The following is a 138,956-nucleotide window of genomic DNA, read 5'->3' as shown; positions in this document are numbered from 1 at the left end:
TTTACGTTAATTCGCTTTTGGGTCCTCATTCACGCACCGTAACACAGACAGAGAAACAGACAGAGAGACAGACAGAGAAACAGACAGAAAGACAGACAGAGAAACAGACAGAGAAACAGACAGAGAGACAGAGAGAAACAGACAGAGACAGACAGGGAAACAGACAGAGAGACAGACAGAACAACAGACAGAGAAACAGACAGAGAGACAAACAGAGAGACAGCCAGAGAAAATAAATCTTGGTGCCTTAGATGGTTGCAGTAGGATGAACCTTGGTGCCTTAGAGGGTTGCAGTAGGATGAATCTTGGTGCCTTAGAAGGTTGCAGTAGGATGAACCTTGGTGCCTTAGAGGGTTGCAGTAGGATGAACCTTGGTGCCTTAGAGGGTTGCAGTAGGATCCACCTTGGTGCCTTAGAGGGTTGCTGTAGGATGAACCTTGGTGCCTTAGAGGGTTGCAGTAGGATGAACCTTGGTGCCTTAGAGGGTTGCAGTAGGATGAACCTTGGTGCCTTAGAGGGTTGCAGTAGGATTAACCTTGGTGCCTTAGAGGGTTGCAGTAGGATGAATCTTGGTGCCTTAGAAGGTTGCAGTAGGATGAACCTTGGTGCCTTAGAGGGTTGCAGTAGGATGCACCTTGGTGCCTTAGAGGGTTGCAGTAGGATTAACCTTTGTGCCTTAGAGGGTTGCAGTAGGATGAACCTTGGTGCCTTAGAGGGTTGCAGTAGGATGAACCTTTGTGCCTTAGAGGGTTGCAGTAGGATGAACCTTGGTGCCTTAGAGGGTTGCAGTAGGATGAACCTTGGTTCCTTAGAGGGTTGCAGTAGGATGAACCTTGGTTCCTTAGAGGGTTGCAGTAGGATGAACCTTGGTGCCTTAGAGGGTTGCAGTAGGATGAACCTTGGTGCCTTAGAGGGTTGCAGTAGGAGGAACCTTGATTCCTTAGAAGTTTGCAGAAGTCAGTAGGATTAACCTTGAGAGAGAGACAGAGAGAGAGAGAGAGAGAGAGAGAGATAGACAGACAGACAGAGACAGACAAAGAGAGACAGAGACACAGAGAGAGAGAGACAGACGGAGAGAGAGACAGAGAGAGAGAGTGAGACAGAAAGAGAGAGAGAGATAGAGAGAGAGAGAGTCACATAGACAGAGAGAGAGACAGAGACACACAGAGAGAGACAGAGCAGCAGAGAAAGAAAGAGAGAGAGAGATAGAGACACATAGAGAGAGAGAGAGACAGAGAGAGAGACAGAGACACACAGAGAGAGACAGAGACCGTCGTAGGCAGACATGGCTCTCAAGAGAAGACAGGCTATGTGCTCACTGTCCACAAAATGAGGTGGAAACTGAGCTGCACTTCCTAACCTGTATGACCATATTAGAGACACATATTTCCCTCAGATTACACAGATCCACAAAGAATTCGAAAACAAACCCAATTTTGATAAACTCCCATATCTACTGGGTGAAATGCCACAGTGTGCCATCACAGCAGCAAGATTTGTGACCTGTTGCCACAAGAAAAGGGCAACCAGTGAAGAACAAACACCATTGCAAATACAACCCATATTTATGCTTATTTATTTTCCCTTGTGTACTTTAACCATTTGTACATTGTTACAACACTGTATATATATAATATGACATCTGTAATGTCTTTATTGTTTTGAAACTTCTGTATGTGTAATGTTTACTGTTCATTTTTATTGTTTATTTCACTTTTGTATATTATCTTCCTCACTTGCTTTGGCAGTGTTAACATATGTTTCCCATGCCAATAAAGTCCCTTGAATTGAATTGCTAGAGAGAGAAAGAGACAGACAGAGAGAGAGAGAGACAGAGAGAGAGAGAGAGAGAGAGAGAGAGAGAGAGAGAGAGAGAGAGCAAGAGAGCGAGAGAGGCAGAGAGGGAGGCATAATATTGAGGGATTTGGATAAACCCTATACCCATGAACTGCAGATGTATGTTGTGAATCTTAATGAGGGGCAAAAATACTCAGAGGAGGATCAGGATGTATTTTAATAAAGCAGTGTGAGTGTGACTAGAGGAGAGAGAGATTGATTTGAAAAAAGCAAGCATTGCATCGACACACTGCACAGTAGATAGAAAACCATGGTTTTTGTGATATGTAGATCAGAAAATCACAAAGATCTCCTTATTCAAAGTTGAACTATAGTGAATGAGGCCAGTAGTATTCTGTTGAGAGAGATAATCAACTCTGCAGTGAATTAGTTATTATCTTATCTCCAATTATGAACGGCTAGGCATTTAGCTTCTTACAGTACACGCTTTTCTGTCTCTCTCTGTCTGTCTGTCTGTGTGTCTGTCTGTCTGTCTCTTTCTCTCTTCCTATTCTCCTCTCTAAAAAGCTCTCTCTCCCTCTCTCTCAGATGCTCTCTCTCTCTCTCTCTCTCTCTCTCTCTCTCTCTCTCTCTCTCCCTCTCTCTCTCTCTCTCTCTCTCTCTCTCTCTCTCTCTCTCTCTCTCTCTCCCTGCCGGCATCAACACAAGAACATCATTAAATCCCCCAGCATTGATGCTCAAAGAGGTCCTTTTGTACCAATCAATGAAGCAACCCTCTCCCTGCAGTAAACCTCCACTATATTATCAACAAAGCCCCACCCTGCCACTCTTTTGGTTAACAGCTGAGGAATATGGCTGGAGAAATGGAACCACTCTCAGATTCATAGATGGAGCTGTGGATGCAAGGACTGACCATGAGAAAGTGATAGTTCTAATCCTGTTTTTGAGCTGTACAGTGATTACATTTACATTGGGTGGCAGGTAGCCTGGCGTTTCAGAGTGTTGGTCCAGTAAGCCGGTGAGAAATCTGCCGACGTGCCCTTGAGCAAGATACTTAACCATAATGGCTCCTGTATATCGCTCTGTATAAGAGTGTAAATGTAAATGTAAAACATTGTTTACAACAAATGGAGGTAAACAAGCTCATATTTTGGGTTCTGATGGGGTACGACAGTTGATATAAGCTCATAAGGAATAATGGACCCTTGGCGAGAATCATTGGCCACCGACTGTATCATATTTATATTCTTAAAAATAATCTATTATGTAATTGATTTGAAAGTAAAAAAGTGTATCTACCAATCCCAGATTACAACTCTGTTGTCCAGAATGTTACAGCTTCCCCTCTCCTTCCCATGTCTCCCAGGGGGCCAGATGGAAACAAACATTCACAAGGACACGGATTACCGTCGGCGGCCATTGATTCTCGCCAACCACCGCAAATGTTTATCACAGGGTCCATATAGGCAACACTGAAGGGGGATGAGGCTAGTCAAGAGGGGGTTGTCAGAGAAACAAGCAGATGGGAGAAATGAGAAGGCTGTAGTGTCAGAGACAGAAGTCTCCCAGGATCTCACTCAGGCACAAATGTAGGATAATTTTACTCCCCCTGAATCCTAACCTGAACTATTATGGGGGATATGCAAAACTGACCCAAAATCAGTTTCAAGGGGCGTTTCTTCCCAAGAAATTGACGGGATGCGTCCCAAATGGCACCCTGTCCCCTTCATAGTTCACTACTTTTGACTACAGCTCTATGGGTGGTAGCCTGCCAACCTATACTGAACACCACTGGTTGTTGCTGGATCTTGGATGCTGAGAGGAGAGCCACAGAGGACATGTCCATGCAGAGCAGTGGAAAATGAGGTTGCTGGCTCCTGCTGATTCTCTCTGTCTTATTTTCTCTCCTGTTTTATCCCTTTCTCTCTCTCTATCGCTCTCTCTCTCTTGTTTTATCCCTCTCTCTCTCTCTCTCTCTTCTGATCTCTCTCGCTCTCTCTCTTCTGATCTCTCTCTCTATCGCTCTCTCTCTCGCTCGCTCTCTCTCTTCGGATCTCTCTCTCTTGTTTTATCCCTCTCTCTCTATCCCTCTATCTCTCTCTCTCGCTCTCTCTCTTCTGATCTCTCTCTCTTGTTTTGTCCCTCTCTCTCTCTCCCTCTCTATCTCTCTCTCTCTCGTCTGATCTCTCTCCTGTTTTTTCCCTCTCTTTCTTTCTCTCTCTCTCTCTCTCTCTCTCTCTCTCTCTCTCTCTCTCTCTCTCTCTCTCTCTCTCTCCCCATCGCTCTCTCTTACAATCTTTCTTTGAAATGTGAGAGTCAATTAAAATATCAATGTATGATTGCTAGAAATCCAATCTTGGAAGAATCATTTTTGCCCCCCATAGCATACTCACACAAACCATATGAGACATGGGATAAGAAGGGAATTCAATCTGTTTGTCTGTTGTCCTGTTTCAACCAGAATGAAATAATAATAACTCCTCAATAATCAATGCATTCTTCCTCTCTGTTTCACCTACATAAACTCTCTCCCACCGTCCTGTTTCACTCAATGTGGTTCTAAATCCTCCACAATGTAACTTGGCCCTAGTATACTGTACAGTGAGGAAGTCGACATGCAGAACCACAACTGTCTTCTTCTTTCACTACCCTATCTCTCTCCCTCTTTGTCTTTCAGATTCACTAAATCCATCTCTCTCTTAATCTCTTGCTTCCTCATTGCTTGAGTCCCAAATCTCCACCCCTTTCCCAAAGTGTGCACTTGCACACTTTCCATAATGCATTTCCCAATGTGAAAGCTCCCTCTGGCCAATGTTTACAACAATCCAATTATTTTAAATCCATGACTAGGAGTGTGCAAGTGTGCACTTTGCAAGAAGAGTGCAGAATTGGGACGTAGCCTTTCTATTTAAAATCCAGGGTTGGGCTCAATTTGAATTGAAGTTACTCAGTTCAGGCAGTGAATTAGATGTATTTTTTTATTTTGACATAAATACCTTTCTTTTTCAGTTTATTAAGAATTCATTGAAAAGAAAATAGATTTTTTTTTTAAATTGTGAATTTGAAATTCAGTTTACTTTCTGAGTTGACTGGCGTAGAAATGTAGATGACCCCAACCTGCTAAAATCACATCCCAGTGGGCAAAACTGTTTGACCTGACCTCCAGATGTCCTTTCCACCCCAAACCCTGCTAAAATCACATCCCAGTGGGCAACAATGTTTGACCTGACCTCCAGATGTCCTTTCCACCCCAAACCCTGCTAAAATCACATCCCAGTGGGCAAAACTGTTTGACCTGAACTCCAGATGTCCTTTCCACCCCAAACCCTGCTAAAATCACATCCCAGTGGGCAAAACTGTTTGACCTGACCTCCAGATGTCCTTTCCACCCCAAACCCTGCTAAAATCACATCCCAGTGGGCAAAACTGTTTGACCTGACCTCCAGATGTCCTTTCCACCCCCAAACCCTGCTAAAATCACATCCCAGTGGGCAAAACTGTTTGACCTGACCTCCAGATGTCCTTTCCACCCCCAAACCCTGCTAAAATCACATCCCAGTGGGCAAAACTGTTTGACCTGAACTCCAGATGTCCTTTCCACCCCAAACCCTGCTAAAATCACATCCCAGTGGACAAAACTGTTTGACCTGACCTCCAGATGTCCTTTCCACCCCAAACCCTGCTAAAATCACATCCCAGTGGGCAAAACTGTTTGACCTGACCTCCAGATGTCCTTTCCACCCCAAACCCTGCTAAAATCACATCCCAGTGGACAAAACTGTTTGACTTGACCTCCAGATGTCCTTTCCACCCCAAACCCTGCTAAAATCACATCCCAGTGGGCAAAACTGTTTGACCTGACCTCCAGATGTCCTTTCCACCCCAAACCCCTTCTTTCCTTTTCAGACGCAGGAGTCATTGAACCCCAATAACCTGGAGTACTGGATGGAGGATATCTACACGCCGGGTTACGATTCGCTGCTGAAGAGGAAGGAAGCGGAGTTTCGGAGGGCCAAGGTGTGCAAGATTGGAGCACTGATTGCCGCGGCCGCCTGCACTGTGATCCTGGTCATCGTTGTGCCCATATGCACTATGAAGTCATGAAGTGCTCCAAGTCGTGCTCTACGAAGTGCTCAAAGTCGCACACTTTCCCTCTGCCCCTGTTTATTCTGGCTAATTGTAAAAGGACTGAATACGTGTGAGCTATAAGGTATCAGTCCAATTACAGGAGCAGCCCTCTGATTGGCTATGTGGACGTTTGAAGAGTGCGGTACATGTATTGTTTAATGTGAATCTGACCTATGTTCATGGTTTAGTTGTTATGCCACGGGATGGGCATTGGTATTAGGAAATCGTCAGTACACATTCAAAATGACTTTGTTCAGAGGGGAATGTTGCAAGTTTGATATTTTCTATTGTTGCCTATATTTACTTATTGACATTTGTGTATTTATGATGAAAGACAGACGGTACACAATGTCTACAGTATATCTTTTACATTTCCATTTATATTGTATTGGTGTACGATGTTCCAGAATATTACGAGAACAATGTTTATTTCACTTTTTCTCTTCGTTAAAGGGGCAATCTGCAATCCAAACAAAAGCAACAAAGCGGCTACCCAGCCAATGTTTTTGTGAACTGAAACAGATGATCTGTACAGTATACGGTCGACAGCTGGATTTGTTTCTGTACACAGCTTCTGATATTTTTATTTTACTATAATTGCTGTATAATGTATTTTAATGAGAGTTATTTTTGGATGAATTATCTGGTAGAATGTGATGAGGTGCACCAGATATGATTTATCTGTATCTATTATAATAATAACCAGAGTTTTAATTCATGGGATTTTGTGCAATGCCTTTTCTAAATAGACATATACAGTATATTGAAGTACTGTAGTTGAAATAGACGAATAACAGACAGTACATACAGTAGATTGTAAAAACAATATAAAACACTACAGAGCTAACCTGAATGTATTGAAAGTAGCATTACTCACAGAGAGAGCAAAACACACATATCATTTCTCATCGTCTCTTGAGCAGAATTAAGTTGAATGTTGTTCTCCTTTCCTTGCTTTAGATAGTTGAACTACTAGCCAAAAGCACATAGCTGCAGTAGGGAGCTCTGAAGTAGGGAGTTATTCTTTGCCTTGTGAGAGTCTTTAATACAGTAAATACTTGACGTTTCTACTGTTGACTAACTGAGCACCTCTGGGAGAGACACTTGCATTAGTTCAGTCACTGGGAGAGACACTTGTATTAGTTCAGTCAGTGGTATCGACTGCACCAATCTCCCAGGCCGTCAGAAACACTAACACTTGCAGAAGCTTCTTATGAGGTGCTGTGTCACCTTATAAACATTCATAGCACCTTCTATAGAGCATTATGACATGTTGTATTAATTAAGCAATACGACACAATAGGTTATGATGTATCGTAGATGTATGACATCTTAGTAGCCCCATGTCTCGTTGCTTTACTGTACAGCTTGGTAACGGTCCATGACTGCATTCCAATGTGCTTTGAATGTGCTATGAAGGTTTATAAGGCATTGTAACACTTCGTAAGAATCTGATTCAAGTAAAGAAACAGTCCCTCCACTCAAGCCCTGCCTACCCATCTAGTCTCCTAAGAGGCCTTAAAACCACTGAATGCAAACTGCCTGCCGTTAAGGCTGTGTCCCAACAGTTTTGAAGAACGTCCTTGTCTCATCATCAACTGTAGCGGTGGTGATGAAAGGTTGGGGAAGCTCTTTCATAGTTCTGGGACACAACGTGAGATTCACATCTCCACTCATGAACCTGAGCTCAGAGACAGTACGCAAACCAAGATGGCCGATCACACACACGTCACCCAGTTAACAGTAAACCAGGGGATGCTCTACTCCAGTCCTCCTTGGTTTCCCTCTCAAGTTAGTTCATTTAGAATGTGTTCCAGGCTGACTACATTGCAGACTCCTGGCAGATATCAAAACGCCTGGATAGATGTTTAAGATATCAGCTAACCACATCCTATGATGTAGCAATCTGATGCCTGACTGCAGTTGATGACGTGGCAAGCAACCGTTGGTTGATGCAATGCAACATCTGCAATGTAGTTGGCTTGGAACACAACCTTTTATGCTAGTGATTTATTTGCCACTTCAGGTGTTCCTGGTGTAACAGTACAAATTTAGACCGTCCCCTCGCCCATACCCGGGCGCGAACCAGGGACCCTCTGCACACATCAACAACTCACCCTCAAAGCATCGTTACCCATCGCTCCACAAAAGCCGCGGCCCTTGCAGAGCAAGGTCTCAGAGCAAGTGACGTCACTGATTGAAACGCTATTTAGCGCCCACGCTAACTAAGCTAGCCGTTTCACATCCGTTACACTCACCCCCCTTTTGACCTTCCTCCTTTTTCCGCAGCAACCAGTAATCCGGGTCAACAGCATCAATGTAACAGTACAAGTTTTAGAACGTCCCCTCGCCCATACCCGGGCGCGAACTAGGGACCTTCTGCACACATCAACAGTCACCCTCGAAGCATCGTTACCCATCGCTCCACAAAAGCCGCGGCCCTTGCAGAGCAAGGGGAACTACTACTTCAAGGTCTCAGAGCAAGTGACGTCACTGATTGAAACGCTATTTAGCGCCCACGCTAACTAAGCTAGCCGTTTCACATCCGTTACACTGGCACAAATGGGAGAGAACATTGTCATACTGCAAAAATTAACATGAGGAAGTACGCACTTCAGGTTGTAAACATTAGAATTTCTCTTGTTTAATATAATCGTTGAAAAGTAGACACTATAACCTGATAATGAAGCACTGGACCACTCAGTTTGATGTCAGGTTTGCCCGTTAGGAGAGGACTGGAGTTGAGCCCCCCACCTAATGGGTGAAGGGTGAAGTTACTGCCGGTTGACTTTTATTGTCATCAGTCTTGTTCTGGAGGCAGAATTGAGCGAATCCTCCTTAGATATGTCAGATGCGAAGTCAAAATTGTCTATATTGTAAAAATGTTATTTAATGTTAGGGTTAGGCATTAGGGTTAGCAGTGTGGTTAATGTTAGGGTTAGGCATTAGGGTTAGCAGTGTGGTTAACGTTAGGGTTAGGTTTAAAATCAGATTTGATAACTTTGTGGCTGCGCCCTCTAGTGACCACTCTGCAGAGCTGCCTCCAGAACAAGATTCAGGATGAAAAACGCTGACCTACGAAGATGCCTCTAGATGCTGATCTTGGGTCACTTTAGCACTTTCCTCACCGATGGATTGGGGAGGGGAAGCTGATCCTAGATCTGTACCTAGGGGAAACTTCTCCCCTGAGCAGTGTAATGATTACCCAGTGGATTTGCCTTCAACACAGGAACTGTGAGCCGCAGCACACTGTAGTAGTCTGTAAATAGTTAGATGCACACATCATGGCAACAGGTGTAAACTGGAATATACCACAATAAAAGGCAACTGTTCTGACTGTTACTGTGTCTGTGTGACTGGACCTCTCTCTCGCAAAGTAGCAACTTTTGTTTTTAGGTGTCCTTTGAAATGAATATTGGCTGTGTGAAGAGGTTGTCATAGTTACTCTTTATTGTTGTGTGATACTTTTTTATCGTTCACTTATTTCGTCTTCAGGTCGAAGAAGAGGTTCAGTGGAGAGATGACAGAATATTACTCAGCATCACAAAGCCTGTGGTTTTCTGAGGGTTTTATTATGTTTTTATCTAGCTGTTCACTATTCATTTATGAGATTCTTTTTAGTGTTCTTCAGTTCATCGTTTGCATAATACTCCGGTTAGACTAATACAGGAGGATTTGTGAAAAGGTCAGGGACCGTACAGTATACATCAATCAAGCATCTCAGAGTAAAAGTGCTGATCTAAGATCAGGTCTTCTTCCTTATTCATTATAATTTAAAAAGCAGAACCGGTCTAGCCCTGAGGCACTTTATGAACATGTCCAGATCACTGGTATAGAAAGAAATTAGATCATTTATACCTTACGTACATACGTATGCAACACAAGAACACAATTAGCTACTCAAAATGACGATCCTGCGTACTTGGGTCGAGTTACAAATTGCGGGGCTGCACACGTTAGGGTATTTTTGCTATGCGACTACGCAGGATCACCATTTTGCTAAGCTAATCGTAGTTCTTGCGTCCGTACCTATGTAGGTTATAAATTAGGCCTTAGAGGAGTTTCTAACTGAGCCAAGTCCACATTGAGTCTGCTATACTGTACATCCCCAGTGAGAACTGTCTGATGTTCCTCATAGAAAACTCTAACTGGGCCAGCCGACAAGGAACCTGGCCCAGGGGGATTGTTGGTACTGGAGTCCAGGATTTGGCCTAGAATACTGGACTACAACTGCACTGATAACACTTGGGGTGACAAATACAATAAAACGCATTATAATCTTGCAGTGTGATTTAATTTGACACTTCTTCAGCAATGTGCTTTATAAAATGGTCAGTAATTATGCATCGCTCTGTTGACTAAACTCTAGTTCAATAATCAACCTTTTATAGCACACATTGATGGAGAAAAGTGTCAAATGAAACCACACTGACAGATTATTATGAGGTTTACAGTATAGTTAGCATAGACCTGAACTACAGTTGAAGTAGGAAGTTTACATACACCTTAGCCAAATACATTTAAACACAGTTTTTCACAATTCCTGACATTTAATCCTAGTAAAAATTCCCTGTCTTAGGTCAGTTAGGATCATCACTTTATTTTAAGAATGTGAAATGTCAGAATAATAGTAGAGAGAATGATTTATTTCAGATTTTATTTCTTTCATCACATTGCCAGTGGGTCAGAGGTTTACATAAGTTGGGTGAATTTTGGACCATTCCTGACAGAGCTGGTGTAACTGATTCAGGTTTGTAGACCTCCTTGCTCGCACACGCTTTTTCAGTTCTGCCCACAACATTTCTATGGGATTGAGGTCAAGGCTTTGTGATGGCCACTCCAATACCTTGACTTTGTTGTCCTTAAGCCATTTTGCCACAACTTTGGAAGTATGTTTGGGGTCATTGTCCATTTTGCCACAACTTTGGAAGTATGCTTGGGGTCATTGTCCATTTGGAAGACCCATTTGCGACCAAGTTTTCACTTCCTGACTGATGTCTTGAGATCTTGCTTCAATATATCCACATAATTTCCCTCCTCATGATGCCATCTATTTTGTGAAGTGCACCAGTCCCTCCTGCAGCAAAGCACCCCTACAACATGATGCTGCCACCCCCATGTTTCATGGCTGGGATGGTGATCTTTGGCTTGCAAGCCTCTCCCTTTTTCCTCCAAACATAACAATGGTCATTATGGCCAAACAGTTATATTTCAGACCAGAGGACATTCCTCCAAAAAGTACGATCTTTGTCTCCACGTGCAGTTGCAAACCGTAGTCTGGCTTTTTTAATGGCGGTTTTGGAGCAGTGGCTTCTTCTTTGCTGAGCGGCCTTTCAGGTTATGTCGATATAGGACTTGTTTTACTGTGGATATAGATACTTTTGTACCTGTTTCCTCCAGCGTCTTCACAAGGTCCTTTGCTGTTGTTCTGGGATTGATTTGCACTTTTCACACCAAAGTACGTTCATCTCTAAGAGACAGAACGTGTCTACTTCCTGAGCGGTATGACGACTGCGTGGTCCCATTGTATTTATACATGTGTACTATTGTTTGTACAGATGAATGTGGTACCTTCAGGCGTTTGGAAATTGCTCCCAAGGATGAACCAGATTTGTGGAGGTCTACAATTTTTTTTGTTGAGGTCTTGGCTGATTTCTTTTGATTTTCCCATGATGTCAGGCAAAGAGGCACTGAGTTTGAAGGTAGGCCTTGAAATACATCCACAGGTACACCTTCAATTAACTCATATTATGGCAATTAGCCTATCGGACGCTTCTAAAGCCATGATATCCTTTTCTGGAATTTTCCAAGCTGTTTAAAGGCACAGTCAACTTAGTGTATGTAAACTTCTGACCCACTGAAATTGTGATACAGTGAAATATAAGTGAAATAATCTGTCTGTAAACAATTGTTGGAAAAATTACTTGTGTCATGCACCAAGTAGATGTCCTAACCGACTTGCCAAAACTATAGTTGTTAACAAGAAATGTGTGGAGTGGTTGAAAAATGAGTTTTAATGACTCTAAGTGTATGTAAACTTCCAACTTCAACTGTATTTAGCCCTTGCTGTAACAGTGGCTTTTTACATGTAATATAGTTGTCACGTTCTGACCTCTATTTCCTTTGTTTTGTATTTATTTAGTATGGTCAGGGCGTGAGTTGGGTGGGCAGTCTATGTTTGTTTTTCTATGTTTTGGGGCAGTTCTATGTTTTCGGCCTAGTATGGTTCTCAATCAGAGGCAGGTGTCATTAGTTGTCTCTGATTGAGAATCATACTTAGGTAGCCTGGGTTTCACTGTGTGTTTGTGGGTGATTGTTCCTGTCTTTGTGTTTGCACCAGATAGGGCTGTTTTGAGTTCTCACGTTTCTTGTTTTCGTTAGTTTGTTCATGTATAGTGTCTTCATTAAAATACAATGAACAACCACCACGCTGCGTTTTGGTCCGCCTCTACTTCACAACAAGAGAACCGTTACAATAGTACTATTGTCACGTTCTGACCTTTATTTCCTTTGTTGTGTATTTATTTAGTATGGTCAGGGCGTGAGTTGGGTGGGCAGTCTATGTTTGTTTTTCTATGATTTGGGTATTTCTATGTTTCGGCCTAGTATGGTTCTCAATCAGAGGCAGGTGTCATTAGTTGTCTCTGATTGAGAATCATACTTAGGTAGCCTGGGTTGCACTGTTTGTTGGTGGGTGATTGTCTATGTTGATGGCTTGTTTCAGCACAGGTCTCATTTTGTAGCTTCATTGTCGAATTTGGTTTATTGTTTTTGTTACTCTTTTGTATAGTGTTCAGTCTTTCTTGATTAAAGATTTTACCATGGACACTTACCACGCCGCATTTTGGTCTTCCGATCCATCTCGCCTCTCCTCTTCAGATGAGGAGGACGACCGTGACAACTATAGCGGGACTTCATTAAAACATAGACTTGAAGCCAATGCTGTTACTTTAGATGTGGGTTCGGATGCCACTTCTGACGCCATGTTACCTTATGAGCTACAGTGCACTTGGTCAGGGAGGTGACCAAGAACCCGATGGTCACTCTGACAGAGCTCCAGAGTTTCTCTGTAGAGATGGAAGAACCTTCCAGAAGCACTCCACTAATCAGATCTTTACGCTAGAGTGGCTAGAAGGAAGCCACTCATCAGTAAAAGGTACATGACAGCCCACTTGGAGTTTGACAAAAGGTACCTAAAGGACTCTCAGACCATGAGCAACAAGACGCTCTGGTCTGATGAAACCAAGATCAAACTCTTTGGCCTGAATGCCAAGTGTCACGTCTGGAGGAAACCTGGCACCATCCTACAGTGAAGCATGGTTGTGGCAGCATCATGCTGTAGGGATGTTTTTCAGCGGCAGGGACTGGGAGACTAGTCAGGATCGAGGGAAAGATGAATGGGAAAGATGAAGTGCAGAGAGATCCTTGATGAAAACCTGCTACAGAGCGCTCAGTACCTCAGACTGGGGTGAAGGTTCACCTTCCAACAGGACAACGACCCTAAGAGCACAGCCAAGACAATGCAGGAGTGGCTTCGGGACAAGTCACTGAATGTCATTGAGTGGCCCAGCCAGAGCCCAGACTTGAACCCGATCTAACATCTCTGGAGTGACCTGAAAATATCTGTGCAGCAACGCTCCCCATCCAACCTGACAGAGCTTGAGAGGATCTGCAGAGAAGAATGGGAGAAACTCGTCAAATACAGGTGTGCCAAGTTTGTAGCATCATACCCAAGAAGACTGGAGGCTGTAATCACTGCCAAAGGTGCTTCAACAAAGTACTCAGTAAAGGATCTGAATAATAATGTAAATGTGATATTTGAGTTTTTATGTTGTATAAATGTGCAAACAAAGCCTGTTTTGGCTTTATCATTAAGGGGTATTGTGTGTAGACTGATGAGGGGGAAAAACATTTTAGAATAAGGCTGTAACGTAACAAAATGTCAAAAAAGTCAATGGGTCTGAATATTTTCTGAACGCACTGTATCTGGATAAGGCAGAGAGATATCAGTCAAGCTAACTGGGCAGATCATATGAGATGCAGGTTATACATCTAGGGCTTTGAACTTGACTGTTAAAGAATTAACACTTTACAGGACAAATTGAGAATTTCTATTCATTTCTTGAGTTGTGTTGAGATTATTCCCAAACCTGTGTATTACGAAGTACATGCTAAGGCTGGCTGAAAAGTCTCTTCCCCCCCCTAAAAAAGCAACCCATTACAAAACAATGATAAACCTCTCTAATTGTGTTGCAGCGTTGCGCTATTGCAGCATTTTTTTGACATCCTCTTCGGGAGTCAGCTGCAGAACAGCAAATCTAATCGGGGATTTTCTGAAGCAGGGAAAAAGCACACTGCTGTACTCATAGCAGCTGGGGAAAACAGACTCATGCAGCTCTGCAATCTGGCGAACGCAACTCCCTGAAGTTACGTTCAGGAAATAAATGCATTTCAACTGGGTGGAAAATATACAGAAAGACCGCAACTCCAGTTGAATGTATTCGTTTGCAACCAATTTCAGCTATATCCAGTCTGTTTAGAGGAGACCTTTCACAAATGTTCCAATTGAATGGAAGCTAAAATGGCAATTAGTCCACAATAGCCTATGGCAATGATATTACTGTGGAACCATTACATCTGTAGACTGCTGCTTCAGGGAAAGGAAATAGCAACATTGTGATAAATGTCTGGCGTATCTCTATCACCATCATTGAGCGTCTGCTTGTCAAGTCATTTCTGTTTCCCATTAGGCGTGTTGATGACATGTAGCATTGTCTAACTCTTCCCTTTATTCATATCACAAACGGTGACATGTCACGTATCAGTAATTATGTTTCGGGGGAAACATTCCGTAAAGTAACTCGTTTGGTGAGGAAGGATTTTTGAAGTGATTGTATCAGTCTATCCATCTAGCTTCAGAAAGTCAAATAAACCTGTATTAGAATATGTTGAGCGCTCTAACTGATCGGAACGTAATCCTCTGTGAATGTAGGATGAATTTAAACATCTTCAGACTGTTCCATCACTCACACTACCACCCTCTCTGAGCCTCTCTCGACCTTCCCCAGCCAACTGAGACAGAACCACTAACCTTGGCTGTAGCAGACTCACTTAATAAGCTCAGAAAAGCGCTCTGTGTGTGTGTGTGTGTGTGCGTGCATGCATGCATGTGTGTGTGCTAGAGAGAGTGTGTGTGTGTGTGCATGTGTGTGTGTGTGAGAGAGAGTGTGTGTGTGTGCATGTGTGCATGTGTGCGTGTGTGTGTGCGTGTGCGTGTGTGTGTGTGTGTGTCTGTGTGTGTGTGTGTGTCTGTGCGTGTGTGTGCTCACGCGTGCAATGTACCACTACCTCAGCTATCTCCATAAGGCTGGATTCATTACAAATCCTCCTGTCCCTTCATTTTCTCTGGGTCTGCATAGTGCAGAAATCCCAACCATTGAAATACAGCAGACTCCAATTTCACACACCGGCTTGTTCATAGGACCATGTGACCTGACCTGGACAAACTCTGGGTCTTAGTTCTAGGATAGGCTTCATCTAGGGCCCTGAGTTTTTTCTGGGTCTGCTTACACATAGAAAGTGGATATGCATGGATGAGCATCACGATGGTCAAATGTAAACACCATTTCTTAAGACAAGTAATATGTCAGCCTACTGTAGCTGGCAAAATAGTGTAGAAGCAATTTCTAACCAACTTTAAACAAACTTAGCTGGCTAGTGTATTATCTTGGCTAACTGTGGGCTAAATAATTTACTTATTTATCCTTAATCAGCCACTGCAAATCTCTTTTCTAGCCAACACACTCCAGTGCTTTTTGAAATTCGATGACTTCTCCACTTTCCAAGCATCGTTATCATTTAGCAATACTATGTCAATAGATGTTCAGTTGAGCCTTCCTGGGACCTTCTCAGAATCTTAGAATATTATTTAGGGAAGTGTAAAGTTTATCTTCAAGTACTGCATGACCTTTTCGAGCATCATAAACCAATTTGTGGGACTGTGAAGGAGACAACAGTTTAACCAGCCAAGGACTTGGGGGAGAGTGTGTGTGTGTGTGTGTGTGTGTGTGTGTGTGTGAGTGTGTGTGTGTGTGTGTGTGTGTGTGTGTGTGTGTGTGTGTGTGTAGCCAAGGCACCAACTCCCTTTCTCGCAGGGCATGTGGAATCAGCCCCAACTCCAGACAGCTCTCAGTCAAACAGCAATCTGCAAAAACAATGATAAACTAACAAACAACAACCTGTCTGCCTGTCATACTTAGGATTCATGGGAACACACACATGCACGTACGCGAGCATGCACACACACACACACGCGCGCACACACGCACACACACGCGCGCGCGCACGCACGCACGCACGCACACTCACACACACACACACACACACACACACACACTTGATCTCACTCTCTCCCTCATTTTCCCACAGTTTGAATACATCTCAGTGTTTCTGTATTCTACATCAATCTCTGCTATGGTTTCAGAGAGACAAAGTGGGCCAATGAACTTTCCATTTAGTTCTTGATATTTTACCGGTTTTAAGGATAGAAGGGGAAAAAAGAGAGGAGGAGAAGAGACAACGGTGAGGGGAAAGCTAGAGAGAAATGGAGAGAGGGGAGAGAATATCAGAGGTTCTAAAAAAATGAAGGTTCCATTGTAGAACACCTGTTGTTCTAAATGTTCCGTTATAGAACAGTAGTGTTTCTAAAGATTCCATTGTAGATCATCCAATATTCAAAATGTTCCGTTATTGAACAGTAGTGGTTCTATTGGGTCTTTTTAATGTATATATTGCGTATGTGTATGTGTATCCCTTCTCTCCTCTTCATTGATTCCATCCCCCAGTGTATCCCTTCTCTCCTCTTCATTGATTCCATCCCCCAGTGTATCCCCTCTCTCCTCTTCATTGATTCCATCCCCCAGTGTATCCCCTCTCTCCTCTTCATTGATTCCATCCCCCAGTGTATCCCCTCTCTCCTCTTCATTGATTCCATCCCCCAGTGTATCCCCTCTCTCCTCTTCATTGATTCCATCCCCAGTGTGTCCCCTCTCTCCTCTTCATTGATTCCATCCCACAGTGTATCCCCTCTCTCCTCTTCATTGATTCCATCCCCCAGTGTGTCCCCTCTCTCCTCTTCATTGATTCCATCCCCCAGTGTATCCCCTCTCTCCTCTTCATTGATTCCATCCCCCAGTGTATCCCCTCTCTCCTCTTCATTGATTCCATCCCCCAGTGTGTCCCCTCTCTCCTCTTCATTGTTTCCATCCCCCAGTGTATCCCCTCTCTCCTCTTCATTGATTCCATCCCCCAGTGTGTCCCCTCTCTCCTCTTCATTGATTCCATCCCCCAGTGTATCCCCTCTCTCCTCTTCATTGATTCCATCCCCCAGTGTATCCCCTCTCTCCTCTTCATTGATTCCATCCCCCAGTGTATCCCCTCTCTCCTCTTCATTGATTCCATCCCCCAGTGTATCCCCTCTCTCCTCTTCATTGATTCCATCCTCCAGTGTATCCCCTCTCTCCTCTTCATTGATTCCATCCCCCAGTGTGTCCCCTCTCTCCTCTTCATTGATTCCATCCCCCAGTGTATCCCCTCTCTCCTCTTCATTGATTCCATCCCCCAGTGTGTCCCCTCTCTCCTCTTCATTGATTCCATCCCCCAGTGTATCCCCTCTCTCCTCTTCATTGTTTCCATCCCCCAGTGTATCCCCTCTCTCCTCTTCATTGATTCCATCCCCCAGTGTATCCCCTCTCTCCTCTTCATTGATTCCATCCCCCAGTGTATCCCCTCTCTCCTCTTCATTGATTCCATCCCCCAGTGTGTCCCCTCTCTCCTCTTCATTGATTCCATCCCCCAGTGTATCCCCTCTCTCCTCTTCATTGATTCCATCCCCCAGTGTATCCCCTCTCTCCTCTTCATTGATTCCATCCTCCAGTGTATCCCCTCTCTCCTCTTCATTGATTCCATCCCCCAGTGTATCCCCTCTCTCCTCTTCATTGATTCCATCCCCCAGTGTATCCCCTCTCTCCTCTTCATTGATTCCATCCCCCAGTGTATCCCCTCTCTCCTCTTCATTGTTTCCATCCCCCAGTGTATCCCCTCTCTCCTCTTCATTGATTCCATCCCCCAGTGTATCCCCTCTCTCCTCTTCATTGATTCCATCCCCCAGTGTATCCACTCTCTCCTCTTCATTGTTTCCATCCTCCAGTGTATCCCCTCTCTCATCTTCATTGATTCCATCCCCCAGTGTATCCCCTCTCTCCTCTTCATTGATTCCATCCTCCAGTGTATCCCCTCTCTCATCTTCATTGATTCCATCCCCCAGTGTATCCCCTCTCTCCTCTTCATTGATTCCATCCCCCAGTGTATCCCCTCTCTCCTCTTCATTGATTCCATCCCCCAGTGTATCCCCTCTCTCCTCTTCATTGATTCCATCCCCCAGTGTATCCCCTCTCTCCTCTTCATTGTTTCCATCCCCCAGTGTATCCCCTCTCTCATCTTCATTGATTCCATCCCCCAGTGTATCCCCTCTCTCCTCTTCATTGATTCCATCCCACAGTGTATCCCCTCTCTCCTCTTCATTGTTTCCATCCCCCAGTGTATCCCCTCTCTCCTCTTCATTGTTTCCATCCCCCAGTGTATCCCCTCTCTCATCTTCATTGATTCCATCCCCCAGTGTATCCCCTCTCTCCTCTTCATTGATTCCATCCCACAGTGTATCCCCTCTCTCCTCTTCATTGATTCCATCCCCCAGTGTATCCCCTCTCTCATCTTCATTGATTCCATCCCACAGTGTATCCCCTCTCTCCTCTTCATTGTTTCCATCCTCCAGTGTATCCCCTCTCTCCTCTTCATTGATTCCATCCCCCAGTGTATCCCCTCTCTCCTCTTCATTGATTCCATCCCCCAGTGTATCCCCTCTCTCCTCTTCATTGATTCCATCCCCTCTCTCCTCTTCATTGATTCCATCCCCCAGTGTATCCCCTCTCTCCTCTTCATTGTTTCCATCCCCCAGTGTATCCCCTCTCTCCTCTTCATTGATTCCATCCCCCAGTGTATCCCCTCTCTCCTCTTCATTGATTCCATCCCCCAGTGTGTCCCCTCTCTCCTCTTCATTGATTCCATCCCCCAGTGTATCCCCTCTCTCCTCTTCATTGATTCCATCCCCCAGTGTATCCCCTCTCTCCTCTTCATTGATTCCATCCCCCACTGTATCCCCTCTCTCCTCTTCATTGATTCCATCCCCCAGTGTGTCCCCTCTCTCCTCTTCATTGATTCCATCCCCCAGTGTATCCCCTCTCTCCTCTTCATTGATTCCATCCCCCAGTGTATCCCCTCTCTCCTCTTCATTGATTCCATCCCCCAGTGTATCCCCTCTCTCCTCTTCATTGATTCCATCCCCCAGTGTATCCCCTCTCTCCTCTTCATTGATTCCATCCTCCAGTGTATCCCCTCTCTTCTCTTCATTGATTCCATCCCCCAGTGTATCCCCTCTCTCCTCTTCATTGATTCCATCCCCCAGTGTATCCCCTCTCTTTTCTCCATTGATTCCATCCCCTCTCTTCTCTTCATTGATTCCATCCCCCAGTGTATCCCCTCTCTCCTCTTCATTGTTTCCATCCCCCAGTGTGTCCCCTCTCTCCTCTTCATTGATTCCATCCCCCAGTGTATCCCCTCTCTCCTCTTCATTGTTTCCATCCTCCAGTGTATCCCCTCTCTCCTCTTCATTGATTCCATCCCCCAGTGTATCCCCTCTCTCCTCTTCATTGTTTCCATCCCCCAGTGTGTCCCCTCTCTCCTCTTCATTGATTCCATCCCCCAGTGTATCCCCTCTCTCCTCTTCATTGTTTCCATCCCCCAGTGTATCCCCTCTCTCCTCTTCATTGATTCCATCCCCCAGTGTATCCCCTCTCTCCTCTTCATTGATTCCATCCCCCAGTGTGTCCCCTCTCTCCTCTTCATTGATTCCATCCCCCAGTATATCCCCTCTCTCCTCTTCATTGATTCCATCCCCCAGTGTGTCCCCTCTCTCCTCTTCAAATCAAATCAAATCAAATCAAATTTTATTTGTCACATACACATGGTTAGCAGATGTTAATGCGAGTGTAGCGAAATGCTTGTGCTTCTAGTTCCGACAATGCAGTAATAACAAGTAATCTAACTAACAATTCCAAAACTACTGTCTTGTACACAGTGTAAGGGGATAAAGAATATGTACATAAGGATATATGAATGAGTGATGGTACAGAGCAGCATAGGCAAGATACAGTAGATGGTATCGGGTACAGTATGTACAAATGAGATGAGTATGTAAACAAAGTGGCATAGTATAGTATAAAGTGGCTAGTGATACATGTATTACATAAGGATACCGTCGATGCTATAGAGTACAGTATATCCGTATGCGTATGAGATGAATAATGTAGGGTAAGTAACATTTATATAAGGTAGCATTGTTTAAAGTGGCTAGTGATATATTTACATAATTTCCCATCAATTCCCATTATTAAAGTGGCTGGAGTTGAGTCAGTGTCAGTGTGTTGGCAGCAGCCACTCAGTGTTAGTGGTGGCTGTTTAACAGTCTGATGGCCTTGAGATAGAAGCTGTTTTTCAGTCTCTCGGTCCCAGCTTTGATGCACCTGTACTGACCTCGCCTTCTGGATGATAGCGGGGTGAACAGGCAGTGGCTCGGGTGGTTGATGTCCTTGATGATCTTTATGGCCTTCCTGTGACATCGGGTGGTGTAGGTGTCCTGGAGGGCAGGTAGTTTGCCCCCGGTGATGCGTTGTGCAGACCTCACTACCCTCTGGAGAGCCTTACGGTTGAGGGCGGTGCAGTTGCCATACCAGGCGGTGATACAGCCCGCCAGGATGCTCTCGATTGTGCATCTGTAGAAGTTTGTGAGTGCTTTTGGTGACAAGCCGAATTTCTTCAGCCTCCTGAGGTTGAAGAGGCGCTGCTGCGCCTTCTTCACGATGCTGTCTGTGTGAGTGGACCAATTCAGTTTGTCTGTGATGTGTATGCCGAGGAACTTAAAACTTGCTACCCTCTCCACTACTGTTCCATCGATGTGGATAGGGGGGTGTTCCCTCTGCTGTTTCCTGAAGTCCACAATCATCTCCTTAGTTTTGTTGACGTTGAGTGTGAGGTTGTTTTCCTGACACCACACTCCGAGGGCCCTCACCTCCTCCCTGTAGGCCGTCTCATCGTTGTTGGTAATCAAGCCTACCACTGTTGTGTCGTCCGCAAACTTGATGATTGAGTTGGAGGCGTGCGTGGCCACGCAGTCGTGGGTGAACAGGGAGTACAGGAGAGGGCTCAGAACGCAACCTTGTGGGGCCCCAGTGTTGAGGATCAGCGGGGAGGAGATGTTGTTGCCTACCCTCACCACCTGGGGGCGGCCCGTCAGGAAGTCCAGTACCCAGTTGCACAGGGCGGGGTCGAGACCCAGGGTACTGGGTCATTGATTCCATCCCCCAGTGTATCCCCTCTCTCCTCTTCATTGATTCCATCCCCCAGTGTATCCCCTGGGCTCTCCTCTTCATTGATTCCATCCCCCAGTGTATCCCCTCTCTCCTCTTCATTGATTCCATCCTCCAGTGTATCCCCTCTCTCCTCTTCATTGATTCCATCCTCCAGTGTATCCCCTCTCTCCTCTTCATTGATTCCATCCCCCAGATGTAGGATCTTAATTTGATCAACCTGTTGTTGGAGCTTTCCTGAAATACAGGACATTTTACATGTGTAGTGTATTTGAGGTTTACAAAGGCTTCTGAAGTTTGTCATTTCCACATAGAAATTTCTGACTTGATTAACCATTATGAAAAATGTATCAACTTCTGCAAAAATGTCTATTTGTTATAATCCACACAACAATTCACATTTCCTGTTGCTGCAGGATAATTGTTCTGCTGTATCAAATTGGCTCAAATTAAGATCCTACATCTGTACCCTCTCTTCTGTTCATTGATTCCATCCCCCAGTGTATCCCTCTCCTCTGTTCATTGATTCCATCCCCCAGTGTATCCCTCTCTTCTGTTCATGTTAGCACCAGACTCACAGCTGTTCATCACAGTTCAGCTCCTCAGTACAAAAGGCAACACACAGATCCAGTTGCCGATGAACTGCAACGTCAGGGACATACTTTGCAATAATAGCATCTGGGTTGCATACCAAATTGCACCCTATTCCCTGTTTAGTGCAGTGTTCTTGACGAGGGCTATAAAAATAAGTAGAGCACTATTCAAATTAGGTAAAAATGTAGTGCACTATGTAGGGAATAGGGTGCCATTTGGGACACATTCAGTGTTTCATCTCGTGAGACCTGAGGTTGTGTCTGGCAACTCTTCCCCTTTGATGGTCAAACAACAAACACAAAGACAAGCCTTCTCCACATGAACCCTGTGTGGCTCTGTTGCCTTTGTCCTGCCTCTCTGTTCTTCACACATCAGACCGGGCCATGTCAGTCATCTTTCTCCTGCTTCTCTGTTCTTCCCACATCAGACCGGGCCATGTCAGTCATCTTTCTCCTGCCTCTCTGTTCTTCTCATATCAGACCGGGCCATGTCAGTCATCTTTCTCCTGCCTCTCTGTTCTTCCCACATCAGACCGGGCCATGTCAGTCATCTTTCTCCTGCCTCTCTGTTCTTCCCACATCAGACCGGGCCATGTCAGTCATCTTTCTCCTGCCTCTCTGTTCTTCTCACATCAGACCGGGCCATGTCAGTCATCTTTCTCCTGCCTCTCTGTTCTTCTCACATCAGACCAGGCCATGTCAGTCATCTTTCTCCTGCTTCTCTGTTCTTCCCACATCAGACCGGGCCATGTCAGTCATCTTTCTCCTGCTTCTCTGTTCTTCCCACATCAGACCGGGCCATGTCAGTCATCTTTCTCCTGCTTCTCTGTTCTTCTCATATCAGACCGGGCCATGTCGGTCATCTTTCTCCTGCCTCTCTGTTCTTCTCATATCAGACCGGGCCATGTCAGTCATCTTTCTCCTGCCTCTCTGTTCTTCTCATATCAGACTGGGCCATGTCGGTCATCTTTCTCCTGCTTCTTTGTTCTTCCCACATCAGACCGGGCCATGTCAGTCATCTTTCTCCTGCTTCTCTGTTCTTCCCACATCAGACCGGGCCATGTCAGTCATCTTTCTCCTGCCTCTCTGTTCTTCTCACATCAGACCAGGCCATGTCAGTCATCTTTCTCCTGCTTCTCTGTTCTTCCCACATCAGACCGGGCCATGTCAGTCATCTTTCTCCTGCTTCTCTGTTCTTCTCATATCAGACCGGGCCATGTCGGTCATCTTTCTCCTGCCTCTCTGTTCTTCTCACATCAGACCAGGCCATGTCGGTCATCTTTCTCCTGCCTCTCTGTTCTTCTCATATCAGACCGGGCCATGTCGGTCATCTTTCTCCTGCTTCTCTGTTCTTCCCACATCAGACCGGGCCATGTCAGTCATCTTTCTCCTGCCTCTCTGTTCTTCCCACATCAGACCGGGCCATGTCAGTCATCTTTCTCCTGCCTCTCTGTTCTTCCCACATCAGACCGGGCCATGTCAATCATCTTTCTCCTGCTTCTCTGTTCTTCTCATATCAGACCGGGCCATGTCAGTCATCTTTCTCCTGCCTCTCTGTTCTTCCCACATCAGACCGGGCCATGTCAGTCATCTTTCTCCTGCTTCTCTGTTCTTCTCACATCAGACCGGGCCATGTCAGTCATCTTTCTCCTGCTTCTCTGTTCTTCCCACATCAGACCGGGCCATGTCAGTCATCTTTCTCCTGCTTCTCTGTTCTTCTCATATCAGACCCGGCCATGTCAGTCATCTTTCTCCTGCCTCTCTGTTCTTCCCACATCAGACCGTGCCATGTCAGTCATCTTTCTCCTGCCTCTCTGTTCTTCCCACATCAGACCGGGCCATGTCAGTCATATTTCTCCTGCTTCTCTGTTCTTCTCATATCAGACCGGGCCATGTCAGTCATACTTCTCCTGCCTCTCTGTTCTTCCCACATCAGACCGGGCCATGTCAGTCATATTTCTCCTGCCTCTCTGATCTTCTCCTCTCCCCCTGTCATCCTTTGGCATAGGAACAAAGGATGATCGATTTAACTTCTAGGCTTAGAGTGTTATAGGGAACAGTGGTGATGCAGGAAGACAGAGTGTTATAGGGAACAGTGGTTATGCAGGAAGACAGAGTGTTATAGTGAACAGTGGTGATGCAGGAAGACAGAGTGTTATAGTGAACAGTGGTGATGCAGGAAGACAGAGTGTTATAGTGAACAGTGGTGATGCAGGAAGACAGAGTGTTTTAGTGAACAGTGGGGATGCAGGAAGACAGAGTGTTATAGTGAACAGTGGTGATGCAGGAAGACAGAGTGTTATAGTGAATAGTGGTGATGCAGGAAGACAGAGTGTTATAGTGAACAGTGGTTATGCAGGAAGACAGAGTGTTTTAGTGAACAGTGGTGATGCAGGAAGATAGAGTGTTATAGTGAACAGTGGTGATGCAGGAAGACAGAGTGTTTTAGTGAACAGTGGTGATGCAGGAAGATAGAGTGTTATAGTGAACAGTGGTGATGCAGGAAGACAGAGTGTTTTAGTGAACAGTGGGGATGCAGGAAGACAGAGTGTTATAGTGAACAGTGGTGATGCAGGAAGACAGAGTGTTATAGTGAACAGTGGTGATGCAGGAAGACAGAGTGTTATAGTGAACAGTGGTGATGCAGGAAGACAGAGTGTTTTAGTGAACAGTGGTGATGCAGGAAGACAGAGTGTTATAGTGAACAGTGGTTATGCAGGAAGACAGAGTGTTATAGTGAACAGTGGTTATGCAGGAAGACAGAGTGTTATAGTGAACAGTGGTTATGCAGGAAGACAGAGTGTTATAGTGAACAGTGGTGATGCAGGAAGACAGAGTGTTTAGTGAATAGTGGTGATGCAGGAAGACAGAGTGTTATAGTGAACAGTGGTTATGCAGGAAGACAGAGTGTTATAGTGAACAGTAGTGATGCAGGAAGACAGAGTGTTATAGGGAACAGTGGTGATGCAGGAAGACAGAGTGTTATAGTGAACAGTGGTGATGCAGGAAGACAGAGTGTTATAGTGAACAGTGGTGATGCAGGAAGACAGAGTGTTATAGTGAACAGTGGTGATGCAGGAAGACAGAGTGTTATAGTGAACAGTGGTGATGCAGGAAGACAGAGTGTTATAGTGAACAGTGGTGATGCAGGAAGACAGAGTGTTATAGTGAACAGTGGTGATGCAGGAAGACAGAGTGTTATAGTGAACAGTGGTGATGCAGGACAACAGAGTGTTTAGTGAATAGTGGTGATGCAGGAAGACAGAGTGTTATAGTGAACAGTGGTTATGCAGGAAGACAGAGTGTTATAGTGAACAGTGGTTATGCAGGAAGACAGAGTGTTATAGTGAACAGTGGTGATGCAGGAAGACAGAGTGTTATAGTGAACAGTGGTGATGCAGGAAGACAGAGTGTTATAGTGAACAGTGGTGATGCAGGACAACAGAGTGTTTAGTGAATAGTGGTGATGCAGGAAGACAGAGTGTTATAGTGAACAGTGGTTATGCAGGAAGACAGAGTGTTATAGTGAACAGTGGTGATGCAGGAAGACAGAGTGTTATAGTGAACAGTGGTGATGCAGGAAGACATAGTGTTATAGTGAACAGTGGTGATGCAGGAAGACAGAGTGTTATAGTGAACAGTGGTGATGCAGGAAGACAGAGTGTTATAGTGAACAGTGGTGATGCAGGACAACAGAGTGTTTAGTGAATAGTGGTGATGCAGGAAGACAGAGTGTTTTAGTGAACAGTGGTGATGCAGGAAGACAGAGTGTTATAGTGAACAGTGGGGATGCAGGAAGACAGAGTGTTTTAGTGAACAGTGGTGATGCAGGAAGACAGAGTGTTTTAGTGAATAGTGGTGATGCAGGAAGACAGAGTGTTATAGTGAACAGTGGTGATGCAGGAAGATAGAGTGTTATAGTGAACAGTGGTGATGCAGGACAACAGAGTGTTTAGTGAATAGTGGTTATGCAGGAAGACAGAGTGTTATAGTGAACAGTGGTGATGCAGGACAACAGAGTGTTATAGTGAACAGTGGTGATGCAGGAAGACAGAGTGTTATAGTGAATAGTGGTGATGCAGGAAGACAGAGTGTTATAGTGAACAGTTGGGATGCAGGAAGACAGAGTGTTATAGTGAACAGTGGTGATGCAGGAAGACAGAGTGTTATAGTGAACAGTGGTGATGCAGGAAGACAGAGTGTTATAGTGAACAGTGGTGATGCAGGACAACAGAGTGTTTAGTGAATAGTGGTGATGCAGGAAGACAGAGTGTTATAGTGAACAGTGGTGATGCAGGACAACAGAGTGTTTAGTGAATAGTGGGGATGCAGGAAGACAGAGTGTTATAGTGAACAGTGGTGATGCAGGAAGACAGAGTGTTATAGTGAACAGTTGGGATGCAGGAAGACAGAGTGTTTTAGTGAACAGTGGGGATGCAGGAAGACAGAGTGTTTTAGTGAACAGTGGGGATGCAGGAAGACAGAGTGTTATAGTGAACAGTGGGGATGCAGGAAGACAGAGTGTTATAGTGAACAGTTGGGATGCAGGAAGACAGAGTGTTATAGTGAACAGTGGTGATGCAGGAAGACAGAGTGTTATAGTGAACAGTGGTGATGCAGGAAGACAGAGTGTTATAGTGAACAGTCGGGATGCAGGAAGACAGAGTGTACACCCTTAGAAAATGGGTTCCAATTGGGTTCTTCTGCTGTCCCCATAGGAGCACCCTTTTTGGTTCCAGGTAGAACCCTTTTGGGTTCCAGGTAGAACCCTTTTGGGTTTCATGTAGAACCCTCTGTGGAAAGGGTCATACATGGAACCCAAACAAGTTCTACCTGCAATTAAAAGGGCTCTTCAAAGGTTTATCCTACGGGGACACCCGAAGAACACTTTCTCTTTCTAGATAGCACCTTTTTTTCTAAGAGTCTCGTCCCAAACCACCACCACCACCATCACCACCACCACCATCACCACCATCACCACCACCATCATCACCACCACCATCATCACCATCACCACCACCATCATCACCATCACCACCACCACCACCACCACCATCACCACCACCATCACCACCACCACCAGCACTACCGATCCCCTTCGGATGATGAATGGAATAGAACGTTCACACAGTATTGCTTTGAAGCGTCTCCTCTCATCCTGATCCGTTATAGGGTAGACTAGATTAGCATTGCTTTAAACCATTCCCCCTCCAGAGATGTCATCCAGTTGGGTTTTAATGTTCTCTAATAAACCTCCTAGTTTAACATTGTGACAGGGGGAGAGTTATGTGAACATTGGCTCATTCTACCTATGTTTCTCTCGCTGTCTGTGTCACACACACACACACACACACACACACACACACACACACACACACACACACACACACACACACACACACATTATGTCATACACCCCATACACTCTTCTCTCTCTCTCCAATATGTCCAGAATTATGGGTATGAATCCAAAAGGTCATGATCTTTCAGAACCATAAAGACGTTCCCTGCTGCTGCTGCGGCTTATAGCCCTCCCACTAGTCATTCTGACAACACCATGCTCCAGGGTGTAGTGTCCCTGAGGTACAGATCTAGGATCAGCTTCCCCTTTTCCAATCCTAACTTCAACCATTACTGCAGAAAATGCTAAACTGACTCAAGTTCAGCGTCTAAGGGCAGCACCCATAGGTCAGTTTCCTGTGAGCAAAGACATGGGTGCGTCCTAATAATATCTCATTCAAGTGGTTTGGTTTTGTCAAGGGATTTGTAAATAAAGGCACAGTGCACAGATGTAATTAGAAAGACAGACACAAGGGTTGAAGCTGATAGTTCCACAACAAGGGTTCCCACTTCCTCAGTTTGACACATGGCTGGGATCAGGAGTGTGAAGACAGTCTGGCGTGGAGTGATGTTGTGTCAGATACAATACAACATATCTTGTTTCAGCTCCCCTTGAACTATTTGTGGCGTCTCATTCGGAGAAGTGTTTCTGGGACAGTCATTGTCGCTGTCTCTGGTGGTTACTCAAAGCAACTTTGATGAGATGCACTTTGTGACAGCTTGTAACTGACAGTGAGATATCTTCATGCAAATCTCTCGGACGTCCTCCAAGAACATTTCTGTAACATAAAACCAAGTCTATGTGCCTCTGCATAATGATGAGCTACTAGAACACTGTATCAAATCAGATTATACAGTTGGATTTTTCTGCTGGAGGTAGGAGATTTATTTAGACACAGATCTATGATCAGATTATTCTTCCTAAATCCTAAACTTTGTTACTTTTTAGTGGGGAAAATTAGTAATTGAGCTCAGGTCAGTGTCTGGGGGTCCCAATTACCCATCCTGCCTCCGGAAGTGTGCACTTGTTCATTTCTCTTCACTGATTTTAAATGAGATGGCAGGTAAAATATATATGGTGGAAACAAGACCATGCTGTCAATATATATGGTGGAAACAAGACCATGCTGTCAATATATATGGTGGAAACAAGACCATGCTGTCAATATATATGGTGGAAACAAGACCATGCTGTCAATATATATGGTGGAAACAATACCATGCTGTCAATATATATGGTGGAAACAAGACCATGCTGTCAATATATATGGTGGAAACAAGACCATGCTGTCAATATATATGGTGGAAACAAAACCATGCTGTCAATATATATGGTGGAAACAAGACCATGACCATGCTGTCAATATATATGGTGGAAACAAGACCATGCTGTCAATATATATGCTGGAAACAAGACCATGCTGTCAATATATATGGTGGAAACAAGACCATGCTGTCAATATATATGGTGGAAACAAGACCATGCTGTCAATATATATGGTGGAAACAAGACCATGCTGTCAATATATATGGTGGAAACAAGACCATGCTGTCAATATATATGGTGGAAACAAGACCATGCTGTCAATATATATGGTGGAAACAAGACCATGCTGTCAATATATATGGTGGAAACAAGACCATGTTGTCAATATATATGGTGGAAACAAGACCATGCTGTCAATATATATGGTGGAAACAAGACCATGCTGTCAATATATATGGTGGAAACAAGACCATGCTGTCAATATATATGGTGGAAACAAGACCATGCTGTCAATATATATGGTGGAAACAAGACCATGCTGTCAATATATATGGTGGAAACAAGACCATGTTGTCAATATATATGGTGGAAACAAGACCATGCTGTCAATATATATGGTGGAAACAAGACCATGCTGTCAATATATATGGTGGAAACAAGACCATGCTGTCAATATATATGGTGGAAACAAGACCATGCTGTCAATATATATGGTGGAAACAAGACCATGCTGTCAATATATATGGTGGAAACAAGACCATGCTGTCAATATATATGGTGGAAACAAGACCATGCTGCCAATATATATGGTGGAAATAAGACCATGCTGTCAATATATATGGTGGAAACAAGACCATGCTGTCAATATATATGGTGGAAACAAGACCCTGCTGTCAATATATATGGTGGAAACAAGACCATGCTGTCAATATATATGGTGGAAACAAGACCATGCTGTCAATATATATGGTGGAAACAAGACCATGCTGTCAATATATATGGTGGAAACAAGACCATGCTGTCAATATATATGGTGGAAACAAGACCATGCTGTCAATATATGGTGGAAACAAGACCATGCTGTCAATATATATGGTGGAAACAATACCATGCTGTCAATATATATGGTGGAAACAAGACCATGCTGTCAATATATATGGTGGAAACAAGACCATGCTGTCAATATATATGGTGGAAACAAGACCATGCTGTCAATATATATGGTGGAAACAAGACCATGCTGTCAATATATATGGTGGAAACTAGACCATGCTGTCAATATATATGGTGGAAACAAGACCATGCTGTCAATATATATGGTGGTAACAAGACCATGCTGTCAATATATATGGTGGAAATAAGACCATGCTGTCAATATATATGGTGGAAACAAGACCATGCTGTCAATATATATGGTGGAAACAAGACCATGCTGTCAATATATATGGTGGAAACAAGACCATGCTGTCAATATATATGGTGGAAACAAGACCATGCTGTCAATATATATGGTGGAAATAAGACCATGCTGTCAATATATATGGTGGAAACAAGACCCTGCTGTCAATATATATGGTGGAAACAAGACCATGCTGTCAATATATATGGTGGAAACAAGACCATGCTGTCAATATATATGGTGGAAACAAGACCATGCTGTCAATATATATGGTGGAAACAAGACCATGCTGTCAATATATATGGTGGAAACAAGACCATGACCATGCTGTCAATATATATGTTGGAAACAAGACCATGCTGTCAATATATATGGTGGAAACAAGACCATGCTGTCAATATATATGGTGGAAACAAGACCATGCTGTCAATATATATGGTGGAAACAAGACCATGCTGTCAATATATATGGTGGAAACAAGACCCTGCTGTCAATATATATGGTGGAAACAAGACCATGCTGTCAATATATATGGTGGAAACAAGACCATGACCATGCTGTCAATATATATGGTGGAAACAAGACCATGCTGTCAATATATATGGTGGAAACAAGACCATGCTGTCAATATATATGGTGGAAACAAGACCATGCTGTCAATAAATATGGTGGAAACAAGACCATGCTGTCAATATATATGGTGGAAACAAGACCATGTTGTCAATATATATGGTGGAAACAAGACCATGCTGTCAATATATATGGTGGAAACAAGACCATGCTGTCAATATATATGGTGGAAACAAGACCATGCTGTCAATATATATGGTGGAAACAAGACCATGCTGTCAAATGGTGTATTGTAGGCGAAGTCAGGTGCAGGAGAGCAGAGTCTAATGAACAGGCACACTTTTATTATTGTTCCAAAAACGAGAGCACTACATAAATCAAACTCAAACAACGAAACATAAAAGTAAAGCGCCTAAACTAACACCATATAACATGAAACAATTACACACAAAACATGATGGGAACCAGAGGGTTAAATACAAGTAGATTGATTGGGGAAATGAAAAGCAGGTGTGTATGGAAACAAGACAAGACAAATGGAGATATGAAAAGCAGGTGTGTATGGAAGCAAGACAAGACAAATGGACATATGAAAAGCAGGTGTGTATGGAAACAAGACAAGACTAATGGATATATGAAAAATGGAGCGGCGATGGCTAGAGAGCCGGTGATGTAGATCGCCGAATGAACAAGGAGAGGAGTCCACTTCGGCGGAAGTCGTAACACATGCCTCCACCAATCCAATGCTTCTAGATGTATGGTAATTAGTTAACAAGTGCACACTTGAAGAGAAAGAACATAAACTCAGCAAAAATAGAAACGTCCTCTCACTGACAACTGTGCTTATTTTCAGCAAACTTAACATGTGTAAATATTTGTATAGACATAACAAGATTCAACAACTGAGACATAAACTGAACAAGTTCCACAGACATGTGACTAACAGAAATGGAATATTGTGTCCCTGAACAAATGAGGGGTCAAAATCAAAAGTAACAGTCAGTATCTGGTGTGGCCACCTGCTACATTAAGTACTGCAGTGCATCTCCTCCTCATGGACTGCACCAGATTTGCCAGTTCTTGCTGTGAGATGTTACCCCACACTTCCACCAAGCCACCTGCATGTTCCCGGACATTTCTGGGGGGAATGGCCCTAGCCCTCCCCCTCCGATCCAACAGGTCCCAGACATGCTCAACGGGATTGAGATCCGGGCTCTTCGCACTGGCCATGGCAGAACACTGACATTCCTGTCTTGCAGGAAATTATGCACAGAACGAGCAGTATGTTCTGGTGGCATCATGCTGGAGGGTCATCTCAGGATGAGCCTGCAGGAAGGATACCACATGAAGGAGGAGGATGCCTTCCCTGTAACTCACAGTGTTGAGATTGCCTGCAATGACAACAAGCTCAGTCCGATGATGCTGTGACACACCGCCCCAGACCATGACGGACCATCCACCTCCAAATCGATCCCGCTCCAAAGTACAGGCCTTGGTGTAACGCTCATTCCTAAGACGATAAACGCGAAAACGAGCATCACCCCTGGTGAGACAAAACCGCAACTCATCAGTGAAGAGCACTTTTTGCCAGTCCAGTCTGGTCCAGCGACGGTGGGTTTGTGCCCATAGGCAACGATGTTCGGATGTGCCGATCCTGTGCAGGTGTTGTTACACGTGGTCTGCCACTGCGTCTCATAGTACAGACATTACAATTTATTGCCCTGGCCACATCTTCAGTCCTCATGCCTCCTTGCAGCATGCATAAGGCACGTTCACGCAGATAAGCAGGGACCATGGGAATCTTTATTTTGGTATTTTTCAAAGTCAGTAGAAAGGCCTCTTTAGTGTCCTAAGTTTTCATGACTGTGACCTTAATTGTCTACAGTCTGTAAGCTGTTAGTGTCTTAATGACCGTTCCACAGGTGCACGTTCATTAATTGTTTATGGTTCATTGAACAAGAATGGGAAACAGTGTATAAACCCTTTACAATGAAGATCTGTGAAGTTATTTGGATTTTTACCAATTATCTTTGAAAGACAGGGTCCTGAAAAAGGGACGATTCTTTATTTGCTGAGTTTATTATTGAGACATCATCCTTCAATTTTCTCCCCCTTTAGTTGACTTTTAGTGTCAAGTGACTCATGCAAGCCCCTCTCTCACTTCCTGGTTATTGCCATGGTTACCACCTCATATTGAGTCCCAGCACATTCTCTCTGGGAGGCCTCTGATGCAGCCCTACTAAATTATTTACAACTATCCATATACAGTGCCTTCAGAAAGTATTCATACCCCTTGACTTATTCCACATTTTGTTGTGTTACAGCATGAATTATAAATGGATTAAATACATTCTCACCCATCTACACACAATATCACATAATGACAAGTGAAAACATGTTTTTTGAAATTTATGGAGAAGTAAAATCTCATTTACATAAGTATTTACACCACTGAGTCAGTACATGTTAGAATCAACTTTGGCAGCGATTACAGCTGTGAGCCTTTCTGGGTAAGTCTCTAAGAGCTTTGCACACCTGGATTGTACAATATTTGCACATGATTCTTTTTTAATTCTTCAAGCTCAGGTAGCCTAGTGGTTAGAGCGTTGGGCCGGTAACCGAAAGGTTGCTAGAATGAATCCCCGAGCTGACAAGGTAAAAGTCTGCCGTTTTGCCCCTGAACAAGGCAGTTAACCCATTGTTCCTAGGCCGTCATTGTAAATAAGAATTTGTTCTTAACTGACTTGCCTAGCTAAATAATGGTTAAATAAAATAAAGTTGGTTGTTGATCATTGCTTGACAGCCATTTTCAAGTTTTGCCATAGATTTTCAAGCCAGTTTAAGTCAAAACTGTAACTAGGCCATGCAGGAACATTCAATGTTATCTTGGTAAGCAACTCTAGTGTATATTTGGCCTGTTTTAGGTTATTGTCCTGCTGAAAGGTGAATTTGTCTCCCAGTGTCTGTTGGAAAGCAGACTGAAGCAGGTTATTCCTCTAGGATTTTGCATGGGCTTAGCTCTATTCCTTTATTTTGATTCTAATAAACTCCCTTGTTTTTGCCGATGACAAGCATACCCATAACATGATGCACCCACAACCATGTTTGAAAATATGAAGAGTGGTACTCAGTGATGTGTGGATTTGCCCCAAACATAACACTTTGTATTCAGGACATGAAGTTAATTTCTTTGCAATTTTACTTTAGTGCCTTATTGCAAACAGGAATATGTTTATTATGTACAGGCTTCATTCTTTTCATTCTATCATTTAGGTTAGTATTGTGGAGTAACTACATCATGTACATAATTTAGCAGATATTCTTATCCAGAACAACTTACAGGAGCAATTTTACTTTAGTGCCTTATTGCAAACAGGAATATGTTTATTATGTACAGGCTTCATTCTTTTCATTCTATAATTTAGGGTTAATTGACTTGCTCAAGGGCACCTCGGCAGATTTTTCACCTAGTCTGCTCGTGGATTTGAACCAGCAACCCTCCAGTTATTGACCAAACTCTCTTTTTTTGTTGTACTTTTTACCCCTTTTTTTCTACCAATTGGTAGTTATTGTCTTGTCCCCTCGCTACAACTCCTGTACGGACTCGGTAGAGGCAAAGGTTGAGAGCCATGCATCCTACGAAACACTACCCTGCCAAGCTGCACTGCTTCTTGACACACTGCTCGCTTAACCCAGAAGCCAGCTGCACCAATGTGTCAGAGGAAACATCGTACAACTACATCGTACAAGTCAGCATGCATGCGCCCTGACTGCCACAAGGAGTCGCTAGAGCGCAATGGGACAAGGACATCCCGGCTGGCCAAACCCTCCCTTAACCCAGCTGGGCCAATTGTGAGCCGCCTCATTGGTCTCCCGGTCGCGGCCGGCTGCGACACAGCCTGGGATTGAACCTGGGTCTGTAGTGATGCCTATAGCACTGCGATGCAGTGCCTTAGACTGCTGCGCCACTCGGGAGGCAGGCCCAACGCTCTTAACCACTAGGCTATCTGCTGCCCTACACTGTTGTTGATCCATCCTCACTTTTCTATCACAGCCATTAAACTCTGTAACTGTTTCTAAAGTCATCATTGGCCTCATGGTGAAATCCCTGAGCGGTTTCCTTCCTCTCCGGCAACTGAGTTAGGAAGGATGCCTGTATCTTTGTAGTGGCTGGGTGTATTAATACACCAGCCAAAGTTTATTTAATAACTTCACCATGCTCAAATTGATATTCAATGTCCTTTTATGTTTTTACTGAATTACCAATATGTGCTCTTCTTTGCAAGACATTAGAAAACCTTCCTGGTCTTTGTGGATGAATCTGCACTCGAAATTCACTGCTCGACTGAGGGACCTTGCAGATAATTGAATGTGTGGGGTACAGAGATGTTAAACATTATTATTATTGCACACAGAATCAGTCTATGCAACTTATTATGGGACTTGTTAAGCAAATCTTTACTTCTGAACTTATTTAGGCTTGTCACAACAAAGGGGTTGAGTACTTTATTGACTCAATAATTTTTTTGTAAACATTTCCACTTTGACGTTATGGGGTATTGTGTGTCGGCCAGTGACACAACATCTAAATGTAATCCATTTTAAATTCATGCAGTTACACAACAAAATGTATTTGACTTTATAAAATGCTTCAGAAGCTTGTAATTTCCACTTTGAAATTTCAACCCCTACCGAAATTTACATTAATTATAATCAACATAATAACTCACATTTCCTTTTGATTTCCTGCTGTAGAAAACTGTCTCAAATTAAGATCCTACACATGTACTCTTCCTGGGGTCTTCGGGGGTCTTCTTGTGGTCCACACTCTTCCTGGGGTCTTTCTGGAGGCCATCTTCTAATACCTTCATGAACCTTGTAGGGAGTCTATCTCTCTTCAGTTGTTTAAAGCTGGACGTAAAAATGATTTCCCCATACAATAATGCCTCCCCCACGCACACAATTACCTACTGTACTGCATGCAGTATTCTGACATGAGATTATCAGGCTGTTATTCCCAGCAAAAGGAAAGGAGGGATGTGTGTGTGTATTAATTCCCCCCTCTTGTCCTCCATTTCTTCCATTCACGTTAATCGGTGTTGTGCTCATGCTGTGTGACTTTATTGGGTCAGTGTTCACCTCTAATTGAAATAAATGCATCCAATTTATCTACGTTCTCTGTCCACTGATTTACGAGGCCCGCAGACCAGAGAAGAGGAATGTGGGAAAGTGTGTGTGAGTGTGTTTCACGTTGTATTAGTGGTATGTACAGGATACACATGGTATACATCGTTCAACTGAATGCTTACTTGCAGGTTCCTTCTCCACAATGCAACAACAATAAGAAACAATAAAATATAAGAATGCTAAGTAAAAGTAAATGGCACAGTAGAATATAATAAACATTTTAACATCAGTATAATACAGGAAGGCACAATTTACAGTCCAATATTTACAAGTGTATTTGGGAAGGGGGCATGGGGGGGCAGTGTATAAACAGGAATATAATAAGAGTCTGGGAGCAGCAGTTCTGATGTGTGTAGCATGTGTGCATGTGTGTGTGTGTGTGACTGCACACGTGTGTCTGTGACACATTTTTCAGTGGCATGTGTTTGAGGATGAATGAACAGACCAGAGATTGGACGGTTGTTAAAACCCAGATTGAAAATGCCTTCACAAGCCATACAGCCATTCCATCACCATTAGGCCTCTATGGACTCTGGTCAAAGGTAGTGCTCTATATAGGGAATTAGGGGACCATTTGGTACTCAGCCATTAGCTCTCCTCCATACTGTCATTGCCCTCCATACTGCCATAGCTCTCCTCCATACTGTCATTGCCTTCCATACTGCCATAGCTCTCCTCCATACTGTCATTGCCCTCCATACTGCCATAGCTCTCCTCCATACTGTCATTGCCCTCCATACTGCCATAGCTCTCATCCATACTGTCATTGCCCTCCGTACTACCATAGTTCTCCTCCATACTGTCATTGCTCTCCATACTGCCATTAGCTCTCCTCCGTACTGTCATTGCTCTCCATACTGCCATTGGCTCTCCTCCATACTGTCATTGCTCTCCATACTGCCATTAGCTCTCCTCCATACTGTCATTGCTCTCCATACTGCCATTAGCTCTCCTCCATACTGTCATTGCTCTCCATACTGCCATTAGCTCTCCTCCATACTGTCATTGCCCTCCATACTGCCATAGCTCTCCTCCATACTGCCATTAGCTCTCCTCCGTACTGCCATTAGCTCTCCTCCATACTGCCATTAGTTCTCCTCCATGCTGTCATTGCCCTCCGTACTGCCATTAGTTCTCCTCCATGCTGTCATTGCCCTCCATACTGCCATTAGTTCTCCTCCATGCTGTCATTGCCCTCAATACTGCCATAGCTCTCCTCCATACTGTCATTGCCCTCCGTACTGCCATAGTTCTCCTCCATACTGTCATTGCCCTCCATACTGCCATTAGCTCTCCTCCATGCTGTCATTGCCCTCCGTACTGCCATAGCTCTCCTCCATATTGTCATTGCCCTCCGTACTGCCATAGCTCTCCTCCATACTGTCATTGATCTCCATACTGCCATAGCTCTCCTCCATACTGTCATTGCCCTCTGTACTGCCATAGCTCTCCTCCATACTGTCATTGCCCTCCGTACTGCCATAGTTCTCCTCCATACTGTCATTGCCCTCCATACTGCCATTAGCTCTCCTCCATGCTGTCATTGCCCTCCGTACTGCCATTAGCTCTCCTCTGTACTGCCATTAGCTCTCCTCCATACTGCCATTAGTTCTCCTCCATGCTGTCATTGCCCTCCGTACTGCCATTAGTTCTCCTCCATACTGTCATTGCCCTTCATACTGCCCTTAGTTCTCCTCCATGCTGTCATTGCCCTCCATACTGCCATAGCTCTCCTCCATACTGTCATTGCCCTCCGTACTGCCATAGCTCTCCTCCATACTGTCATTGCCCTCCGTACTGCCATTAGCTCTCCTCCATACTGCCATTAGCTCTCCTCCATACTGTCATTGATCTCCATACTGCCATAGCTCTCCTCCATGCTGTCATTGCCCTCCGTACTGCCATTAGCTCTCCTCCATACTGCCATTAGCTCTCCTCCATACTGTCATTGCCCTCCGTACTGCCATTAGCTCTCCTCCATACTGTCATTGCCCTCCGTACTGCCATTAGCTCTCCTCCATGCTGTCATTGCCCACCGTACTGCCATAGCTCTCCTCCATACTGTCATTGCCCTCCGTACTGCCATAGCTCTCCTCCATACTGTCATTGATCTCCGTACTGCCATAGCTCTCCTCCATACTGTCATTGCCCTCCGTACTGCCATAGCTCTCCTCCATACTGTCATTGCCCTCCGTACTGCCATAGCTCTCCTCCATACTGTCATTGATCTCCGTACTGCCATAGCTCTCCTCCATACTGTCATTGCCCTCCGTACTGCCATAGTTCTCCTCCATACTGTCATTGCCCTCCATACTGCCATTAGCTCTCCTCCATACTGTCATTGCCCTCCATACTGCCATTAGCTCTCCTCCATACTGTCATTGCCCTCCGTACTGCCATAGTTCTCCTCCATACTGTCATTGCCCTCCATACTGCCATTAGCTCTCCTCCATACTGTCATTGCCCTCCATACTGCCATTAGCTCTCCTCCATGCTGTCATTGCCCTCCATACTGCCATTAGCTCTCCTCCATACTGTCATTGCCCTCCATACTGCCATTAGCTCTCCTCCATACTGTCATTGCCCTCCATACTGCCATTAGCTCTCCTCCATACTGTCATTGCCCTCCATACTGCCATTAGCTCTCCTCCATACTGTCATTGCCCTCCATACTGCCATTAGCTCTCCTCCATACTGTCATTGCCCTCCATACTGCCATTAGCTCTCCTCCATACTGTCATTGCCCTCCGTACTGCCATAGTTCTCCTCCATACTGTCATTGCCCTCCATACTGCCATTAGCTCTCCTCCATACTGTCATTGCCCTCCATACTGCCATAGCTCTCCTCCATACTGTCATTGCCCTCCATACTGCCATTAGCTCTCCTCCATACTGTCATTGCCCTCCATACTGCCATTAGCTCTCCTCCATGCTGTCATTGCCCTCCGTACTGCCATTAGCTCTCCTCCATACTGTCATTGCCCTCCATACTGCCATTAGCTCTCCTCCATACTGTCATTGCCCTCCATACTGCCATTAGCTCTCCTCCATGCTGTCATTGCCCTCCGTACTGCCATTAGCTCTCCTCCATACTGCCATTAGCTCTCCTCCATGCTGTCATTGCCCTCCGTACTGCCATTAGCTCTCCTCCATACTGCCATTAGCTCTCCTCCATACTGTCATTGCCCTCCGTACTGCCATTAGCTCTCCTCCATACTGTCATTGCCCTCCGTACTGCCATTAGCTCTCCTCCATGCTGTCATTGCCCACCGTACTGCCATAGCTCTCCTCCATACTGTCATTGCCCTCCGTACTGCCATAGCTCTCCTCCATACTGTCATTGATCTCCGTACTGCCATAGCTCTCCTCCATACTGTCATTGCCCTCCGTACTGCCATAGCTCTCCTCCATACTGTCATTGCCCTCCGTACTGCCATAGCTCTCCTCCATACTGTCATTGATCTCCGTACTGCCATAGCTCTCCTCCATACTGTCATTGCCCTCCGTACTGCCATAGTTCTCCTCCATACTGTCATTGCCCTCCATACTGCCATTAGCTCTCCTCCATACTGTCATTGCCCTCCATACTGCCATTAGCTCTCCTCCATACTGTCATTGCCCTCCGTACTGCCATAGTTCTCCTCCATACTGTCATTGCCCTCCATACTGCCATTAGCTCTCCTCCATACTGTCATTGCCCTCCATACTGCCATTAGCTCTCCTCCATGCTGTCATTGCCCTCCATACTGCCATTAGCTCTCCTCCATACTGTCATTGCCCTCCATACTGCCATTAGCTCTCCTCCATACTGTCATTGCCCTCCATACTGCCATTAGCTCTCCTCCATACTGTCATTGCCCTCCATACTGCCATTAGCTCTCCTCCATACTGTCATTGCCCTCCATACTGCCATTAGCTCTCCTCCATACTGTCATTGCCCTCCATACTGCCATTAGCTCTCCTCCATACTGTCATTGCCCTCCGTACTGCCATAGTTCTCCTCCATACTGTCATTGCCCTCCATACTGCCATTAGCTCTCCTCCATACTGTCATTGCCCTCCATACTGCCATAGCTCTCCTCCATACTGTCATTGCCCTCCATACTGCCATTAGCTCTCCTCCATACTGTCATTGCCCTCCATACTGCCATTAGCTCTCCTCCATGCTGTCATTGCCCTCCGTACTGCCATTAGCTCTCCTCCATACTGTCATTGCCCTCCATACTGCCATTAGCTCTCCTCCATACTGTCATTGCCCTCCATACTGCCATTAGCTCTCCTCCATGCTGTCATTGCCCTCCGTACTGCCATTAGCTCTCCTCCATACTGCCATTAGCTCTCCTCCATGCTGTCATTGCCCTCCGTACTGCCATAGTTCTCCTCCATACTGTCATTGCCCTCCGTACTGCCATTAGCTCTCCTCCATACTGCCATTAGCTCTCCTCCATGCTGTCATTGCCCTCCGTACTGCCATAGTTCTCCTCCATACTGTCATTGCCCTCCGTACTGCCATAGCTCTCCTCCATGCTGTCATTGCCCTCCGTACTGCCATAGCTCTCCTTCGTACTGTCATTGCCCTCCATACTGCCATTAGTTCTCCTCCATGCTGTCATTGCCCTCCGTACTGCCATTAGCTCTCCTCCATACTGTCATTGCCCTCCGTACTGCCATTAGCTCTCCTCCATGCTGTCATTGCCCTCCGTACTGCCATAGTTCTCCTCCATACTGTCATTGCCCTCCGTACTGCCATTAGCTCTCCTCCATGCTGTCATTGCCCTCCGTACTGCCATAGTTCTCCTCCATGCTGTCATTGCCCTCCGTACTGCCATAGTTCTCCTCCATACTGTCATTGCCCTCCGTACTGCCATAGTTCTCCTTCGTACTGCCCTTATTATATTTGTATTTTATATTTCACTAGGTAAGTCAGTTAAGAACCAATTCTTATTTACAGTTGAAGTCTGAAATGTACATACACCTTAGCCAAATACATTTAAACTCAGTTTTTCACAATTCCTGACATTTAATCCTAATAAAATTCCTTGTTTTAGGTCAGTTAGGATCACCACTTTATTTTAAGAATGTGAAATGTCAGAATAATAGTAGAGAGAATGATTTATTTCAGCTTTTATTTATTTCATCACATTCCCAGTGGGTCAGAGGTTTACATACACTCAATAGTATTTGGTATTATTGCCTTTAAATTGTTTAACTTGGGTCAAATGTTTTGGGTAGCCTTCCACCAGCTTCCCACAATAAATTGGGTGAATTTTGGACCATTCCTCCTGACAGAGCTGGCGTAACTGAGTCAGGTTTGTAGGCCTCCTTGCTCGCACAAGCTTTTTCAGTTCTGCCAACAAATTTTCTATGGGATTGAGGTCAGGGCTTAATGATGGCCACTCCAATACCTTGACTTTGTTGTCCTTAAGCCATTTTGCCACAACTTTGGATGTATGCTTGGGTCATTGTCCATTTGAAGGCCCATTTGCGACCAAGCTTTAACTTCCTGACTGATGTCTTGAGATGTTGTTTCAATATATCCACACAATTCCCCTCCCCATGATGCCATCTATTTTGTGAAGTGCACCAGTCCCTCCTGCAGCAAAGCACCCCCACAACATGATGCTGCCACCCCTATGCTTCACAGTTGGGATGGTGTTCCTCCAAACACAACGATGGTCATTATGGCCAAACAGTTTTTGTTTGGCCACATTTCTCAAAAAAGTACAATCTTTGTCCCCATGTGCAGTTGCAAACCATAGTGCAAACCATAGTCTGGCTTCTTTATGGCGGTTTTGGAGCAGTGGCTTCTTCCTTGCTGAGCGGCCTTTCAGGTTATGTCGATATAGGACTTGTTTTACTGTGGATATAGATACTTTTGTACCTGTTTCCTCCAGCATCTTCACAAGGTCCTTTGCTGTTGTTCTGGGATTGATTTGCACTTTTCGCACCAAAGTACATTCATCTCTAGGAGACAGAATGCGTCTCCTACCTGCGCCATATGACGGCTGCGTGTCCCATTGTGTTTATACTTGCATACTATTGTTTGTACAGATGAACGTGGTACATTCAGGCGTTTGGAAATTGCTCCCAAGGATGAACCAGATTTGTGGAGGTCTACCATTTTTTTTCTGAGGTATTTGCTGATTTCTATTGATTTTCCCATGATATCACGCAAAGTGGCACTGAGTTTGAAGGTAGGCCTTGAAATACATCCACAGGTGCACCTCCAATTGACTGAAATTATGTCAATTAGCCTATCAGAAGCTTCTAAAGCCATGACATCATTTTCTGGAATTTTCCAAGCTGTTTAAAGGCACAGTCAACTTAGTGTATGTAAACTTTTGACCCACTGGAATTGTGATACAGTGAATTATAAGTGAAATAATCTGTCTGTAGACAATTGTTGGAAGAATTACTTGTGTCATGCACAAAGTAGATGTCCTAACCAACTTGCTAAAACTTTAATTTGTTAACAAAAAATTTGTGGAGTGGTTGAAAAACGAGTTTTAATGACTCCGACTTCAACTGTACAATGATAGCCTTCCCCAGCCAAACCCGGACGACACTGGGTCAATTGTGCACCGCCCTATGGGACTCCCAATCATGGCCAGATGTGATACAGCCTTGATTCAAACCAGGGACTGTAGTGGCGCCTCTTGCACTGAGATGATGCAGTGCCTTAGACCGCTGCACCACTCGGGAGCCCATTGGCTCTCCTTCGTACTGCCATTGCCTTCAGCACTGCCATTAGCTCTCCTTCGTACTGCCATTAGCTCTCCTTCGTACTGCCATTGCCCTCAGTACTGCCATTAGCTCTCCTTCGTGCTGCCATTGCTCTCCGTACTGCCATTAGCTCTCCTTCGTACTGCCATTAGCTCTCCTTCGTACTGCCATTGCTCTCCTCCGTACTGCCATTGCTCTCCTCCGTACTGCCATTGCTCTCCTTCGTACTGCCATTGCTCTCCTCCGTACTGCCATTGCTCTCCTCCGTACTGCCATTGCTCTCCTCCGTACTGCCATTGCTCTCCTCCGTACTGCCATTGCTCTCCTCCGTACTGCCATTGCTCTCCTCCATACTGCCATTGCTCTCCTCCGTACTGCCATTGCTTTCCTTCGTACTGCCATTGCTCTCCTTTGTACTGCCATTGCTCTCCTTTGTACTGCCATTGCTCTCCTTTGTACTGCCATTGCTCTCCTTTGTACTGCCATTGCTCTCTGTAAAGCCATTGCTCTCCGTACTGCCATTAACTCTCCTCCTTACTGCCATTGCCCTCCTTACTGCCATTACCCTCCGTACTGCCATTGCTCTCTGTTGCCACTGCTTCCCTGTCACCTTCACATCGATTCCACATTGGTCGAACACACTGTACCCTTCCCTTCATCACCCCTGTCAATACGGCTGTGTTTCAGTTCTCTGAAGAAGCTATATGAATGACTCATGATATGATTATGTAACCTGAACAAGCTATATGAGTCATGATAATAAGAAGAATTAAACAGATTTCTATTTCAAGGTCAACTTGACCAGAGAAAGTGATCAGGCAGGACACGAAGAAAGCTATGAGACAAGATGTGAGACAAGCCCCTGATTATTGAGCTGGTGGCAGGTTATATTGAAGCTGACTGTGGTTCTGTGCCCCCATTTAAACAGAAACCCCCACCAACCTTCAGCTTTATCTGTGCTGAGTGCGGTCAGGCATATACTGTAAGAAAATTACATTGTGACATTTATATTCAACCATATCTCTCCCCATCACTGCCATTCTCCTGTTCTGTCACTCTAGACATACAGTAGAGAACGTGTTCGCGAAATCTACCTTGTTAGAAATATTAAATAATTATATTTCTATGTTTGAACTATTTTTGCTTTATCTAGTGAGGGAGTCATTGAAAACACTTGTTTCCGATAATGTCCTGGGTTTCCCTAAACCTGTGTATCTAACATGGATGTTTACTGGATGACCCAGGACAAAACCTGGGTCATCTCTAAACCTGTGTATCTAACATGGATGTTTACTGGATGACCCAGGACAAAACCTGGGTCATCCCTAAACTTGTGTATCTAACATGGATGTTTACTGGATGACCCAGGACAAAACCTGGGTCATCCCTAAACCTGTGTATCTAACATGGATGTTTACTGGATGACCCAGGACAAAACCTGGGTCATCCCTAAACCTGTGTATCTAACATGGATGTTTACTGGATGACCCAGGCCAAAACCTGGGTCATCTCTAAACCTGTGTATCTAACATGGATGTTTACTGGATGACCCAGGACAAAACCTGGGTCATCCCTAAACCTGTGTATCTAACATGGATGTTTACTGGATGACCCAGGACAAAACCTGGGTCATCCCTAAACCTGTGTATCTAACATGGATGTTTACTGGATGACCCAGGACAAAACCTGGGTCATCCCTAAACCTGTGTATCTAACATGGATGTTTACTGGATGACCCAGGACAAAGCCAGGGAACTCGTACAACAGCTAAGTGCTTTGTTTCACAAATGCCTTTCCTTCATGTACAAAGTATAGATTTTTTAATTGTTTCTCTTTGTGCAGCTGGGATGTTCGTGTAGAGAAGTGGAGAGAAGTAACGCTCCACGTAAGCTCTGAGGCTTTCCTAAATCTCTGCACATGTCAGTCAAGAGGTGAACAGTTCAACAAATGAGGGACAATGCACTATGGCACAGTATTTCTTGTGTTCGTGGAATTGCACCAAACGTTCCTTGAGTCGTGAGGATTGGAATCTGTTTTCAGCCAAAGTGTAACTCCGTCTCTCTCTCCCCATGTCTGTGTTTCTGGTATTGGACATGTGACTGATAGCGCTGTCAGCCGGCCCTGCAATTGGCTCTCCTCCCGTCGCCGACTTTATAGACTGCCCTGTCTGGGAGAATGTATTCAGCCATGCATTAAATAGAGCAAGCCGCAAACAGCTGCTGACAACAGCAGAATAAAACAAATAGAACTGGGAATGTTGTTGCTTTCATATTTTCTGGTCACAATATGTTCGGAGTAGGATGGAATTAGATTTTCAATTCTTGAATTGGAGCGTTTGGGAGCGAATCACAATGTTAGATTTTTGTCTGGCTTTGTGAGAAAAAAGAGCTCTTTTCAATACAAATGTTAGCCTCTTGGCTAGCATGAGAATAGTATTTTTTAAGGTCCGACTGCTGTACCCGTAGAACCCTTCTCCAAGCAGTGAACGCCGTCTTCTACGTGAATGCCTGTTTCTAGCAACTTTGGCTTATCAGGCACAAATCTGTCCAAAGGCAGTGGACTCTCTCAACATAATAACTTTAACTTCAACGGCCTCCCAAGTGGCACAGCATTCTAAGGCACTGCATTGCAGTGATAGCTGTGTCACTACAGATCCTGGCTCGATCCCAGGCTGTGTTGCAGCTGGTCGCGACTGGGATACCCATGAGGTGGCGCACAATTAGCCCATCTTCATCCGGGTTAGGGGAGGGTTTGGCCAGTCGGATTGTCCTTGTCCCATGGTGTATGCTGTCTGTCTGCAGGGTAGAGTTGGTGTATGCTGGGTAGAGCTGGTGTATGCTGCCTGTATGCAGGGCAGAGCTGGTGTATGTTGCTTATATGCAGGCTAGAGCTGGTGTATGATGGGTAGAGCTGGTGTATGCTGCCTGTATGCAGGGTAGAGCTGGTGTATGCTGGGTTGAGCTGGTGTGTGCTGCCTGGATGCAGCGCAGAGCTGGTGTATGCTGGGTTGAGCTGGTGTATGTTGCTTATATGCAGGCTAGAGCTGGTGTATGCTGGTTGAGCTGGTGTATGTTGCTTATATGCAGGCTAGAGCTGGTGTATGCTGGTTGAGCTGGTGTATGTTGGGTAGAGCTGGTGTATGCTGCCTGTATGCAGGGTAGAGCTGGTGTATGCTGGGTTGAGCTGGTGTGTGCTGCCTGTATGCAGCGCAGAGCTGGTGTATGCAGGGTGGAGCTGGTGTATGCTGCCTGTATGCTGGGTAGAGCTGGTGTATGCAGGGTAGAGCTGGTGTATGCTGCCTGTATGCAGGGTAGAGCTGGTGTATGCTGGGTACAGCTGGTGTATGTTGTCTGTATGCAGGGTAGAGCTGGTGTATGCTGCCTGTATGCTGGGTAGAGCTGGTGTATGCAGGGTAGAGCTGGTGTATGCTGCCTGTATGCTGGGTAGAGCTGGTGTATGCTGCCTGTATGCAGGGTAGAGCTGGTGTATGCTGCCTGTATGCAGGGTAGAGCTGGTGTATGCTGCCTGTATGCAGGGTAGAGCTGGTGTATGCTGCCTGTATGCAGGGTAGAGCTGGTGTATGCTGCCTGTATGCAGGGTAGAGCTGGTGTATGCTGCCTGTATGCAGGGTAGAGCTGGTGTATGCTGGGTAGAACTGGTGTATGCTACCTGCATGCAGGGCAGAGCTGGTGTATGCTGGGTAGAGCTGATGTGTGCTGCCTGTAAGCTGGTGTGTGCTACCTCTATGCAGGGCAGAGCTGGTGTGTGCTGGGTAGAGCTGGTGTATGCTGCCTGCATGCAGAGTAGAGCTGGTGTATGCAGGGTAGAGCTGGTGTATGCTGCCTGTATGCTGGGTAGAGCTGGTGTATGCAGGGTAGAGCTGGTGTATGCTGCCTGCATGCAGAGTAGAGCTGGTGTATGCTGCCTGTATGCAGGGTAGAGCTGGTGTATGCTGCCTGCATGCAGAGTAGAGCTGGTGTATGCTGGGTAGAGCTGACATATGCTGCCTGTATGCAGGGTAGAGCTGGTGTATGCTGCCTGTATGCAGGGTAGAGCTGGTGTATGCTGCCTGTATGCAGGGTAGAGCTGGTGTATGCTGCCTGTATGCAGGGTAGAGCTGGTGTATGCTGCCTGTATGCAGGGTAGAGCTGGTGTATGCTACCTCTATGCAGGGCAGAGCTGGTGTAAGCAGAGTAGAGCTGGTGTATGCTGCCTGTATGCAGGGTAGAGCTGGTGTATGCTGGGTAGAGCTGACATATGCTGCCTGTATGCAGGGTAGAGCTGGTGTAAGCAGGGTAGAGCTGGTGTATGCTGCCTGTATGCTGGGTAGAGCTGGTGTATGCAGGGTAGAGCTGGTGTATGCTGGGTAGAGCTGACATATGCTGCCTGTATGCAGGGTAGAGCTGGTGCATGCTGCCTGTATGCAGGGTAGAGCTGGTGTATGCTGGGTAGAGCTGGTGCATGCTGCCTGTATGCAGGGTAGAGCTGGTGTATGCAGGGTGGAGCTGGTGTATGCTGCCTGTATGCAGGGTGGAGCTGGTGTATGCTGGGTAGAGCTGGTGTATGCAGGGTAGAGCTGACATATGCTGCCTGTATGCAGGGTGGAGCTGGTGTATGCTGCCTGTATGCAGGGTAGAGCTGGTGTATGCAGGGTAGAGCTGGTGCATGCTGCCTGTATGCAGGGTAGAGCTGGTGTATGTTGGGTAGAGCTGACATATGCTGCCTGTATGCAGGGTGGAGCTGGTGTATGCTGCCTGTATGCAGGGTAGAGCTGGTGTATGCAGGGTAGAGCTGGTGCATGCTGCCTGTATGCAGGGTAGAGCTGGTGTATGTTGGGTAGAGCTGACATATGCTGCCTGTATGCAGGGTGGAGCTGGTGTATGCTGCCTGTATGCAGGGTAGAGCTGGTGTATGCAGGGTAGAGCTGGTGCATGCTGCCTGTATGCAGGGTAGACCTGGTGTATGCAGGGTAGAGCTGGTGCATGCTGCCTGTATGCAGGGTAGAGCTGGTGTATGCTGGGTAGAGCTGACATATGCTGCCTGTATGCAGGGTGGAGCTGGTGTATGCTGCCTGTATGCAGGGTAGAGCTGGTGTATGCTGCCTGTATGCAGGGTAGAGCTGGTGTATGCAGGGTAGAGCTGGTGCATGCTGCCTGTATGCAGGGTAGAGCTGGTGTATGCTGCCTGTATGCAGGGTAGAGCTGGTGTATGCAGGGTAGAGCTGGTGCATGCTGCCTGTATGCAGGGTAGAGCTGGTGTATGCAGGGTAGAGCTGGTGCATGCTGCCTGTATGCAGGGTAGAGCTGGTGTATGTTGGGTAGAGCTGGTGCATGCTGCCTGTATGCAGGGTAGAGCTGGTGTATGCTGCCTGTATGCAGGGTAGAGCTGGTGTAAGCAGGGTAGAGCTGGTGTAAGCAGGGTAGAGCTGGTGTAAGCTGGGTAAAACTGGTGTATGCTGCCTCTGTCTGGTTAACTTTCTGATAGATGTTACACTTTCGGGAACCCTCCAAACGCCGCGTTACATTAGGATAGTCTCAGTGGGACACAGTAATGCCACGTTACATTAGGATAGTCTCAGTAGGACACAGTAATGCCACGTTACATTAGGATAGTCTCAGTGGTACACAGTAATGCCACGTTACATTAGGATAGTGTCAGTAGGACACAGTAATGCCACGTTACATTAGGATCGTCTCAGTAGGACACAGTAATGCCACGTTACATTAGGATAGTCTCAGTGGGACACAGTAATGCCATGTTGCATTAAGATAGTCTCAGTAGGACACAGTAATGCCACGTTACATTAGGATAGTCTCAGTAGGACACAGTAATGCCACGTTACATTAGGATAGTCTCAGTAGGACACAGTAACGCCACGTTACATTAGGATCGTCTCAGTGGGACACAGTAAAGCCGTGTTACATTAGGATAGTCTCAGTAGGACACAGTAATGCCACGTTACATTAGGATCGTCTCAGTGGGACACAGTAATGCCACGTTACATTAGGATAGTCTCAGTAGGACACAGTAATGCCATGTTACATTAGGATAGTCTCAGTAGGACACACTAATGCCACGTTACATTAGGATAGTCTCAGTAGGACACAGTAATGCCACGTTACATTAGGATAGTCTCAGTGGGACACAGTAATGCCACGTTACATTAGGATCGTCTCAGTAGGACACAGTAATGCCACGTTACATTAGGATCGTCTCAGTGGGACAGAGTAATGCCACGTTACATTAGGATAGTCTCAGTAGGACACAGTAATGCCATGTTACATTAGGATAGTCTCAGTAGGACACAGTAATGCCACGTTACATTAGGATAGTCTCAGTAGGACACAGTAATGCCACGTTACATTAGGATAGTCTCAGTGGGACACAGTAATGCCACGTTACATTAGGATCGTCTCAGTAGGACACAGTAATGCCACGTTACATTAGGATAGTCTCAGTAGGACACAGTAATGCCACGTTACATTAGGATAGTCTCAGTGGGACACAGTAATGCCACGTTACATTAGGATAGTCTCAGTAGGACACAGTAACTCTGCGTTACATTAGGATAGTCTCAGTAGGACACAGTAACTCTGCGTTTCATTAGGATAGTCTCAGTAGGACACAGTAATGCCACGTTACATTAGGATAGTCTCAGTAGGACACAGTAACTCTGCGTTTCATTAGGATAGTCTCAGTAGGACACAGTAACTCTGCGTTACATTAGGATAGTCTCAGTAGGACACAGTAACTCTGCGTTTCATTAGGATAGTCTCAGTAGGACACAGTAACTCTGCGTTACATTAGGATAGTCTCAGTAGGACACAGTTCCAAAGAATGAAGTAGCCAGAACTAAGCTTCCCTTTGTGTGTCTTTTACAGGCACTGGTTAAAGAAGTCATGTAAATATTTCACTTTTAACTCTCCCTCTAGAAAAAGAGGAATTGACTGTGAATTTGTCTTGAGCAATTAAAGCTCATCAAATATTAATGGTGGTCCTAAATGTTTAAATTGCTTTACTCTGATAACCAATCTCCATTTCTACTGTAGTAATGTGAAATGTATAAATTAGATATGCTTCAGGCAAGGCAGGCATTATTTCAGATCTATACCGCCCATGTGAGATGTGACGACAATATATCCATCTCCCATAGCGAGAGGTTAAGAGGGATTTCTCAACTCAGTCTATACAGAGCGATGGTTTTAGTCAACTTTGATTCTGTAAGTGAAGAATGTGTTGAAAAAGATGAGTTGAGGACAAGAGGATGTGAAAGGGATTATAGAAGCAGCATAATCAGCCTTGAAGTCCGATTGAAAGATATCATTTATTCATCTAACATGATTCTGATAAGACATTAGTGGAATATATTACCATCTGCTTAGAATAGTAAACAGGAGATCCTATGTTGAAATCCCAGCAGTGGCTCCGTGTGACCATCTCGTCTTTAGCAGTAATGTTCTCTAACTTAGTAAGCTTACATCTAACAGAGAGAGATTGAGACATACAGTACATTCTACCAGTTGGGGCCTATAAATAGGTGAGCTGCAGTAATAGAGGTAGCTGAACTGTATGTGAGAGATAATGTATATTTACGGTTGTGTGTGAATACGACCATGAATGGTGCAATTGTAATCGTTTCTTAGAGATGCAGAGAGATGGAGAAAGATGAAGAGTGGGTGTCATGACTTCCGCCGAAGTTGGTTCTGTTACAGAAGTACAGCTGAAAACATCCTCATTAGAGGTGTATACAGGAGAGAGAGTAAGTTCAGATTGAGGTGTTTGTTTGTAGACCAGACATGCTTCTCTGTGATGGAAAATAGAAAACAGTGTCAACTCTATATATTGCATTTCTATCTGCAGTGATATGATTGAACGCCACTGAATAAGCAGCCTTGACAGTTCAATGATGATCGAGGCATCATCTTTTATCCAGTCACTGTGGTAAAGTCATGGATGTGGAGGTCTCAGGTTGATATTCACACACACACACACACTCACGCATGCAAAGAACACACACACACACACACACAGAACACACACACTAGCTCAAAACACACACACACAGATCAAGCACACACGCACAGAATGTGCTTAGTCTGTGCTGTCATGCTTGACAGCCCGTCCCGTCATGCTTGACAGCCCGTCCCATGAGTGCTGTGTGTCATGAACATTCACAGCCTACAGGATGAACCTACTGCCCCCCCCCCCTCACACACACACACACACACACACACAAATAAATATACACACTCGTACACATGAACATGCAAGCTCACATGCACACACGCTAATGTACACACAACTTTTCATAAAAACATGTGCACATACATTGTACAAAATATTGTGCTAGTTCTACTTTTAAAATATAACAACTATTTGCATCAGTTTGAGTATTTCAAACATGAGGTATTCTTATGAATAGTATACGGTATACCTACTTAACTTATGCTGTTTCACAAACACTCATATATTAAGTCCAGCAAAATGGCTTATGTCCAACTTCATTTGATCAATTCCCAAACTGTTATTATTCGTCAGATCTACTTGAATCTTACTTTCTGTTTTACATTTGTTTACCATTCTATTATGTTTCTAATTATTAGTCATTTTAACCCACTTTAGCAGGCATTGCTCAATCCCCTTGCAGTAAGTGGAGGTAGAGCTGCAAGCCTTGTAGGATGCTGCATTTGCCTCTGATATTAAGGGTGATGCATGCGGACTAGCTGATGGTGGGAATGGCTGGTCAGATCAGAATGTCAGTTTGCCTGACAGTTCTGATATCCATTCATCCTGGTCCATTACACCTCATAGCACAACAGACTGCTTAATACTAATATAGAAATGTACTTTCTTTCTTCAAACATGCATCAACATTGTGTAAAAGTATCATAACATCTTAAAATGTTGAATTACCCACAATCCTCTAACAACTGAGCCACATGGCAAGTTGTTGCAAAAACGTACAATTCTTAACCCTTGTGTGGTGTTCGGGTCTGTGGGACCCATTTTCAATGTTTATTCAAAGAAAAATGACAGAATTAATTATTATTTAAACCTGAGACTCACTGGCCTTGGCTCATTTTCTGTAAAGAACATGTAAAAGAACACATTGTCATTGAGTGCACACTGTACAACTCCCTACATATTTATATTACATATGTGGTGTTAGGGTCCACAGGCCCCGAGGGTAATAAACGTGTGGAAAAGTGTGTGTGTACGTGAAAACAAGTCCAAATTGAGCAAAAAGGTTTGCTGTGTGCCTTCACTTTGTCTTCCTCCTCCCTGGGCCTGCTGTTTCAACATACCACCAATATCCTGTCTGTCTCCCTGCCTGTCTCCCGCTTTTCTCTCACTCTTTACACTTTGTAGTGTGTGAAACTACACAATGTCTTTCGGGAACCTGCACAAGGTGCAAATTGGGGGAGGGACACAACAAATAAATAGCTTTGTATGTGTGGCTCCTTACCACAATCAGTCAGCATGGCAAAAATCATCTCTGCTCAGAGGGACTTAGAAATCATTTTTGTAGAGAGAGAAGCTGGTGTGGAAGGAGCGTCTTCCACTTTGGAAGATGAAGAATTTTCCCGAATATGAGGATCATGCCTCTGTCAATTCAGAGTCTGACAGTGAGTTGGTAGAAGAGGATGAGATTGGCCCTCAGCCAGCCCCAGGACCAGCGAGTCAGCAGCCTGTAGAAGGAGAAATATGGATGTCAGATAATAGTGAAATTGAATGGTCTTCTTGCCCAAGGAATGAGCATGGCTGCCAATGTGATAAGGTAAATGGCACATATTAACCATGGATGGTGTCTATATTGCTTGTAATTGATATGAGTCAACATCTAAGTATTAAGTATTTTTATGTCAATTGTTATGGCTGTATTGTTTTAAAAACCCAATAATGTTGTGGGTCCATCAGACCCCCAAACATTGGGTGAATAACAAAAGGGATTCAATTAAACAGAGTTTCCCTTGTAGTTATTTTTTACACGCAAACAATCGTTCAGATTTTGCAGTATATTACATTATGTACATTTTCTAATGTACTGCTTTTTGAACACAAAAATGTAATAAGATATTCAAATATTGATGTGAAACTAGAAACCTGCATTTTTATGTGAAAATCATACATTTTTTCACTTGCTCGCACACGCACACACACGCGCGCCCGTAGGCTAGATAAGATGTGATCACACCCAAGGCAAGGCAGCAGGTTCCTGTGCTGTGTCTACAGTATACGTGATAGTGTCTGAAAGAATCTTGCATATAGTGCACTGTTTTTTGAGTCATGGCCTCCCATACTGTTCAATCATCACCATTGCAACATGGCACGACTCCTGTCAGGGCTTAGTAAAATGTTATTGATTACCCTTAGCCTCCTGAAACAGTCTGAATGACTCCCTGTGGACACACACACCTAACTTCACCTCTCTTACACACACACCACACACACACACACACAGGAAGTTAGGAGGAAAGAACTGTGTGTGTGTGTGTGTGTGTGTGTGTGCGCATTTAGTGCAGTTGTATTGGAGGAGCTGTTTAATCTCACTCAATCCTACAGAGTTGTTCTGTCCTCTGAGGGCCTCTGCGTAGCTGCACTGGTCCTGCAGTGGAGGGGAGGGGGGCCAGGTCTGGGCCGGGGGGCTGTGGGGTAGTAGGCTAGCCCTGTCCAGTCTGGCTGCGCCAATGAAGGTGGTGATGCTCTGGTGGTGGGTGGGACCAGTGGGGAGCGCTGGGTCTGGGACTGGGTCTCCTTGGTGTTGCAGTGGGTGGTCATCTGTCCTATGTCAAGTGAGGCATGGGGTGTTTGTCTACCAAGTGTCACATCCTGGCAAACATCTCTCTCTCTCTCTCTCTCGCTCTCCTCTCTTTCTCACTCTCTCTCCTCTCTCCCTCTCTCTTCCTCTCTTCTCTCTTTCTCACCCTCTCTCTTCCCTCTCTCTCTCTCTCTCTCTCTCTTCCTCTCTCCTCTCTCTCTCTCTCTTCTCTCCCTTCCTCACTCTCTCTCCTCTCCTCTCCCTCTCTCTTCCTCTCTTCTCTCTTTCTCACCCTCTCTATCTCTCACTCTCCCTCCCTCTCTCTCTCTCTCTCTTCTCTCCCCTCTCTCTCTCCTCTCTTTATCTGGATGTGTGAAGCCCCACTTGAACACAGAACAGGAAACGCTGCAACTCCTTTGATGTAATCATATACTATTAATCCAGCCCTACAGGGGACCTGTGTGTGTCTGTGTGTGTCTGTGTGTGTCTGTGTGTGTCTGTGTGTGTCTGTGTGTGTCTGTGTGTGTGTCTGTGTGTGTGTCTGTGTGTGTGTCTGTGTCTGTGCATAATTGAAAATGTGCTTATGCTTGTGTGAGCACAGAAATTTCTAAGACCCAAATTACCTCTTTCTGTTTCCTGGAGGATTCTTGACCCAGTTTGGTCTCAAACGCCCAACTCTCAGAGTTGGTTTGGGGACTTTGGGTGTAAGATGTATTTTGGAGGGAGAAGCTCTGATGAGTTGTAAAGTACTGTATATAGTGGCACAGTTTCAGGTTGGAAAAGAGGTTGGCTGGTCAGTACTAAAGTAAAGCCACCTCTAAATAGACGTGACACAAGAAGGACATTTGATCTGAATAATATTAACATAAGCCTATTTTAGTTGATACATATTCCAGGTTATACCTACGGTATTCAGCTTGTCAATGATCTAGTTTATGCGCTCAGGAGCATATACGCACTCACATGTGCACACACACACACACATACACACAACCTTGAGGGGACACAACATTCAGTCACATTCCAAATCCTATTTTCCCTAATCCCTAATGCTAAACATAACCCTAACCAAATCAAAATCTAATTTATTTGTCACATACACATGGTTAGCAGATGTTAATGCGAGTGTAGCGAAATGCTTGTGCTTCTAGTTCTGACAATGCAGTCGGAACTACTCTTACCCTAACCTTAACCCTTACCCTAAAACTAACCCTAGCTCCTAACCCTAAAACTAACCCTAGCTCCTAACCCTAAAACTAACCCTAGCTCCTAACCCTAAAACTAACCCTAGCTCCTAACCCTAAAACTAACCCTAGCTCCTAACCCTGGCTCCTAACCCTGGCTCCTAACCCTAAAACTAACCCTAAAACTAGCTCTTAGCTCTTAGCTCTTAGCTCTTAGCTCTTAGCTCTTAGCTCCTAAGAGAGACACAGCTGCATGTGGCATCTCACATTTTTCAACATATTTTTTTTTACAAAAGGATAGATTTGGAATTAGATAAACTTTGATTTTTCAGCAGGTACATATACAGGATGCTACCCTCCACAGCATGGCCTTCACTCCAGATCAAAACTCCAAACCTACAACCTAATTTTAATCAAAATTAACCAGAGAGATTACTGCTTCCAAGGTTTTATTTGTCCAAGCTATACAGAGGGTGCTCTAGCAAACAAACAGCAGAGACCTGAGGACACCATCCAACCTGGAACTGAGTGAGTAGTGTTTGGTCTGATGCCGTTTTGAAAGCCAAGAAGAAAAAGAAAATAGAAAGTACATCACAATGATATATTTGACTTTATGGGGACTGAATGCTGAGTTAAGGCTCCCAGGCTTGCAAGGACAGACCAGATACAAATTCAATCAGCACTAAGGTGTGAAGTAAAAGGTGTCGAGGCCTTTGGGCCCATCAAGTGTCAGGAGTCTTTGAAGCATCCTCTGAAGCCCCCTCCTCCTGTTCAAAGACCATTCACTGGTATTTTCTACAAGAAATCTGCCTCCAGAAACAAAAGCATCTCCCCAGTGGGTGTGACACCTGCTGCTGTTGCCTGCTGCACTGCTGCTTGGATTCCACCTGGCGATCTGTTCACCGTCTGCCCTGGTCTGTCTCCCCCTGTCTGGTACAGGTACCTCCATCACACTCACACCTCTCTGTTCACCGTCTGCCCTGGTCTGTCTCCCCCTGTGTGGTACAGGTACCTCCACCACACTCCCCCCTCTCTGTTCTCCGTCTGCCCTGGCCTGTCTCCCCCTGTCTGGTACAGATACACCACTTACAATGGCTAGCCTCAAGTCATTATATGTGTACATTTTTTCTTGTGCATTTTGCTATTTGCCTCATGACTCCTGCATACTTTGTTGTCTATAAACGTTCTTTACCCAACCATGGGACAGACTGTTTGTTCCCAGACTCGGGACTCTCTCTATTGGTTACACAGACTGTTGGCCTCCCATCCCATTCTAACCACCTCTCACTGGCTTTGTATTCATGTTACCTGATGAAATTGCTGTACAATATGATCTTGTTGCCATCTGATGCACATTCAGATGTCATAAATCAGCACTGCAGAGCTCTCCCTGTCCTATGCCGTGCCTTGATTGTATTACTGTTGATGCATGTACACCCTGGCCCATCTACTGTTGCCAGCCCCGATTCTGACTCGTGCTCTGATATCTGCTTCACTGATTTCTGCTCTTGTAAAAGCCTGGGTTTTCTGCATGTTAACACTAGAAGCTTATTACAGTACCTAAAATGGATCAATTGAAAGTGTGGGTTCACAGCTCCAATCCAGATGTGTTGGTCATTACTGAGACGTAGTTAAGGAAGAGTGTTTTGAATACTGATGTTAACCTTTCTGGTTATATAATTTTTTTGTCAAGACAGATCTTCCAAAAGTGGGGGAGTGGAAATCTTTACCAAGGATCACCTTCACTGCTGGGTTGTCTCCACCAAGTCTGTCCCCAAACAATTTGATTTGCTGGTTTTAAACATTAATCTTTCAAATAGCACCCAGCAAAAGTCACCAAAGAGCTATCGTCCTCCATCAGCACCGGCCTGTACCCTACCTGCCCTAAACTCTCTCCTGGCCCCTTACACTAAGTCTGAATTTGTCCTGCTAGGTGACCTAAACTGGGACATGCTTAAACCAGCTGACCAAGTCCTAAAACAATGACTCTTTAAATCTTTTTCAGATTATTACCAATCCCACAAGGTATGACTCCATGTTATCCTCACAAATAATCCTGATAGGTATCAGTGTTTTCTGTAATGACCTTAGTGATCCCTGTTTTACAGCCTGTGTTCGTAATGGCTGCTCAGTGAAACGACCTGTCATAGATGTTTGCAAAAAAACTTTAATGAGCAAGCCTTCCTGGTCTCTGTGAAATGGTATAGAATCAGCTTGATCCCCTCTGTCGAAGACGTTTGGACCTTCTTTTTTGATATTTTTAGAGGTATTGTTAACAAACACGCCCCCCATAAAGAGAATTAAAAACAGGTTCAGCCCCTGGTTCGACCGTGATCTTGCAGAGTTACTCCACCTGAAGAATTGAATTTGGTGAAAGGCTCGGCACACACATACTCAGACTGACTGGCTATAGTTCAGGCAAATGAGAAATAAGTGCACTCAGGCTATCCAGAAGGCCAAAGTTAGTTACTTTAAGGAGCAGTTCTCTCTCTGTGGGTCTAACCACTAGGCAGTAGCCTAGAAGTAACCTACAAGATCGAATCCCCGAGCTGACAAGGTAAACATTTGTCGTTCTGCCCATGAACAAGGCAGTTAACCGCCTAGGCCATCATTAAAAATAAGAATTTGTTCTTAACTGACTTGCCTAGTTAAATGAAGGTAAAAAATAAAAATAAATAAGTTCTGGATCAACAACATAGCTCAGGCAGTAAGAAGCTCTCTCATCCATTTATATGCAGATGATACAGTCTTATACTCAGCTGGCCCCTCCCCGGATTTTGTGTAAAATGCTCTACAACAAAGCTTTCTTAGTGTCCAACAAGCTTTCTCTAACCTTAACCTTGTTCTGAACACCTCCAAAACAAAGGTCATGTGGTTTGGTAAGAAGAATGCCCCTCTCCCCACTGGTGTGATTACTACCTCTGAGGGTTTAGAGCTTGAGGTAGTCACCTCATACGAGTACTTGGGAGTATGGCTAGACAGTACACTGTCCTTCTCTCAGCACATATCAAAGCTGCAGGATAAGGTTAAATCTAGACTTGGTTTCCTCTATCGTAATCACTCCTCTTTCACCCCAGCTGCCAAACTAACCCTGATTCAGATGACCATCCTATCCATGCTAAATTACGGAGATTGGCAGGTAAAGGTGCTCTCGAGCGGCTAGATGTTCTTTACCATTCGGCCATCAGATTTGCCACCAATGCTCCTTATAGGACACATCACTGCACTCTATACTCCTCTGTAAACTGGTAATCTCTGTAAATTCGTCGCAAGACCCACTGGTTGATGCTTAATTATAAAACCCTCTTAGGCCTCACTCCCCCCTATCTGAGATATCTACTGCAGCCCTCAACCTCCACATACAACACCCATTCTGCCAGTCACATTCTGTTCAAGGTCCCCAAACCACACACATCCCTGGGTCGCTCCTCTTTTCACTTTGCTGCAGCTAGCGACTGCAACAAACACTTAAACTGGACAGTTTTATCTACATCTCTTCATTCAAAGATACAATCATGGACACTTTTACTGACAGTTGTGGCTGCTTTGTGTGATGTGTTGTTGTCTCTACCTTCTTGCCCTTTGTGCTGTTGTCTGTGCCGAATGTTTGTACCATGCTTTGTGTTGCTACCATGTTGTGGTTATGCTGTGTTGCTACCATGCTATGTTGTCATGTGTTGCTACCATGCTATGTTGTCATGTGTTGCTACCATGCTATGTTGTCATGTGTTGCTGCCATGCTATGTTGTCATGTGTTGCTGCCATGCTATGTTGTCATGTGTTGCTGCCATGCTATGTTGTCATGTGTTGCTGCCATGCTATGTTGTCATGTGTTGCTGCCATGCTATGTTGTTATGTGTTGCTGCCTTGCTATGTTGTCATGTGTTGCTGCCTTGCTATGTTGTCATGTGTTGCTGCCTTGCTATGTTGTCATGTGTTGCTGCCATGCTGTCATGTGTTGCTACCATGCTATGTTGTCATGTGTTGCTGCCATGCTATGTTGTCATGTGTTGCTGCCTTGCTATGTTGTCATGTGTTGCTACCATGCTATGTTGTCATGTGTTGCTACCATGCTATGTTGTCATGTGTTGCTACCATGCTATGTTGTCATGTGTTGCTGCCTTGCTATGTTGTCATGTGTTGCTACCTTGCTATGTTGTCATGTGTTGCTGCCTTGCTATGTTGTCATGTGTTGCTGCCTTGCTATGTTGTCATGTGTTGCTGCCTTGCTATGTTGTCATGTGTTGCTGCCATGCTATGTTGTCATGTGTTGCTGCCTTGCTATGTTGTCATTTGTTGCTACCATGCTATGTTGTCATGTGTTGCTGCCATGCTATGTTGTCATGTGTTGCTGCCTTGCTATGTTGTCATGTGTTGCTGCCTTGCTATGTTGTTGTCTTAGGTCTCTCTTTATGTAGTGTTGTGTTGTCTCGTTGTGATGTGTGTTTTGTCCTATATTATTTATTTTTAATTTTTAATCCCCCATCCCCACATGAGGCCTTTTGCCTTTCGGTAGACCTTCATTGTAAATAAGAATTTGTTCTTAACAGACTTGCCTAGTTAAATAAAGATTAAATAACAAAAATAAACCTTAACATAATTCTAACCCTAACACTAACACTAATCCTAACCTTAACCCTAAACCACCTAGAAATACCATTTGGCCTCGTGGGGACTAACAAAAGGTCCCCAGTTGGTCAAATTTTTGTCTAGTGTCTGTGTTATTTTGCCCATCTTAATCTTTTATTTTTATTGGCCAGTCTGAGATATGGCTTTTTCTTTGCAACTCTGCCTAGAAGGCCAGCATCCCGGAGTCGCCTCTTCACTGTTGACGTTGAGACTGGTGTTTTGCGGGTACTATTTAATGAAGCTGCCAGTTGAGGACTTGTGAGGCGTCTGTTTCTCAAACTAGACACTCTAATGTACTTGTCCTCTTGCTCAGTTGTGCACCGGGGACTCCCACTCCTCTTTCTATTCTGGTTAGAGCCAGTTTGCGCTGTTCTGTGAAGGGAGTAGTACACTGCGTGGTACAAAATCTTCAGTTTCTTGGCAATTTCTCACATGGAATAGCCTTCATTTCTCAGAACAAGAATAGACTGACACGTTTCAGAAAAAAGTTATTTGTTTCGGGCCATTTTGAGCCTGTAATCGAACCCACAAATGTTGATGCTCCAGATACTCAACTAGTCTAAAGAAGGCCCGTTTTATTGCTTCTTAAATCAGGACAACAGTTTAACTGTGCTAACATAATTGCAAAAGGGTTTTCTAATGATCAATTAGACTTTTTAAATTATAAACTTGGGTTAGCTAACACAACGTGCCATTGGAACACAGGAGTGATGGTTGTTGATAATGGACCTCTGTACGCCTATGTAGATATTCAATAAAAAAATCTGCCGTTTCCAGCTACAATAGTCATTTACAACATTAACAATGTCTACACTATATTTCTGATCAATTTGATGTTATTTTTATGGGGAAAAAAATGTATTTTCTTTCAAAAACAAGGAAAGTTAATATTGTAAATATATCACTTCATCTCCATAGTAAGCTTTGGCAAAATGTCATGTTACGTCATGCCAATAAAGAACATTGAATATGAGAGAGAAAGAGAGAGAAAGAGAGAGAGAGAGATTGTGTGTCTCAATGCTAGAACCCATAATCCCTTGTGTGCTGGTTTATACTCCCAAGAGGTCTAGGGGTCTTTACTCCCAAGGGCCCCTATAGGAATAGAGTGATCATTGGGCCCTAGGATGGTACTGTGAGGTGAGGAGAGTCATGTTCTGTCCAACAGGTTGCTGTGATAGAGAGCTATACATAGAGAGTGATACAATGACATGTTGGGTTGCAACTGCAATGGCAAAACTCAGTGTGTGCTTCAAACATCCATTAAAATGTGAAAAAGTATCTCTCCTTTGACAAAGATTTCCCGGACACAAATTAGGCGCTGGCCTAAAAAGCAATCTCAATAGAAAATGCATTTTGTCATTTTGGGCCGGTAACCCAGAGGTCGCTATTTTGAATCACCGAATTGACTTGTTGAAAAATCTGTCGATGTGCCCTTGAACAAGGCACTTAACCCTAGTTACTTTGGATAAGAGCGTCTGCTAAATGATTAAAATGTCATCTGTGTTTGGGAAACCGCTCCAGAAAGTGTCAACACTCGTGGATTTCTTTTAGGTAAGAATTGAGGGTGAGCTTTAGGACCAACTCCGGTGTTTGAGGTGTGTGTGATGTCTGTGTGATGGAGCATCATTAACACCTCAACACACAACATAATATCAGGTGGGAGAAATACTGACAAATCTTCCATCTTATCCATGGCTTTACTAGGCTCCATATGCCATTCATGTGGATGGGGAAATGAATTGACTGATGCCTGAAGTGAGATTACGATAAGATGAGGCCATAATGAAGTTAGCGTGGATGAGCTCATTAGAGAGAAAGAGAAAGAAGATATAGGGGGAAGAGAAAGAGTAGCAGGGTGTAGACTGGAAGAGAGAAGGGCAGAAAAGATAGAACAAGAGAGGAAGAAAGAGATGATAGACAGAGATGGGTAGGAGATAGACAGATGGGTAGGAGATAGACAGATGGGTAGGAGATAGGTAGGAGAGAGGTAGGAGAGAGAGGGGCAGAAGATAGAAAGTGGAAGAGAGTGAGCTGAGCTGCGAGGCCTTATACAGTCTGCACTATTTATGCAGTATTCTGCACTATTTATGCAGTATTCTGCACTATTTAACACTGTCTGGGCCCATATGAACTTCACATCTAGATCAGAAAAGAGTTCTTTCAAAAAGAGAGAGCATATCTCTGAGACGGAGAACATTTGATGTCTCTGCTCTCTTCAGTACATCAGACAGATAGACAGAACATGCTGAGGCTCTGCTTTTGTGTGTGCGTGTGTGACATTTCACCTCAGCTAGGTTTTAACCCTGATGAGGACAGTTTTAAAAAGATTCACCTCGTGGAAAGTCGCCAACCTCTGCCGGCGAATCCTGTTCAGCCTGAGGAATATAAATAAACAGCATTCCAGATATTGAAATGGAGAAGCTTTGAATAATTCAATAGGGCCGCCTCATCTCTCTCCGTGTGGGTTTAGAGGAGATATTGGTGTAAAATATGCACAGATTACATGTCCAGCATCTGATGGGATATGCATACATGTTTCAATGAGGCACAGGCTTGCGTCCTAAATGGTACCCCCCTCATCTATATAGTCCACTACCTTTCACCACAGCCTAATGGTCAAGAGTAGTGCATAGCATAGGGAATGGGGTTCCATTTGGGACACAACACAGTTTGCCAGGACTTCTAGGTTTCTGTGATGAAGTTGGTGACAGATGAGATGATGGCCATTGGTCAAATCTCATGACACCCTAGTCATTAGTGCACCATTTTTGTCCAGAGCCTCATGTGGCTCCATATGGATCTGGCCAAAGGTAGTGCACTAGATAGGGATTAGGGAGCAACATACCTTGAGTATACCAAACATTAGGAACACCTTCCTAATATCAAGTTGCATCCTCTCCTTTTGCCCTCAGAACAGCCTCAATTCGTTGGGGACATAGACTCTACAAGGTGTCGTTCCACAGGGATGCTGGTCCATGTTGACTCAAATGCTTTCCACAGTTGTGTCAAGTTGGCTGGATGTCCTTTGGGTGGTGGACCATTCCTGATACACACAGGAAAGTGTTGAGCGTGAAAAAGCAATTATTGACACAAACCAGTGCCCCTGACATCTACTACCATACCCTGTTCAAAGGCACTTCAATCTTTTGTCTTGCCCAGTCACCCTCTGAACAACACACATACACAATCCATGTCTCAAGGCTTAACAATCCTTATTTAACCCGTCTCCTCCCCTTCATCTACACTGATTGAAGTGGATTTAACAAGTGACATCAATAAGGGATCATTGTTAGCAACATGTCAACTATAGGGCAAAACAGACTGGGTTGGTTTAGATTGTTGACGACATGTCAACTATAGGGCAAAACAGACTGGGTTGGTTTAGATTGTTGACGACATGTCAACTATAGGGCAAAACAGACTGGGTTGGTTTAGATTGTTGACGACATGGAAACTATAGGGCAAAACAGACTGGGTTGGTTTAGATTGTTGACGACATGTCAACTATAGGGCAAAACAGACTGGGTTGGTTTAGATTGTTGACGACATGTCAACTATAGGGCAAAACAGACTGGGTTGGTTTAGATTGTTGACGACATGTCAACTATAGGGCAAAACAGACTGGGTTGGTTTAGATTGTTGACGACATGGAAACTATAGGGCAAAACAGACTGGGTTGGTTTAGATTGTTGACGACATGTCAACTATAGGGCAAAACAGACTGGGTTGGTTTAGATTGTTGACGACATGGAAACTATAGGGCAAAACAGACTGGGTTGGTTTAGATTGTTGACGACATGTCAACTATAGGGCAAAACAGACTGGGTTGGTTTAGATTGTTGACGACATGGAAACTATAGGGCAAAACAGACTGGGTTGGTTTAGATTGTTGACGACATGTCAACTATAGGGCAAAACAGACTGGGTTGGTTTAGATTGTTGACGACATGTCAACTATAGGGCAAAACAGACTGGGTTGGTTTAGATTGTTGACGACATGTCAACTATTGGGCAAAACAGACTGGGTTGGTTTAGATTGTTGACGACATGTCAACTATAGGGCAAAACAGACTGGGTTGGTTTAGATTGTTGACGACATGTCAACTATTGGGCAAAACAGACTGGGTTGGTTTAGATTGTTGACGACATGTCAACTATAGGGCAAAACAGACTGGGTTGGTTTAGATTGTTGACGACATGTCAACTATAGGGCAAAACAGACTGGGTTGGTTTAGATTGTTGACGACATGGAAACTATAGGGCAAAACAGACTGGGTTGGTTTAGATTGTTGACGACATGTCAACTATAGGGCAAAACAGACTGGGTTGGTTTAGATTGTTGACGACATGGAAACTATAGGGCAAAACAGACTGGGTTGGTTTAGATTGTTGACGACATGGAAACTATAGGGCAAAACAGACTGGGTTGGTTTAGATTGTTGACGACATGGAAACTATAGGGCAAAACAGACTGGGTTGGTTTAGATTGTTGACGACATGGAAACTATATTTAGTCTCCAATATTTATTGAAAATACATTTGCAGAATGAGCACTTGTTGTCTCTCAAATACATTGTTACATTTGTTGGTTAGCTAACTAGCAAAGTTTTGCCATATTAGCATATCAATAATCAGATAAAACTAGCTGAAATGAGCAACCTACGATTCCTCACATGGCAGCTTCTATGTCATTGTTGCTATCTATCTGGCCACCCAGAATCACAAGACCACACGGCCTTCTGCCCCATTGAAGCCTGAGCATCGTTCGTTCTGGTGACGTTGTCAGCCAACCCGTTCTATAGGGATCTGACCTGGTCGTAGTGCACTATATTGGAATGACACATACTGTAACACCAGTCAGAGAGGAAATCTGACACAACCATTTGAGATGTTGATCATGTTTCCTCAGATTTCCTGTCTGACTGTGTGTTAAAGTATGTGTCATCTGGTACAAATGAGATGTGTTATCAAAAGGATTAGAGAAACTAGGCTGTTCTATTCTTCCCCCAGCAGCCCTCCCTGGCTGGTACTCTGCTGGATAGAAAACTGTGTGTGTGTGTGTGCGCGCGTGTGTGTGTGTGTGTGTCTGTGTTCATGCCTACACACACAAACACACATTCACAGGTATTCCACTTGATATCAGTACTCTCAGCACTGCAAGAAAGAGCGCCTCTTAGTGAGATTGCCTCGGTAGTGAACCCAATTGCTGTGAATCACCTTCACATCTGTTGAGATGAAATAATTGACACTTGGTGTGAACATCTATGTTAATGCTGTGAACACAGACTGGTGATTTAGGACAATAACAGAGATTATTATTTTTATTACTTCAGTTTATTTTAGTAAATACTTTAACACTTATTTTTCTTACAACTGCATTGTTGGTTAAGGGCTTCTAAGTAAGCATTTCACTGTTAGGCGCATGTACATTTTTAAAATTTGATTTGATTTTGATTTGATGTGAACTAGACTCTATGGTAGTGCTGTGAACACAGCCGGGTGATTTAGGACAATAACACTTTTATGACCATCTCTCTTTCTCTGGCACACACACATGCACACATGTGTATGCACGCCACACACACACGGCCATGTTGTGGCCTCTGTATCCCTATCAGTGGCTTTATGGACACATATGGACACAGCCATCAAACCTCCCTGCATGAATACTGCACTGCCAAGAGGCTGGCTGCTAGTGTGGTGTGTGTGTGTGTGTGTGTGTGTGTGTGTGTGTGTGTGTGTGTGTGTGTGTGTGTGTGTGTGTGTGTGTGTGTGTGTGTGTGTGTGTGTGTGTGTGTGTGCGCGCGCGAGAGAGGTGACTGAGCTGCTGTGATACCGGACTGCCAACAGAGGGACCATCTGCAGAGCTGGAGCTACTGGTGAGCTGGGAAGAGGAGGAAGGAAGGAGAAGTATGGATGACAGGGTATGAGGCAGAGGGAGGGAGGGAGGGAAGGAGGGAGGAAGGGAGGTGGGAGGGACAGCCTCTGCAACAGCAGGATTTTACCACACAGGTAGGAGGGAGAGATGGAAAGATGTAGAGGTGGAAGGATGGAGGGAGGAAAGGGGGTAGGGAGGGATGAGGAGAAGGAGAGATGAAAGGAAGGAGGGAGGGATGGGGAGACATGGAGAGTGGTTGAGATGGAAGGAGGTAGGAGGGATGGGGATGGACGAAGGAAGGGAGAGAGAAAGAGGTAGATACGGAGGGAGGGAGGGATTGAAAAAGATAGACGGAGGGAAGAAGGGAGGGAAAGAGGGAGGGATAGATGAAGAGAGGGAGAGACGGAGGGAGTTACGATGGGGAGAGGTAGAGATGGAAGGAGATAGGAAGGGATGGGGAGGAGAGGTAGGGATGGGGAGGAGAGAGGAAGGGATGGGGAGGAGAGAGGAAGGGATGGGGAGGAGAGAGGAAGGGATGGGGAGGAGAGAGGAAGGGATGGGGAGGAGAGAGGAAGGGATGGGGAGGAGAGAGGAAGGGACGGGGAGGAGAGAGGAAGGGACGGGGAGGAGACAGGTAGGGACGGGGAGGAGACAGGTAGGGACGGGGAGGAGAGAGGTAGGGACGGGGAGGAGAGAGGTAGGGACGGGGAGGAGAGAGGTAGATACAGAGGGAGGAAGGGATGGGGAGAAGTAGAGATGGAAGGAGACGGGAGGGAGAGAAGGGAGAGAGAGGGAGGGAGAGAGTGGGAAAGAGAGGGAGGGGGGAGAGAGAGTGCCTACACATCTGCCTCTGATTCCAAAGGTTGCCAGTTTGAATCCAGCGATAGAGTTGTTTTTGAGATCTTTGTTTTAAGCCTATCCCAAACCTGACCTTAACCATTCAGTTAATGCCTAACCTTAAGGTTTATGTCTAACCTTCATCTTCAACATTTCCAAATGTAACATTTGCAACAACTTAGAAATTTGACGTTTGAGAAACATGGATGAACGTCTCATTCTGACGTGAAACTGTGAGAGCTATTTGGAAAATGTTACAGTATTAAAGCTAGAAAACTTAGCAATTTTATAAAATCGTCATGTAATTCTACTCATTTTCCCATGGGGTGGAGAGACATTTCTGCAGTTTGAAAGTTAATTTCCAGCAATTCTACACATTTTGTAATGACTTATTCCATGTAAATAGAATATCTGAATGAGAATGATTAACAAAATCAAAGAGGCCCCCTGGAGGTCAGGGCCCCTGGGCATATGCCCTGCGTGCCCGGCCAGTATCCGGCCATGATTACTACAAGTTTAGATATCTGGCTAGACTAACTACCAATCAAAAATTTGCTGACATGGCTAATTGAGCGACTGTCAGTGACAGACATAACAAGAGAAAACATTGCTGACACAACCAAATTTCACCTGGTGTATTCTACTATTCTTACTCTCAGTAGTAAGTTGAGACCCAGACTGAGTTCCTAAAAAGAAAACTAGCAGCCGGGGACCCTAACCAACAACTCAGGCCCCTTATCCCTGGATCCGGCCCTGCCCACCCACACACAAGCATTCAAGACAGTAGCAGTACAGGTACATGTCAAATGTATAGACTCAGAAATGCTTCTGAATTTCAATGTAAGTGGGTGTCTTTTGCTAACAGCACAAGAGAGAACCTGTTTTGTATGCAGTGCTATTGTGCTTGGATCTCACCTTTAAAAGGCTCTGACTGTAATTTAAAATGGTATTATTTTCTGTACTGACAGGCTGTGCATCGCTGGTATATTCATCTCAGAGATTCAGGTTGTATACTGACACAATGGTTGAGAGAACACTGTCTTTTTTAAAATCACACATCTTTACCTCTTTCCCTATCTAAACCTTGTCTGACCTGGCTTTCATCCTGTCATCCGGAGTCGAGGCACGTTCTGTCTCAGACAGAGGGTGTGTGTCTGTGTTTTTGTGTGTAAATGCCAGTGCTGACTAGCACCCGCACCCCAGATTGCTTGTAAGTCATCCCTCCTCCATCCACATGGCTCAAAGAGCCACCCCCACCACCCCAACCTGTCCTTGACCCTCTGCCCCAAACACATCCGCCCCCTTCACGCCTCACAGGCCTTCACCACCATCAAAAGTCTCACACACACTGTCGCATCCCACCTGCTGATGAGATTTCCATGGGCCACTGCCAGGCTCTGATTACATGTATGGGCACACAGGGAGTGTGTGTGAGTGTGTGTGTATGGTTGCATATGTGTGTGTGAGAGAGAGAAAGAGAGTGCGTTAAAGAATAAGGATAAAGCAGTCCCTCCAGGATTCTGCGATTGAATCAACAATACCCTCCATATTATGCGAGGGGTTGCTAATTGACCAATCACTGCACTATTTCCACATAAACCAGTCAAATAAATGTCAGAATTGCCACAGCAAAAGCAGTGATTTTTGACCACAAGTATGAGAAAAAAGTTGAATTGAATGCTAGCTGAATTGTCCCAATACCTGCAACACAGAGAGCAATATTTGTCAGGCTAAAAGGCAAGCCAACCACTTACTAATCAGGACAACCGTCACAGTCAACGTGCTCTACAATAAATGACCTACCCATGAGAGCCAATCAACTTCAGGCATAACAGAGTAACTCACCCTTTAGTGCAAATAATTGCATTGGAATAATAATAATAATCTTTGTGCGGAAGTTCAATCAAGTTGGATTCCTCCCTGTTCTGGAGATTAGCTGGGCCCAGACAGGAGGGGAGGAGAGCATTGGGAAAGAAGAGAAAGAAATGCTGTTCAAACGCAGAAGGCCAATCACTGGGGCGGGAAGAAGGAGGGCCTTCCATAACATCAGATGGCCAATCACTGGGGCGGGAAGAAGGAGGGCCTTCCATAACATCAGAAGGTCAATCACTGGGGAGGGATGTAGGAGGGCCTTCCATAACATCAGAAGGCCAATCACTGGGGAGGGATGTAGGAGGGCCTTCCATAACATCAGATGGCCAATCACTGGGGAGGGATGTAGGAGGGCCTTCCATAACATCAGATGGCCAATCACTGGGGAGGGATGTAGGAGGGCCTTCCATAACATCAGATGGCCAATCACTGGGGCGGGAAGAAGGAGGGCCTTCCATAACATCAGAAGGCCAATCACTGGGGCGGGAAGAAGAAGGGCCTTCCATAACATCAGATGGCCAATCACTGGGGAGGGAAAAGGGGGGCCTTCCATAACATCAGATGGCCAATCACTGGGGCGGGAAGAAGGAGGGCCTTCCATAACATCAGAAGGCCAATCACTGGGGCGGGAAGAAGGAGGGCCTTCCATAACATCAGATGGCCAATCACTGGGGCGGGAAGAAGGAGGGCCTTCCATAACATCAGATGGCCAATCACTGGGGCGGGAAGAAGGAGGGCCTTCCATAACATCAGATGGCCAATCACTGGGGAGGGATGTAGGAGGGCCTTCCATAACATCAGATGGCCAATCACTGGGGAGGGATGTAGGAGGGCCTTCCATAACATCAGAAGGCCAATCACTGGGGAGGGATGTAGGAGGGCCTTCCATAACATCAGATGGCCAATCACTGGGGAGGGATGTAGGAGGGCCTTCCATAACATCAGAAGGCCAATCACTGGGGAGGGATGTAGGAGGGCCTTCCATAACATCAGATGGCCAATCACTGGGGAGGGATGTAGGAGGGCCTTCCATAACATCAGAAGGCCAATCACTGGTGAGGGATGTAGGAGGGCCTTCCATAGCATGGCCCTCAGCCCCCCTCCCCCACGCACCCTGTCCTTTGTTTCCCTCTTATTTCTTTAAGCGTGTTGTGTCGTTGTAATGGTATACATTTTTAAATACAATTGCTTTTGCTTTTCAGCTAAGGGTACAATTATTTCCATAGTTTCTTATTATTGTTAGTAAGAGCATGACAATTAAACAATAGAGGCAGAAGTGCACTGACAGATTTCATGTTCAGTGCACATCTGCCTTACAGTTACATTGTACAGAGTTGAAGGTCCACACACACACAAACCTCAAATCAGAGGGTAACTTATTCCAGAATATTCCCTATCAGCTGTTCATTGGGACTTGAGGGTGCTTACACTGTCAAGCCACTGGTATGTAGCCAATAGCAATCAGTGAGATCTGGATATTAAGCCAGTCCTCTAGCCCGAGTCTAGTACTTTTCAGACTAGGCTAGTAGAAAATATGCCCAACTAGCCCGGCTGGCCAGTGAAATGTTGTCTTTATAAACGTTGCATGGCGCAGATTTAGGACCTGAATGTTACCTGGGCTAGTAGAAACCGCAGTCTAGTAGCCCAGCTGGCCAGTACCCAAAATCCTTCAGTTCCATCCCACAAACCAAACTCTAGTCAGCTCTCCATCTCAAGACTGGTCAGTCCTCACTGCACCTGTTGCAAAATGAGATGTTCAGACTTAACATACATATTCATGTCAGATTCAACATGAATATACACTACAACATTAGTGTCCACAGTTAGAAACTGATGAAGTCAGTACAGTCATCACTGACAGGTTGACTGGATGTGGGAACACCTGCCTAGAGTCCAGGGTGCAATCGCATATTAAAATAACACATTTAACACGGGATAAAAGTGGCTATCACCTCGTGTTAAATATTAATTCATTTGTTCATTCATTCGTTCATTCATTCACTTTCTCATACACATTCATACCTACCTGTATATGCCATCCATCCATCCATCCATCCATCCATATGCCCATTCATTCATTAATCCATTCACTGTCCTGTCCTCTGCCTCAGATTCCAGGTGGGTGCAGGCCTGTACCGATGATGGATTACAGAATATTAGAACTGCTACTCAGACTGTTAAATCTCTTCAGCCATGTTTCTCTGCTGCTCATGGCAGAGGGTGTTTCCCAAATGCTACCCTATTCACAATGGCCATGGTCAATGTCATTTGAGAAGCAACCAGAGAGAATGGTAGTCTGCTCATATGTAAGCCCTCAGAACAAATGTGTCTGTCTGTAGGTCTGTCTGTAGGTCTGTGTGTGGGATGCCTCTGAAAGCTCTGCAGTTCTGTAGGTCTGTGTGTGCTACATCAGCCGCTTGTCATTACTCAGCTCTACAGGCACTCTGTGTGTGTGTGTGTGTGTGTGTGTGTGTGTGTGTGTGTGTGTGTGTGTGTGTGTGTGTGTGTGTGTGTGTGTGTGTGTGTGTGTGTGTGTGTGTGTGTGTGTGTGTGTGTGTCACCATCAGTCCATTATCATTAGTCAGCTCTACAAGCACAACACAACTTGGAAACCTGGTTATTGGATTATTATTGGACAAAAACATTCCAGAACTGCAGGTAGCAGTAAATCACCAACGTGGCTGTATACCTTTCAGAGTATACACAGTCCAGCACAGTCCGTGGTGGTACATACCTGTTCAGTTTATTTACAAATGACCAAAAGACTCATAGAAGTAGAGGAAATGTATTACTTTAAAGGGGAGATAGCTGTTAAAGGGGATATAGCTGTTAAAGGGGAGATAGCTGTTAAAGGGGATATAGCTGTTAAAGGGGAGATAGCTGTTAAAGGGGAGATAGCTGTTAAAGGGGAGATAGCTGTTAAAGGGGAGATAGCTGTTAAAGGGGAGATAGCTGTTATAGGGGAGATAGCTGTTAAAGGGGAGATAGCTGTTATAGGGGAGATAGCTGTTAAAGGGGAGATAGCTGTTATAGGGGAGATAGCTGTTAAAGGGGAGATAGCTGTTATAGGGGAGATAGCTGTTAAAGGGGAGATAGCTGTTAAAGGGGAGATAGCTGTTAAAGGGGAGATAGCTGTTAAAGGGGAGATAGCTGTTATAGGGGATATAGCTGTTAAAGGGGAGATAGCTGTTAAAGGGGAGATAGCTGTTAAAGGGGAGATAGCTGTTAAAGGGGATATAGCTGTTAAAGGGGAGATAGCTGTTAAAGGGGAGATAGCTGTTAAAGGGGAGATAGCTGTTAAAGGGGAGATAGCTGTTAAAGGGGAGATAGCTGTTAAAGGGGATATAGCTGTTAAAGGGGAGATAGCTGTTAAAGGGGATATAGCTGTTAAAGGGGAGATAGCTGTTAAAGGGGAGATAGCTGTTAAAGGGGAGATAGCTGTTAAAGGGGAGATAGCTGTTAAAGGGGAGATAGCTGTTATAGGGGAGATAGCTGTTAAAGGGGAGATAGCTGTTAAAGGGGAGATAGCTGTTAAAGGGGAGATAGCTGTTAAAGGGGAGATAGCTGTTAAAGGGGAGATAGCTGTTATAGGGGAGATAGCTGTTAAAGTGGAGATAGCTGTTAAAGGGGAGATAGCTGTTAAAGGGGAGATAGCTGTTAAAGGGGAGATAGCTGTTAAAGGGGAGATAGCTGTTAAAGGGGAGATAGCTGTTAAAGGGGAGATAGCTGTTAAAGGGGATATAGCTGTTAAAGGGGAGATAGCTGTTAAAGGGGAGATAGCTGTTATAGGGGAGATAGCTGTTAAAGGGGGTATAGCTGTTAAAGGGGAGATAGCTGTTAAAGGGGGTATAGCTGTTAAAGGGGAGATAGCTGTTAAAGGGGGTATAGCTGTTATAGGGGAGATAGCTGTTAAAGGGGAGATAGCTGTTAAAGGGGAGATAGCTGTTAAAGGGGAAAGGGGAGATAGCTGTTAAAGGGGGTATAGCTGTTAAAGGGGGTATAGCTGTTAAAGGGGGTATAGCTGTTAAAGGGGAGATAGCTGTTAAAGGGGAGATAGCTGTTAAAGGGGGTATAGCTGTTAAAGGGGGTATAGCTGTTAAAGGGGAGATAGCTGTTAAAGGGGAGATAGCTGTTAAAGGGGAGATAGCTGTTAAAGGGGAGATAGCTGTTAAAGGGGAGATAGCTGTTATAGGGGAGATAGCTGCCCATGCTGTCACAGAATACCTCATTTGCAAGGATAGCACACGTTCTATCTTTCCATATCTATGCTGGAGCCTGTGTTTAATGCTGCGTTCGTAACCATGTGGGAGGTGGGAATTTACCATTTGTGAAGTCGTAAATACTAGTTGGATGCATTCACATGCTTTGAACTTGTTGAGAATTTGATTTGAGATATTAGGATCCCCATTAGCCTACGCCAATGGTGACAGCTAGCCTTACTGGGGTCCGACATGTACCTAAAAAGACATTACAGACAAAATACTTTACAATTAAAATACATTTAAAAACATTAACATGTAGTGTGTGTGTGTTCATCTATCAGTTCCACATGTCAGTACATAAACACAACAAGTAGGTCACATGGAGGCGTTGTTGCTTTCTTAGTTTAAAAAAAAAACAGGTTTGCTGTTCACTTGCGCTATATAAGATTGGAGTTCCATTCACTCATGGCTCTGTATAATACTGTACGTTTACTTAAATTTGTTCTGGACCCGGGTACTGCGAAAATACCCCTGGTGGCATGTCTGGTGGTGCAGATGTGTGTGTCCGTGCTGTGTGTGTCCATGCTGTGTGTAAGTTGACTATGCAAACAATTTGGAATTTCCAAATTAATGTTTCTTATAAAAACAAGAAGTGATGCATTCAGTCTTTCCACAACTCTTAGCCAAGACAGACTGTCAAACACAGTATTAATATTAGCCCTCTGATTACAATGAAGAGCAGGACGTGACGCTCTGTTCTGGACCAGCTGCAGCTTAACTAGGTCCTTCTTGCAGCACTGGACCACACGACTGGACAATAATCAAGATAAGACAAAACTAGAGCCTGCAGGACTTGCTTTTTGGAGTGTGGTGTCAAAAAATCAGAGCATCTCTTTATTATGGATAGACCTCTCCCCATCTTTACAACCATTGAATCTATATGTTTTGACCATGACAGTTTACAATCTAAGGTAACGCCAAGTAATTTAGTCTCCTCAACCTGTTCAACAGCCACACCATTAAATTACTAGATTCAGCTGAGGTCTAGAACCTGAACCAGATAACAGGCACTGGTTACATTGAGAAGCTTCGTCTTGAGCGGACAGGTTGATGAAAACCAGTCAATATTCAGGTCCCTGAGAAAGTAGACCTCTCTGTTTACATAAAATACACTATCAAGTATTTTACACATATTATTTAGATGCTGACTGTCAGCACTTGGTGGCCCATAGCAACAGTCCAAAAGAAAAGGCTTTAGATGTGCCTGCAACCACAACACTTCAGTAACACTTGACATAAGATATTCTCTAAGCATTGCAGGGATATGGCTCTGAATATATACAGTCACACCTCCCCCATAAGCATTCCTGTCTCTTCTATATATGTTATAGCCTTGCATTGCTACTGCTGTATCATCAAATGAACTAAGTGAGTCTCAGAAATGGCTAATATATGAATGTTATCTAATGTTAGCAAGTTATTGATTTCATGAACCTTATTTCTAAGGCTACATATATTAATATGGGCTATTTTCAGCCCTTACCTGGGTAGCTTATTGGCTAATGACCAAAAGCTGTGTCAAACATACACTAAAAGTACAGCTATCATGCTTGTAAACAAATTATAGAGCAAAACAATTATATTAATCGATTACTTCTTATAATTAATGTTTTTTTAACTGTCGAAAATGCTGTTATCGATGTCCTTTTCCTAGTAGGTGATGTCAGAGATCAGCATATGGTAGAAGTCGGAGATCAGGGAAGATTTCCTGCTAGTAATTACCAGCTAGAGGGCTGTTCAAGTGGATTTCTCCCGATGTGTGGTAAATTCCCACTTCCCTCTTGGTTACGAACACAGCATAAGGCTCCAGCATAGATGCCATAAAGTAATTGCCTCGGGAATCACCCCAAAACAGAATCAAACATTAAAAATACTTTAGTAGGCCAATCTCTGTAAACTGAGAATCTAGTTCATGATGTTTCTATTTCTAATCAAGCCTCATTTAGTTGATTATTCAACTGCAAGTAACTGTGGAAAACATCTCTGGTTTAATATCTACCATATCATTTATTCAATCGATTTACCTAAGCAAATTGAGTTAGTGAACTGTGATGAGTAACCTGCAGACATGTGTTGGCTCTCTGAGATAATCTCATCAGAACCAGTGTCATTCTGAAGATGGTTCATCAAAGAAATGAGACCTACAGGTGTGTGTGTGTGTGTGTGTGTTCACCTGGGGTGTACTTGGGGTGTGAAATCTGAACTCATGCTCATTTTCGGTGCAGTCCCCAGAGCATAAACACTCTTCCCGTTCTCATGAAATATTGAAGAGTCCTCATTCTTGTGGTTCATTGGGGAAGAAATCCACACACACACATGGATAGGGGAGAGAGAAAACACACACACACATACACACACACACACACACACACACACACACACATGGATAGGGGAAAGAGAAAACACACACACACACATGGATAGGGGAGAGAGAAAACACACACACACACACACACGGATAGGGGAGAGAGAAAACACACACACACACACACACACACACGGATAGGGGAGAGAGAAAACACACACAGGCGATTTACAAACAGGTTAAACACAAGGAGACGGCCAAATGACTGTGGAAGAGAGCAACCCTATTCTCTATATAGTTCACTACTTTTAACCAGAGTCCTATGAGTCCCAGTCCAAAATAGTGCACTATAAAGGGAATAGGGTGCTATTTGGAGCAGATCCTAACACTTTATTTATGGATCTGCTTTTATTTAACATGTTTCCAGTTTGTTAGAACATGTATAAGGCCTGTTGTTCATGATTTATATATGATGACATTCAGACTAAATGGTTCATACTGTTCATAAATATAACAGTATTTATGGGGAGGATTACTTATATTTATGAATAAAAATAGATCTATATGTCATTTGTTGTAATGATTTCCTGAGTTTTCTAGACTGTTGAGACGCACCCCAGGGGCCGTTTGAGACACACCCCAGGGGCCGTATGAGACACACCCCAGGGGCCGTTTGAGACACACCCCAGGGGCCGTATGAGACGCACCCCAGGGGCCGTATGAGACACACCCCAGGGGCCGTATGAGACACACCCCAGGGGCCGTATGAGACGCACCCCAGGGGCCGTTTGAGACACACCCCAGGGGCCGTATGAGACGCACCCCAGGGGCCGTTTGAGACACACCCCTGGGGCCGTATGAGACACACCCCAGGGGCCGTATGAGACACACCCCTGGGGCCGTATGAGACGCACCCCAGGGGCCGTATGAGACACACCCCAGGGGCCGTATGAGACACACCCCAGGGGCCGTTTGAGACACACCCCAGGGGCCGTATGAGACACACCCCAGGGGCCGTATGAGACACACCCCAGGGGCCGTATGAGACACACCCCAGGGGCCGTATGAGACACACCCCAGGGGCCGTATGAGACACACCCCAGGGGCCGTTTGAGACACACCCCAGGGGCCGTTTGAGACGCACCCCAGGGGCCGTATGAGACGCACCCCAGGGGCCGTATGAGACACACCCCAGGGGCCGTTTGAGACGCACCCAGTATTTTATTCATTGTGATCTAAAAGGATAAACTGATCCTAAATCAGCACTCCTGCACTGAGATGCTTGGCCCCTGATCATGCAGAATGGCTGTGACATCAGAGCTACCTGCGTCATCGTAGCCAGACCTGTCACCTGGTGGCTGTGTCACCTGACACTGACAGTCCTATATGTGGTAGGCCGTAATTGTAAATAAGTATTTGTTCTTAATCAACTTGCCTAGTTAAATAAAAATTAATTTAAAAATGTGCCTGTCCTATCTAGTCGTGTTACCTCTGTAATGAGCAGCTATGCTGAGCGCGCACGCACACACACACACACACACACACAAACACACACGTAGGTCTCATTTCTTTAATAAACCATCATCACACTGGTTCTGATGAAGCAGGCAGCTGTAACTCTCTGGGAGAGATTGAGCAAGCAGAGAAAGAGAGGATAGAGAGAGTGATGGAGAGAAGGCAGTGGTAGGTGAAAAAGTCTGTGTGTGTGTGTGTGTGTGTAGCTGCTGTCCTACATATATGTTCCTGATCCATGTCATAATAAAGCTGGCTGATACTGAGCGAGATGTACTGTGTGTGTGTGTTCTGTTCTGTACAGCTGGAGAAAGACTTCCTTCCCGCTATGGTAATAAATCAACTGCTGAGCAGACAGACAAACAGACAGACACAGCCTTAGAAAGATGGGACTGTTAGGTAACCGGGGCTTTACAACTGAAACCAATCTTAAACACATAAAGGAACCGAATAACGTTTATGTAAAACCACTTTTGTGATTTCAGCAGATGAACAAACTATAAATCACCATGGGGATTTAATGAGTGGGCAGGTCGTGGTGGAAGTACAGCCACAGTCTAAAATATTAAGATTGAGACAAGGTCTTTTGTAATCTCTCTTTTGCCCCCCCCCCCCCCCCCCTCACTCCTTTCATATGTTTTAATGGTTTGCATTGAACAGAGGACCGTAGAGAGAAGTCAGGAGAGACTGGAGGAGATTGGATTTGAACCCATGTTGACTCTGGTAGACGTGGGTCAGTGGCACTATAATCACTGGATCACACAGGTCACATATTCTTTCTGACAGGTGCCTTTTTCTGTCTTGTTTAGATAATGGATGGATAACTGTGGTTCTGAAGGTCTTCTTTAGATCGTGGATGGATAACTGTGGTTCTGAAGGTCTTGTTTAGATCATGGATGGATAACTGTGGTTCTGAAGGTCTTGTTTAGATCATGGATGGATAACTGTGGTTCTGAAGGTCTTGTTTAGATCATGGATGGATGACTGTGGTTCTGAAGGTCTTGTTTAGATCATGGATGGATAACTGTGGTTCTGAAGGTCTTGTTTAGATCATGGATGGATGACTGTGGTTCTGAAGGTCTTGTTAAGATCATGGATGTATGACTGTGGTTCTGAAGGTCTTGTTTAGATCATGGATGGATGACTGTGGTTCTGAAGGTCTTGTTTAGATCATGGATGGATGACTATGGTTCTGAAGGTCTTGTTTAGATCATGGATGGATGACTGTGGTTCTGAAGGTCTACTGCAGGTGTGTACAGCCTTTTGTTAAAGCCCAGGAACAAAAGTTTCCTGATCTAAATAATCACGGTCTTCAATAAATACAAGAAACGGAGGACCAGCAATGTATGTTGAAGTGCAGTTACACAAGAAGAGAGAGAATCTTAGTGTTTTCCTCTTGGATCTACGGTGAGCCGGTCCACTGCACTTAGCAATGTCATGTCATTCAGTCTCAGTTTAAAACAGGCAACACTTTGATAAGCAAAACATAAAAAGAAAATGATGGATTCATTCCCAAGGGCATCACAGCAATTAGGCAAACTAGCGAGGCAGTCACTAGGCAGTTCATTAACATTCTGCCAGTCAAACACTCATTCTCAGCATGCTCTCAGTCTCTAGTAATAATACTCTTATTCCTTTGTTAAGACAACCGAGGGTTTTGGATCCCACTTCTGACACCAAACTATGCTAGCTAGCTTTGGTGAGCAATAAACAAGCGTGTGTTCATTCAGCCATCTTTATTCCTAACTGAACTTCCTTTGTCCCCTGATGGCAGCATAATCATCTCATTACAGAAGACCAGGACGTTTGACAGTCTAAAAAAATCTAATAACTGAAATCACAGGAATCTTGAAATGGAAACAAGGTAGTGTCATCTGGTAGAAGTGTCATCTGTAGAGAACAGTTTATTCCTCACCAATTCAGGCACATACTAAGACAACTCGTTTGACCATTATGATTAATATGGGGTCTTTAGCAAGCACTTAAGAGGTCCCAAGTCCAAACTGAACCCTGGCCCCTTACTTAGGCCCTTGTTGATGCCCCCACTAGAATATTTAAATGGATTGGATCAGTATTTAAACAAAAACCTTGGAGTAAGGGCTAATGATCCGTTTGGAATGGGACCACCAGACTCAGCTCCACCACTGTCTTGTTGACTAGTTCACAGCTTCATGTCTTATGCGAATGTCATATCATCATACCAAACAATATCATCACGGCTAGCACAGAACGTTCCCAAAAGGTTCTCTTCTGGTTGTTTGAAATAACTTCCACAGTGTTCTGGGAACCAATATCTGTTAGCTGGGATCACATTTAAATCCACACAGCCCGCGCAGCACAGCCGTGCAGGTTGAGCCCCTTTAGTACAGGGACACAGCCGTGCAGGTTGAGCCCCTTTAGTACAGGGACACAGCCCGCGCAGCACAGCCGTGCAGGTTGAGCCCCTTTAGTACAGGGACACAGCCCGCGCAGCACAGCCGTGCAGGTTGAGCCCCTTTAGTACAGAGACACAGCCGTGCAGGTTGAGCCTCTTTAGTACAGGGACACAGCCCGCACAGCACAGCCGTGCAGGTTGAGCCCCTTTAGTACAGGGACACAGCCCGCACAGCACAGCCGTGCAGGTTGAGCCCCTTTAGTACAGGGACACAGCCGGCGCAGCACAGCCGTGCTGGTTGAGCCTCTTTAGTACAGGGACACAGCCCGCACAGCACAGCCGTGCAGGTTGAGCCCCTTTAGTACAGGGACACAGCCCGCGCAGCACAGCCGTGCAGGTTGAGCCCCTTTAGTACAGGGACACAGCCGTGCTGGTTGAGCCCCTTTAGTACAGAGACACAGCCCGCACAGCACAGCCGTGCAGGTTGAGCCCCTTTAGTACAGGGACACAGCCCGCGCAGCACAGCCGTGCAGGTTGAGCCCCTTTAGTACAGGGACACAGCCCGCGCAGCACAGCCGTGCAGGTTGAGCCCCTTTAGTACAGGGACACAGCCGTGCAGGTTGAGCCCCTTTAGTACAGGGACACAGCCCGCGCAGCACAGTCGTGCAGGTTGAGCCCCTTTAGTACAGGGACACAGCCGTGCAGGTTGAGCCCCTTTAGTACAAGGACACAGCCCGCGCAGCACAGCCGTGCAGGTTGAGCCCCTTTAGTACAGGGACACAGCCCGCGCAGCACAGCCGTGCAGGTTGAGCCTCTTTAGTACAGGGACACAGCCCGCACAGCACAGCCGTGCAGGTTGAGCCCCTTTAGTACAGGGACACAGCCGTGCAGGTTAAGCCCCTTTAGTACAGGGACACAGCCCGCACAGCACAGCCGTGCAGGTTGAGCCTCTTTAGTACAGGGACACAGCCCGCACAGCACAGCCGTGCAGGTTGAGCCCCTTTAGTACAGGGACACAGCCGTGCAGGTTGAGCGTGCCCCTTTAGTACAGGGACACAGCCGTGCAGGTTGAGCCCCTTTAGTACAGGGACACAGCCGTGCAGGTTGAGCGTGCCCCTTTAGTACAGGGACACAGCCGTGCAGGTTGAGCCCCTTTAGTACAGGGACACAGCCCACGCAGCACAGCCGTGCAGGTTGAGCCCCTTTAGTACAGAGACACAGCCGTGCAGGTTGAGCCCCTTTAGTACAGGGACACAGCCGTGCAGGTTGAGCCCCTTTAGTACAGGGACACAGCCCGCGCAGCACAGCCGTGCAGGTTGAGCCCCTTTAGTACAGGGACACAGCCCGCGCAGCACAGCTGCTAGAACAAACGGCTCCAGTCACACAAAATGGAACATAACGTTGTGGATCAAGTTTGGAATGACACAATTTAATGTGTACAACATCTAAAGACCTACATCACTATACTGAAAGTCTGTTTCTAAAACAACATATTTGGGTGGGTTTTGTTCATGTCATTTGCGTTGCCCGATTACTGCACAACGAGCAACGAAGTGTGTCACGGCTGGGGTAAGTTTCTCAAAAACAAGACAAAGCACAAAAAAGGTGTCTGAACCCTTCTAGGACATTTCATTTACATCCCAAATAGAGATTCACTTCAGAAATATGAAAATGTGCCTTTTAACTAGTCCAGGACATCACACAGGACCTCGTCTATCAGCACGTCGTTGTCGCCCACAGGTATGTCCTGACACAGCTGCTCCCTGAAGGCCAGAGCGATGGTGTACGGCTTCCCCTTGGGGTGCTTCATACAGCGTTCCAGGTATGAGTCATAGAAGCCCTTCCCTCGGCCCAGACGATTCCCCTTCCTGTCAAATCCCAGGCCTGGCATCAAGATCAGGTCAAGACCTCCTGCATGGGAGGAACACATGGAAATACATGAATGAGGAGGAGGCTTACTAGAATACCTTATGAACCATTTTTCAGAGAGCTGATGCCATCTCAGAATGTAAACCTGTTATCTGGGTCAGAGGTTTTACAGCAGTGGTGATATAGGTCTATAAAAACGGCCATCTCTATGATGTTTAAAACAGTATGTCAGATCTTCAACCTCAATTACAATACATCTTGTTAAACCGTTGCCTTACCCCTGTATGGTGATCCAAGTTCAACACTATGAAAGGATTGGTTGGTTCAAGAACATGAAAGGAGTTTCTCAAAGCTATAAAACAACGCTGTTCATCCTGTTTTAAAACAGAAATACACTCCACCCTACAAAATAAATGTGGCTAAAAATGCTATTGTTGCTTCGCAGCAGTGAACTGCAGGCCTGCCTCAATAAATGCCAGAACTAAAACATGCACCGCCAGTTCTACAGTCTCCAGCATGATCAATTCTTTATAATTCCATCAGACCCAACAAGCTACAGATTCTCTGTGGGTCAAAAGATGGATGGTGTTGGATCAATATTTCACAACATCCTGGTGTAACCATAGCATCAAGTGCTCGCTGACAACCCAAAGAAATAACAGAGGAGACGATTCACAGAATGTTTCTTAAAACATCTGATATCAGGGCCCGTATGTATCAATCATCTCAGGGTAGGAGTGCTGATCTAGAATCACTTTTGCCTTTACGCTTAAAATGAACAAGATTACATGGAAAGAGTGGACCTGATCCTAGACTTTATGAATGAGGCACCAGGCTTCTGGTGATGATGTGAACCTCTCACTCCATTCTGCTCGATGTAGCCGGAGACTCCAATATCAAAATCTCTTCCTGTTGTCACGCAACCATGACGTTCATGAATCATTTATGCAGATTAAGCAGGGACATTATGCATTCACCAGCAGCAGGTTGGGGATGCCATACTGCTGTGGTCTCTTCTCCGGCCCTCCAGACTGCAGGGTAACATCCATCTATTATTGATGCATATAGCCTACTGTTGTTCACATGACTCATCTGGCATCACATCATCCACTTTAAATGGCAGTAAGGATGTAATGCTAACAATCGAACCCTGATAGTTCTTGACACGCTCACAAACACACACCCTCCCAATGTGTACATAACACAGAGCCCAATCAAAGGCCTCTGTTTTTATCGACTCCAGTCTCTTCTATTCCTAGCCAATAACAAAGATCTCAGATGAATGTTAAATCATTCACTTTCTGAAGGACATCTACTCCTGCTGTGCCAAAATGCCATTGCCCCTTTTATCTCTCTGCTGTGTGTTCTCTCTCTCTCTGCTGTGTTCTCTCCCTCTCTCTGCTGTATTCTCTCTCTCTCTCTGCTGTATTCTCTCTCTCTCTCTGTTGTGTTCTCTCTCTTTGCTGTGTTCTCTCTCTCTCTGCTGTGTTCTCTCTCGCTCTCTGCTGTGTTCTCTCTCTCGCTCTGCTGTGTGTTCTCTCTCTCTGCTGTGTTCACTCTCTCTCTCTGTTGTGTTCTCTCTCTCTCTCTGCTGTGTTCTCTCTCTCTCTCTCTGTGTTGTGTTCTCTCTCTCTCTGCTGTGCTCTCTCTCTCTCTCTCTGCTGTGTTCTCTCTCTCTCTCTGTTGTGTTCTCTCTCTCTCTCTCTCTCTCGTGTTCTCTCTCTCTCTCTCTCTCTCTGTTGTGTTCTCTCTCTTTCACTCTGCTGTGTTCTCTCTCTCTCTGTGTTGTGTTCTCTCTCTCTCTCTGTGTTGTGTTCTCTCTCTCTCTCTCTCTCTCTGCTGTGTTCTCTCTCTCTCTCTGCTGTGTTCTCTCTCTCTCTCTGTTGTGGTCTCTCTCTCTCTGCTGTGTTCTCTCTCTCTCTCTGCTGTGTTCTCTCTCTCTCTCTCTGTTGTGTTCTCTCTCTCTCTCACTCTGCTGTGTGTTCTCTCTCTATGCTGTGTTCACTCTCTCTCTCTCTGTTGTGGTCTCTCTCTCTCTGCTGTGTTCTCTCTCTCTCGCTGTTGTGTTCTCTCTCTCTCTCACTCTGCTGTTCTCTCTCTCTCTCTCACTCTGCTGTGTTCTCTCTCTCTCTGCTGTGTTCTCTCTCTCTCTGCTGTGTTCTCCCTCTCTCTCTCTCTCTTTGTTCTCTCTCTCTCTCTCTCTGCCGTGGTTTCTCTCTCTCTCTGCCGTGGTCTTTCTCTCTGCCGTGTTCTCTCTCTCTGCCGTGGTCTCTCTCTCTGCCGTGGTCTCTCTCTCTGCCGTGGTCTCTCTCTCTCTGCAGTGGTCTCTCTCTCTGCCGTGGTCTCTCTCTCTCTCTGCCGTGGTCTCTCTCTCTCTGCCGTGGTCTCTCTCTCTGCCGTGGTCTCTCTCTCTGCCGTGGTCTCTCTCTCTGCCGTGGTCTCTCTCTCTGCCGTGGTCTCTCTCTCTGCCGTGGTCTCTCTCTCTCTGCCGTGGTCTCTCTCTCTCTGCCGTGGTCTCTCTCTCTGCCGTGGTCTCTCTCTCTGCCGTGGTCTCTCTCTGCCGTGGTCTCTCTCTCTGCCGTGGTCTCTCTCTCTGCCGTGGTCTCTCTCTCTGTTGTGTTCTCTCTCTCTCTGTCGTGTTCTCTCTCTCTCTGTCTCTCTCTGTTGTGGTCTCTCGCTCTCTGTCGTGTTCTCTCTCTCTCTGCCATGGTCTCTCTCTCTCTGTTGTATTCTCTCTCTCTCTGTTGTGGTCTCTCGCTCTCTGTCGTGTTCTCTCTCTCTGTTGTGTTCTCTCTCTCTCTCTGTCGTGTTCTCTCTCTCTCTGCCATGGTCTCTCTCTCTCTCTGTTGTGGTCTCTCTCTCTCTGTTGTGTTCTCTCTCTCTCTGTTGTGTTCTCTCTCTCTGTCGTGTTCTCTCTCTCTCTGTCGTGTTCTCTCTCTCTCTGTCGTGTTCTCTCTCTCTCTGTCGTGTTCTCTCTCTCTCTGTTGTGGTCTCTCGCTCTCTGTCGTGTTTTCTCTCTCTCTGCCATGGTCTCTCTCTCTCTGTTGTGTTCTCTCGCTCTCTGTTGTGGTCTCTCGCTCTCTGTCGTGTTCTCTCTCTCTCTGCCATGGTCTCTCTCTCTCTGCCATGGTCTCTCTCTCTCTGTTGTGGTCTCTCTCTCTGCAGTGGTCTCTCTCTCTGCCGTGGTCTCTCTCTCTCTCTGCCGTGGTCTCTCTCTCTCTGCCGTGGTCTCTCTCTCTGCCGTGGTCTCTCTCTCTGCCGTGGTCTCTCTCTCTGCCGTGGTCTCTCTCTCTGCCGTGGTCTCTCTCTGCCGTGGTCTCTCTCTCTGCCGTGGTCTCTCTCTCTGCCGTGGTCTCTCTCTCTGCCGTGGTCTCTCTCTCTCTGCCGTGGTCTCTCTCTCTCTGCCGTGGTCTCTCTCTCTGCCGTGGTCTCTCTCTCTGCCGTGGTCTCTCTCTCTGCCGTGGTCTCTCTCTGCCGTGGTCTCTCTCTCTGCCGTGGTCTCTCTCTCTGCCGTGGTCTCTCTCTCTGTTGTGTTCTCTCTCTCTCTGTCGTGTTCTCTCTCTCTCTCTGTCTCTCTCTGTTGTGGTCTCTCGCTCTCTGTCGTGTTCTCTCTCTCTGTTGTGTTCTCTCTCTCTCTCTGTCGTGTTCTCTCTCTCTCTGCCATGGTCTCTCTCTCTCTCTGTTGTGGTCTCTCTCTCTCTGTTGTGTTCTCTCTCTCTCTGTTGTGTTCTCTCTCTCTGTCGTGTTCTCTCTCTCTCTGTCGTGTTCTCTCTCTCTCTGTCGTGTTCTCTCTCTCTCTGTCGTGTTCTCTCTCTCTCTGTTGTGGTCTCTCGCTCTCTGTCGTGTTCTCTCTCTCTCTGCCATGGTCTCTCTCTCTCTGTTGTGTTCTCTCGCTCTCTGTTGTGGTCTCTCGCTCTCTGTCGTGTTCTCTCTCTCTCTGCCATGGTCTCTCTCTCTCTGCCATGGTCTCTCTCTCTGTTGTGGTCTCTCTCTCTCTGTTGTGTTCTCTCTCTCTCTGTCGTGTTCTCTCTCTCTCTGTTGTGGTCTCTCGCTCTCTGTCGTGTTCTCTCTCTCTCTGCCATGGTCTCTCTCTCTCTGCCATGGTCTCTCTCTCTCTGTTGTGGTCTCTCTCTCTCTGTTGTGTTCTCTCTCTCTCTGTCGTGTTCTCTCTCTCTCTGTTGTGGTCTCTCGCTCTCTGTCGTGGTCTCTCTCTCTCTCTGCCGTGGTCTCTCTCTCTCTGTTGTGGTCTCTCTCTCTCTGTTGTGTTCTCTCTCTCTCTGTTGTGGTCTCTCTCTCTCTGTCGTGTTCTCTCTCTCTCTGTTGTGGTCTCTCTCTCTCTGTCGTGTTCTCTCTCTCCACATGTAAGTAAGTATCTGAACAAGAGGAAAATGCTTTGAAACAAGTTTCAGATGCTCAGCAGGATGTCAATCCTGGCAGGTAGCAATTTGTGTTGTCCCCACACACACACACACACACACACACACACACCTCCAGACCTTTGCTTTCTATGCACCCCAGGACAAAGAGACATTCGTTATGAGGATGGAACTTCTGTTATGAAAAGAGGGGGAAATAATAGGGTCTAAAACCTGTCAGCTGCTGGGAATATTCAAGGTACTTGGAATAAGGTGCCCTTCTTGTTGCTATGTGAAAACCATGACGATAATCAAAGCAAATTTGGTGGCACGGCAAGACAGACCTTTTTTTCCCCCCATCTCTTCTCATGTATTTAAATTTGCTTTGCATTATGGTCTATCTGTAGTTTCCTTGACAACAGCCATGATAGGTTCATGAGAGGTATTCAAGGCTGCAGGACTGAGTCAGAGTAGAGAGAAATTAATCAAACCAGCTGTTCACTGTCAGAGGGAGCCCTAAACTGAAGACGTGATTGGTTGGTATACAGAGACTATAGAAAGGCTCCACCCCCTTGAAATTTTTTCACATTTTCTTGCATTTTTAAGTGGGATTGAAATAGATTTAACTGTTGTTTTTTTTAAGTCATATATATATATATATATATATATATATATATATATATATATTTTTTTTTACAAATGAATAAAAAATAAACAACTAAAATAGTCATTGCAAAAGTAAAGCTCTTAGAGACTTACCCCAGAAGACTGACCACTGAAATCGCTGCCAAATGTGTTTCTGACATGTATTGACACAGAGGGGTGAATACTTATCTAATCAAGGTATATTAGGGTTTTATTTTTCATTCTTTTTTTTAATAGAATTTTTTCTTCCACTTCGGCATGAGTATTTTGTGAAGATCGTTGACAAAAAATAAAAATGAAATTAATTTTTATCCCACTTTGAAACGCAACAAAATGTGGAAAAAGTTAAAGGGAGTGTAGACTTTCTATAGTCACCAACACCAAGAGTGAACCTGGTTACAAGTGAACCGGGTTACAAGTGAACCGGGTTACAAGTGAACCGGGTTACAAGTGAACCTGGTTACAAGTGAACCGGGTTACAAGTGAACCGGGTTACAAGTGAACCGGGTTACAAGTGAACCGGGTTACAAGTGAACCTGGTTACAAGTGAACCTGGTTACAAGTGAACCGATTTACAAGTGAACGTGGTTACAAGTGAACGTGGTTACAAGTGAACCGGGTTACAAGTGAACCGGGTTACAAGTGAACCTGGTTACAAGTGAACCTGGTTACAAGTGAACCTGGTTACAAGTGAACGTGGTTACAAGTGAACCTGGTTACAAGTGAACCTGGTTACAAGTGAACCTGGTTACAAGTGAACCTGGTTACAAGTGAACCGGGTTACAAGTGAACGTGGTTACAAGTGAACGTGGTTACAAGTGAACCTGGTTACAAGTGAACGTGGTTACAAGTGAACCGGGTTACAAGTGAACCGGGTTACAAGTGAACCTGGTTACAAGTGAACCGGGTTACAAGTGAACCGGGTTACAAGTGAACCTGGTTACAAGTGAACGTGGTTACAAGTGAATGTGGTTACAAGTGAATGTGGTTACAAGTGAACCGGGTTACAAGTGAACCGGGTTACAAGTGAACCTGGTTACAAGTGAACCAGGTTACAAGTGAACCTGGTTACAAGTGAACCTGGTTACAAGTGAACGTGGTTACAAGTGAACGTGGTTACAAGTGAACCTGGTTACAAGTGAACCTGGTTACAAGTGAACCTGGTTACAAGTGAACCTGGTTACAAGTGAGCCGGGTTACAAGTGAACCTGGTTACAAGTGAACGTGGTAACAAGTGAACCTGGTTACAAGTGAACGTGGTTACAAGTGAACCTGGTTACAAGTGAACCTGGTTACAAGTGAACCTGGTTACAAGTGAGCCGGGTTACAAGTGAACCTGGTTACAAGTGAACCAGGTTACAAGTGAACCTGGTTACAAGTGAACCTGGTTACAAGTGAACCTGGTTACAAGTGAACCGATTTACAAGTGAACGTGGTTACAAGTGAACCTGGTTACAAGTGAACCGATTTACAAGTGAACCTGGTTACAAGTGAACCTGGTTACAAGTGAACCTGGTTACTTGAGCTGGTGAGTGGAGTGAGAGCGATAATTAGAATTGACACAGGTTATTGCCAGACAGGAGTGAATTCATACATATGTAACCGGTGTGAAATGGCTAGCTAGTTATAGCGGGGTGCGCGCTAATAGCGTTTCAATCGCTGATGTCACTCGCACTGAGACCTTGAAGTAGTTGTTCCCCTTGCTCTGCAAGCGGCTTTTGTGTAGCGATGGGTAACGATGCTTTGAGGGAGGCTGTTGTCAATGTGTGCAGAGGGTCCCTGGTTCGAGCCCAGGTAGGGGTGAGGAGAGGGACGGAAGCAATATTGTTACACATACACAATGAAGAAGCGGGGTTATGACCAGTTTGGTTCCAGAAGTAATGATGACATTATTTGCACAGCTCAAATAGACTCAGAGAATGCACAACAAACACATTTCCTCCCCAGGCGTCGGTATTTCATATCCTATCTAATGATTAAAGCTGTGACGGTCTGGATTAAAATAGCTGAGGTTGACAGAGGAAAAACTACGTATTCACCATCCAGGAGATTACAATGCTAATAACTGTTATCAATATGATCTTTCTTATTATACAGCAGCAACAGAGTTGATTACAATAGAATTATGCAACTTCACCAATGATTCACAGTGCTTATTTGGTGCCCAGGGTAGATGTTACCAGATCTAGGATCAGTTTATCCTTCCCCTACCCAATGATTAACCTTTAGGGGGTAAATGACCTTGGATCAGTGGTGGGGCAATTCCATCCATCCCCTTGCATAGTATTTCGATGACGTGTCACATGACAGGTGTGTGTCCAGACGTAAGATTGTTATTGCAGGAGACGACCATTTTGATCCGTCTTGATGATGATGCTATACCACCATCTTGTGGAGGAAACCAAAACAGGAACTTTGATCTGACACTGATATGGTGTCCCTCGTTGGAGACTGTGCACGCATCCCAAATGGCACCCTTTCCCCTAAATAGTGCATTACTTCTGAACAGGGCCCATAGGGGAACAAAGATTAACTGTGTATAAGGGAAGAAAGACGAACATTGCAAGGCCGTGCCAGGATTTAGGTCATTCCAACAAATAGGTCATAAGTGTGTTATGATACACACAGATGGTAATATACAACAGGCAAACTAAAGTACAATATGTCAACACACACTGTGAGGATCGTATCACCATAGGGCACCCTGTGTGTGTGTGTGTGTGTGTGTGTGTTTTCAACCTTATCAGGTCCATAATGTCCTGACAAGTCACCGGAATGTCCTGACAAGGTAGGAAAACAGTCAGAACTTTTTTCATGTCCTGAATTTGTTAACATTTTATTTTACGCTTAAGAGTTAGGTTTAGGAGTTAGGTTTAGGTTAGGCATTTGGGTTTGAGTTAGGTTAAAGGTTATGGGTTAGGGAAAATAGGATTTTGATTAAGAATACATTTTTACTCCCCAAAAAGTAAAAAATGAATCACGAAAACTAAGCACTGTGCGTGTGTGTGGCCCTATGTGCGTACTGAAAGAAGGTGCCATCACGCTTACCTGACTCGGTAGGATATAAAGGATATTTGGTTGTTGTGTAAAACCAATAAAGAGATCACAGAAAAATAGAATAGGTTCTCACACAAAGTGGACGGACTCCAATATCTTCTTCTTTGTGATTTTTTCTTTTTTTCTTTCTTGCAGCAACAGGGCAAAAAGCTTGTGTGTGTGTGTGTGTGTGTGTGTGTGTGTGTGTGTGTGTGTGTGTGTGTGTATATGTGTGTGTGTGTGTGTGTGTAGACTAACACTAACCTGTCTCCAAGGCCTCCTCTCTGGTGTTGTCGTCGGCGGCAGGCTGTCTGATGTTCCAAGAAGTCAGAGGCAGTGACATCATATCCTCCATGCTGGTGAGCTTCACCATGTCCATGTGGTTACTGGTGCCCTGGGTCAAGTACTTGGGCATAAAGCAGGTCTTACCGTGCTTAAACAAGTCCTGAATGATCTCCTCTGTTCTCACCTCGTCGTGCATGCTGAGGAACACAGCGATGCGCTCACACCTGGCATACTTGGGGTGCTTGAAGAGCTGGTTGAGAGGAGAGTATAAACGGGTTAGTGTAGGCATAGTTTTTCTACTTCCCTGTTATTTACGGAGAAAATTACATCAAATAATGCATGTAAATTAACCATTCAAAATGTGCCGTTGGGTTTTATGAAAGTAATTAGGTATGAGGTGTTAGACTGGTAATTATATGATTACAGCATTAAGGTACTGCCAGTTTAGCCACTTTAAACTATGCCACTCTGTTTACATTACTCATCTCATATGTATATACTGTACTCGATACCATCTACTGCATCTTTATGTAATACATGTATCACTAGCCACTTTAACTATGCCACTCTGTTTACATTACTCATCTCATATGTATTTACTGTACTCGATACCATCTACTGCATCCTTATGTAATACATGTATCACTAGCCACTTTAACTATGCCACTCTGTTTACATTACTCATCTCATATGTATATACTGTACTCGATACCATCTACTGCATCTTGCCTATGCCGCTCTGTACCATCACTCATTCATATATCTTTATGTACCTATTCTTTATCCCTTTACACTTGTGTGTATAAGGTTGTAGTTTTGGGAATTGTTAGCTAGATTACTCGTTGGTTATTACTGCATTGTTGGAACTAGAGGCACAAGCATTTCGCTACACTCGCATTAACATCTGCTAACCATGTGTATGTGACAAATAAAATTTGATTTGATTTGAGTTTAACACTCTAGGAGGTCACCAACTGGAGACATTTGACAAACAAATTGTTTGAGCTATTTGATTATTTTAAAAGCAATATTGTCTATCTGTTAGTAAAAGAGAAGTTCCATATAATTGAAAGCATTCATGGCTAGGTGTCTTCTGTCTCCTTGACAATACTAAACACAAAAGTAGCTATAGAGAACAATAGTAATGGCATGTTTTTAGAGGCACCAACTCTACCCTGGTTCCCACTAAATCAGGCTTTGGCTCCACAGGCTGTCTAGCCACACACAGGTTACCAGGTGCTGATGGAGGTGTGGGGGGGGGGTCCTCGATAGTGGGCTGGGGGTCCATGGCCGGGTTGGGTAAGACCCCCTAGGGGGGCCATCACACCCCACCTGGGATCCACCACAAGGGGACGCCACTGGTCGTTAATTTTGGGATAAACGCCCGAAAAGTAGGTATGCAGTAAACACAGGCTTAGGAGATCTTAAATGTTTGTTCTATGAGATCATCTCCATCAACTAACATTATTTTGTGGTTTTCCCAAAAATTATCTGAAAAGGCGCATAAAAGGCTTCCTAATTCATAAAGGTCATGTGATATTATCTCATAGAGCAAAACATACCAGATATCCTAATGCAACATTCAAATGAACTGGGAACTCGGAAATCTCAGACTTCTGAGTGGAAAAACGAACTTTTTTTTTTGGAAAGGTCAACTGGGAATTCCAAGTCCAAACTTCTAGAGCACCGAATTTCCGAAATGAAGATCACTGACGTCGTGATTTGATCTATTTTTTCCAAGTTCCCATTTGTTTTGAAAGCACCATAAACCTGTGTTAATCTCAGATCTAATTTTCGACATTTATCCCAGAACCCCATTTTTTCCGCATTCAATTTCCCATTGGAATGGCTGAACGAAACAGATTTCCGGTTTTTAGGACTACAAACTGGTGAGCTCTATTGGCCACGCGACGATGACGACAGGACACATGCATACACAAAATGAGTTTGTAGCGTTGTAAAAAAAAATACACTAGCACACTGTAAATGTGATACCCAGTTGTTTGTTACATGATTGCAGTTACCTTTTGCGAAATGACTCGAGACTGGCGAAGTTTTTCTTGATCGTCCAACGCAGCTACTCGTTTCTTTATTTCTCTCCTCATAGCTTGTTTGGCTGCACGCAAGGCGGCCATGCTGGCTAATGTAAAACTCGTGTCCAAAGATAAAAATGTTGCAATGTGTGTGAGTTCAGGGAAGGCAGCAAGTTAGGCTGGCCTTGAAATGAGCAAATTCTACATTTGGATTGGACTCAGCTAGCCACGCCAATCAATCATTAAACAGACTGCAATAACATAATTACCATCTATCTATCTATCTGTATGGCTATCACACTACCCCACTGGCATTATTTGACAGCCCAGTGACGTGTGACGGATTGTCTGTGACGTCACCGCCAGTTTAACAGTCGGAGTTGAAGTGTAAAAAGTAACAAATAGACAGTGTCTGGTCGGGGGTAGGGGAGAGGCGAGAAAAGACAGACCCAACAACACCGCGTAGAGTTAGCAAGCCTACAATCGTGGTCGTTCGTTTTTCTTACCTAGCTAGCTAGTCTTTTCCGAAGTCCAAGAAAGTTATCGTGGGCTAGCTACTTACGAGTAGAAACATAACGTTAAACAGAAGGTAAGGAGGCAACGTCAGTTCAAACTAGCTAGCTACTGATAGGTCTGTGTAGCTAGCTGGCTAGCCAGTAGATATCGCACTAACTTTTAACGATGCTTTGGATCTTTTTTTTAGCTACAGCATCTAATGTTCTGGTACAGCTAAGTTATCTAACTAACGTTAGTGTGACTATATATACACGATATACTATCCTGCCAGTGCTACTACGTTAGCTAGTTAGCTACTGTAACTGTATCATACAGTGTATGACCTCGGTCCTTGAAAACTAGGTTAGTGTCCACTTATCCAAGGACGGCTAGCCTGCACAAAACTTTAACACTTGATGTTAGCTAACGTTAGCTAGATACTTTTTGTTTTTAATGTTACATTCCCTGTTTTAAAGTTGGATTTTAACTATAATAGGTCAGTAGAGACGAGATGCATAGGCAGTTAACTACATCATAATCATGTTGATGTCAACAACTTCTTGGACGTACAGTAGATAACGTTTGCTTAACGTTACAATGATAAATGACAGCTAATTAAGAGGTCGCTAACGTTACATTTACGTTATGGCTGGTGACAATTTGTTATTATACTTGTTTTCTGTCACTGCTGTATTCGGGGTGTATACTTTCACATACCCTGTCCAACCAGCTGTGTTTTTAAAAGGCTGTAAATGATTGACGTTTAATTTGTGCAAGACGATAATATATATGGGCGTGGTTTACTAAACAAACAGCCAATGACAATGGATTATGTGTAGTCAGTTGAGTAAATTACGTTGTGGGATCATTCTGCGTATGATGTCGGATGTAATCTGCTGGTGTAGAGACGAAGAAAGAGAGGAGTAGGAGAGAGGGGGAAATTGGTACGTTTCTTGAGGTTGGTCCAATACAAAGTTACATGATTGTGATGGACACCCATTTCAGGTTTATTCTCAACCAACGTTATTTCTCTCTGCCTAAGTTGCCTGTTGCAATGATGCACTTATCCGAACAATACTGGGCACTGTTGAGACAGGCAGTGAAACGATAATACAGGCTAGGCTGGGGATTTCTAACAACATTTTTCACACAGTTCCGTGTGATTTTAATCGCAATTTACTGCGCTCACTGCAAGCTACTGTAAGAGCTACTGACTAGGTTCATTGTTGCAACTTTTCATTGTTTGATTTATATGTTTGTATTATGTTGTCTAGTTGATGGCAGCATTTATTTCCCCAGTTTGTTTTTGTAGCTAATGTGCTTGGGACTAGGACAATCAAATAGCTTTTATGTTATCGTACAATGCCCTTCGCTTTGTTGCATCTCGGAGCTTATATTGGACTATTTTGAGTATCAATGGAGGACCCATACTTCCTCTGTTGCTGCTAGGTCCATCTACTACTAGAGGCCCAGTGTTACTGTAAGACAGCTGTTCAGTTAAAATGATGTTAAAAAAATAAACAAAGCCAATGGCAAATCATAATGTAGGCTAACACCTGTGATGTCATGTGGATGTAGGCTAGCCTATGGCTATGGGTTCCTGTGACTTGGGTAGTGTTGGCCTATTCAAACAACACTAGTAGGCTATTACCCCAGCCTATAAGAACAGTTATTTAGTTATATTGGTTCCCCCAAACCACATTACGCCACTTTAGATAAATGGAATCAGATGACAAGTCCCTGGCCGATACCCTCAGATGACATCCTTGCTAGTAGAGGAGAGAGTTCTTTCCCCAGCCAAGGTGAATATATCAGCCTATCTGTGTGAGAGTCAGCATGTAGCCTATAGTCATGAGTGACTGTGTGTCAGTCTTTGTTGAACTGGTTCACTGTGGTTGCACAACTAGGCCAATGACATAACACTGTCCTTAGCCTCTGCTGTGATGTGTGCAACAAGGCTTCAGCTGGAGTTCACACGTTTGTTTTCCAGATTTCAGCTAAACTGAATGTGTAGGTCTACACATGTTTTGGCATTTAGATGGGCCTTATGTCTCTTACCTGTTAGCTAAGATGTATGATTAGGGAAGATGTTCAGGCTAGTCTACATATTGGATTCCTCACCATGTTCGTTAAAGATACGTTACTGTACTGCGTAACGATTGCATGCCAGACATAGTTTCAGCCCCAGGTAGGCCTAATGGTTGTTGTGTTCTCTGAATGATTCACCTCTCACCAGGTGTAGGTCCTAAATGGCACCCTATTTACTATATAGTGCACTACTTTTTACCAGGGCCCGTGGGGCTATGGAGGGAATACTATGGTGCCATTGTTTTGGACTGGAGCATCTCATTGGCCTGCTGTAAAGACAGTCCACATCGTTTCTATGTTCAACCTGAGAAAGTAGCCTGCTGTGTGTGAAGTCAGCACTTATCGCTTCCACGTAGCCTACTCAAGCTTGATCTGATTTCGGTCTATATGCATTGATGATGTGTGTGTGTGTGTGTGTTTCTCTCTCACGTGTGTGTGGGCGTAGTGTGGGATTGTTACTATTGTAGATTTTAAATGGCAGATTGCATAACATAATCTAGACTAGAGGAGGCCATCATGAAATCTCACTCATTCATCTGGAGATTGGCATCAGGGGGGCAGGGGTAGAGAATTGGGGCAATGATTGGTGTAAGGAAGGGGAGCGAGGGGGGACTTTAATTACAGTAATATTGAGAAGGATGGAATGGTGCTGATCTTCGGAACCTGAGATCTGAGCCTGTATTTATCAAGTGTCTCAAAGTAGGAGTGTTGATCTAGGATCAGTTTAGCCTTTCAGATCATAATGAATCAAATTATTATGGACAGGCAGGATCTGATCCTAGATCAGACACTTCATAAATACGGGCTCTGGATAAGTTGTATTAGTCGTATGTACAGGATACACATGGTATACACCGTCCAACGAAATGCTTACTTAGGACCTCTTCATGTCTCTTCCACCAGTAGGCTATTTCAGATCAAAGGAGAAAAATCACACAGGCACGGCACAAATTCTGAACGTGGCACAAGACTTGAGCAAAAGGAGAGCCTATAGGCGGTCTATGGTTTCAGGCTGTAGCAATAGAAAGAGTGTGAATCTCAGCTCACTGTTAGCATGATCTTCATTGAGTTAACCTGCTGTTGTATGGCTCGCTTTCTTTTCACCATGGTAATCTTGGTATTTCAGCCCCTCTGTGAGTGGTTGCTATCCACCCTGATTAAAGACAGTCCCTGAGATTACCACTGGATTATTCTCTCTCTCTCTCTCTGTGTCTCTCTCTGTCTCTGTCTCTGTCTCTCTCTCTGTGTTTATGTAAAAGATTTAGGATGATGAAGTCAAATGATGTCCTCCCCGTATTACCTTAAGAGCCCAGTACGATGCTGACGACACTTTGGTGTCACACGTCCACGCGCTCTTAAACTTGTTATGCGTTCTGTATATTTTCCTTTGCATTCTCAGGGTAGTGGAGCAGCCCTCCCTACCCTGTCTCCCATGGAGGAAATGGCAGTGTACTAAACCATACACCAGATGTCCAACCCAGCAGATGCACCATTACATCACTACTACCCAGATCAGTGTTACCATATCCAGGCTTAGTTTAGACTATGTCCCAAATAGCACCCTATTCCCTATATTTGGGCTCCCGAGTGGTGCAGCGGTCCAAGGCACTGCATCTCGGTGCTAGAGGCGTCACTACCGACACTCTGATTTGATTCCAGGCTGTATCACAACCGGCTGTGATTGGGAGTCCCATAGGGCGACACACAATTGGTCCAGTGTTGTCCCGTTTTGGTCGGTGTAGCCTGTCATTGTAAATAAGAATTTGTTTTTAACTGACTTGCCTAGTTAAATAAAGGTTAAATGCATAAACATTTAGTGCACTACTTTTGAGCAGGGCCTAATATAATGTCATTTGGGATGCATCCTTATACAGCTTATGCCACATTAGCAGAGTTTTCATTTCTGTGGCTTCTTTGATGTTTTGACATGGTAGCCTGTTACAGTGTTAAAGTGTTACAAAGAGTGTAGGCTATGGAGCAGTAGCCTGTATCGAATTAGGCCTAATGCTGTTCCCCGCACAGAAAATGAGGCCGCATAGAATGTATTAGGCTCAATTATATAGCCTAGTTCAGGGATCATCAACTAGATTCAGCAGCAGGCAGATGGTCAGGGGGCCAGAACATAATTACTGTAAACGTGCAAATTGACTGCAAGAAGCCCAAACAGATATCATTTGACTAAAATAGTCATTTCAAACCTTGCTTACATTTGTGTATGATTACATATCTCTTTATTATGTGTGGAAATTCTTTGGAAAAGATCTCAAATTAATTTGGAGCTGATTTGCTGGTGTTTTTAATCTTTTAGTCTTATGTCCCTTTTTGTTGCTCAGAAAACTTGGGGGGCAAATAAATTGAACTGCGGGCTGCCAGTTGGGGAACCCTGACTTAGTGTATAACAAAAAAGTGAGCTGTAAATCAAGTTGTTAGCCTACGCCAAGGCTGTATTTGACCTGTAGTTAGTCTCTCTGCTCTCTGCTCTCTAGGCTGTATTTGACCTGTAGTTAGTCTCTCTGCTCTCTAGTCTCTAGGCTGTATTTGACCTGTAGTTAGTCTCTCTGCTCTCTAGTCTCTAGGCTGTATTTGACCTGTAGATAGTCTCTCTGCTCTCTGTCTCTAGGCTGTATTTGACCTGTAGTTAGTCTCTCTGTCTCTAGTCTGTATTTGACCTGTAGTTAGTCTCTCTGCTCTCTAGTCTCTAGGCTGTATTTGACCTGTAGTTAGTCTCTCTGCTCTCTAGTCTGTATTTGACCTGTAGTTAGTCTCTCTGTCTCTAGGCTGTATTTGACCTGTAGTTAGTCTCTCTGCTCTCTAGGCTGTATTTGACCCTGTAGTTAGTCTCTCTGCTCTCTAGTCTCTAGGCTGTATTTGACCTGTAGTTAGTCTCTCTGCTCTCTAGTCTCTAGGCTGTATTTGACCTGTAGTTAGTCTCTCTGTCTCTAGTCTGTATTTGACCTGTAGTTAGTCTCTCTGCTCTCTAGTCTCTAGGCTGTATTTGACCTGTAGTTAGTCTCTCTGCTCTCTAGTCTGTATTTGACCTGTAGTTAGTCTCTCTGCTCTCTAGGCTGTATTTGACCTGTAGTTAGTCTCTCTGTCTCTAGTCTGTATTTGACCTGTAGTTAGTCTCTCTGCTCTCTAGTCTCTAGGCTGTATTTGACCTGTAGTTAGTCTCTCTGCTCTCTAGTCTGTATTTGACCTGCAGTTAGTCTCTCTGCTCTCTAGTCTCTAGGCTGTATTTGACCTGTAGTTAGTCTCTCTGCTCTCTAGTGTCTAGGCTGTATTTGACCTGTAGTTAGTCTCTCTGCTCTCTAGGCTGTATTTGACCCTGTAGTTAGTCTCTCTGCTCTCTAGTCTCTAGGCTGTATTTGACCTGTAGTTAGTCTCTCTGCTCTCTAGTCTCTAGGCTGTATTTGACCTGTAGTTAGTCTCTCTGCTCTCTAGGCTGTATTTGACCTGTAGTTAGTCTCTCTGCTCTCTAGGCTGTATTTGACCTGTAGTTAGTCTCTCTGCTCTCTAGGCTGTATTTGACCCTGTAGTTAGTCTCTCTGCTCTCTAGGCTGTATTTGACCTGTGGTTATTCTCTGCTCTCTATGCTGTATTTGACCTGTAGTTATTCTCTGTCTCTAGGCTGTATTTGACCTGTAGTTAGTCTCTCTGCTCTCTAGACTGTATTTGACCTGTAGTTAGTCTCTCTGCTCTCTAGACTGTATTTGACCTGTAGTTAGTCTCTGTCTCTGGGCTGTATTTGACCTGTAGTTAGTCTCCCTGCTCTCCAGTCTCTGTCTCTAGGTCACCCATATCCATAAGCAGCCTCATTCCCTGCCCCTCTTCTTACCCTCTTCTCTCAAGTCTGTGTCAGCCTGTCACTTGTTATACAGGAGAGTGAGTGTGAGGCTTGGGTTTCTCCTCTGATTTTTAATACAGCACATTTTAACTCTGCGCTTAGGCTATATGTTGTTTTGACTGCCTTACAAGGGCAGGCTGGCCCAGAGAAACAGAAGTGAGAGTTACACCATACACACTCAGCAGTCGGTCGGTCAGAGATTGGGCGTGACCAAAGACACAGATTAGTAGTAGCTACTGTTATCTTCCACTTTCAGCAATTAACCTACAGTGGGGCAAAAAAGTATTTAGTCAGCCACCAATTGTGCAAGTTCTCCCACTTAAAAAGATGAGAGGCCTGTAATTTTCATCATAGGTACACTTCAACTATGACAGACAAAATGAGAAAAAAAATCCAGAAAATCACATTGTAGGAGTTTTAATGAATTTATTTGCAAATGATGGTGGAACATAAGTATTTGGTCACCTACAAACAAGCAAGATTTCTGGCTCTCACAGACCTGTAACTTCTTCTTTAAGAGGCTCCTCTGTCCTCTACTCGTTACTTGTATTAATGGCACCTGTTTGAACTTGTTATCAGTATAAAGGACACCTGTCCACAACCTCAAACAGTCACACTCCAAACTCCACTATGGCCAAGACCAAAGAGCTGTCAAAGGACACCAGAAACAAAATTGTAGACCTGCACCAGGCTGGAAAGACTGAATCTGCAATAGGTAAGCAGCTTTGTTAAAACATTTTTTTTTTTTTACCTTTATTTAACTAGGCAAGTCAGTTAAGAACAAATTCTTATTTTCAATGATGGCCTAGGAACAGTGGGTTAACTGCCTGTTCAGGGGCAGAATGACAGATTTGTACCTTGCCAGCTCGGGGGTTTGAACTTGCAACCTTCCGGTTACTAGTCCAACGCTCTAACCACTAGGTTACCCTGCTGCCTGTGGGAGCAATTATTAGGAAATGGAAGACATACAAGACCACTGATAATCTCCCTCGATCAGGGGCTCCACGCAAGATCTCACCCTGTGGGGTCAAAATGATCACAAGAACGGTGAGCAAAAATCCCAGAACCACACGGGGGGAACCTAGTAAATGACCCACAGAGAGCTGGGACCAAAGTAACAAAGCCTACCATCAGTAACACACTACGCAGCCAGGGACTCAAATCATGCAGTGCCAGACGTGTCCCCCTGCTTAAGCCAGTACATGTCCAGGCCCGTCTGAAGTTTGCTAGAGAGCATTTGGATGATCCAGAAGAAGATTGGGAGAATGTCATATGGTCAGATGAAACCAAAATATAACTTTTTGGTAAAAACTCAACTCGTCGTGTTTGGAGGACAAAGAATGCTGAGTTGCATCCAAAGAACACCATACCTACTGTGAAGCATGGGGGTGGAAACATCATGCTTTGGGGCTGTTTTTCTGCAAAGGGAACAGGACGACTGATCCGTGTAAAGGAAAGAATGAATGGGCCATGTGTCGTGAGATTTTGAGTGAAAACCTCCCATCAGCAAGGGCATTGAAGATGAAACGTGGCTGGGTCTTTCAGCATGACAATGATCCCAAACACACCGCCCGGGCAACGAAGGAGTGGCTTCGTAAGAAGCATTTCAAGGTCCTGGAGTGGCCTAGCCAGTCTCCAGATCTCAACCCCATAGAACATCTTTGGAGGGAGTTGAAAGTCCATGTTGTCCAGCAACAGCCCCAAAACATCACTGCTCTAGAGGAGCTCTGCATGGAGGAATGGGCCAAAATACTAGCAACAGTGTGTGAAAACCTTGTGAAGACTTACAGAAAACGTTTGACCTCTGTCATTGCCAATAAAGGGTATATAAAAAAGTATTGAGAAACCTTTGTTATTGACCAAATACTTATTTTCCACTTGTAATTTGCAAATACATTCATTAAAAATCCTACAATGTGATTTTCTGGATTTTTTTTCTTCTCATTTTGTCTGTCATGGTTGAAGTGTACCTATGATGACAATTACAGGCCTTATCTTTTTAAGTGGCAGAACTTGCACAATTGGTAGCTGACTAAATACTTTTTTGCCCCACTGTACATAGCTCTCCTATGTGTTAATATCAGATAGCCTAAGTACAAGGGATTATACGTTTTCAGTGCTTAGGTCATTGTGTTGCCATAGAATGCTCAGGCATCGTGATGCAACAAACAACTTCTAGAACTTGTGAGTCCAAGTCTAGGGAATTGTGACCAACTTGTTTTGTTTTACACCACTTTCAATGCTACAGCTGGCTAGAGATTAGAAGACAATCTTCCTTCCGCTTCTGTGTGTCAGTTGGTAAGAGTATGGCACTAGCAACACCACAGGTGTGTGTTCAATTACCACAAGGATTACATACTTATTCTAAAAGTCACCTTGGATAAAAGCGTGTGCTAAGTGGTATAGCCTTTTGCAACAGCACACTGGCCATCTCCGCTCCCTTTTCAAGAAACTAACCTTTGGCTTTCACCAATACCTAAGCATGTTTTAGACCTAGGCAGCAGCCAATCCTGAAATGGCGTGATAGGTCAATATGGCTTTGATCTCTCCACTCTTAACCTCCACAGGAGGGACATGGCCCAGGAGACCAACCAGAACCAAGGGCCGCTGCTCTGCACCACTGGCTGCGGTTTCTACAGCAACCCACGAAACAATGGCATGTGTTCCATGTGCTACAAGGACTTCCTCCAGAGACAAAACAACAATGGACGAGTCAGTCCACCAGGTGAGTAGGAAAGAGATTCCAGAGCTTTCCAGTATCTTATTGATGATCATTTAGTTTATCAATCAAAAAAGACCTGTTAGACCAAAATATTGACACGGACTCTTTGACTTTTGACTGAGTGAGCACAATTGCTGGTGTTTGGGACTTACTATTTCACAATGAAGTCAGTTTACAAAAAAACGACTGAAGTTTGTTTGAAAGTCTAATGATAGAGACAGTAACACCAGACAGTGACTGTAACTTTAGACAGTGTCTCGTTTGAGTGAGTGACATTTGCCACAGATTATCCATTATATTTAGCAGATACCCAATTAAAAGAAATGTCTTAAAAATGGAAGGCAAGATCAAGTTGGCCCATTCTAGCCAATGAGAGGGCAGATGCCTGTATGAACAACAGGCACAACTCCAATATAACATATTTTTTCTCTAAGTTTCCAGGATGTCATGTATCCTACTTATATCAGTACACTCGTAACAACCTAAGCATTATAAAATATATATTCTATCAAATAAGCCATTGCATTTTATGTTAATCAAATGCTACAAGTGGTGAAAGAAACACACAGCTATTTATGCGAGGTGCTGGCTAGCGGAGTAGAACACTTGAAACACACAGCTATTTAGGCGAGGTGCTGGCTAGCGGAGTAGAACACTTGAAACACACAGCTATTTAGGCGAGGTGCTGGCTAGCGGAGTAGAACACTTGAAACACACAGCTATTTAGGCGAGGTGCTGGCTAGCGGAGTAGAACACTTGAAACACACAGCTATTTAGGCGAGGTGCTGGCTAGCGGAGTAGAACACTTGAAACACACAGCTATTTAGGCGAGGTGCTGGCTAGCGGAGTAGAACACTTGAAACACACAGCTATTTAGGCGAGGTGCTGGCTAGCGGAGTAGAACACTTGAAACACACAGCTATTTAGGCGAGGTGCTGGCTAGCGGAGTAGAACACTTGAAACACACAGCTATTTATGCGAGGTGCTGGCTAGCGGAGTAGAACACTTGAAACACACAGCTATTTAGGCGAGGTGCTGGCTAGCGGAGTAGAACACTTGAAACACACACCTATTTAGGCGAGGTGCTGGCTAGCGGAGTAGAACACTTGAAACACACAGCTATTTAGGCGAGGTGCTGGTTAGCGGAGTAGAACACTTGAAACACACAGCTATTTAGGTGAGGTGCTGGCTAGCGGAGTAGAACACTTGAAACACACAGCTATTTAGTCGAGGTGCTGGTTAGCGGAGTAGAACACTTGAAACACACAGCTATTTAGGCGAGGTGCTGGCTAGCGGAGTAGAGCACTTGAAACACACACCTATTTAGGCGAGGTGCTGGCTAGCGGAGTAGAACACTTGAAACACACAGCTATTTAGGCGAGGTGCTGGCTAGCGGAGTAGAACACTTGAAACACACAGCTATTTAGTCAAGGTGCTGGTTAGCGGAGTAGAACACTTGAAACACACAGCTATTTAGGCGAGGTGCTGGCTAGCGGAGTAGAACACTTGAAACATTTAAAGGAGAGCCCACACTCTAGGAGGATCCAATAATTTAACCTAATATCCAATGTTTCGACAGACAAGCTGTCTTCATCAGGGTAAGATTCTATCAGATTCTACACTCATTGACCGACATACAAAACCTCCTTGTTTGGTGAGTGACAAATCAAACCGGCACCTGCTGGAGGAGACAGATTTTGGGCCCAGTCGTCCCTCTCGTTTGCCTCTTCCTCTCTGTTTTGGGACTGCTCTGATTGAAACGTGTGTTGTCATTGCAGTGTCGTCCTCGGCGGCGGTTAGCAGCCTGGGGGAGTCCCTCCTAGCCCAGTGCTCAGAGAGCAGTACTGTAGATGTGCCGTCAGCCACGACCCACACAGACACCAGGATGAACAGGTACAGTAGGTATAGAGCTACTATTCTCTGAAACACGCTATAAGCATGATCACACCTCCACCATGTCTACGGTGTAGCTGCCAAGCCAGCCATGCAACATACAGTATAGGATACACAGGCCATGTGGAAATGAATGTAATAAAGTAGCCTGTGAAACGTAAGTACACTAGATATACATAGTTATTACTGTACGTACGCGATGCCAAAAAAAACACATGGCAATCCTGCAGACTTGCACACCAGTTTATAGCTGTGGGGCTGCCCACGTCTGAGAATTTTTGCTGCGCAACTAAGTAGAATCATTTTGCGTCGCTATTTGTAGTTCTTGCATTGCTTACTACGTATGGTCAAGGCTAGTATGACGGTGGATTCCCAGGCTTTAATTATTATTTTAAACCTGGATAATTTATTTCCTGTTACAAAATTCAAAGATGTTGTGTCATTTTAAATTAGTGTGTCAATCATTAAGTGGTTTCTCACCGGAAGTTAAGGTTATTTTTGCACCATGGTCTTCCTGTACCCCATTGAAGTACAGTACAAGGAAGTCAATCATCTATAGTTCTGTCTGAATAGTGTGATGTCATCTCCCCGGATGCTTCTGTCTCTTCTATGAGACAGATTCCACTTGCCATGTCCGTTTCCCCACTCAGTGTGTGTTAAAGACACGAGACCTTCTGTGGTTATCTAATGAGCTCTGTCTTTGTCAATCTGTACCGTACCTAGCCCTGCCCAAATCTACAGGGACACTGTTTTCTCAAACCCACAGAAAATGATTAGATTTTTTTTTTTAATCACTGTATAGAATTGAGTTCTGCTCATTTCTCTACGGTCGTTACGGTTGTATCCATTTTTAATACACTTTTTATTGCTTCAACATTGAAAGCTTGTAGCTCTATCTATAACCACAGAGACCCTATTATGAAGCCACAGTGGACAGCTGCCACTAAGTCTTTCTGGATAAGAGCGTCTGCTAAATGCCTCATGTGAATGCCAATCATTCTGACTGTCTGACAGTGAGGTGGGCATTAGTGGTGAAATGCTTTGTAGTATGATTGCCATAGTTGATGGCATGTCATTGGATTTTAGTCAGTCTTCTTCCTTCAGCACATTTTCAGAAACATCCTGAATAGGATTAAATTGAAGTCTTCAAGTGTACCATTTTCATAATACTGTATATAGCTAGTCTTCTAATCTAGACTACCAACTGATGGATCATGTTTTAGGCTAATTGAACACTTATATTCCCCCCCCCCCAGGGTTGTATCTAGCCAGTCACTCTTAACGACAGCACCAGCTACTCATTCAGAAGAGGAGAGGACAGCCAAGTCTGAAGAAGACCTGAAAACCGAAGAGATACAAGGTGTGTATTACCAGCGCGTTTCACACAAACCTTTTCTCACAGGGACGAGTCAATCCTCATTTGAGATCTGCGCGTGTAACTCACATTTCTGTGCTAGATGTCATTGACATGAATTGACATGTTCTCATTGACATCAATGCATGGTGTACATAAGACTTTGAGTTATGCAGGCGACTCTCAAGTTAGGATTCAGACAATAGTGCTGTTGCTTTGCTACCCTCTCATGTTCCTGTTCCCGGTTACACTGGTTCTCTAGTGTTTCTGTCTACCCTCTTCTAGAACAGTTACACTGGTTCTCTAGTGTTTCTGTCTACCCTCTTCTAGAACAGTTACACTGGTTCTCTAGTGTTTCTGTCTACCCTCTTCTAGAACGGTTACACTGGTTCTCTAGTATTTCTGTCTACCCTCTTCTAGAACGGTTACACTGGTTCTCTAGTGTTTCTGTCTACCCTCTTCTAGAACGGTTACACTGGTTCTCTAGTGTTTCTGTCTACCCTCTTCTAGAACGGTTACACTGGTTCTCTAGTGTTTCTGTCTACCCTCTTCTAGAACGGTTACACTGGTTCTCTAGTGTTTCTGTCTACCCTCTTCTAGAACGGTTACACTGGTTCTCTAGTGTTTCTGTCTACCCTCTTCTAGAACGGTTACACTGGTTCTCTAGTGTTTCTGTCTACCCTCTTCTAGAACGGTTACACTGGTTCTCTAGTGTTTCTGTCTACCCTCTTCTAGAACGGTTACACTGGTTCTCTAGTGTTTCTGTCTACCCTCTTCTAGAACGGTTACACTGGTTCTCTAGTGTTTCTGTCTACCCTCTTCTAGAACGGTTACACTGGTTCTCTAGTGTTTCTGTCTACCCTCTTCTAGAACGGTTACACTGGTTCTCCAGTGTTTCTGTCTACCCTCTTCTAGAACGGTTACACTGGTTCTCTAGTGTTTCTGTCTACCCTCTTCTAGAACGGTTACACTGGTTCTCTAGTGTTTCTGTCTACCCTCTTCTAGAACGGTTACACTGGTTCTCTAGTGTTTCTGTCTCAATTACCTTAGCTTTCTTGGGAACAGGAACAATGTTGGCCCTCTTGAAGCATGTGGGAACAGCAGACGGGGACCAGGATGTCTTGCTTATAGTCTTATAGTCCGTGGTTGACTGTAGACCCTGCCACATACCTCTCGTGTCTGAGCCGTTGAATTGCGACTCTACTTTGTCTCTATACTGACGCTTGTTTGATTGCCTTGCGGAGGGAATAGCTACACTGTTTGTATTCGGTCATGTTTCTGGTCACCTTGCCCTGATTAAAAGCAGTGGTTCGCGCTTTCAGTTTTGCTCGAATGCTGCCATCAATCCACAGTTTCTGGTTTGGGAATGTTTTAACAGACGCTGTGAGTGCATCTGCGATGTTGTACCTTCTGATGAACCCGCTCACTGAATCAGCATATACATCAATGTTGTTCGCCGCAATGCGGAACATATCCCAGTCCACGTGATCGACGCAATCTTGAAGCGTGGAATCCGATTGGTCGAACCAGCGTTGAACAGACCTGAGCGCGGGAGCTTCCTGTTACACTGGTTCTCTAGTGTTTCTGTCTACCCTCTTCTAGAACAGTTCAAGTATTAGTTTCTGTATTTCACTATGGGATACGCCCCCAGCGTTTGATATATAGCACAGGGCAGTCGGTCGTCAGGATAAGCTTGTCTGACAATACGAGTCAGTATATCCCATAGTGAAATACTGAAACTAATACTTAAGAGAACTATAGATTACAACTGTAACCCCGGTTCTCTGATAGTATGAGTGAGGTATTTCACTAGAACACCCTCCTTGCATGAGTGGGGAAGAGGTGTGGCTTATTCTTGAATGACTCAGATGTTGCGTTGGGCTCTTTTATAGGGTAGGAGGGACACCCTTTCCCGACTCGCACGTCTCGACGTCCAACCAATCATGGCTGGCGTAGTGTAGTAAGGCTTCTGATGAATACACTGGGGGCGTATCCCATAGTGAAAAACCTCACTCATACTATCAGAGAACCGGGGTTACAGTCATAACCTATAGAAACACTAGAGAACTGTCTTCTAGAACAGTTACAGTACATATACCCAATTCAACATTTATTAAAGAGGAACTGTGTTAGAAGGGTAGAAAATACCCCAAAGTGTTAAGCTTTTAGTCTTGAATTACAAACTAGTCGCTAAAGTTTGTCTGTGTGCCTACATACGTGTGTGTATGTGTGTCTGTGTGCAGAGCGAGCACCATGTAGAGCAGCTGTAGAAAGTGAACAGCGGGAGCCCAGCACAGCAGGTAGCTCAGGGACTTGCCCTGATAGACAGGACAGTCAGCCAGTGAGAAGCCAGGATAGCCAGGACAGGAAGTCAGTCAGAAGGCCTGCCCCAGAGGACAGCTCTCGCAAGAGGAAGCTAGAGGAGCCACATGGAGAGAAGGGTGAGTGAGGACAATCGCGACAAATGGCACCCTATTCCCAATGTGTAGTGCACTATTTCTGACCATGGCCTATGGGGATCTGGTCTAAAGTTGTGCACTACTGTGTATATAGGGAATAGGGTGCCTTTTGGGACGCACACAGACAGAACAGACGGCTGTCAATGGTTGTTATAATGACTTATAAGCTTTTAGAGAGTGGATTGAGTGAGTTCTAGAGAGCAGTGAGAGTCTGAGAACAGCTGCTAGCTGCTTCCCCTGTACCAAGGGTGGCCAAAACCTGGGTCGTATTCATAAGTGCACACCGTAGCAAAATGTTTTGCAATGAAAAATGAAAACAAGCGTTTCTTATTGGACAAGTTCAGGTACTCCCTGATTCGGTACATTTCCTTCCGTTTGGTTTCTACTTAATCCCAATGGCCACCTTTCCTTATCTCCTTTCCCCCACAACCACTGATCTTCCATGTCACCATGGGTGAAAGGGTATTGTAGAAACCCCATCCACTACTATACAAAGGTAATGATGAAAGGAAGCTCTTTGAGAGGACTGGAATCTTCAGGCCCCTTCTAAAAATCATCCCTTCATATCCATATGGTCAAGACTGTACAATATGGGTTTTGTATAAACTTAAAAAGGACACGTGTATATAAAAATGTTTACTTTGTTAATAGGAGGAAAAAATATCAAGAAACGAACAATAAAGGAACTGGTTAGTACTTTAACACTTCATTCTTACAGTTGAATGCTTACTGTGTGATACGTTTACCCAAAGGCAAGTACTGGCACCATGCAATAACCCCGTCACTTCTGTTGTGTTGTGACTTCTCTTCTCCATGACAGGGAAAGGGCGCTGGCTTTGTGCCAGATAAGATGAGCTTTTCTACCCATTATGTTCAAAATGAATCTAAACAAAGAAAAGCAAATGTGTTGTAAAAATGTCTGTTTTTCAGCTGTTTTTTATTTCCTACTGAAAATATGTTAAGTGGCAACAAGCATAGTAGGCTTCCGCTTCGATCACACTGACAGTGTCCTTGTGCAAAATAGTACGCAACATCTGGATATGTATGTTCCGAATGTTCAACATTCACCTTCTGCTACCATTTCTGTCATGTCGTCTACGCAGACAGTTTGACACATGGATAAATCCACCGTATGCACCACACCGAACGCTCTGCAATGCTGCAAGGCAAACGCAGCGTTTTCATTGGAAATGAATGTACTTCTGGTGTACCAAAATACAATGATGCTGTCTGTGTGATGGAAGCGTTAGTCTGTAGCACAGTGAATTGTAGTGCCATCTCCTGAAAAGCATGGCTATTGGGAATTCCTTTAAAGCTGCAGCAGCATTGCTGAAAAGGTGAGACTGTAAAGTTGTTCTGTGTGATCCATCCAGTGTCTGTATCGGTATCCGAAGACACGGACCAGGCCTCGGTAGACGGACAGGACAAACCCTCGGACTCAGACCAACCCAAAGCCGCCAAGAAGAATCGCTGCTTCTCCTGCCGCAAGAAAGTCGGCCTCACCGGTAAGGTTCTGACACATTCTCCTGTTGGCTTAGTGCAGTGACTTAATAGTTCCCATTTTCTCGCTCTGTCTCTGTATGTACTTTATATCCTGGAGATACATTTGGCGGTCAGCCATTTTGTTTTACCTTCAAACTCTTCCGTCTGTGTTCCCAGGCTTCGACTGCCGATGCGGCAACGTGTTCTGCAGCATGCACCGGTACTCAGACGTTCACAACTGCACTTTCAACTACAAGGCCGACGCAGCGGAGAAGATCAGGAAAGCCAACCCTGTCTGCGTCGGGGAGAAGATACAGAAGATCTGAAAGCAGGTTTGCTGTGAATCGATGTCCACCCGGAAGCCTGCGCTTTTAGATGACCCATCAACCACCTCTTCCTTTCTCCGTTTCCTCTTTTCATTTGAAGTTGTTAATGTGAGCAACGCTCCATTCCCATCGGACACTTTAAAATCATGCATGTCAGCTGCAAAAACAATGTCTTTGTAAATGTATTTTCACTTAACCTGTTTCCTTTTGTAGTTTTAATTCTTTTATCCCTTAAATGTCGTGGTTTATGAAAAATCTGAAGATTTAAACCATTACAATATTTAGATTGATTAATTGGGCTTTAATTACTTTGTTGGCTACTACTGGAAAGGCTGTTTTTCTGGTGTTAAAAAAAATCCAAAAAACAAGCATGTTAAAAAGCATGAAGGATCTTTCCTCCTTTTGGACTGTATGTAGCCTGACAAAGACGACAGAACAGATTGTGTTTAACATTATCAGCGAGAGAGCAGAAACCAGGATTGTGCCGTTGCTCCCAGACCTTTTTGTATAATTGAGTCATTTTAAAGACTGTGTGTGATCTGCTGTGTAAAAGAGTTTGTTTATCATATGATTATGAATAGCCTGTATGCATGTTTCCGGTTGTGCGTTTGAGGATTATAAAGTTCATTTATGGGTGCACAGGAGTATGACCTGAATCTATTGTTCTGTATTTATGTTAGTTTATTCACTGTCTTAACTTTGATCTGAATAAAGCTCTAACACATTTTTTGAAAATTTGAAATGTTATGCATTTGGTACAATTTCTCAGAAAACAAATGAAGGTCCAAAAAGTGGTTTTGGATGTTAATGAGTACTGTCATATAATGCCTTTACACAGGCAGCCCAATTCTCATATTTTGTATTTACTAATTTGCATTTTGGCCAGTCAGATCATCTCTGAAAAATATGACTGAAAATATTTTGTGATTGATCAAAATACCAATTTGTGGGGGGAAAAAATCAGGATTGTGCTGCCTGTGTAAACGCAGTTTAACAGTCTACTAAATTGATATCACAAAATAACGTCACTTTTAACTTTTTTAATAGGGTAATATTTATCACACCCCAATCAATAAAAGGTAATCAGTTCTAGACCGCATCATTTTTGCTGAGTCATTTTCAAACCGTTTTGGGTTCATCACAGTTCTTGAAAAAGGGTGGATATAAGAGAGCGTTTCCTATTGGTCGTTGGCTCATTCTGTGGGAGGCGGGCTGTCCTATGGCTGCGGTCAACATCTGGAAGAAGTTACTCACGCTGTTGCTTACCTTGGAAAGTATACCGGAGTACAACTGCAATTTCAAAATGTCTTTTGTAAAAATTGACGAAAAGTCCGACTTCTCCTATCACAATTTACCATATGGCGTGTTCTCGACACCGGAAAATGTGAGTATGACGCTAAATGTGTTGTACTTTTAGTTGAATCGGTTTTCCTACACCGTCTCCTGTGCCATAAAACTAGGGCATGTAAATGGATTTTCTTGGGATAAAATGTTACAAACCACTGTGGAAACGTGAGGTTCTCTTGGATGAAACATTGTAGTTTACAAGGTAGCTTCTCCAATATCGTTCCATTTTGGTATTTCATTCCTGTTTACTGTTTTCACAAATGTCTCGTGTCACTTAGCCCAGGCACCGGATTGGGGTTGCGATTGGAGATCAGATTTTGGATTTGAGCGTTATAAAATCACTCTTCAGAGGCCCTGTGCTCTCCAATCACCAGGATGTGTTTGACCAGGTAAGGCCATCAAAATGTCTAATGCTCCTCAATGTCTCGTATTGATGGTTGATATTTCTTATCGGCACTGATGGCAATATACATTATGCATTCACCTGGTAATGTAACATGGCACGTTTACTATGTATCTCCACTAGTTTACTTACAGCTACATGGGCCTACCTTATGTAGTCAATAGTGCAGTGTGCTAGGAGGGTAGGTCTATTCAATGGCCACGATGCACTGCTTTTCTTCCTTGAGAAATACCATACCCGAGTCATCAATTAGGATGTATGCTTCATATATTGTGGACTGTACAGTACATTAAATCTACAAGCGAGTAGTGTGAATTGGTTTGGAGTGTCTCCTCTCGCCCTCTGCCTGTGAATGGGTCCCTAATACCACTATTGTCTGGAGGCCTTGTGTGCTGCTGCCTCCCAACTGTCTCCCCCGTCAGCTGGGTGCTGCTCTGACATAACAGGATCCGTTAAAGCACAATGGTGAATTCCTACTGGGAATTGTCTTTCGCCTGTCCAGTTCTGTCACATTAGTGCTGATAGGGGAATGAGACAAGGAGAGAAACCTCATGTGATTTCAACAGCATGATGAGGCTATCAACAGGAAATGAAAGAAGAAGAATATTTTCTATCATGATTTCACTCCTTGAATTCAATCTTAAATGCACAGGTTCCCCCGAGGATATTTTCCCTCCTGGAACCCGGTTCCCCCCATTTCCACCCCTGGGGGCGTCAATGAAGAGACCTGCTTGCATGAGTGAGATCCGCCCCCACACCAACGTCAAAACAAATTGGACTTGCATTCAACTTGCAAACATGCCTGTTTTCTCTTGAAGTTTCTTCCTTTCAGGTTGTATTTCATTGCCACTGTGCTGTTACTTGCTCCTTGGGGGTCCAGCCTGGGTTACTTGTTATGAGGGCTATGTACAGTATAAAATCAAATAATACTTTTAGATTTTTATGCGTTTCCTCCATCATATGTTCCAACCTCTCGACTAGCCGACTCTGAATGCGTTCATGGGTCTGGGGTACGAGGCATGGAGGGAGGCCAGGAGGAGTCTACAGCAGCTGCTGTCTGCCAACGAGACCACGCTCAGAGACGACGTCAGCCTCAGGAGCAGGTCAGCCTCCAGCACTTCTGTAGCACTTTTTTACAATTATTTATTGGATTTTGCCATATGTAAGAAGCACTTCTATAGCACTTCTATATTCTATAACATTTCTATATTCTATAGCACTTCTATATTCTATAACATTTCTATATTCTATAACACTTCTATACTCTATAACACTTCTATATTCTATAACATTTCTATATTCTATAGCACTTCTATATTCTATAACACTTCTATATTCTATAACACTTCTATACTTTATAGCACTTCTATATTCCATAACACTTCTATATTCTATAACACTTCTATATTCTATAACACTTCTATACTTTATAGCACTTCTATATTCTATAACACTTCTATATTCTATAACACTTCTATATTCTATAACATTTCTATATTCTATAGCACTTCTATATTCTATAACACTTCTATATTCTATAACACTTCTATACTTTATAGCACTTCTATATTCTATAACACTTCTATATTCTATAACACTTCTATATTCTATAACACTTCTATATTCTATAACACTTCTATACTTTATAGCACTTCTATATTCTATAACACTTCTATATTCTATAACACTTCTATATTCTATAACACTTCTATATTCTATAACACTTCTATACTTTATAGCACTTCTATATTCTATAACACTTCTATATTCTATAACACTTCTATATTCTATAACACTTCTATATTCTATAACATTTCTATATTCTATAGCACTTCTATATTCTATAACACTTCTATATTCTATAACACTTCTATACTTTATAGCACTTCTATATTCCATAACACTTCTATATTCTATAACACTTCTATACTTTATAGCACTTCTATATTCTATAACACTTCTATATTCTATAACACTTCTATATTCTATAACATTTCTATATTCTATAGCACTTCTATATTCCATAACACTTCTATATTCTATAACACTTCTATATTCTATAACACTTCTATACTTTATAGCACTTCTATATTCTATAACACTTCTATATTCTATAACACTTCTATACTTTATAGCACTTCTATACTCTATAACACTTCTATATTCAATAACACTATATTCAAAAACACTTCTATAATTTATAGCACTTCTATATAATTTATAGCACTTCTATATTCAATAACACTTCTATATCACTTCTATAGTACTTCTATAACACTTCAACAGTTCATGTCAAATATATTGAATTATTATATTAATTGTTTAGGATATGGTTTTTGGCTGCAATCAAAATCATATTATGTTCTTGTATTCCCTTATCCTTTAATTTTCTATCATGGTTTATAGCATGTTTACTTTTCTGTAATGTGTGTGTGTTTATGTCTCAGAGCGTTCTTCCATAAGAGTTCAGCCACGATGCATCTGCCTGCTGAGATAGGTGAGTTGTTTAACAGTAGGACAAGAGGCAAGGAGAGGAAGCCACTTTAGACTATTGACATGCACCCAATATTTCACTCCTCCTGTCTCTTCACTGAGCTTGATGTGTCCTACAGTTGTCCCTAAGCATAGACCTAGGATCAGATTTATGGCTCTGCCATTGCTAACTTTAACTCTGTGGTATTAAACAAAATCTGACCCTGTATCAGATGAGAGGATCATCCAATGTGTTTGAGAAGGAAGCAAGGAGATAGGACATGAGGAGTCTAGACAATGCAATTGAGGTGTTTGTATAATGCTTGAACAAGAGGGGGCGCTGTTAACCAATAGAACTTTACTAGTGATTGTGAGATTTGTTTGCTATCTAAAGGTTCTGAAGGCTGATCATTGGTTCACTGTACATATTTAACAGTGTCACTTAATTGCCCTCTTTCTCTCTCTCCATCACACACACAAACATGCATCTATATATAACCACACACAGGTGACTACACTGACTTCTACTCATCCAGAGACCATGCCACCAATGTTGGCATTATGTTCCGAGGGAAGGAGAATGCCCTGATGCCCAACTGGTATGATTTGACAACCAACACTTCATCTGTGTCCCAAATGGCCTCCTATTCTCTTTATAGTGCACAATAATTTTTTATTTTTAACCTTTACTTAACTAGGCAAGTCAGTTAAGAACAAATTGTTATTTACGATGACGTACTACCAAACCCTAACGACGCTGTGACAATTGTGCGCCGCCCTATGGGACTCCCAATCACGGACGGTTGTGAAGCAGCCTGGAATCGAACCAGGGTCTGTAGTGATGCCTCTAGCACTGAGATGCAGTGCCTTACACTGCTGTGCCACTCGGCCCAAAAAGCTCTTGTCTAAGTAGTAAACTACAAAGGGAATAGGGTTCCCTGTAGGGTTCCCTGTTCCACAACTACACTGAGTGGACAAAACATTAAGAACACCTGCTCTTTCTGTGACATAGACTATCCAGGTGAAAGATATGATCCCTTATTGATGTCACTTGTTAAATCCTCTTCAATCAGTGTAGATGAAGGGGAGGAGACAGGTTAAATAATAATTTAATCATTGAGACAATTGAAACATAGATAGTGTATGTGTGCAGAGGGTGAATGGGCAAGACAAAAGATTGAAGTGCATTTGAACGGGGTATGGTAGTAGGTGCCAGGCGCACCGGTTTTTGTTGTGAACTGCAACTCTGCTGGGTTTTACACACTCAACAGTTTCCTGTGTGTGTCAAGAATGGTCCACCACACAAAGAACATCCAGCCAACTTGACACAACTGTGGGAAGCATTCGAGTCAACATGGGACAGCATCCCTGTGGAACGCTTTTGACATCTTGTAGTCCATGCTCTGACGAATTGAGGAGGGGGGTTGCAACTCAGTATTAGAAAGGTGTTCTTAATGTTTTGTTCACTCAGTGTATATATCTGTTTTCATTCCCCACATACTAACTAACCATATTATTAGATGTAGACAGTAACTCACTAACTAACCATATTATTAGATGTAGACAGAGTAACTCACTAACTAACCATATTATTAGATGTAGACAGAGTAACTCTCTAACTAATCATATTATTAGATGTAGACAGAGTAACTCACTAACTAACCATATTATTAGATGTAGACAGAGTAACTCACTAACTAACCATATTATTAGATGTAGACAGAGTAACTCACTAACTAACCATATTATTAGATGTAGACAGAGTAACTCTCTAACTAATCATATTATTAGATGTAGACAGAGTAACTCACTAACTAACCATATTATTAGATGTAGACAGAGTAACTAACTAACTAATCATATTATTAGATGTAGACAGAGTAACTCACTAACTAACCATATTATTAGATGTAGACAGAGTAACTCACTAACTAACCATATTATTAGATGTAGACAGAGTAACTCACTAACTAACCATATTATTAGATGTAGACAGAGTAACTAACTAACTAACCATATTATTAGATGTAGACAGAGTAACTCACTAACTAACCATATTATTAGATGTAGACAGTGTAACTCACTAACTAACCATATTATTAGATGTAGACCGAGTAACTCACTAACTAACCATATTATTAGATGTAGACAGAGTAACTCACTAACTAACCATATTATTAGATGTAGACAGAGTAACTCACTAACTAACCATATTATTAGATGTAGACAGAGTAACTCACTAACTAACCATATTATTATATGTAGACAGAGTAACTCACTAACTATAACCATATTATTAGATGTAGACAGAGTAACTCACTAACTAACCATATTATTAGATGTAGACAGAGTAACTCACTAACTAACCATATTATTAGATGTAGACAGAGTAACTCACTAACTAACCATATTATTAGATGTAGACAGAGTAACTAACTAACCATATTATTAGATGTAGACAGAGTAACTCACTAACTAACCATATTATTAGATGTAGACAGAGTAACTAACTAACTAACCATATTATTATATGTAGACAGTAACTCACTAACTAACCATATTATTAGATGTAGACAGAGTAACTAACTAACCATATTATTAGATGTAGACAGTGTAACTCACTAACTAACCATATTATTAGATGTAGACAGAGTAACTCACTAACTAACCATATTATTAGATGTAGACAGAGTAACTCACTAACTAACCATATTATTAGATGTAGACAGAGTAACTAACTAACCATATTATTAGATGTAGACAGAGTAACTCACTAACTAACCATATTATTAGATGTAGACAGAGTAACTCACTAACTAACCATATTATTAGATGTAGACAGAGTAACTCACTAACTAACCATATTATTAGATGTAGACAGAGTAACTAACTAACCATATTATTAGATGTAGACAGAGTAACTCACTAACTAACCATATTATTAGATGTAGACAGAGTAACTAACTAACTAACCATATTATTATATGTAGACAGTAACTCACTAACTAACCATATTATTAGATGTAGACAGAGTAACTAACTAACCATATTATTAGATGTAGACAGTGTAACTCACTAACTAACCATATTATTAGATGTAGACAGAGTAACTCACTAACTAACCATATTATTAGATGTAGACAGAGTAACTCACTAACTAACCATATTATTAGATGTAGACAGAGTAACTAACTAACCATATTATTAGATGTAGACAGAGTAACTCACTAACTAACCATATTATTAGATGTAGACAGAGTAACTCACTAACCATATTATTAGATGTAGACAGAGTAACTCACTAACTAACCATATTATTAGATGTAGACAGAGTAACTCACTAACTAACCATATTATTAGATGTAGACAGAGTAACTCACTAACTAACCATATTATTAGATGTAGACAGAGTAACTAACTAACCATATTATTAGATGTAGACAGAGTAACTAACTAACTAACCATATTATTAGATGTAGACAGAGTAACTCACTAACTAACCATATTATTAGATGTAGACAGAGTAACTCACTAACTAACCATATTATTAGATGTAGACAGAGTAACTAACTAACTAACCATATTATTAGATGTAGACAGAGTAACTCACTAACTAACCATATTATTAGATGTAGACAGAGTAACTAACTAACTAACCATATTATTAGATGTAGACAGAGTAACTCACTAACTAACCATATTATTAGATGTAGACAGAGTAACTAACTAACTAACCATATTATTAGATGTAGACAGAGTAACTCACTAACTAACCATATTATTAGATGTAGACAGAGTAACTCACTAACTAACCATATTATTAGATGTAGACAGAGTAACTCACTAACTAACCATATTATTAGATGTAGACAGAGTAACTAACTAACCATATTATTAGATGTAGACAGAGTAACTCACTAACTAACCATATTATTAGATGTAGACAGAGTAACTCACTAACTAACCATATTATTAGATGTAGACAGAGTAACTCACTAACTAACCATATTATTAGATGTAGACAGAGTAACTAACTAATCATATTATTAGATGTAGACAGAGTAACTCACTAACTAACCATATTATTAGATGTAGACAGAGTAACTAACTAACTAACCATATTATTAGATGTAGACAGAGTAACTAACTAACTAACCATATTATTAGATGTAGACAGTAACTCACTAACTAACCATATTATTAGATGTAGACAGAGTAACTAACTAACCATATTATTAGATGTAGACAGAGTAACTCACTAACTAACCATATTATTAGATGTAGACAGAGTAACTCACTAACTAACCATATTATTAGATGTAGACAGAGTAACTAACTAACTAACCATATTATTAGATGTAGACAGAGTAACTCACTAACTAACCATATTATTAGATGTAGACAGAGTAACTCACTAACTAACCATATTATTAGATGTAGACAGAGTAACTCACTAACTAACCATATTATTAGATGTAGACAGAGTAACTCACTAACTAACCATATTATTATATGTAGACAGAGTAACTCACTAACTAACCATATTATTAGATGTAGACAGTGTAACTCACTAACTAACCATATTATTAGATGTAGACAGAGTAACTCACTAACTAACCATATTATTAGATGTAGACAGAGTAACTCACTAACTAACCATATTATTAGATGTAGACAGAGTAACTCACTAACTAACCATATTATTAGATGTAGACAGAGTAACTAACTAACCATATTATTAGATGTAGACAGAGTAACTCACTAACTAACCATATTATTAGATGTAGACAGAGTAACTCACTAACTAACCATATTATTAGATGTAGACAGAGTAACTAACTAACCATATTATTAGATGTAGACAGAGTAACTAACTAACCATATTATTAGATGTAGACAGAGTAACTCACTAACTAACCATATTATTAGATGTAGACAGAGTAACTCACTAACTAACCATATTATTAGATGTAGACAGTGTAACTCACTAACTAACCATATTATTAGATGTAGACAGAGTAACTCACTGATTAACCATATTGGTCAGGTTCTCTGAAAACCATCCACTAGAAGTCAAACTCCTCAGATAACAATGTAGCTTTTCTTGTTTGAGTTGTTTTTATCTCTCCTGGTGGTTATTTGGAGAGAGACACTGTGAGAAAAAGAGAGATAAGAGGGAGAGGGAAAAATAAGAAAAGAGAACGGATGAAATAAGAATTAAAAGTGAGAGAACAAGATAGAGAGGGAGAAAGAGAGAGAAACGTGCTAAGGCCTGGTGCTGTACTGTGACCTATGATGTGTGAGGGACACAATTAGTTTTCTCTAATTGACTGGAGCGCTCGGGCGGTTTCAGTTCTTTCACAAACTGCACCATCCTTCCAGTCAGTCAGTGAGTGAGTCTGCAGTCCAACACTGCACCATCCAACCAGTCAGTGAGTCTGCAGTCCAACACTGCACCATCCTTCCAGTCAGTGAGTCTGCAGTCCAACACTGCACCATCCTTCCAGTCAGTCAGTCAGTGAGTCTGCAGTCCAACACTGCACCGTCCTTCCAGTCAGTCAGTCAGTGAGTCTGCAGTCCAACACACCACCATCCTTCCAGTCAGTGAGTCTGCAGTCCAACACTCCACCATCCTTCCAGTCAGTCAGTCAGTGAGTCTGTAGTCCAACACTGCACCATCCTTCAGACACCACAGCTGCTGTTCATATGGCTGTTGTCTTTGTCACGGTTGGGAACCTCTCTTCTTTCTGTCTCTCTTTCCATTTTTCTTCATTTCTTACTCTCTCTGGATCCGTATTTCTGTATTTGTACAATGCTATAAACAAACTGATTGATTGGTTGATTAACTGAACGATTGCCTGACTGATTGACTAGCTGTTTGTTTGACTGGCTGGCTGCCTGGCTGACTGACGCATTGACTGGCTGGCTAACTTACTGACTGGCTGGCTGACTAATTGCCTGTTTATTGGACTGGCTGGCTGGCTGAATAATTGATTGGTAGCCTCAAGGTTAGAGTGTTGGGCCAGTAACCAAAATGTTGCTGGTTCCAATCCCGGAGCTGATAAGGTGAAAAAAATTGGTCCCTGTGCCTTTGAGCAAGGCACTTAACCCCGATGTCTCTAGGGGCTCTTGACAATGGTGATCACACTCCCTGTGGCTGTCTTAGGGGGAGTTGGGATATGCAAGAAACACTTGTGTGACAGGACAAATATAAACCCCCCTCCAAATGATTATTATGTTTGTTTGACTGACTGATTGTGTCCCTCAGGTTGAGGCTGCCCGTGGGGTATCATGGCAGGGCTTCTTCCATAGTGGTGTCTGGGACCCCCATACGCAGACCCTCTGGACAGATGAGACCCGACCAATGTAATGAAACACAACGCCTAGTCTGAAAATCAAAGCAGACTGAATTCAAAGAGAAATACACACACACACACACACACACACACACACACACACAAAACCTCTCAGACCAGTGTCACTTTGTTTTTGTGTCCCTCACTAACGGTCTTCCTCTTCCATTGTGTTTTCTCTTAGCTAAGCCTCCTGTGTTTGGCCAGTCCAAGCAGCTGGACATTGAGCTGGAGATGGTCAGTATACACTTTATATAGCTACACTTTATTACAACCAAGGAGGTGGTTCATATCAATGGCATCACAAAACAATGATCTGTCTCTCTCACTCTCTCTCTCTGCCTTTTATCTAATTTCTCTCTCTCTCGCTGGCTCTCTCTCTCTCTCACTGCCTCTCTTTCTCTCTCTGTCTCTCTCTCGCTGGCTCTCTTTCTCTCTCTATGTCTCTCTCTCGCTGGCTCTCTTTCTCTCTATGTCTCTCTCTCTCGCTGGCTCTCTTTCTCTCTATGTCTCTCTCTCTCGCTGGCTCTCTTTCTCTCTCTATGTCTCTCTCTCTCTCGCTGGTTCTCTTTCTCTATGTCTCTCTCTCTCGCTGGCTCTTTTTTTCTCTCTCAGGCATTCTTTGTAGGTGGAGGTAATCGTCTTGGTGAGCCCATTCCCATAGAGAGAGCCCACCAACACATCTTTGGCATGGTGCTAATGAATGACTGGAGTGGTAAGGCCTCACACACACTTATACACACACTCACTCGCAGACTCATGCACACGCACACATGAGTACACACACAGTCACTAACAACTACACACACACACGCTTACTCACTCATGAGAACACTCACAAGTCACGATAACACACACACACTTACTCACTTATTTACACACTCATATGTGCATGCACACACACCTACACGGCCCACCTCACTTTAAGACATAAATTAATAAGCACCATACCGTATTTCTTTATTTTCAAAAGAATGTATCTATCGACTATAACAGCCAATAGTAGAATCATTAGCCAAAAATGATATATCCGTAAATGAAAAATCCTAACGTCAATAACACTAATTGAAAAACATCCACTTTCCATAATAACACTAACTTAAGTTCCTTAATTTAGTTCTGCATTTCATATTTAGTCACTGGGATCAGGGTAAGTTCCTTAATTTAGTTCTGCATTTCATATTTAGTCACTGGGATCAGGGTAAGTTCCTTCATTTAGTTCCTCATTATACATGTTGATGTAAACATTTCATATTTAGTCACTGGGATCAGGGTAAGTTACTCAGGAAAACATGACAGGTTATTGATTATTGATGAGGCAGAAGGATCTCAGGAGGAGGAGTGGTTTCGACTGTAGCCTTGAGATTTCAAGATCATCTTCTCTCCATCTCTCTCTTTCTGTCGCGATCTGTCTCTCTCTCTCTTTCTCTCTCAAGAGAACATCCTTGGTCATCCCTACTGCCTCTGATCTGGCAGACTCAATAAACACAAATGCTTTGTTTGTAAATGATGTCTGAGTGGTGGAGTGTGCCCCTGGCTATCCGTAAATTTAAAAAACAAGTGTGCCGTCTTATTTGCTAAAAAAAAGGAATTTGAAATTATTTTGACTTTTTATACTTAAGGATATTTAAAACCAAATTCTTTTAGTCTTTTACTCAAGTATTATAATGCTGGGTGACTTTCACTTTTAATTTTCTATTAAGGTATCTTTACTGTACGGAATAGAGTGCTATTTGGAACGCAGCCTACTAGGCTTCACCTTATTGTTAGTTTGCCAGATCGACTCCAATGCTTCCCACAGTCGTGTCAAGTTGGTTGGATGTCCTTTGGGTGGTGAACCATTCTTGATACACACAGGAAACTGTTAAGTGTGAAAAACCCAGCAGAGTTGCAGTTCTTGACACAAACCAGTGCGCCTGGCACCTACTACCATACCCTGTTCAAATGCACTTAAATCTTTTGTCTTTCCCATTCACCCTCTGAATGGCACACATACACACGGTCTCAATTGTCTCAAGGCTTAACAATCCTTATTTAACCTGTCTCCTCCCCTTCATCTACACCGATTGAAGTGGATTTAACAAGTGACATCAATAAGGGATCTTAGCTTTCACCTGGTCAGTCTGTCATGGAAAAGGCAGGTGTTCATAATGTTTTGTCCACTCAGTGTATAGAACTCTAAGGGCTTTGGTCAAAGGGAATGCACTATATAGGGAATAGGGTGCCATTTGGGGCGTATTTTCCACCCCTGCGGCTCAGACTCCCAGATGTAAGGGAGTCTGAGCCAGGTTCCACCTGGGTTAATATGTAGAGTAGAGGGGTATTGATAGTTGAAATAGATTTTCCTGCTGACTACAGTACATGATCATTTATCACATCCCTCAACACAATATTTCATAGAATAGTTCCTGGATTGTCAATAGTCAAAAAGACCAGTAGTTCAGTTGAACATCCCACAACTTCACCTACACAATACCAAGGTTTTGAAGCTATGCACAGGGACTGTTAGTACAGGTACTTTAGCTGTGTTGGTCTACGATCATCCAATCAACATAGGATGGACTCATCACTGGGCAGGTTACATAGTATTCAAACCTACCTGTGATCTGTGTGTCCACTGAGGGATATTCAGTAAATACCAGTTCAACATCTAATGGTAAAATAAAGGGTAACCACTCTTCTTCCTGTGTGTGTTCCAGCCAGGGATATCCAGGCGTGGGAGTACGTTCCTCTGGGTCCGTTTCTGGGGAAGAACTTTGGGACAACCATCTCACCCTGGGTGGTTCCTATGGAGGCCCTGCTGCCCTTCGCTGAGCCCAACACTGTCCAGGTGAAGAACACAAACAGTATAGTAGTGTAATATAGTATAGACCTGGTGGTCCTGCTGCCCTATAGTATGCGGGTGGTCTGGATGTATTTTACATTACATTATGGGTGGTTTGGATGTATTTTACATTACATTATGGGTGGTCTGGATGTATTTTACATTACATTATGCTGTGGATGGTCAGGATGTATTTTACATTATACTGCGGGTGGTCTGGATGTATTTTACATTACATTATGCTGTGGATGGTCAGGATGTATTTTACATTATACTGCGGGTGGTCTGGATGTATTTTACATTACATTATGCTGTGGATGGTCAGGATGTATTTTACATTACATTATACTGCGGGTGGTCTGGATGTATTTTACATTACATTATGCTGTGGATGGTCAGGATGTATTTTACATTATACTGCGGGTGGTCTGGATGTATTTTACATTACATTATGCTGTGGATGATCAGGATGTATTTTACATTATACTGCGGGTGGTCTGGATGTATTTTACATTACATTATACTGTGGGTGGTCTGGATGTATTTTACATTATACTGCGGGTGGTCAGGATGTATTTTACATTATACTGCGGGTGGTCTGGATGTATTTTACATTCTACTGCGGGTGGTCAGGATGTATTTTACATTATACTGCGGGTGGTCTGGATGTATTTTACATTCTACTGCGGGTGGTCTGGATGTATTTTACATTATACTGCGGGTGGTCTGGATGTATTTTACATTATACTGCGGGTGGTCTGGAGGTATTTTACATTATACTGCGGGTGGTCTGGATGTATTTTACATTATACTGCGGGTGGTCTGGATGTATTTTACATTACATTATACTGTGGGTGGTCTGGATGTATTTTACATTACATTAACACTTACATTTTCACCATTCAGGTAAGCTTTTAGTAATGAGAGCCAGTATCCACACTGTGTTAGAAAAAAAGGTGCCATCTAGAATCTAAAAGGGTTATTCAGCTGTCCCCATAGGAGAACCCTTTGAAGAACCTGTTTGGTTCCAGGTAGAACCCTTTTGGGCTCAATTTTCTACATGGAACCCAAAAGGGTTCAACCTGAAACCAAAAAAGGTTCAACATGGAACCAAAAAGGGTTCTCCTATGGGGACAGCTGAAGAACCCTTTTTTCTAAGAGTGTTGTGGCTCTTCATGCTCTTCTATTTCCACTTTCTGTTTCAGGATCCAAAGCCCCTCCCTTATCTATGCCATGACGATGCCTTCACCTTCAACATTAACTTATTTGTGTCAGTGAAAGGTATGTTGGGTTTTACACAAACACACACAACACACACATACGTGCACAGACACACAGTAAAAAGGAATTGTTAGTGAATGAGTGCCTTGCCTTGGTAATTAAGCACACACACACACAAGGGAGGTAATGATTTACCATTAAGAGCTTTGTATTCTTTACGACCAAGACTGTTCATTCTCTCTGTTCTGACTTTCCCTCTCCTGACCCTCTCTCTCCTGACCCTCTCTCTCCTGACCCTCTCTCTCTTGACTCTCTCTCTCTTGACTCTCTCTCTCTTGACTCTCTCTCTCTTGACTCTCTCCTGACTCACTCTCCACTGACTCGCTCACTCCACTGACTTGCTCTCTCCACTGATTCTCTGACTTGCTCTCTCCACTGACTCACTCTCTCCACTTACTCTTTCTCTCCACTGACTCTCTGTCCTTACTATCTCTCCTGAATCTCCACTGACTCTCTGTCCTGACTGTCCACTGACTCTCTCCTGACTCTCCTGACACTCTACTGACTCTGTCCTGACTCTCTGTCTTGACTCTCCACTGACTCGCTGGCTTGACTATCTCTCCTGACTCTCTCTCCCGACTCTCCACTGACTCTCTCCTGGTTCTCTGTCCTGACTCTCTGTCCTGTCTGTCTCTCCTGACTCTCCACAGACTCTCTTTCCCCTGACTCTCCACAGACTCTCTTTCCCCTGACTCTCCACAGACTCTCTCTCCTGACTCTCCACAGACTCTCTCTCCTGACTCTCCACAGACTCTCTCTCCTGACTCTCCACAGACTCTCTCTCCTGACTCTCCAAAGACTCTCTCTCCTGACTCTCCACAGACTCTCTCTCTCCACTGATTCTCTGACTCGCTCTCTCCACTTACTCTCTCTCCACTTACTCTCTCTCTCCACTAACTTTCTCTCCACTGACTCTCTGTCCGACTGTCCACTGACTCTCTCCTGACACTCTACTGACTCTGTCCTGACTCTCTGTCTTGACTCTCCACTGACTCGCTGGCTTGACTATCTCTCCTGACTCTCCACTGACTCTCTCCCGACTCTCCACTGACTCTCTCTCCTGACTCTCCACAGATTCTCTCTCCTGACTCTCCACAGACTCTCTCTCCTGACTCTCCAGACTCTCTCTCCTGACTCTCCACAGACTCTCTCTCCTGACTCTCCACAGACTCTCTCTCCTGACTCTTCACAGACTCTCTCTCATGACTCTCCACAGACTCTCTCTCCTGACTCTCCACAGACTCTCTCTTCTGACTCTCCACTGACTCTCTGTCCTGATTCTCTGTCCTGACTCTCTCTCCAGTGACCTCTGTCCCTACTCTCTAATGACTCTCCAGTGACTCTCTGTCCTGACTCTCTCTCCTGTCTATCTCCACTGACTCTCCGTCCTGACTCCCTCTCATGACTCTCCACTGACTCTCTCCACTGCTCTTCCTATGTATTCTGAGGTATTATTGAGGGGGTATATCAGGTGTTGATATCCTGTCTCAATCAACTGTTGTGTGTTGTTTTTTTTCAGGAGAGGCAATGAAGGAAGCAGCCACTATATGCAAGTCCAACTTCAAGGTAAGCAGTTGGTGAAGTAGACTTTGGATAGTTTACTACAGTTGCATCAATGTGCAGAGTTGTGGACTCGAGTCACATGACTTGGTCTCGAGTCTGACTCGAGTCACATATTTGATGACTTCAGATTCGACAGAAAATAAATTAACTTTAGGCTTGACTTCGACTTGGAGCCTCAAGACTTGGGACCCAAGTTTGACTTGAGACTGATGACTTGAAATAATTTGTCACTCATTTTGTGGCACATTACTCTCCACGTAGCCAGAGAGCAACAGATTGGCTAGTGAAACACACACTTGGCCCTCTGATTGGACCAGAAAACGGTCAAATAATACAGGTCTGGTGAGGTAGAGCAGTGTTTATTTGTGGGGTCGTGAGCAATGTTCCCTAAATTTTTCTGGCACTGAGATAATTTAAGTTCTGATAAGCACAAACTTGAACGTTGTGAAAATTCTGTGCAACTTCCAGTGCATGTTTACTGTGAACACTGAGGCTGTATCTGCTTTAAGATATTTTTAACAGTGACCAAGTAGGCTACACTGGCTATTTGATCATAATGGAGGCCTACCAGAGTGGAGAAAATGCATCCCATAACATTTTAACATGTAAGTAGCTGTTCTATCATTCAGCCTACAGTAACAGCCAATGTGTGGGGTTCTTGTAGTCCATAAAAAAATGCAGGGCTTGACATTAACCTGTTTATCCACTTGTCCTTCAGACAAGGAGGTGACTGAAAATGTTGTTGTGTTTGATGCAAGAAACCGCTTTACAAAATCAAATTAATTATTATTCCCATACCATTATTACAGAGAATCAGGCAAATGATGCTACCCTCTGCCTATTGGCTACTTAGTTTATTTAAGCCTGTCTCAAAATACAACACTGCCCCTTTAAGACAAAATATATATATGTTAATCTGTCTTGCTTTTCAAAGATGTCTAGAAATGTACATGTTTTGTGTTCTTGTAGGAAGCAATCAATCATCTATTGCTGATGACAAATGATCTAGAACTGGGCTAATAGCTCACTAAATAGCAAAGAATATGAACACGTGACTACATGAAGATCTTGCTTTGATCTCAAAACAAGCACATCTACTCATGACCACAGCTGTAAACACAGTCCAGTTCAAAGTTAATGGCATTGATCCATATGTGGCAATGGTGATTTTGCATACAGGCCTACTGCAGCTCTGATTGGTTATGCTGCCGGTCTGTGTAGAGTAGGGCTGAGTCGTTGCAATAGAATCCTACTGTGATGCGTTCTGCCTACAACATCATCTCTAGCATGGTTAGTTTTGTTTCAGTATGTTGCATTGACAGTGGCTAATGTGTTGATTCCATCACAATCGCCACAGGAAAGGGAAACGTTGATAGTGTTAACTAACAGGGAAAAGTCTAGAAAGTGGAGGGAATCTCGTGTCTGATATTTCTTCTGTGAGCTGCACTGCATTCACACACTACTGCACGCCCCCGAAAGTTTAGAGAATGTTTGTTGTGAGTATGAAACTGAATTTTTAAAACAGATTTTAATTGGCTACATACACATACATTTAATATTTCTACCGTTGTCTATTTGATCTGGTTTCAGGCATAGGCCCACGGTATTACACCAAATGATTGTCTAAAAAACATCTCATCTGTGCTTCAGAACCATCAAGTTGCACGTCTTGACTGTTGACCAATGAACAGTGATCTGCATTAGCTCACAAAGGCTCATATCCAGATTAGTCTTCAGAAAGCGTTTCATTTTCTCCGGTTTTGCCTGGTCAAAACAGAGTAAGACTGCATTTATATTATCCATATAAAGTGAACCACGTATCTACAGTTTAGCAATCTACTACGGACACATCTTTTCCAGAACAACAACGCTAGGCTACGTGGCGATTTCATGAATCATTTTCAAATTTCAGATAATCCTAGTTTGGGTGGTAACTGGCTATATGTCTGAAGATAGCTGTAACATCACACAGCCTTGAATATTATGGGATGGAGAAGTAGAACTAACATATTCTGGTGAATTTATTAGCATATGTGTGAGGAAGAAAGGGTCTTCCCAGTTGGCAATGAGCTGCAGGCAGGCGGCCCTCCAGAGTTACAGGCAAGGTGCAGACAGGCGGCCCTTCAGAGTGACAGGCAAGGTGCAGGCAGGCGGCCCTCCAGAGTGACAGGCAAGGTGCAGGCAGGCGGCCCTCCAGAGTGACAGGCAAGGTGCAGACAGGCGGCCCTTCAGAGTGACAGGCAAGGTGCAGACAGGCGGCCCTTCAGAGTGACAGGCGGCCCTCCAGAGTGACAGGCAAGGTGCAGACAGGCGGCCCTTCAGAGTGACAGGCGGCCCTCCAGAGTGACAGGCAAGGTGCAGGCAGGCGGCCCTCCAGAGTGACAGGCAAGGTGCAGGCAGGCGGCCCTCCAGAGTGACAGGCAAGGTGCAGGCAGGCGGCCCTTCAGAGTGACAGGCAAGGTGCAGGCAGGCGGCCCTCCAGAGTGACAGGCAAGGTGCAGGCAGGCGGCCCTCCAGAGTGACAGGCAAGGTGCAGGCAGGCGGCCCTCCAGAGTGACAGGCAAGGTGCCTCCGCTGCATACAGGCCTATTATCCTGGTGTCTCTGGACACCAGAGGAGTTAGAAGATATCCCAAGTTGATATTGGCTGCTAACATGAATGACTTTCATCTAAAAATGCAGGTGTAAAACGCAGTTTATTTCTGTGTCTTGCACTTTGAAAAATGAATCGCTGTTTATGGCTGTAATGACAGGCTACATTTGCGCAGCGTGCGGGAGGGTCGCAAGCTTTGAACCATATTAAAATGAATTTTTACTTAATAAAAATATTTAGTTTGATAAAATAATGAAAAGGGCTATCTGGTAGACTCAATCAATAGACAAAATATTGTAGTTGAACAAGTCAATGTGTGTGTATATATATATATATATACACACATTTTACTTGACTTGAACAAACTTGACTCAACATGCACTTAGAATGCAGAGACGAACTGTTCTACTCCAGACTTGCTTGGGGCAATTCCATTTCAATTCCAGTCAATTAAGTAAGTACACGAAAATTCCAATTATTTTCAATGAGGAACATTTGGAATATGGTTTACTTTCTGAATTGGAATGCAGCTCTTATGGAATGCAGGACTGGCCCAGGGGTTTTGACGAGCTGTAGATGAGATACATTAGCGAGCGATACATCATGGTCACTACTGTGATGCCTCTGACATGACAAATATTAACAACTTAAGAAAATAGTGACCTATCCCTATAGATAATTTGTAATCAGCAATAGATGATTGATTGCTTCCTTCATTGAGATACATTAGTGTTTACTGCATTAAAGGGATAGGTCACTCAATTTTCTTAAGTTGTTAATATTTGTCATGTCAGAGGCAGTTAAGAGTGCAGGAGTGACAGCATCTACGATGACCCTTACATGTCTTTGCCAGAGGCTCCACAGGCTAACGGTTAGCATTGACCATTGAGTTTCAATGTTTCAACGCAGCATCCTCCAATGTAAATGCCCATGAAATGAAAGACTTAGCGTAGATACTGTCACACTACTGGTCTCTAGACCACTTCTAAGGTAAGATACACATTACAAAACATAACGGTAATATTACGATCATATATTACTAAATATGATGATTTATAAAAATTGGGTGGACTACCCCTTTAATCAGAAGATGATAGGAATAAATCCTGTGTGATTTAAATCTCATTAGCCCTCTCTCTCTCTAGCCTCCTTATGGCAGCTGTCATATCTGCTGTTGTAGGCAAGTACTCAGTACTCACACATAGACTATGGTTATGTCCCAAATCCCTACATAGTGCACTACTTTTGACCATCAGGGGAGCCCTACGGGACCTGTTCAACAGTAGTGCACTATGAAGAGAATAGAGTGCCATTTGGGATGTAACCAATATATTGGTGAGGTGAGTGAGTGGAGTCCATCAGCTTCTCTGATGAGAACGTCTCTTAGTCCAATGGCTTTGACTGATGAGGTACAGGATGTCTTTCTGACTGATTCACTGTCTCTTTTTTACCTGTCTTTCTGTGTGTGTTACAGTTATGTTGTATTAGTGGTATGTACAGGATACACATGGTATACACCGTCCAATGAAATGCTTACTTGCAGGTTGCTTCTCGACAATGCAACAACAATAACCAATAATAAAATATAAGACTACAAACATAAAGTAAATGGCTCAGTGGAATAGAAATAAGCATTTTAGCATAAGTATAATACAGGAAGGCACATATTCTAGTACAATATTTACACATGTATTGGGGAAGGGGGGGATTGGGGGGCAAGTGTTTAAATTGTGCAGCATTGTATTCACATGGTGTGTGTGTGTTGGTGTGTGTCACTCACTTCTCTCTTTCCCTCTCACTTCTCTCCATCTCTCTCTTTGTCTCTCCAGTATATGTACTGGACTATGAAGCAACAGTTAGCCCATCACACAGTCAACGGCTGTAACGTCAGACCTGGAGACCTGCTGGCCTCAGGAACCATCAGTGGACCGGTGAGTGTGTGTGTGCATGCATATACACTACCGTTCAAAAGTTTGAGGTCACTTGTCCTTGTTTTCCATGAAAGCATACATGAAATGAGTTGGCATTCTAGTTGTCAATTTGTTGAGGTAATCTGAAGAGATTTCACCCCATGCTTCCTGAAGCACCTCCCACAAATTGGATTGGCTTGATGGTCACTTCTTACGTACCATACGGTCAAGCTGCTCCAACAACAGCTCAATAGGGTTGAGATCTGGTGACTGTGCTGGCCACTCCATTATATACACAATACCAGCTGACTGCTTCTTCCCTAAATAGTTATTGCATCATTTGGAGCTGTGCTTTGGGTCATTGTCCTGTTGTAATTGGGGCGGCAGGGTAGCCTAGTGGTTAGAGCATTGGACTAGTAACCGAAAGGTTGCAAGTTCGAATCCCCGAGCTGATAAGGTACAAATCTGTCGTTCTGCCCCTGAACAGGCACATGTTCCATTGAAAATAAGAATGTGTTCTTAACTGACTTGCCTAGTTAAATAAAGGTAAAAAAAATAAAAATTGGCTCCAATGAAGCGCCGTCCACAGGGTATGGCATGGAGTTGCAAAATGGAATGATACCATTCCTCCTTCAAGATCCCTTTTACCCTGTACAAATCTCCCACTTTACCACCGCCAAAGCCCCCCAGACCATCACATTGCCTCCACCATCCTTGACAGATAGCGTCAAGCACTCCTCCAGCATCTTCTCATTGTTTCTGCGTCTCATGAATGTTCTTCTTTGTGATCTGAACACCTCAAACTTAGATTCGTGTTGCCGATCTTAATCTTTTCTTTTTATTGGCCAGTCTGAGATATGGCTTTTTATTTGCAACACTGCCTAGAAGGCCAGCATCCCGGAGTCACCTCTTCACTGTTGACATTGAGACTGGTTCTGTGAAGGGAGTAGTACACAGCGTTGTACGAGATCTTCAGTTTCTTGATAATTTATCACATGGAATAGCCTTCATTTCTCAGAACAAGAATAGACTGACGAGTTTCAGAAGAAACGTCTTTGTTTCTGGCCATTTTGATCCTGTAATCGAACCCACAAATGCTGATGCTGCAAAAGGGTTTTCTAATGATCAATTACCTTCTAAAATGATAAACTTGGATTAGCTAACACAACGTGCCATTGGAACACAGGAGTGATGGTTGCTGATAATGGGCCTCTGTACGCCTATGTTGATATTGTTGACAATACAGTGCCACTGACACGGCCTGCAATGAAAACATGCGGTCTCTCCTTCACTGCAGCCGAGGTGAGTAAGACATTTAAACGTGTTAACCCTCGCAAGGCTGCAGGCCCAGACGGCATCCCCAGCCGCGCCCTCAGAGCATGCGCAGACCAGCTGGCCGGTGTGTTTACGGACATATTCAATCAATCCCTATACCAGTCTGCTGTTCCCACATGCTTCAAGAGGGCCACCATTGTTCCTGTTCCCAAGAAAGCTAAGGTAACTGAGCTAAACGACTACCGCCCCGTAGCACTCACATCCGTCATCATGAAGTGCTTTGAGAGACTAGTCAAGGACCATATCACCTCCACCCTACCTGACACCCTAGACCCACTCCAATTTGCTTACCGCCCAAATAGGTCCACAGACGATGCAATCTCAACCACACTGCACACTGCCCTAACCCATCTGGACAAGAGGAATACCTATGTGAGAATGCTGTTCATCGACTACAGCTCGGCATTCAACACCATAGTACCCTCCAAGCTCGTCATCAAGCTCGAGACCCTGGGTCTCGACCCCGCCCTGTGCAACTGGGTACTGGACTTCCTGACGGGCCGCCCCCAGGTTGTGAGGGTAGGCAACAACATCTCCTCCCCGCTGATCCTCAACACTGGGGCCCCACAAGGGTGCGTTCTGAGCCCTCTCCTGTACTCCCTGTTCACCCACGACTGCGTGGCCACGCACGCCTCCAACTCAATCATCAAGTTTGCGGACGACACAACAGTGGTAGGCTTGATTACCAACAACGACGAGACGGCCTACAGGGAGGAGGTGAGGGCCCTCGGAGTGTGGTGTCAGGAAAATAACCTCACACTCAACGTCAACAAAACTAAGGAGATGATTGTGGACTTCAGGAAACAGCAGAGGGAACACCCCCCTATCCACATCGATGGAACAGTAGTGGAGAGGGTAGCAAGTTTTAAGTTCCTCGGCGTACACATCACAGACAAACTGAATTGGTCCACCCACACAGACAGCGTTGTGAAGAAGGCGCAGCAGCGCCTCTTCAACCTCAGGAGGCTGAAGAAATTCGGCTTGTCACCAAAAGCACTCACAAACTTCTACAGATGCACAATCGAGAGCATCCTGGCGGGCTGTATCACCGCCTGGTATGGCAACTGCACCGCCCTCAACCGTAAGGCTCTCCAGAGGGTAGTGAGGTCTGCACAGCGCATCACCGGGGGCAAACTACCTGCCCTCCAGGACACCTACACCACCCGATGTCACAGGAAGGCCATAAAGATCATCAAGGACATCAACCACCCGAGCCACTGCCTGTTCACCCCGCTATCATCCAGAAGGCGAGGTCAGTACAGGTGCATCAAAGCTGGGACCGAGAGACTGAAAAACAGCTTCTATCTCAAGGCCATCAGACTGTTAAACAGCCACCACTAACACTGAGTGGCTGCTGCCAACACACTGACACTGACTCAACTCCAGCCACTTTAATAATGGGAATTGATGGGAAATGATGTAAATATATCACTAGCCACTTTAAACAATGCTACCTTATATAATGTTACTTACCCTACATTATTCATCTCATATGCATACGTATATACTGTACTCTATATCATCGACTGTATCCTTATGTAATACATGTATCACTAGCCACTTTAAACTATGCCACTTTGTTTACATACTCATCTCATTTGTACATACTGTACTCGATACCATCTACTGTATCTTGCCTATGCTGCTCTGTACCATCACTCATTCATATATCCTTATGTACATATTCTTTATCCCCTTACACTGTGTACAAGACAGTAGTTTTGGAATTGTTAGTTAGATTACTTGTTGGTTATTACTGCATTGTCGGAACTAGAAGCACAAGCATTTCGCTACACTCGCATTAACATCTGCTAACCATGTGTATGTGACAAATAAAATTTGATTTGATTTTGATTTGATTTTGATATTCCATAAAAAAAACTGCTGTTTCCAGCTACAATAGTAATTTACCACATTCACAATGTCTACACTGTATTTCTGATCAATGTGATGTTATTTTAATGGACATTTTATTTAATTTATTTTTTCAAAAACAAAGACATTTCTAAGTGACCCCAAACTATTGAACGGTACTGTATGTGTTATTCTGTGTGTGTCTGTGAGCATTTTCTATCTGAATTAGTGTTTACATGTGTTCACATTTTACTGTGTATGTTCTGATGAGTTTATTCAGTATTGACTGTCTCTCTCTCCTGACCCACTCACTCTCTCTCTCTTTGTCTCTGTCTCTCTCTCACTCTGTCTGTCTGTCTCTCTTTGCCTGCCTGTCTCTGCCTGCCTGTCTCTCTCTCTCTCTGCCTGTCTCTCTCTGTCTCTGTGTGTAGGATCCAGACAGTTTTGGTTCTATGTTGGAGTTGTCGTGGAAGGGTTCTAAGACCGTGGACCTGGGAGGAGGAGAGACAAGAACCTTCCTAAAGGATGGAGACGAGGTCACTCTTACAGGTGGATGGAACCCTATTATACACACTGTTACAGACAGAACCTCTACAGACACCATGATACAACCTTACTGAGCTCTCTACAAACACTGTTACAGACAGAACCACTACAGATACCATGATACAACATTACTGAGCTCTCTACAAACACTGTTACAGACATAACCTCTACAGAAACCATGATACAACCTTACTGAGCTCTCTATAAACACTGTTACAGACAGAACCACTACAGATACCATGATACAACCTTACTGAGCTCTCTACAAACACTGATACAGACAGAACCACTACAGAAACCATGATACAACCTTACTGAGCTCTCTACACTGTTATAGACAGAACTACTACAGAAATCAAGAGACAACATTACTGAGCTCTCCACAAACACTGTTACAGACAGAACCTCTACATAAACCATGATACAACCTTACTGAGCTCTCTACAAACACTGTTACAGACAGAACCTCTACAGAAACCATGATACAACCTTACTGAGCTCACTACAAACACTGTTACAGACAGAACCTCTACAGAAACCATGATACAACCTTACTGAGCTCTCTACAAACACTGTTACAGACAGAACCACTACAGAAACCATGATACAACCTTACTGAGCTCTCTACAAACACTGATACAGACAGAACCACTACAGAAACCATGATGCAACCTTACTGAGCTCTCTACAAACACTGATACAGACAGAACCACTACAGAAACCATGATACAACCTTACTGAGCTCTCTACAAACACTGATACAGACAGAACCACTACAGAAACCATGATACAACCTTACTGAGCTCTCTACAAACACTGATACAGACAGAACCACTACAGAAACCATGATACAACATTACTGAGCTCTCTACAAACACTGATACAGACAGAACCACTACAGAAACCATGATACAACCTTACTGAGCTCTCTACAAACACTGTTACAGACAGAACCTCTACAGAAACCATGATACAACCTTACTGAGCTCACTACACTGTTACAGACAGAACCACTACAGAAACCATGATACAACTCTGTTGTTTAGATGTACATTTTGGTCATTTAGCTGACAGTCAGTGCATTCAACAATTAAACTGTATTGCTCAGTTGGTAGAGCATGGCACTTCTATTGCCAGGATTCAGGGTTTGATTCCCGGGACCACCCATATATAAAATACTGTATATGCACACATGACTGTAAGTGGCTTTGCATAAAAGTGTCTGCTAAATGGCATTCATTATTATATGAACTTACGTTAGCTAGGTTAGACAATCACATATCACTGTAAGTAGAACATCCCTCTATAAAGCAGCCATCAGCTACATCAGTCCTAGTCAGAAAAGAGGAAGTGTTTGGGAAGGCAGGTGGAATATGGTGGTAGTTTTTCTTCCTTCTAATATTAGTATTTTAAATCAATTCTTCAACTTGATTGATCTGACATGTCTTAATGGAACCAATGGGATATTCTCAGGAGTGCAAACCCCTCCCATCAGGAACTTCACTCCTATTTGAACCTCGGTCTGTCACCTATGTGTTAGTGACCACAGCTTCTATTAGCCACCGTTCACACAGACACACACACGCGTTCCGACGCTCCTGTTGGTCTGTGTTGTCCTTCATTTATTTTTCCCTCTCTCACTCGTCTCTCTCTCTCCTCCCCCCCCCTCTCTCTCTAGGTTACTGTGAGGGGAGTGGGTATAGGGTGGGTTTCGGACCGTGTGCGGGGACCATTCTACCAGCCCTTTAACCCTGAGAATCATCCACCCTCAATGTCTCTTCCATCCTGGGGGGAGTAATGTTGTTACTGAAGTCCTTTAAAAGGGAAAATCCGGGATTTAAATACAACAAATCAGTTGGATGAATGTACGTACCAATCCAGGATTGACCCTTTAAATTGACATTTTAATTGAGGATTCTTGTTTATCATTCTAAAGTATTGTTGCCAGAAGCAGTGTTATATTCCATAATGTTGTAACTATGTGGTTTGGGACCTGACATCTAAAAAACTATAAATGTTTAAACCCTCCTGTGACTTTGTGTTTTCATCCTATTGACTTACTGAGTGAAATCTTTATGGTGTAAAATACTGTAGGTAAAATCTGTACAAAAGTACCATGAAAGGCATTACAATCTGAAAGTATCATTTAATTTGACACTTTTCTTGAACAATGTGCGTTATGAAAAGGGGATGATTTAACTAGAGTTTAATAAACTGAGCGATTCATAAATAGTGGTCTTTTTATTTTGCACTTTGCTGAAGTGGCATTTTAAAACACAGATTCTTTTGCACAGATTTGAATAGTGTTGCACCATGAAAATATTGCCCACTGTCTAGTACCCCTTACCTCACGAGTCAGGCCTGGTGTTCTCTTTTAGGTAATATCTGTAATGAATATTATTTTACTATGTTGTTGGCATATCTAATCAATAAAGCTGTCATGTGTTTATGAATTAATTTATTTGGAATGAAAGCTTATTTTGTTGACGGGGGGAATGGAAGCTTGTTTTGTTGACGGGAGGAATGGAAGCTTGTTTTTGTTGACATGGGGAATGGAAGCTTGTTTTGTTCCTTTGACTTTTCAAAAATAGCTAGGGCTTTACAATGATGATAAAAATTGGGAGACATTTTGGGGTTAAAGGGTTGAAATCTTCCTAGAAGTGACACATGGTTGACGGAGGGACATGTCAAAATGCTGAATGTTAGCACTTTACCAAGCCTTTATATTTAACAAAACTCTGATTTATTGAATTCTCCATGGCTATGTTTACACAACCACCTGAAGAACCCACTTCTGTTTTCTCTCCATATCCAATCTTTTTTTTCTGACTGTTCACACTCCGTTTTACATCTGACCAATATATCAGATTTGCACGTTCAGGATGTAACCTTTGTAGTAGCACACAGATGCAATGCTCATTTCCTGTCACTGTTCCTTCACATTTTGACTGTGGTTGTCATGGTAATGGCAGGTCATGTACAAATACTTCAGAGCAAAACAAATCTGATTTTTGAGCTTCCAGACTGAGGTCACATGTGGAGCCGAATTGTTTCAGGATTGAGATCCAAATAATTGGCAAAAGATAGAGGGGAGAGGAATCAGCTAACTTCCTACATTTCAACACATTTTGCCATGGTGCAGAGACTAGGGGCCCCCGACCTCCAAGTCTGTCCGTCCCTGTTTGTGTCAGATATGGACATTTCTGGATATTTTGTGCCGCAGTGCATTTTACAACACCAGGCAAGTTTCACAATGAACAATACTTTATTTGGAAAAGGGTAGGCAGCACTAATTGTGAATCATTTCAGAATGATAAATGGCATTTACTTTTTATTAGTCTCCAAGACAAATACAATTCTGCCTTTTTTCTTCCTTTAGGATATTTAATGGTTGGCTCCCGAGTGGCGCAGCTGTCTAAGGAACTGCATCTCAGTGCAAGAGGTGTCACTATAGTACCTGGTTAGAATCCAGGCTCTATCACATTCAACCCTGATTGGGAGTCCTATAGGGCGGTGCATAATTGGCCCAGTGTTGTTTGTGTTTGGCCGGAGTAGGCCGTCAGTGTAAATAAGAATTTGTTCTTTACTGACTTAACTCTTTAATTAAAGCATACAATAATTGATAAGACACTGGAGTGTGCAGACCTGGGGAATTTAATTGGCACCCTATTCCCTACATAGTGCACTATGGACTCTGGTTAAAAGTAGTGCACTATGTAGGGAATAGGGTGCTATTTGGAGCACAACCTTTGTGCACTTTCCCTTTGTAGGTATACGATATTGACGTTTGTTTATATGTAAAATAGCAAGACCGGATTTTATTTCAAAATGTGTAATGGAGACATAGGCTTTGCAGCCTTTTGATGTATCATTGGGTGTTCAATACAAAATAACAGTTAATTCAACTTGATCTTATATTCAGAAGCTATGTTTTACGTTGTGGCCCAAGCTTGAAGTGGAAATGTAGGCTTGTATATTTGACTGGGGAAAAGTAGCACTAAAAAAATGTTTAGAACGAGCGGTGTGCATATTGTAAAAAAAAGAAGACTTTTCATGGCCCTGAACATGATCAAACAGATTCATTCCCCAATAAAGCTGTTCTATCAAAAAACTGTTTCATTGTTTAAAATGCAAACAACATTCACCTTAGTTTAATACTCATGCCAGTCTTAAACTGGAGAGAAATTGTGTCAGATATCTCTCCCTTCCACCTTGATAAACAAGTTCCTGAGAGAAGTTACGGTATACTTGACATTGTTTAAATGAATGTCGTAGTTAACATGAATCAATCCATGAATTGATTAGGCTACATGTTACTGTCTGTAATAAAGGTATTATTGTGCAGTAATGATGAACAAACACTACATACAATACAAAACACAGACACTGTAAAGACATTCCAATAATAAACAGACCTCATACACATGATCACATGATTCTCCTTCTGGTTAAGATACTGGATATCAGCTGATACAGCACAGATAGAGAACATTCTGAAATTAATGAATAGTCATGATTAGAAATTACAGATTACATAACACATATAACTACCAGATTATGTTTGTTAATGAGCAGCATGCCAAACCAGCCTATAAAAAGTATAAATGCAGATCTAGACTAATAATGGCCAGGTATTTGTTCTTGTCAACAGTCTCCACAAACTGATCCTTTGTTGAGGGGAAGGAAATATTGACTGACCATAATCATTCACACGTTTTGTTTCTGCCCTCAAATGTGCTCTGGCAGTCATATTTTCATTGTGAATTGAGCTGAATTGACAAAGCTGCATCAGTGTCCCAAAAATGTATCAGGTCTCAGAATCTGAAGAAAGGTTAATTTCCTCTGACACTGTTGCATCAACGTTGGCAAGTTTAGACTGTGAGGCAGTGTTACTCCACCTCCTTTTGACACAAATGAAAATGCTGAATAGAATAACAACCAGCAGCATCACCAGTAGAGCTGAGAGGGTGGATAGGTGAACTCTCTCTGCCCCAGACTCCCAACTGACATCCAGCTTGTTGTCCAGACTGAGGTGAGAGGCAGTACAGGTGTAATTGTGTCTCTTCTTTAGCTCCTCAGTACTGACCTCCAGACTCTTCCTCAACTGGTAGGTCCTGTCTCCACTAGGCAGAACCTCCCCTCCTGTCAGATCCTGTTCTGCCACTGGCTAGCCGTCTCTCAGCAGGGTCAGGTTGATGTGGCGGGGATAGAAACCAAACGCCAGGCAGCTCACCTGAAACCCTCCAGAAACCTCTTTCTTTATCAACCTGAGTCTGGGAGGAACTTTACGCATCACAATGTTCTTCTCTCTCTTCAGGATTTTTTTCAGTGATTTTATACAAATAGGAAGGTAAACATTCTCATAAAGTGTTCTTTCATATGCTTGCCTCATCCCATCCCATCCTAGTAGTAGTTTCCCAGCATCGTACGTAAAATGTGTCATGTTGTAATATAATGTTCGATCTGTATAAATGGCATTGAACGCATCCTTAAACATGACCAAGGCTGGTTCACCATTGTCAAACATCTCACAGCCAGTTAATTTTTGCTGAACTTGAACACCTTCCGTGAGATTAAAGTGGTGCTTTAGGTGAAAGTATCTCTCCTTCATGTGGTGGTACATAACTCCAAATACAAAATCTCCGTTCTTAGCTTCATCATCATGTATTTTGTCTGAGGTGTTATGTCCCTTGTAGATGAAGTGTTTCATGTTGGAGTCATAGTAAGTCACTTGAATGTCATCCAACATCACCACAACCGTAAACTCAGGGAAAGGCGTCTCTCCACTTATATATGTTGCAAGTGCCCACAGAGAATGTGATCCTGAACCTGGGAGAGCAGTTGTATTAAAATGAGTTATGAACATTTTATATTTTATAACATAACAAATCATTTAATGAGTTGAGATAAAGTAAATAGTCCATATTACCTGAGTTGACAATGGTGCAAAAGGAAAGAGCAAACAAAAAGATAGATAGTTTGCCCATGATTTAGAAAATGTAGCCTCGCGTAGCAAGTTTCTAAGCTCTCAAGAGTGTCTGACAGACTTCCCCTTTCTTTTAGCTATGAATAACAATGTGTTACACAGTTGGTTATGTAACTTTTTGGGAGACAATACCAAATTCACGTAGAAATGTACGTTATAGATATGTCATTCTCAATGAAAGCAAGTCTGAGAAGCGGTATATCCGTTCTATTTCTGATATTTCTATGCTCCCTTTTATTAAAGCACTACTGAAATAGCCCCTGAAAGCCCCTGAAATATCACTTCTCGTTTAGAAAATGTCCTGTGTGGCATCGATATGAGACAGAAACATTTATTCTAGTGTCAACATTGACTACAAAGTGTAAATAGGATAACTTTGGTCATAAAGTCAGTCTCGTCCAAAATGGAGATTTGCGAGATTATAGGAAAAAAGTGCTTTAGTTCAAATGATCTGTCTTTCATGCTCTGGTATATAAATACATGAGCTCCGTCCTGAGCTTCATCGTCCTTGTTTTTTTCTGTGATATGTTGTCCCCTGTTGACAGACTGTTTGTCATTGCAGTCATAGTAAGCCACTTGAACATCGTCCAACATCACCACAACCGTAAACTCAGGGAAAGGCGTCTCTCCGGTGATGTAGGTTGCAAGTGCCCACAGAGAATGTGATCCTGAACCTGGGAGAGAAGTGAAATTATACACAATTGTGGACATTTGACATTTTATAAGAAAATGGAAACATAGATTGGCCAAATTGTTTTACCTGAGCATAACCCACTAATTAGCCTAATCTGTTATTTTTTATTTTGTTGTCATGGAGGACTGATTGGGCTCATTGCTTCTCGTTGAGAAAGAAAAACGAGATGGTAATTTTCCATTAAGAAAATAAAAGCCCCACTGGTGGTCTTCTTAAATTAAACTAGTTTATGACGTTTGGAGCATAATACCACAGGGGAGTTTAGAAGGGAGGAACTCAAACGTTCATTCCAAAGGTTGGGATCCGCAGCTGTTGTTGGAGCGCATTTTCACTGGCTGTCTACTGGGGCATATTCTCACATTTCAGTTGACTGCATTCAGTTGTGCAACTGACTAGGGCAGCGTTTCAAACTCACAAAAGACACCCTCGTCCACTTGCCTTATGCCCTTGGGGGAATCCCCGCAGCCATATTTGTTGTCGGTCCAAACAATTAGCCAAGCAAGGGACGTTTGCAACATATAAGCCCCTCAGCCCTCGTTTTTAATGGAGTTTGCGAGTGTACAATTATGTTCACTTTGAAGCCTTTATAAACCCCATAATTCAATTCACAATGTTTGTACATCTGCTAAGAAAAGTCAGCAAAAACGTAAAACCTCAATGTCAATATGGAGTCAACATACAAATGTAAGTAAAAACAAATGTAAATAAGTCAGAAATTGTGCTACTAATGCACATGACGGCACAAACATCTCGTAAAAGTAATGATGTTTTTGTTCGGTCAGCTTTTGGAAATTGGAGAAATAACGTTAGTT

At 43.7% G+C, this 138,956-nt stretch overlaps 4 protein-coding genes and 1 pseudogene across 9 annotated transcripts in view; 3 read left to right on the top strand and 2 right to left on the bottom strand.

Moving 5' to 3' along the window:
• LOC110506176 (major intrinsically disordered Notch2-binding receptor 1) overlaps window positions 1–6,642 on the top strand; it is a 41,275-nt gene extending 34,633 nt beyond the window's left edge. Inside the window, exon 5 of the mRNA XM_090239168.1 lies at window positions 5,704–6,642. Within this exon, the coding sequence (XP_090095294.1) occupies window positions 5,704–5,901 (198 nt within the window). The 3' untranslated portion in view covers window positions 5,902–6,642. The remainder of the gene's footprint in view (window positions 1–5,703) is intronic.
• Window positions 6,643–77,445: 70,803 nt separating this feature from the next.
• Window positions 77,446–90,673, bottom strand: LOC110506887 (5-formyltetrahydrofolate cyclo-ligase). Its single transcript, XM_090239167.1, has 3 exons — window positions 90,313–90,673; window positions 88,268–88,538; window positions 77,446–80,009 (listed from the first exon to the last, which is right to left on the bottom strand). The coding sequence occupies exons 1-3, from the start codon at window positions 90,421–90,423 to the stop codon at window positions 79,783–79,785; spliced, it is 609 nt and encodes a 202-aa protein (XP_090095293.1). The 5' UTR covers window positions 90,424–90,673; the 3' UTR covers window positions 77,446–79,782.
• A 4-nt stretch (window positions 90,674–90,677) lies between these two features.
• LOC110506882 (AN1-type zinc finger protein 6) lies at window positions 90,678–107,726 on the top strand. Of its 3 annotated transcripts, none has more exons than XM_036981238.2 (6): window positions 90,678–90,910; window positions 99,316–99,473; window positions 101,249–101,363; window positions 102,620–102,723; window positions 106,550–106,681; window positions 106,836–107,726. In XM_036981238.2, the coding sequence occupies exons 2-6, from the start codon at window positions 99,323–99,325 to the stop codon at window positions 106,982–106,984; spliced, it is 651 nt and encodes a 216-aa protein (XP_036837133.1). In that variant the 5' UTR covers window positions 90,678–90,910; window positions 99,316–99,322; the 3' UTR covers window positions 106,985–107,726. The 3 variants fall into 3 exon arrangements, with proteins under 3 accessions (XP_036837133.1, XP_021442425.2, XP_021442426.2); XM_021586750.3 differs by lacking the exon at window positions 90,678–90,910 and adding an exon at window positions 91,564–91,760; XM_021586751.3 differs by lacking the exon at window positions 90,678–90,910 and adding an exon at window positions 91,564–91,774.
• Window positions 107,727–108,167: 441 nt separating this feature from the next.
• On the top strand, window positions 108,168–133,492 carry LOC110506870 (fumarylacetoacetate hydrolase (fumarylacetoacetase)). 3 transcript variants are annotated; one of them, XM_090239165.1, is made up of 14 exons: window positions 108,170–108,368; window positions 108,610–108,720; window positions 109,716–109,837; window positions 111,182–111,231; window positions 111,715–111,805; window positions 117,475–117,572; window positions 117,744–117,796; window positions 118,175–118,274; window positions 120,259–120,389; window positions 121,589–121,664; window positions 123,184–123,230; window positions 127,649–127,750; window positions 131,350–131,467; window positions 133,143–133,492. In XM_090239165.1, exons 1-14 carry the CDS (start codon window positions 108,204–108,206, stop codon window positions 133,211–133,213), a joined length of 1,335 nt encoding a protein of 444 aa, XP_090095291.1. In that variant the 5' UTR covers window positions 108,170–108,203; the 3' UTR covers window positions 133,214–133,492. The 3 variants fall into 3 exon arrangements, 2 of the variants coding, with proteins under 2 accessions (XP_090095291.1, XP_090095292.1); XM_090239166.1 differs by having other exon boundaries at window positions 108,175–108,368; window positions 109,387–109,837; XR_016496906.1 differs by lacking the exons at window positions 127,649–127,750; window positions 131,350–131,467; window positions 133,143–133,492 and adding an exon at window positions 126,965–127,228 and having other exon boundaries at window positions 108,168–108,368; window positions 123,184–123,832.
• A 2,094-nt stretch (window positions 133,493–135,586) lies between these two features.
• Window positions 135,587–137,566, bottom strand: LOC149983137 (major histocompatibility complex class I-related protein 1-like; annotated as a pseudogene). The gene is made up of 2 exons (XR_016496907.1): window positions 137,394–137,566; window positions 135,587–137,293 (listed from the first exon to the last, which is right to left on the bottom strand). The product of XR_016496907.1 is annotated as a major histocompatibility complex class I-related protein 1-like (transcript).
• Window positions 137,567–138,956: the final 1,390 nt, after the last annotated feature.

The sequence above is a fragment of the Oncorhynchus mykiss genome, chromosome 6, assembly GCF_057628025.1.
Source record: "Oncorhynchus mykiss isolate SJ-2025 chromosome 6, ASM5762802v1, whole genome shotgun sequence".
Taxonomy (NCBI): Eukaryota; Metazoa; Chordata; class Actinopteri; order Salmoniformes; family Salmonidae; genus Oncorhynchus; species Oncorhynchus mykiss.
This window is presented reverse-complemented; position numbering and strand designations above follow the sequence as displayed.

Bases quoted from the DNA above. Each gene is read 5' to 3' on its own strand.
- LOC110506887 (XM_090239167.1), bottom strand. From the start codon at position 90,423: ATGGCCGCCTTGCGTGCAGCCAAACAAGCTATGAGGAGAGAAATAAAG. The intron at 88,539-90,312 runs GTAACTGCAATC...CCTCTCAACCAG, and splicing joins CTCGAGTCATTTCGCAAAAG to CTCTTCAAGCACCCCAAGTA. The intron at 80,010-88,267 runs GTTAGTGTTAGT...CCTCCCATGCAG, and splicing joins AGAGGAGGCCTTGGAGACAG to GAGGTCTTGACCTGATCTTG.
- LOC110506882 (XM_036981238.2), top strand. From the start codon at position 99,323: ATGGCCCAGGAGACCAACCAGAACCAAGGGCCGCTGCTCTGCACCACT. The intron at 99,474-101,248 runs GTGAGTAGGAAA...TTGTCATTGCAG, and splicing joins TGGACGAGTCAGTCCACCAG to TGTCGTCCTCGGCGGCGGTT. The intron at 102,724-106,549 runs GTGTGTATTACC...TGATCCATCCAG, and splicing joins GAAAACCGAAGAGATACAAG to TGTCTGTATCGGTATCCGAA.
- LOC110506870 (XM_090239165.1), top strand. From the start codon at position 108,204: ATGGCTGCGGTCAACATCTGGAAGAAGTTACTCACGCTGTTGCTTACC. The intron at 109,838-111,181 runs GTCAGCCTCCAG...TTTATGTCTCAG, and splicing joins GACGTCAGCCTCAGGAGCAG to AGCGTTCTTCCATAAGAGTT. The intron at 117,573-117,743 runs GTAATGAAACAC...GTTTTCTCTTAG, and splicing joins ACAGATGAGACCCGACCAAT to CTAAGCCTCCTGTGTTTGGC.